Genomic DNA, 121,896 nt, shown 5'->3' with positions numbered 1-121,896 from the left:
AGTGAGAAGGCAGGTTTTCACTTTATAGCTGAGGAAAGGAGTTAAAAGGCAAGTACAGCGTTAAATGTTAGGTGGGTGGGGATGGGATGCAGACACAATTATAACATTAGGAACGTCATTCATCCGTGAGGTTCCTCCTAAACCTAATTAGAATCATGCCTGGCACTGATCGTCGTTCTAGGTTTTCTGTATCGATGTTTAGTTGAGGATTTCTTCCTTTCGCTTTCCGTTATCCCTTCAGAGAACTTGTAGAAACTGGAAGTTAAGGACCCAGCTAGGAGAGAGATCCTTATGTCTAATTCAGACTGGACAGCTCTTAAGCTAGAGTCTGTTACTGAGACAGCCTTTTAGTATGAAGAGGAGAGGGTCTGATTCCAGGACTGTACCCTGCCCTGGTTTCTACCTGCACTGCCCTGCTCTACCTCAAATAGCCCGCTGTCACCACTGCACACATTCAAAAACAAAGGAAACATACTTTTTCTCAAAGTATTTTGGCTTTCCTTCACATTTATCAATCATTTCTGACAAAATCAACTCATTGAAAATAACCTAAGAGGTATTACCCTACCCCTCCAGCCTAGTCTCCTTTGAGAATCAAGTTTGTGTAGCCGGCGTGGTGGTGGTACTGGAATGATCACTTTGTGAAGCTCACACTAAGGGGCCAGCATTATGAGGGGCAGGATGGAGAAGTGGTTAGGAACACAGATGCTGGGGGCAGGCTTCCTACCTTCCACTGTTTGCTAGCTGTGTCAAGGACAAGTCCCTTAATTCTCTAAGCCTCAGTTCACTCAACTATAAAATGGGGAGAACAGGGTTGTAGGGAAGAGTAATGGGACAATGTATGCATAAAGTGTGTAAGCCACAGGAAACTCTTATTAAATGGTAACTATGATTATTGTTTGAGTAGATATCACCTCTGGAGGGCATGCGATACACTTAGAAAACAGGCAGGATTGGGCAGCCCAGGTGGCTCAGTGGTTTAGCACCACCTTCAGCCCAGGGTGTGGTCCTGGAGACCCAGGATTGAGTCTCACGTCAGGCTCCCTGCGTGGAATGGAGCCTGCTTCTCCCTCTGCCTGTGTCTGTGCCTCTGTGTGTATGTTTCTCATGAATAAATAAAATCTTAAAACACACACACACACACACACACACACACACACACACACACACACACACACAAAACCAGGCAGGATCCTGGAGCAGATACCTGGCCCCGGATTCCTAGAGTCACCAACAAGAAGTATCTCTGTTCTAGGAGGATCATTTACAGTAGAGCATCAGAGAGCACTTTGTTGTGGGGTTTTTTTTTTTAAAGATAAATTTAAGAGCCTTGAAATGAGACAAAGGAAAAACAATTACCAGAATTGCAAAGTTAACATTTTTATTGAACTGAAATTGGTGTAGAACAAAAGGGACCACCACAGCTGCTGAGCTTTGTAACAACTGAAAAGTCCCTGTGACATTTTACCTTTGAGAGTCCTAACATGGTTTGGGTGTAACAACTGAGAAACAAGTGTGTGTGTGTATACACACACACACTCCACTTCAAAATATTTTGAAATGAGCCTCCCAGCCTTGTTTAGTTTCAGATTACAAAGAACAATGATAACATCTTCTGTTGCCTTCATTTAGTAGTGTCAGTTAATATCCTTTTACAAAAGGTTCCTCGTAATGCTGGCTTTAATTTTTCCCCCATCTGGTATACATAAGAAAAGGATTTAGTAATACTCAGGCAAGAAATAAACCGTATGAACTTCAAAAGTAGTAAGGGCATATACCAAGCATACAGGACTCAACACTCACACTGCCAGAAACACCATGGACTGGTTGAAGGGTTTCAGCCAAGTTCCAGAAGCAAAGAATGCACTAATGGAAGGGATAAGGCAACCAAGGAGAGTGCTGGAACTAATGAACCACTTGTGTCTAATCCTCATTTCAGCGTCTTGCTTCCAACATCCAAGTATGCATTTGTTTTACATAATAAGGTGAAATACTTAAGGAAAAAGAAAACTATAAGGTTTAGAAGATCAATTAGAGATGAAAGGAAAGTTAATACTGAATTTTTTAATGATCGGTGTGCATGGAGCAATGACATAAACTGATCACACCAATTATTTTTGTGAGAGCAAGCACTGAACATCCATCACTAGAGTTGGACGTTACCCCCTCTCAAGTATTCCAAGGGAAATACATGACAAGATAGGAAACAGAATCCCTACTTAAAAAACAAAATCACATCTAGTCAATGTTCCTTTTGGTTTATATTAAATAGGCTGCTCATTCAGTCTGGAGTTAATCTGCTGTTGGTAAAAATTTCCAAAAGTGTTTCAAATTATTTTAGATGAAATGTGATAAATAATGCATTCTCTCACCTTGATAATGCTGTTTTATACTTACTGGATCTCTCAAAATGACTAAAGAAATTCTTCTACCAGAGTAACTGGCACTAAGTGGCCACTCATTCCTGCAGCAGTTGCGAGTAAGTTTTGCAGTACTAGGTAAAGGGCGATTTTAAGCATTTTAACAGGCTCATGCTCATCTTCAAAGAGATGCAGCCTCAGGTAATAGCAGATTGAGTGATTCATAACTCAGATTTGCAACTGATACAGATCTTGCAAGGATCTGCCCAATGTGCACATCAGATATCTAAATTAAGGCTTTTATAGGTAGGTTGTCAAGTCTATGAATGTGCAGTGCTGGATTTTCATAACATATCTCCAGCTTCCATTATTACCCAATTTGTAAACCAGAAGATGTGCTGATGTATGTCGGTGGGAGCTCCAAGGACTAAGGACCAACTAGAAGGCTTGTTCCTAAACAAGTTCTGAAATAAGAGTTGGCAGTGAAAGAGTTGAGAGGGTGCCTCACAATCTTGTAGAGGGGAAGAGTGATTTGTACCTGCTGACAGGGATGGGGTTAAAAAAAAAAAAAGCCAATAGTTCAACTTCAAGACTTTGATATCTCAAGACCCAAAGATTTAACACCTTACCTAAGCCAATGGTTCTCATGCCTTCACTTGCAAAAGTCACCTGGAGGATATTTACAAAAGTGTGGATACCTGGGCCCTATACCTAGAGATTCTAATTTGGGTGATGCAAATGGTCTAAGCACCTTGCTTTTGAGAAACACTGCTCATAGCAAATAGCAGCAGAAATCTTTGATTAAAAGGCCAAGATGTCCAAGAAACGACACCAGTGAGGTCATTACCTACAGACAAATCCCTCAGGAGCCTCCACCATAACATATGGAACAAAGTTATCCCCAATTAAGTTTCCTTACCTATCTTTTTACAACTCAAAATTTGAAATCAATGAACATTTAGTAATGATTGTACCCATTCTGAGGTAAAAGGAAGAGCACCAGGGATCTCAGTGTGAAAAGAAACCAATTCCTTAAGAGGTCCACGCTATATAGAAATCTCATTTCTGTAGTGATGTTATAGAGTTATAGTGCACATGGTCTTTTATCAGTCTTTGCATAGTCTGTTTACTTTTGTAAACTCTTCTATAGTATCCACACTTCCAGTTAATGCTTTAGGATAACTGCAAAGAGAACAGTTCATCTATATGCTCTCTCAGGTTTTCTAGATACCAACATTTTCTGGTTTACACTGATACACAACAAAGTTATTTATTTATTATTTATTTTTTGGATGCTGGAGACAAACATCTTTATTAAAGATACTACCAAAATTTTGGCAAACATTTCAAAACAGATTTGTAAACATAATGCTTCCCTTTTCAACTGGCAGCACTTTGAAAAGACAATACGATAAGACAACACAACTTGAATCAACATTAGTTCAAAATCCTTATATTTTTGACCACATAACTTATGTTCCCACATGATAAAACAAATGATAGTTTAAATCAACGTCAACAGATAAACTCCATGAAATGAAAGTTTGTGCTGTTTGATGAATCACAGTATGTTATGGTTAAATATATCCGCTCTCTTTTTTTTTTTTTTATATATTCCTGGCTCCCAGGATGAAAAAAAAAATCTTTAAATATACATTTCATGTAGGTAATAGCTTCTTTGCATATCTCTCTTCAAAAAATACTTTATAGCAGTATATAAATAGGTTACCTACATGTTTAATTTTTATAATTTTGCCCCAAAACTATAGATCTGTTTCATTTTCATAACATATTGATTTTGCCCAACATTAATAAAGCTGACAGACTGTTGAAATGGAAATGCTTTTGTCTTCTACAATAGAAGTAGCAATTTGACAGGAAAACAAAACAAAACAATACCCCTACAGTAACACTCGTCAGTTGTTTAACCTGAGCGTTTGGCCTACTGAGAGTAGCAGCTTTTTTCCTCCATGCACGCTCACATCCACACCACCTCTGCACACATACAGGTCGAGCACACGCTTTCAGACGCTGGTAGGCCACAGTATGCTTCCCATTGCTCTAACCAAGTGGGAAGCAGTGTAGCTAATGATTAACCACACTATGTACACAACTAGCAAACACCTTAAGGCAACCATTGCAATGGGGGGTTAACTTGCAGGGCGGATTTACTGTCTAGATCAAGTCAGGCTGTATGTACATCTGTGGGTGCATATTTATGCACCCACACATGTACACCTTTCTGTTTCTTAACCCTCCAAAACAATGTTTAAATTTTTTTTTGTATTTTGTGCAAATTTCTAAATATTCTACCATTTAAGGCAAAGAGTTTGCATTAAGAAAGGTCAGAAAATAGGCTTATGTTTATCCAAAAGCATTTCACTTTGCACATGACTTGTTTTTTAAACACACAACTTTGAAGTATGGACATTGGATCCCCAATATCTTAAAAAAATCATTTCTAATGACAAACATAAGTTTTTAAGGAAAAGAACTGATTTAAAGTATAGACACTGGATCCCCAATATCTAAAAAAAAAAAAAAATTATTCCTATTGACAAACATAAGTCTTGGGGGGTAGGGTGAGGGTGGGGAGAGAAGGACCAGAAAAAGCAGCTTCAAAAATGCAGGGAAGCAAAGTAAAGTGGAAAAAAAAAAAAAAGTAAATAACTCAAGTTTACTAATACTGAAACTTTCAACAAGCAAAGTTTCATTTTTTTAGAATCTTAGAGCAACTCATTTGGAATTTTAAATAAATAAGCTTAAGTTTATTCACATCTTCCGGTCCAAGCAGAGATCTAGTGCCATGACTCTGCTTGTTGTTGGTCAAATTCACCTATTAGTCTTTTGATGTGAGCCAGCTTGTTATGAAGATACTCGCATCTATATTTTTCTTCATGATAATTGGGACTGGACTGTAGAGGAAAAAAACAAGGAGGAATTAGGTTGCAGAATTTGTAATACTTCCCAACTATGGGGTCAGGAAACCCACAGTGATGATTCCTACCTGCTTGATCTTCTGATATTCTTGTAAGACTTCTTCGTGAACATTCTACAAAATTAAAAATTAAAATCAGAAGGGAACTTTTTTGTTTTTGGCAATATATACAGCTAACACATTCAGCAAGGGTGTGGGAAATACTGATGATGGGAATGTAAATTGGTACAATCTTTAAAGAAGGCAATTTGGCAACTGCTATCAAAATAGCAAATGCAGAACTGACTCAGCATTTATACTTCTCTTTCAAATGTGCTTGTGCCTGAGTGAAACGCTGTGTGTACAAGGTTACTTGCTGCAGTACTGTTTGTAAAGCAAAATACAGTAAACAGAATCTAAATGTCTGTTAATCCATACAGAGGAATACTAAGAGGTCATTAAAAAGTGCTTCCCATACTTATATAAAGTTCCCTACGGTGCATTATATTGTTTAGTGAAAAAAGCAAAGTGCAGAATGATTAATACAGTTTGATATTATTTGTTTAGAAACAGAATGACATATTCTAAGAACTTCATTACTTCTAAGATGCACATTTCATTTTAATGAGATAAGTAACGTATCACAGTTTAACTTACTGGAACCTAAGACAATGGTACATATTGTGATTGATGACATCCTAAATTTAACTACATATGGCCCACATGTGAATTTTGTGTATATATATCTTACAAACACATACACAGACCTCTGAAAGAATACACTGGAAACAAGTACTATTGATCGCCTCTAGAGAGGAATATTAGGTAGCTGTTAGGAGAACCTGGTTAATACTAATGTGACCTTACATAGTATGGATTTAAGCAGTTACCAAATGCTGACATTTATTCTGCACTTTATAATCACCTTATTTTATGGATGGGGATTTTGATTAAGATTAGATAACTTGCTCAAAGTCACACAAATATTAAATGGTGCAGCTGGGAATCAAACCCAGTCTAGTTCTGGAGCCTCCTCCTAACCACAAGTAGTCCTTGGAATTATATTTTAGTTTAAATATAATCATAGTATACTGGTAAATAAACCAGTATTTTTTATAAAAAAATAAACCCCAAACCACCATATCAAGACCTCCTACACCCTCAAATACTAATTCCTCTGACAAAGTCTTCTATAACTCTAAGTAGTCTGTTTTCCCCATTGTGGGAAACCCATTCTCTCATGTAGATTCCTGTCAGAACAACAGTGGGAGGCCAGAGTGAAGGCACCATCTATGGTTGTGAAGTGCAACAAGTTATGTGGCTTACACAAGGAGGGGAACATTCATTTGTATTAATCCTTTTGCTTATTAACTATGAGAACAACGAGTACATGGGTCTGTCTGTCAGTTGTGGTAATACTGCTACTTAAAGTTTGAAAGTGAAAACAGATTAGTATGTGTTAACATATGTCAGTCTCTGGAAGAGCTGGAAATACCAAACTTTTCTTCATTTAAACCCCAAATCTCTGTGGTATTAAACCCTGTTTATATTCTATATCTCTATCTTCCCTATTATATGCCAGATTGAGTTTTTTTTTTTTTGTTTTTTTAAAATGTACTTGATATAACAATTTGGGGAACAGCACCAGCTCTAGCAGCTATAGCCTGAGTTGGTAGTGCAATCAAATGTTTCAGTGAATCCCAAATCCAACTTTTTTCCTATTTAGTTGTTTGCTTTTTTTCTCAATACTTTATTATGTCATATAAATATAAAGCATGTTATATATTTTATACATACTATGTTGTTTAAAAAAGTTACTTTTTTCCACTGACAGAAATACAGTTCACTGTATTAACTTATTTCTTTAGTTTTCTAATCTCATTCATTCATTCATTCATTCATTCATTCATTCATTCATTCATTCATTCCTAGCTAATTTTAAATGAAGACCAAAAGCTGCAGAGAGGCTGGTTTGCCGGAAGACATGCTCTGAAGGCCAATAGGGTGCCTAGGGAAGGGCCAGGAGAGAACCAATAGGGTAAAATATGGAAGTCAGCCTATCTAGGAGCAAACATGTTTACCTGATACTCTTTTGAGCCTGGAGAAAGCCGCTTTCGTTGTGCATCTAGTTTGATAAATCTTCTAGCTACAGTCTCCATCCTGGCATGCAAGGCCCTGTACTCATCATACTCAGCATTGAAGTCATCCTTGTAATTTTGGCGTTGCTCATAGGAGACAATAGCAATATATTTTCTAAAAAGAATAAAGAAATGAGAGAAATGAAAAGAGACTATAGTCAACATCATTCACATCTTACATTTAAACCCAATACTTAGAAACTGCATCCAAGCATGTTTCCCTACATTGAATGCTGGTCTGTCACTGTTTGGTGCCATGTCACTCCTTCAGACAACCTCCAGGTGAAATTATCCCACAGGAGAGCTTAAGACCGTCAGTGAAGGAAAGTAAATGTGAAAAAGACATGCTGGCAGTGGAACTGAAGTGTGACTAGAAAACAACACTTACCTAGATTTGGCTTTCTAAGCCTTTCTCTATCCAAAATAATTCACTACTACACTAGCGGCAGAGGCCAACCCATCTGTTTTGCGTCACATGGAAACAGGAGTTGGTGAGTGACATGAAACCAGAGAGTGTCACATAGTCACTAAATGCTGAAGTCAAAGCTCTCTCTAGATCTGCTGCTTTATATGAGGAAGTCTGCCTTTTGACCGTTTACACCTGCTGCCAGCAAGGTGCCTCTGGCTTGTTCCCTCTACTTCTTTCCTCCCACGTTTGACTAGGCAAATGTATAAAATACAAAAGAGTAATTGTCTCTTTTGAAATGAGAGACTAGAAAAAGAAAGAAAAAAAAGCATATTTCTCTAGTTCTTTTTCAACACTTAAGTATCATAGTCTGTAACTGAACAGTGTCTACTATTATTCTAATTTACTTTAATAAAAATGTCATAAACCTGTTTTACTTCAGGTTGTGAATAACTCTACGAAACTGGTGAGTGAAGGCCATTTTCCCAGTGTCAGTTTACTCAGCAGTAAGCAAATTAAAACTGCATTTTATTATTACGACAAAGTTAATATTATTTGTGGTTCTGGGAAGTGGGATCACACCAAAGTCTGGCCTGGGTCTCTGTACTCTGTGTTCCTATTACAGAATGCAAAATTCCCTGGACTTTTTGAGATTAAAAATTGAGATTTGAAAGCAATTTTCAGGCAGGTATCAGGTGGTTCAGCATGCCCCAGGCATGCACATATATTCTTGACTGTGGGAAAACCTTGGAGTTCAGTCCTCTACAAAAATGGTTTTAGACAGCAAAATGTCTGGTTGGAAATGTGAGAAAAGTGATGCAACTGAGCAACCTTAATGTCCCCATTAATATTTTTATTCATGCTGAGTTAGACACTGTGGAGGTTTATTTTTCTAAGTGTAATTGAGACAGCAGTAGTATGCTGATTTAAAGCGTCCTGCTGGTGTCTTTGCTGTAAAAGGAACGTGGCCAGCCAAGCAGCAAGCTGTCCTCTCCTAGACAGGGCTGTCCTGACTACACACCAGAGGAAGCCCAGGGCAGGAAAAGAAGTTCCTGGGGATAAGTGTATGTAAGCAAAATGGCTAAAGTGCTTGTGAAACTAGGCTTAATTTGCTTTATAAAATATCCTGCTTTCTCAAAATCAGACCCAAGTCTATACCCTCATTATTATATTTAATTTCCTTAGGGAAAAATACCAAACTAGCCAACAGCTGTGTTGCTATTATAGAAGATTATTTGGTTATACTGGCATTTTAACGAAAAGCATTTCACTGTTTTTAACAAAAACTGTTACGGTTCTCTAGTTGGTTCCTATGCAGTGATGGAATAAACTTTTAAAGGGTTTGGCTATTTCACAAACAAAAGTAACAGAAGTATTCTTATTATATAAAAATTAGGAATATTGTAGTTTAAGTATGAATTATTCAGAGGCTGATCATTAAGGTTTTATTATGTCCTTTTTAGTTTTCTTACGAAACAACCGGAAGTTTAAGTTCTGTAATTTCAGTGTTTTTTTTTTTTTAATTCATGGTTTCTCACCATTTTAAGAAAATTTGCTGTTTTTATATCAGTTTCAGGATAAAATAAATTGAGCAATCACAGAGGTTACGTACTTTCATGATTTTTAACAGCCAGAAACATGACAAACATCAAAACACGCTGAAGCAGATGCAGCAACCATCCTTAAGATTAGGGAGTTAAAAACAAGTTTTTAAATATAGAACTAACTGGTTAAGCTGACAAAACACAGCAACATCCTAAATCCATAGGGAAAAGATTAGAATTATTTTTTAGTCTCCCCCTGTGATTTTGTCACATATAATCAATCTATATCACCATTACAAAAAAAAGGGGAATTAAAATCCATCATAAGAGAATGAGAGCACAGTACTGCAGCTGTCATTTGGAGGGGACCAACTTTCATAAGACTTTTAAGGAGAAGTGGGACCCCTCATCGGTGGAGCCACGAGCTGTCCCCCAACCAACCCTTCCTGGGCCAATTCAGTGGCGGCTGCTTTCCAAAGCTCCCTCCCAGAACTCTAAAACCATACCACCTCAGATGAGAGAGTACTCAGCATGGTTTCTTGGGTTCTTTTTAGTTAAGAGATGATAACCAGCATTATGGTTTCATGCTGTATCATTCCCCATTAAGTATAGCTTTCGCACTACTGTTAAGCAAAAGTAACACATTATCAGTATAAAATGTTCTCTACTCTAGAAATGAATATTTCATGGTACATGGAGGGCTAAACGGCATAGTTTAACTTTGTCCACTATGAGATGCTACTGAGAGAAAAAGTGTTCATATAGCTCAGAGTTCATTTTCCAATCTACATTCAAATTATTTTGCCCATTTGTTGATTTTCAAAGCTATCTACAGCCAAATCTGTTTGCTCTTCCAATCTCCATTTTTCCAGGCTCTTGCAACTTAATTATTTCTTCTTCCAGAAGCCTTTGAGTCTATGAAAAAGCTAGAATTATGTGTACAAGTTATAATTTCTGTGATAACCAGTTACAAAAATGTCCCCAGCTCAGCGTTTAGCAACTTGTTGCCATAACAGGACAAACATTATAACCAGTACTGAAGTGGAATGATCAAATTTTACTATTCTCTACTCTTAAAATTAATTCGATGGCAGAGTTTTATTGAAATGAAAATCCATCTATCTCCACTTTGTATGAACTGTGGAGGTTTAAGCTCTTTATCAGTAATAAACTCTCTCTTTGGGGGGAACAAGTGAATGTGCATTGATAGACTGTCAGCTTTGAAGAGTCAGATCCCTGAAATCTTCCATAATCAAATGCCTGGCCTGGCCCCAGAACAAAGGACAGGCTTCTCTATACTTAAAGGCCATGGAGCAGAGCTCAGAGCAGGGGGAGGCGCAACCTGCTCAGGCAGACAGGGGTGGATTTGGGACGAGCAGGCTTAATGGCAGCCTTTCAAATGCAGGGGTGGCTCCAGGACTCTATTTCTGGAACCTCTTTTCTGATTTGCAAATTATGGGAAAAGAATTTGCAAACTTTCTAAAATTAAACAGTTCTCTCCCATTGGCAGACATCTGAACTTACATCAAATAATCTGGGAGTTCAATTGTTGAAGAAGGCTCCGTGGAGGCAGTGCAACCCTCTTTAACTCCTACAACGAAAAAAAAATTAGCTTTCACCAAACAGTATGGTTATAAAATGCCTATAATTCTAAAATAGATCAGAAACATCTGGAACACTCTTCCTCAAATTCTATTCTTCCATCTCAATAAGCAACAGTGAGCAAGGAATACAATTGAACACGAACAATAGAGGCCCTATGACCAGGGCCAGCAGAACTGACGCCAGGCATTGAAAGCGCCCTGGCTACTGCAGTGTCTGCACAATAAAGGAATTCCATCTTAACCCAAGGTCAATCTTCTATTCTTTCCATAACAGTTGTGGCATCTGCCCAGCAATTCAAAGATTGTGGTGGCAGATGCAGCCAGACAATGGAAGATACAAATTTTACATCAACATCTACTTTTCATAGGATTCAAACAAGGCAGATGAGACAATGAAGTCAGGTAGCAGTCTGCTCTGGTCACTGTATTTCATTCCTACCCTTTTTGTATGCAGACAGAGGAAGCAGTGAGCAAGTCTTCCCCTATCAGTTGAAAGTAATTTAAAATAAGTCATTACTGAATCCCGATTTACACTCCTCTCATCTCTACATCTCATAATACTATGGATTCGTTTTTAAGAGGACAAAATAAATAAATAGACAAACAAGTAGACTGCCAGTCATTCAGAGCTATGCTCTGAAAGTGTGTAAAATCCCTCAGTCAGTAGTCTGTTTGTGGGAATGCTCCATTTCCTGAGGGTATATTTAGACTTTTATAGGGTAATTTTTTATCTTTCATGGTAGAATTAATAACTCAAATCCTAACCCTGCCTGCTGGCAAAACATACATGTTCAATGTAAACAAAAATGAAAATTTAGTCATTTCTTGGTTTAATATTTTAAACTAAATACTAAATAAATTATGCAGACTGTGGGCTTATTGTTCATAGTCACATGTATGCGCGCACGTGTATGTGCAACTAAAGCCTGAGTCTGTGTTTTTATGACAGCCTGAGTCTTAAAGGAAAAGGCATTAAGTGTATGTCACCTGGCTTCCTCTTTGTCACAGACATCAGATAAATTTCAACAGATTCAGGGGATGTGGGTCTGGATCCATCCTCAGTATTTTGTGATAATCTCAATTGGCTTTGAGAAGTACTACATTCTCAGGGACAGATTCAGAGAATAGGTCTCACTCAAACTCTACTGTAGGTCTCAACTTATGGGATCCAGTCCTCCCAGCACCACCAGGCTGACTCAGAATCACCACCTCAGGGTAGAAAGTGTGGATATAACCAGGAACACGGCTTGCCAACTCTGAACACAAAGTTTTATTACCTCTTGCCTTTTCCTGACCTGGCAAATTTGAGTACGATAGTATTTGAGGGGAAAAGCTTACAGCTACCTTTTGGGCCACTATACAGTACCCTACTGATCTAAATATTTCAACAGATAAGCTTTGATGTGCAGTATACTCAATCCAGGTCAATGAAGACACTGCATCATACTATTCTGCAAAGTTTCTCTCATGTGGTAAAAATGGTCAGTTAAATCTAAGGATTGCAGACTTCTAGTATTATGGGAAAATTACAGAAATGTAACACTCCTTAAACTCTATTCATTAAAGTAACTTTTCTAAAGTTGCATTTTCCTAGAGAATTTTGCTTTAGTTCAGCTGGGTTTAAAACCGGCAACAACGCTAAATGATGGGCTTGAATCTCTGATGTGCTGGCAGGGGGATATTAAGTTTTAGAGGATAACTTTTAAATAAGAAAAATAAAATTTTGTCACTAGGTGTCAAAGATCATTACACCTCAGGTAAGTGGTCTTTCTGATTAGCTTTCCTTTAGAAATAAAGCATTGTTACAAGCTTCTTTGCATCTCTAGCTATCTGGCTTTTAAAGTTTCCAAAAGCTTGAAATGGTTAAATTTTACTAGTAACAATTAATACTAGTTTACTAGAACAGTGTTCTTAAAATTAAAAAGGAATTTAAGTTCTATCAAGCAAATTGCCAACAGCCTTACATAAGAAAAACTGCTTTCGCTCTGAATAAAGATGATGTGATGGATCTGCATACGCAATCTTACCTTGCCTGTTTTTATAAAGAATTTGACATTTCCCCTGTGTTAATATTAATTAAGGCAGGGGTGACCCTGTTTCTTTGGCAAAGAAGGAAAAGAATTATTTTTATCACTAATTGCATGTCTGGTTAAATTAGTTCAAGACTGGCATATAATAGGTCATGTTGAGGTTGTGCAGTACCCTGACAGGGAAAAAAGCAACATAGCCTACCTTCTAGAAGAGGGTCTCTAGAGGATAATAAAGTCATTTTCAAATGTTATCGTCTTATTCTTAAATATAGAAACTGTTTAATAGTTTGCTAAAAAGAGACAGAAATCCACCACTGTTAAATGCAAGAAAAAAATCTGCTCAAAAGCACAACACTAAGATTAATAACAGAAGGTCATTTGATAAGAAAGCAATACTAGTTATAAACAGCATAATCTCTCACAATCATTAGTCTGCACTGCCCATCCACTGAACACATGCAGTTGGCTTTACAAGTGTAAAACATACCTTCATTGGAATCTGGACTGGAGTTGTTCAACTTGGCAATTTCCTCTTCTCTTTTAAGGTCCTCTTCCTTTTCTTCTGTCATCTCAATGTCATGCTTTTTAATTTGGTCCTTTTCCTTGTGTTTTTTAGACTTCTTTTTGGACTTTTTGTGAGACATTGAATGGTTTTCTTCCATAGGCTTTGGACACTGTAGTAGAACTGAACCAGGGGGTAAGGTTTCCAGAGAAGTCCTAGAGGTATATTTGTCTTGCTGGTCCTCATAGATACTACTGTTTTGACTAAAACTGTCAACAGGTAGGTCTTGAGTCCCCCGGCCTTCTGGAGTGCTAGGGGAATTGGAGTTAGAGTTTACAGTCTGAGGAGGATTAGAGACAGGCAGGTGGGTTGGAGGCAGCGGTGGAGGGGTAGGGATGGCAGCGGCTGCAGGGGGCGGCAGGAGGCCCGCAGCAGATTTCTCACTGGTGGGATTCAAATGGCCGTTTAATGTTGGCGGCACTCTGTTTGTCAGGTGAGATATTCGAGCTTTTTTATTCATTAAAGGATCAATGAAATCTGAATCTAAAAGCCGTTTCTGTAGGGGAAGGGAAGGAGAAAAAAAACGAGCCAGTTTGTATGACAACTCAACACATGCATCACCAGTTACCACATGAACAATGGAACGATTTTATTCATTCTTAAGTTTATCATCGGCATTGTGTTAACCATTCTGCAAGCTCAAGCAGGAACAGACAATCCACAAAAACAAAAGGGAAATAAATTTTCACGTCTAACATAAAAAAACAGAATCTGGCAAATATGTTTCTTGGAGTACTTTATACTTTCTGATCATAGAGCTGCACTCTTAAGTTCTTCGAGAGACTATGCCAATCTATGTGGACTATACCACTTCAGAGAGTATTAAATAGAGGTAACCTCCTTCCTCTGTGAGCCAGAGCTGACCTAGTTATATTGAGAAAGCGGAGAAAGCAGTTTGTACCATTTCACGCTGTCAGAACTAAGGGGAGGCAAAGGGCAATAAAAGCTTACACTTATTTAATCTCCTCTAATGTGTTAAGATGCTCCAGTTATAAATATTTTGGCTGTTATTTATTATTTCACTTGTCTTCAAATGGGAACAGGCAGCACTTTCAAAGGAATTTCTCTAAGTATCTCCATCGTTGATGCAATGCTATTCAGTTTCTTCCTTTGTAAGTATATCTCTTCAAAGGATTGGAAAGTTTAAGTCTCAATGACTAGTCCACTAAAATGATAAGGAATTAATTTCAAAAATTAAAAAAAAATTATGCTAGTGCTAGCCCAATCCAGCAACAATATTTAAATTGAAAAGGAAATTCAGATAGTTGAAAAGTACAAATCATATATCCAATGTAAAGATGTGGCCTAAACTTCAGCTGAAAGAAAATAATAGCTAATCATCCCATTAATTTATTCTGTTTTCAATTTAGTATCATCGATTTGGCAGCCATTACATAATTAGATCAGAGTACAAATAACTTCATGGTAGCTGGCATTAAAAGTGAGGCTTCTATAGACAATGTACACACAAGGACATAATTGCTTTTATTTTGTTCTTCCTCTGCTCCTCACAATAGGTTTCTAACAGTTTTCTTTCTTTCTTTCTTTTTTTTTTTTTTTCTTTCTTTTTTTTTTTTAATTTTTATTTATTTATGATAGTCACAGAGAGAGAGAGAGGCAGAGACACAGGCAGAGGGAGAAGCAGGCTCCATGCACCAGGAGCCCGACGTGGGATTCGATCCCGGGTCTCCAGGATCGCGCCCTGGGCCAAAGGCAGGCGCCAAACCGCTGCGCCACCCAGGGATCCCCTCTAACAGTTTTCAATGTATCAATAGCCTTTTGCCCACAGCATGCTTACTGTTCTCACACATGTTTTCAATCTCCTAATCCCTGGGAGGAGGGTCCAGAGAGAGGAGCACTTGATCAATAGCACTGGAGTAGATAGGTCTGTCTCATTGTCAGTCCCCGAACCAGGGAACCAAGGAATCACTTAGGGGAAACTTTAAGCTGGAAAGAGCTGAGGTCTAAATGGAGTACTGTGACTGGGATCTAACTGAAGAAAGTATGTTAAGGAGACCTGTATGAAAGAGAGATTTTTTTTTTTATTTGCTTGTTTTAAAAACATTTTCCCCCCAAAATAGTTTTCTTGAACATGTTTCAGATAGTATTAAATATCTTCTATTTTCTGTATAATCTGAGATAGGATATGGGACTAGGTAAATCTTCTAGTTAGTGACCTAATAGAAAAGGAGATAATCTTATAATACAATGTAAACTTTAAATATAGAAAAGCAAAGTAGATATTAAGCACTTTGTCAAACAGTGCTTGTGTAAGGAAAAAGAGGTCTGGGCTGTGAGCCGGGACCTGAATTCTAGACGGAGCTCTGCCGTGAACTAACTAGCCATGTGACTTTGGGTAGGCAAGCTATGCTGCTTCTCTGGGCCTCACTTCTCTCGAGCACAAATCAGACCACCTGAAGTAGGTGGCCTCTGAGGTTCATTTCAGGGCTATGATTATATAATTTTATGAATACCTGAGGAGAAGATGCAGTATCTCTACTAGGACATACAGGAGATTCTGAACGGCTGGTGCTGGCAGCATTCTGAGATGGATTTAGTTTTCTGTAAAGGATACACAGGTTCCAATTATGGAGAGAATCTTCAAATGCTCATGATAAAAAGTTTACCTTTGCTTCTCTCTTCCTTCTTAATGTCTTACAATAACGACTAAAATAATTACTTATTTGCACCATTTTTAAAGAAAAAAAAAAACTTACCTTGAGAGCACGGACTCTAATGACCGTCTGTCTAGTTCATTGTATCCAGGCCAGTCTCTTTGAAGCTCTTTAAAAACATAATCCTTTAAAGTATATGAGAGGTCCTTTGGATTCAGATTGGCTACCTGGTACATGGTGTGAAAACACAGCATTAGATCTTTTTGCTACTTTCTAACCCAAAACAGGCAACATTTTTGCATTTACAGTGAAAATAACTGTACCAATTGGTTCCAAAGGGACTGCTAGTTTTGCATATGCCAGATCTCAATAAATGCTGTTTGACTTCATTTGGGAAATTAAAACTTTGTATAAGTAGCTAAGTATTTTTTCCTTGAACATCCACTTCATGTCATATTTCTATTCCAACAGCCTACATTAGGCACAGAGTGGAGGGAGGTTTATTTATTTTTACTTTTTTAAATCAGGTTTTTCTAGTTTTAGAGTTAGGTTTAACAACTTCATTATTAACTTCTGGTCTTTAACTCCATTACTTTTGAATCACAGTAAAAATCCTTGGTCATTTGTATTAAGTAGAAACCAAAGAGTGCCCAAATGTTGGGTTATAAACTTTCCCTTCAGTAATCAGCAGAAATTATCTCCATAAATAGTATCAATTCTGATGTCCTTGTCTGTCATTTCTTGGCTTGCTAAGGCTGCTTCTTGTAGTTGCCAGTTCTCCTGAAGATCCACTTATTCAAAGTCCTTGAAATTCCCGAAAACCAACAAATGGGAACATACAGCAAAACAACCCCCAAACTACTGTCATTAGTCAGCCAGTTTAATCTTAAGTGTAATCTTTTTCTATCGTGTAACTGCAATTCCTAGAGTGTCCAGGCCTAGATTCCATTAACGATACAAATGTATGAGTTCAGGTGCCAAACCAAGAGTCCTTTTTTAAGTCTGGCAGAAAGGCATCCTTCCTATCATTTCCTACCAGAATGGTCTTTTTAAATAACTTCACTTGTTTCTGTGTCTTTTTAAAAATAAAGTACTATCAAATATATCATGGTAGTTTATGCTTTTCTTACAGCTTAACATTAAGCTAATGTTAATGCTGTTTAATAAAGTAGAAAATAGTAGGCTTAGGATTCAAATTTGCAAATACATTAAGATGAGACACAACCAGATTTCTCAAAGTGGAAAAAATACCAACAATGCTTAGTTTTCTTATTATCCTCAGGACTACATAGACCAACAACACCCAGCCTCATCTCTAAGCTTCATAATGGGGCCTTGCCCTGCTTTCCTCCTCTTCCCTCTTTTTTCCTTATCTTTTTCTGTGCATTCTTCTCTATATGCTGGAATGCTTAGGACCTATTATCTGCCCTGTTTTCTTCATTGTCATCATCTCCTAAGATACTTCCTTCAGCCCTAGGCTTTCTTTTTCTCTTCTTATTTATTTAAGTAATCTCTACACCCAGCGTGGGGCTCAAATTCAAGCTCCTGAGATCAAGAGCCATAATGCTCCTCCAACTGAGCCAGCCAGGTGCCCCAGCTCTAAAGCTTTCAATAGCCAATTGATACGCTGCTATCTCCCAATTTATAACTCCAGTTCCAACTATCTTCCGAACACCAGACCCTTACATGTAACTAATGAACATCTATCACCATTTGGATATGTCTAAGAGACACCTTCCAAACAGAATTCCTGATTCCCCTTCATACACTTGTTCCTTTGCCATCCCTCTCATCTCAGTCAATGGCTCAGTCTGAGTATCTGGGTATCCCAGACCAATGTATAGTCAGTGGGCTGGGTAAGAGTGCACACACTGGCATTTTTAAAAAGTTCTACAGAAGATTCTAACTTGCAGTTAGGATGAGACTATGCTCTAGATTCTGCCAAATGATCAACACTAATGATACTTATGTCCCATTTGTGGCTGAGTTAAGCACACCTACTTTTAAAAATCTTTATTGTCTACATACATATACATAATCACATAACTACTGACACCAGTAGTAGCCTCTTCGTGAATAAATTGCCTTTGCCAAAAAAAAAAAAAAAAAAAAATTGCCTTTGCCATCATTTTGTCATCTTATCCTCCAACCTAGGAGATCATTTACAACGTTTCTGTAGATTCAGTCACCAGGTATTTTGTGATTTGTAACCTGAACCTCCCTCTGTCCCCAAATAAAAAATTTAAAGAAAACACATGCATTCTCATCTTTATTCATTCTTTCATCCTGTCTTTTGAGCTCTTAAAACTGTTATGTGACATATGGATTTAAATTAAGTTTTTCCAAAAAGTACTCAAGTAATTTAATTAAGATCCTTGAGAATGCCCAAGATGTTGGAGATTGATTAATCCAGAACTGGAAATTTTGGTTTTATTCTTTCAAAACATTTTAGTATCATGACTTGAATGTAAGGGAATAGGTGAAAAAAGGCTTAAAAGTGTTATTTTTTGAATTAATGAAAACCTGTAAGTCTGTATTTTTTAATGGTGAAATTTAAGAACTTTGGAAATGTTACTGCTTTGGAGAAAAGTATCTTTTGATTCGAATGCTAATCAACATTTATGACCAAAAATCAGTATGAAAGTATAGGAAGTTATAGTCTGACAAATTAGTGACTTCAAAAAAAAAAAAATTCATGATCTGCTTTTACACTTGAAGTTTGCGATATTAAGGTAATTGATCAAAGCTAATACTCATTCATATCCCTTAATGAAGACAAGTGAATGATCTCAGCATTCTCAGTGGTAGGAAAAGGCAGAGTAAAGAAAGAGTGTGCAGGGCAAGACGCATTTAAAACTGGTAGGTAAAAATATTCTAGTTTATACCAACCAAAGACTGATACAACCTCACATACATAAATGAATCAATATTACAGCAATAGTTTAGGTGATTCAAGACCAAAAAACAGACAACAAAAACTTCTTACTTTTTTTTATGGAATTTCAGAGCAAAATTTGTTTAATCCAATTTTAGTATATGTGCTGCCGAAGCAAGCACAAAATTTGTTTAATCCAAATGAAGAAAATGACTTGAACTTAATTTTTTTTTAAAATTCAACAATTCAGTACCCTCTAATTTATAAAACCTACTAGAGATACCTACAGTTCAATTAGTTTTTAATTAAATGTTTAAAATAAGATGACTTAGTATTCAAGAGTTATAATTAATACACCATTGATCAAGATAATCCTGAAATTTCTCTACCTCAAATAACAATAAGAAGACTTTTAAAATGAGCTTCTCAACAAGAAGGTACAGGGAAGGAACTCTCTCCATGTGTCTCACCTGTTGCAGAATTGCTCCGAGGGAGTTCTTGTCTTTTTGATTGACACCATCTTTCTGCAGTCGAGCCAACAGCTCAGGTTTCTTATAGGCCTTCAGTGCCAGTAAGTGAATCACTCTGTCCCTATATGGCCGCTGAGAAACACTGCTGCTGCTGTGTGTTTTTCGAATTGTATTTGCAGGATTCATGGGGGTTGACCGTTTTCTCTCAGGTACTGCATCTGAAACAGCTTGAGGTGCTTTCCGAATTTGCACTCTTTTCCCTAAAGTCCAGGGGAAATGACATTGTTACATATTCGCAGGTAAGAACATAATGAGCATCTCAGTTTCCTCAACTCTGATTTAGGTACTTCTTTATATCTGGAGGGAATTAAGGCTACTTTATTTCAGTTTTTACTTTAAAGAGAGTATACAAACAGAAAGCATTTTGAAAAAATGGCCTAAAATTATGGATTTGACATTGTTTTGATAGAACCATTTATTGGAATAAATATGTATATAGACTTATTCTGGTCACTTAGCTACATATGGTGCATTAGTGAAACACACTGTAGCAACAGACTAGAAATTTTAAAGTCCTAGGTAGTTCATATTAAGTGGAAATAAAGTAATTTCCATGTTTTTCTATGCTATTTACAGAACTTAAATCTACATATTATATGTCATTTCTTTGCCAGACATGAATATAGCAAATGTGAAACATGAGAAATACTTGTATTTCACTAAGAACCTAGTTTTGGCTGAGCTGGGAAATTACTTTAATCTCACGGATTCAGAAACCACAAAGAGGGGAGTCAGGGCATTATTTGAAGTCAACACCCAGAAGGGCATACGCTAGACATACTCCTTTTTAATAAGCCATAACAAATTTTAGGAGTCAAAAACCAAAACCAAAACCAACACCAATCAACCTCAAAACAGTCTGAGAGGGCCAGACAAGCAGACATCTCTACTGCAGGGCTAAGACTACACAGGTGAATTAGAGCAACAGAAAATGGCAAAAAGGAGGCCTTCACATCATTCCTGCCATGCAACTGCCATTTGGTAATTAACCCATTTTCTGCTTATACTTAACATTGGTAAGTGGCAAGTGGCTACTTCTAGAAAATATTTGCGGGCTGAAGTGACCTGGATACTATGTGGATGTGTAGAGCCATTAGGACATAGCTTGTCACTGACAAAACCTGGTAACCATTGCTTGCTGAAGAAAAAACCAGAATTAAAATGTTTAAGACCCTCATTTTATAGTTTCTAAGGTGGAATCTTTTAGCACCTTTAGTACACTCTAAACCTCCAGCTGTGCCCTCTGGTTAAAGAGTAAGGGGAGCTGGTAATGACATACAATGTAGGGCAAGTGCATCTGGAACAATACTAGCAAGTAGAATCAATGGGTAAGTAAAAGCAGTCTCTTAAGTGCTGTGGTCTGTCTGGTCTGGTCTGGTGTGAAAACGGCTTAATGGGGCAGGAGTTTTTACTGAACAGTAATTCTGTCCATACTGGGGTCCTGAGGCCTAGCCAGAGGTGCTGTTTGTTTGACACAATCCTGTCTAGAATAAAGGGGAAAGGAAATATCTCACTGGCTCTTGTATTTCTCTACTGTCCGGACATAATGAATTGCAAGTATCGGATCAAAATAGTGCACAACAAAGGAACTCAAAATTAAAGGAACACTGCCCAGTGATAAGAAAAGTTATTAAGGTACCTAAGATTTAGATCTGGTTTCTGTAGTTTTCTTAATTTAGAGATAGCTAGATCAGTGTCAGATGGGCAGGGAACTAATATTTACCATGAACCAATTACATGGTGGTGTGGGGACACGGTGCTAAAAACCTTTATACACATTAAGCCTCACAGTAACCTGACAAAATAGGCATGGTCATGTCACAGATGAGAAAACTGAGGCTTTCAATGGGATAAGCTCAGATGGTAAAGTGCTCAATTAGCATTTGAAAGGGTTCTGTTATTAGTATCCTAGTTTTCCTACATGTACTTCTTTGTGGGAAAGGTTTTTTTTTTTTTTTTTTTTTTTTAATGAACAAACACCTGATGTCTGCCATTGCTTCATGTTAGGCTGTAAGCTGCACATGGGCAGGGCTGTGGCTGATTTGTTCCCTAGCAGACTTTGAATCAGTATTTGATGACTAGCAAAGTGTCAAAGTGAATGTCAGTAAGGTAACAAGTAGACAGCAGAGGAGCCAGAATCAATGTGGTATTCCCACATTGCCAGGATCTGAAGAAACACTGAAAGTTCTAATGTGACAAATGCAAACCTTTCAGTCTACCACTTCTCAGTTGTAACGGTATTAACAAACAGTACTGTTCCCTGGAATTTTAATAGGAAATTTGTGTGTGGGGGAATAAAGCCAGGGTCACAAAAGTTTAGGAAATGCCTATAAATTCCACACTTCCCTCCTCTTTGAGACCTGTAGCTTCTACTTCCCCAAACAAAGCTGACTATGGAACCCTCCCCACCACTCTTCTCTAGGGAGGAGTGGACAGAGAATGTTTTTTAGCTAGGCTCACACATACCATGTTTGATCTTTTAGAATGAATTTAAGCCAGAAAGGAAGGCAAATAAAAATAGAAACAAAAACTGACAGTACTACCAGTGTGTTGCAGGCTGCCCTCCCTCCTCTGTGTGTCTGACCCACCTCTGATCCTCAGTCTCAGGAGAGCCCCCAAGGTCTCCTGAGTTTACCCTGGCCCCTCTCTGAAGTAAGCACAGGGCAGACAAATAAGAGAGGCTCATTTTGCCCCTAAGATGGGTGTAAGTATAATGTTCAACAAGAAATTAGAATCTGGTCAGGGATATGACAGCAGTGGAGTCTCACCTGGGGCCTAATGCTAAGCTGTTACTGGTACATGAATCTCCTAAACCCTAGTACCCTCACTCTACCTTTATCTCATTTTTCCTTTTATCTTTTATTTATTTATTTATTTTTTTAATGTAAGCTCTATGCCCAACTTGAGACTTGAACTCAGGACACAGAGATTAAGAGTTGCATGTTCTACTAACTAAGGTAGCCAGATGCCCCACTCTCTTTTTTCCTTTAAATGGATAGAGCAATCCAGGCACACTGGGCCAAATGAGTTTTATGCAAAGATCACTTGTTTGTTGCCTCCCCATTAGTCTGTGCCTATTCAACCAGAAAGGAGTCCTCTGGTTTAAGGTAAGACAAGCTATAGATGAAAAAAAATCAGTGCTCTAAATAGTTACAGAACTGAGATGCTAAAGGAAAAATAGAAAAGGCAAGAAAATGTCAGGTTCAAAGTGGGCAGAAAGCTTTATTTTTATTTTTTTACATTTGCCTCAGAAAAGACCTTCTAATAAAGCCGGTGGGAGAACCTAATTCTCTTCCCAGACCCAACTGCTAATCAATTCCCTGGGCTCCTTATATAAACAGCAGCAGTGGGTCTGACAGTTGGGTAACCTGGGACTATATCTGAACCACTGTTTCATAACAAGGAGTCCACTTCTAGCATCTCCATTTAATATGAGATGGTAAAAGTATTTATCCCTCTGTCTAGAGGCTCTGAGTAAACAATCTAAAAGGAAGTTGTTAAAACAGTACAATAGAAAGAGAGCAGGGGCTGTAGCCATCTTCTGCGGTTGTTTTTTCTGTTCTGTGGAACCTGACCAGAAGCCCTGGCAACACTGACCCAATGCTTTAAAAAAAACTGGCAGGACCTTGATGATGGGGTGACTGTCATCATTAAATACATAATCCACTGCAAAGGAAATCATCTCCACCATTTGACATTTATGCTCTTTTTTCCCGTGAAAGGTTCATTATCTAAATATATATATACCTAATAGTCACAAAATGTTAGAAATACAAAGGACCTTCGATGTTATCCAGTTCAAATACCCCTTATATAATAATTGAGAAAATTAAAGTCCACAGATGTTAAATGATTTGTCCAAGGTCATTCACACATGTATCAACCCATTATAAATAAAGAGGATTGGGGGGGGGTGTTGGAAAATTGGAAAAAGAATCCTAGAAATTAGGTTGTTTGGGTTTTGTTTATACACCTAAATAAATATTAGCATGTAATAAAAATTTATAATTCAATAAAGTTCCAGAATTTAGGTAGAAATCAGTGAGCAGACATATTGGTAAATGGAAGCAGTGGTAATTAGTGATAGGAGTTTTTTTTTTTTAAAACAAAGTGAAAGGATTGTAACACAACAGTACTCACCACTGATATAAATGTCATGACTAGAAGTGGAAATATTCTGAAGAACTAATGGTGTTTCCCAGGTTAAAGACTCTCCTGCCCCCCACACATGCAAAATAGAGTTTGTATTTTTTCAGTCTACAAGAGTTGTAAAAGCTCATATTCCTGGGTGACCCTTAGGAGTATAGTCTTTATCCCCTTAAACAGGGCTTGTGCCCTAATTCAACTGCCAGAGGCTTGGCCTGGAATTATGTCAACCACAACCTTTCAGTGAGACCAGAATTATTCCTATTTGTCTTCTACCTGGGCTGACACTGATGAGAGAAGCCTTGTTCTGCTGATATTTCTAAAGGTGGCAAAGGTGAGCTCCTGGTATCATTTCATATTATATACTCAATGATGAGCTAAAGAGGTATCTCCTATTGTCTTAAGAAAATAATACAATTTGTTAAAAGGCCAAATCTGTATCATTTGCTATTTGTTGATACCAATTACATGACACATAAAATGGAGATGTAATCATAACCTCCCTCATGGGATGGTTTTGAGATCTGAGTGAGTAACTTCATGTATAGTGCTAACCAGTGTCTTGTGCACAGCAAGCTCTCCATAAGTGTTGGGTAATAGTACTGAAGGCTGAATGACTAGCATTTAAAAGAAATGAATGAGTCATATAGTCCTGAGGTACTAAAAAAAAAAGCAGGCAGTTACAAATTGAGCCACCTCAAAGGAAAGAAACATGGTAAAGGACTAGCAATGGGTAAGATTAGAAGAAAAAGGTCAAAACATGCCATAACAAAGTAAAAACAAAAAAAAATCAAAGTTTTGAATTCTGAGGTGAAGAAATGAAGGCAGTCCAGGGACAGCAATAAAAATAATTAAAGGGTTGGTATACAGACCATCTTAAGAAAAGTTAAAAGGAGCTGGGTTATGTGACGCATAGGACAAAAGGCCAAAGAGGTTAAAGACAAGATGGAGGACCAGAGAAGATCGATGTACTGTGCTGGTGAGTGACCAGGGCACCGAGAACCCAGCAGAGTGCAGTATACTGGCTGGCAGGGACTACGGCAGAGACAGCTCATGGGGCAAATGCATGTGTGTGCATAGGAAGGCAGGCTAACCTGTCTGAGAATGGGATGGATGTAATATGGCTTAAGTTTAAAGTTTAGATAACCTCAAATTTTACATGGTCACTCCTAAAAAATGTAAAAAAATTGTAGTGCCTTGAAGAAACCCTGCAAGTTCTACAGTTCCTGTACTATTAAGAAGAGCATGCATTAGATGATTATGGGTGTGGAAAAATCTGCTGTGTAACATGCTGTGCAGATAAACTATACCTGACCCTATCAAAACAGACACATTCGTGACCAGAGGGGATGCCCAAGGGTCATTCAGTAGAAAGATACAGTGGTCACTGCTGATTGGCAAACTTTGGAATAAATCAAGGTAAAGTTTTTCAGCTAGTTCTGTTGAGACAAAAATATCATTTTGATGGCTTCAGTCTTCTATTCCTTTATCAAACACACCAACTTGTCTCACTGTTTATAAAATGGTGGTACTGGACAGAATAAAAAAATACTTTCAAAGCAATAGGGACAGCAAGTTCATTGTTCATACTTAAATTTAACTGTGGTACATCTTGTACATTTCAAAAACAATTTGAGATTTAGCCTATTGCAGAGAAAAGTTACTTGTGAGAATAAAGAGCAAGAAAGGAGGTTGGAAGTTGTTACCTCATTCAGCAGGAAAGGGAAGATGAAAAATCTCACTGCTGGTAACTTACTGGGTTGGGACTGGACCCCGTGGGTACAGATACCTGGGGAAGCCATGAATTGTTGTTAAACCAAACTAAATGTATCTAAGCTAAGCACCAAGTCCCAGGAGCACTGGCTTTGTTCCAAAGAAATACTTATTAAAGACACCAGTGGAGTTTCTCAAAGCTGAATGTACTGTAGCTGGTCAGCAATGGGAAAATACAGAAGTAAAATTATACCAAGCCATGGAATGATGTTGATTAAAGAATTTGGTTATTCAAGAGACTGTTTTTATATGCATTTATATTTTCAAATTACTATCTTTCTATCATTTACCTATGATGACTTATGTTATTAAGCTGACCAAAGCCTCAAAGAGCTCATCTTCACTCCTGATAATTCTTCCTATTACTGTTAATAGTCACTGCCAATCAACTCTAAAATTGTTAGGGTCACTGCTCATAATGGAGAGACTCATCTTGCTGGTCAGGTCTTACTACCCTTCAGTCTGATGGATATTTGAGTGAGTTGATGATAAAGATGATGGGGCTGGGGCAGCTTCTTAATTAATGGAAAGATGAAGATGAGAATCCGTGAATGACATCACAAGCTAGGTACCAAAAAGGCATCACCCTCGTGCTTTGCTATAAGCACGTTTTATATTTTGCAATAAGAATTCCTTGTGCAGAGATCCTCTGAAATTCTACTAATGGAAAAACTCTTAACCTTAAAATCTACTAATAGATTTTACTGTAAAAATAACCCTACAAATATGCCAAACAAGACCTATACAGTCCATCATTGAATACATTGTTCAGTGTCAAAGAACACACAACGGTACCACTATCACAAACTTACATAGCAAAGTAACAGGACCGGATCCCAACATTGTAAAAGTAACAAAGGATTCCAGATTTATGAAAGTAGAACTTTTCTATCTGTTCAGTTTATTATTGGTATAAAGAGAACAGATGATTTTTGACTATGTTATTCAAAATGTTCTGGAAACTAATTCTGTGTTAATATTAAGTTAGTATTACCAGTATTTACCTACAGTGGTCTTGAATTATTCCAATCAATCAGTGAGAAGGAGAACGATATCTATACAAACCTACATATGGTCCACCGGGTTTGATAACTTTTGTGCTTCGGTTGCGGGATTCCTCCTCTGCCTGGGTCATTCTTTCTCGTGTCATCTGATACGAGTCGTTTGTTGCACACACTGTAATTTTATCTTGTATAAATCCCAGGCAATTGAGCTGGGAGGCTCCAGAGCTGTCAAGTAAGACGATGGCTTTGTTATGAGATATCCCTCATTTTCCACAATAAAGGCAAGTGAGAACTGTATAATTCTAAAATCAGTAGCCCTAATAATAGCTTTGCAATTTGGAAGTAACTAATATTAATAATTCAAAATGCTGAAATGTAAAATATTTAAATTCCTTTCCATTCTATAACCACTTCCTTCCCCCTACACTTTTAATAGGTAAAACTCTTAGAAGCCCAATCTGTAAAATTTTGGATAAAATTAGTATTTGTATTGAGGACCACAGACTCAATGAGCACTGTAGATCTTTCATTTTATAAAAAATTATCTACCACTGATATGAAAAATGTTTAAAGTTTACTTTTAGAGGAACCATAATATGCATGCTTTAGAACTGACTAGATGAAACAGACCCACTGTAATGCTATCTTTAATAAGATAATTTATTTTCAGGCAAAATATTGCCAAACATTTACGATTTATTATTAGCCCAAATATCTTAAACATTCGTAGACTCTATTTACCATTTTGTTAAATCTCTACATAAGATGACCTGTTTGTGTGTGTGTGTAATATTAAAGAAAGTACTGGTCAAGAGATTTTTATAAATATTTTTTGAAAAACTCTTATTTAAAAAAATTATGAAGCCCAGAAGATGGCTCTATTTCAAAGTATTACGCTAATATTAAGGGATCATGTTATCTTTTTAAAATTTATATATTTATTTTAAAGATTTTATTTATTTGAGAGAGAGTGAGCAAAAGACAGAGCATGAGCAGCGGCAGGGAGAGATGAGGAGGGGAGAAGGAGACTCCTTTGCTGAGCAGGGGTCCCAAAGCAGGACTCAATTTCAGGACCCTGGGATCATGAACTGAGCCAAAGGTAGACAACTGACTGAACCACCCAGGTGTCCCTACACTGGTATTTTAAAAAGAAATTACTATGGCCTTAAAACAGACTGGAATATGGAAGTAATGAAAATGTCACTATAGCTCTGATACTCTATTTCCAAACTAGCTTTGTTATGATGCTAAGAAATAGGATAAAATTTTTATAAATTTCTAATAACTGTATAAATGCTATTTAAAAAAACAGTTCAATAATCTCAAAGATATTCATTAGGCAGGGAATAAATCTCAAAAGATATTTATTAGGCCAGGCAATATGTGAGGGTCAGACTGAGACCAGGACTAAGACAGATGTGGTCATTTCAAGGGCTGTCTAGTGCGTGACAAGGATGAACATACTGGAAATTATGACACAGTGTGGCAAATGGCAGGGGGGCAGGGAACCCCCAGGAAGGTACTTCACTTGGATCATGGACAAGGCAAAGGCTTCCTAGAGGGAGTGATGCCGAAGCTGATCTAGAGAGATGTCTACAGGGGCTGTGGGGGTGTGGGGTGGGGAGGGAAAGACATTTTCTGGGAGGAGAACTAACCTGTGCTGCCCTAGGAGAAGCAAGGAGGAAGTTTTCAGTTTGGCCAAAGAAAGGTGAAAAGGACAATTAGAGATGAGGCTGAAGGGCATGAGAAGAAGATCACATAGGGCTATGGAGGATTTTGGACTTAGTCCCAAGAAAAACAGAGGCTGAAAACAGGGGAGAGAAAATATCTCATCCTGGATGAAATATCTGGATCAGTTTGGATGAAGAACAGATTGGGAGATAGAGGGCACAAAAGGGAAAGCAGGAGACCACTTAGGAGGCTACTGATGGATTACTGGCAAGGAGAGCTTGAACTGGTGTGGGGCAATATGAATGCAGAAGAGTAAGCGGATTCCAGACATAGTGAACAGAAAAAACTGACAGGGTTTGGAAGTGATTAGCTGCAGGTAGAGATGGAAACAAGTTAAAAGATCATACCCAGTCTACTAGGTGTGTGGCGCTACCATTTATTGAGGCACTGAGGTAGGGCTGGAAGAGAGAAAATGAATGCGGTGTTGGACATGGTGACTTTGAGGAAATGAAGAGAGGTCTAAGGAGGGAACCAACTGTGAAGAACACTAATATTTAAAATAAGCAAGAGGAAGATGAAAAGAAGACCAAGGAGGCTGAAAAGGTATAGCCAAAGAGGTAAGGGGAAATTCAAAGAGTAACGTGTCATGGAAGCCACTGGAATAGAATGCTTCAAGAATCAGAGTGGTCAACAGTGTAAAATGCTGGCAACAAGTCCAGGAGTATAAGGACCCACTAAGCATCCAGTGGATTCAGTGGCAAGGAGGTCAAGGCCCTGTTGGGGGAGCATGTTTCAGTTGAATGAAGCATGAAGCCAGATTTCAGAGTAAGTGCAATGGAAGTTGCTTTTGCTTTTCTTTTCATTTTTTTATGCAACACACTTGAGCATGTATGAATGCTGAAAAATCAGGGAAGCGAAGGAGGAAGGTCTAACCCTCAGAGGAAGCGGGATGGAGGAGGAGAAGTGGGAAGAAAAAGATTACGGTATGAAGTTCTGGTGGCAGGAAGTTTGAACTTCACCATCTCCTCCCCGGAAATTATTAATTTATTTATTGAGTAATTTAAATAGAGAGAACAAGCTCAACTTATTGCCAATCGTGATGAAGTTACAGCTTATACCATTCAAAGTCAAGAAACAGATCTATTAAACAAAATAGAGCTAAACCCTGTAGGCAAGAAGATACTCTCTAGGACTGTCCACTCATCCCCTTTCAACAGAGTTACCTTAGAAGTTTAATTTCTTTGACATATGCATGTAAACATTCCTAGAGTCTTTATCTAGCCTGGCTCAGTTTCCTATAATAGGCATATACAAGGCTGTGAATGGACAGATTTAAAGAATTTTTGAAAGGTAATTTTAACTTTGGGATTTCCTCCATTTTAGATATGATAAAAGTGAGGTTCAAGGAGAAGTTGAACTATAGCAGAGACAAGATCCATGGGGAAAATAAAAATTCAATTGAACAGAAAAGGTGGAACACAAAATCATAAAAAAAATTTGCTTGCCAGGTTGAGAACTCAAAGTTTCAGGGCTTTTATTTTCACAGTGGCAAATTTCAATTTATACTTCTATAAAACCATTTTATAAAGCATCTTAAATCACACTTTCATAGTTGGATCATACTTTTATAAAACACACTTGGATCATGCTACTGTCTTTACCCCAATTTTCTCACAATAACGGTTTCATTTTTCCTGCTGCATCATGTAGCATTTTGTAAGTGACTTTAAATCTTTCTCCAAACAAGCAAGGTAGAAATAAACACACAGGGTGTTTATGATCTAAGGAAGAAACCATATTACCTATGATGCTATTACTTGTTTTGTTTTTTTAAGATTTTATTTATTTATCATGGAAGACACAGAGAGAGAGAGAGAGAGAGAGGCAGGGACACAGGCAGAGGGAGAAGCAGGCTTCCTGCAAGGAGCCTGACATGGGACTCGATCCTGGGACTCCAGGATCACATCCTGGGCTGAAGGCGGCGCTAAACTGCTGAGCCACCCAGGCTGCCCTATCACTTGTTTTAAAGAGGGGATTGTTCCTCAATAAAATTTCTAATGGGACATAATTGAATTTGAGGTCAAAGTGTTCTCACTATAATAAAGTAATTCTCTAAAGACAAGCATTATAAGTAATAGCACCACAACAATTTGAAATCGGTGTGTCCTGTGGTGTGTAAAGAACACCGGTCAGAACTGGACTCAGTTCTTATTCAGCCTTGTCACCAACTAACCAGCTGTGTAACTATGAATAAATCATCTGTGAAATGAAGGGGTTGAACTACACAATCACCAAGGACCCTTATACTTGATGATTCTGTAATCTTTTGCGATGCTGTCCCACAGTAATTTCTGTAATTGTGAAAATGTTCTGTATCTGTGCTGTCCATTATGATAGCCATTAGCCACGTGGCTATTGAGTCCATAATACGTGGTAAATTTGAGTGAATAACTAAATCTTAAATTTTATTTCATTTTTATTGATTGAAATGTAAATAGCCACATATGGCCAATAGCTATCACAGTAGATAGTATAGAGAAGCCTATATAATCTATAACATACACAATTTATACCAAAAACTTTATTTGGTGGTGGGCAACTTTTAAAAAGCAAAATTAACATTTACTCAGGGAAAATGGCATATAAGATAGAACAGAAACTTATTTAGTTACCCTAAATGGGAGCAGAAATTTAGAACTCTTTTAGTGAAGTATCTTATTTTGTACCTCTGCCTCCCAAGCTCCCTTGCAACATAGATTTCCTTTCCTTTCTCCCACACACACAGCAAGCGTGCACAGTTTCAAGTACTGCACAGATGAGAGATAGGGATGGATAGCCTGGGGCACTTTGGGCCAATTTCAATGTTCTCGGGATGTTGGGGGTTCTAAGGCCTTGTCTTTAACCACTGGCAGAACAAATTCCCCCTACTCAAGGCACCCATTCTTTAATCAGAAACAACCACAGCAAAGATGAGTCAAACAAGTAGCTTATTGTTTACGGAGGACCTAAGTAGATAAGGGTTCCATGGTACCCTGGGATGTGGGTGTATATTCTTGTCTTCCTCCCTCCTTCTTTTTCTTTTTAAATTAGAAGTGACTGCTATACTGAGGTTAATTTCTAGTTTCCATTATGTTGCAGCATGAGCCATTTCTGAAAATCTATCTTAAAACAAGGCTTGCACAGGGATGAAAGGCATATACAAGGTACATATTTTTTTTACTCCTTTACTCTTGAGTATGAACCCTGAGTATATATACTAAGGTACTCTTACATAAATACAGTGAATAAAAACTTAAAAAATTCTTAAGCTTGTTTTTTATTTGAAAAAACTGTTGTATAGATAAAAGAAAATCTATACCTTAAAAATTTCTGAAGGCAAGAACCTTACAATTTTTATGATTGTATCCCACAGTGACAAATATAACTACCAGCACATAGTAGGTGCTCAATTATTTCTAAATAAAAGAACTCTATAATTCAATTCAATAAACATTTATGGAATGACTATTATATATTTTATAGTTTAATTAAAAAAAAACTCTCAAAAAATTACTCTCCCTTCAGCATATCTTGAAAGGCACTTACCTGGAGAATGTTTGCTGGATGCAGTCAAAGCTGCCCTGAGGGTTGTCTTTACCCACATTTGACAAATAGAAGTTAAAAGTATGCACTTCATTGGGGGGATCATTCTTAGGAATTTTGACAAGCTAAAGTGAGGGGAAAAAGAGAAACATCTCAAAATATAAATCTGACAAACAATGATCTGATAACTGACTTAACTGTTTTTCAAGTGACCTTCATTTTTAATATGCAGGCCCTCTTGAACATTTAAATTACCAAATCATTGAAGGAATCAAGCAAGTACACCTAAAAATCACCACATCACTCTTATTTCCATTTTCTACCCTTAAGTGTCAGTAATCACTTCAGATCAATAAGAGAAACCCGCATTTCAAACTAGCAAATGATTACAGTTCACAGGGAAGAGTTATTCATCAATTTGCTAAAAAAGCTCTTTCTCTTTTGAGCTGCAAGGTTCTGTCTCTGGCTAGCATGCTCCTCCTGATGAATAGCTTCTAGATATTTAAATGATCTCTGAACAGAGTCTATGTCCCAATCTTTACCCTCTTATTATATGCACATTTCATTTTAATTCTTGCTTCTTTGAGTAGTATTTTTCAAGAATTACTAGCAGCATAAGGTGAATGCCATAGTTAACATTCACACCAAAACACAGAGGGGTATTTTTCTCTGCCTTAAGATTCTCTTACCCTCATGTTTACAGAATAGGGTCAGCAGCCTGGAAAGATGATTCTGTGGGGTATTCCAAAGCTGAGCCCCATGCAACACTGTGGAAAAGGCAAATGTTTTTTATGCTCTTACTCAAGGTTGTTTCTCTATTAGATGGGTAGCCCCCAAAGTGAAAGGACGGGGTTGCTCTAGATCACTGAGCCCCTGTATTAGGCATATTTTCCTGGTACATAGTAGGACCTCAGTAAACATCTGTGAATAAATGAACTGAAAACTTCTGTCTTTAAATGGCTCCACCCTTTCCAGCTCCTAAAACCTTTCTTTTGGATTTATAGGGGCTACCTTGGTGTAAGGTGATAATTTTATAAAAAGGATTCATTGGCAAGAATATAAAATATGATTTCCTGTTTTCCAGCCCCCCAATACACAGACACAGAGTCTTAGTAATTTAGGAGACGAGGAGGGGGATATTCTCCAGTTCTCATCCCCCCCCCCCACCCCCAAAAGCTGCCCTTTCCATTATGGTAAGATTAAGACTCAGAACTAACTGGCTGCGACAGACAGACATTCATGAATGCACTACTAAGCATTAGCATGTATAACTGGGCCACGCAGGACACCCTACAAGCAACTCTTACTTGCTCATTCTAAAAGACACCTAACCTTTGACCTAAGGAAAAGAGTTTGTTTGAAGTTACCAATTCCAACCACCACTGCCCACCTGCCTTCTCCACCCCAACCAAAACCAAAACCAAAACCAAAATGTAAACTAAGAAGGGAGATAATTTGCAGTGTCTAGTGCATAGCAGACATGCAATAAATGTTTGAAGGAATGAATGAACAAGGGGTAGAAATAAATAAAAAACATCTCTTCAGAGGAGATTTAGAATACTAACATAAAGATTTTACCGTAGGTAATGAATATTACATAATATACTCCATACAACCTCTGTCATCCATGAATTTAAATTATCTTTGACTCCTTATTTTAAATTAGTTCCAACTGCTAGAGTAGTTTTTTTTTTAAAAGATTTTACTCATTTATTCATGATAGTCATACACATACACACACACACACACACACACACACACACACACACACACACACGCAGAGACACAGGCAGAGGGAGAAGCAGGCTCCATGCACCGGGAGCCTGACGTGGGACTCGATCCTGGGTCTCCAGGATCACGCCCTAAGCCAAAGGCAGGCACCAAACCGCTGCACCACCCAGGGATCCCCCAACTGCTAGAGTAATAAGCTTCTACATTTATCATCTACTCTATAAATTATACCTTTTTTTGGTCCCTAAAGTTACTTTTATTTATTTCTCAAATTTTCCCCTAGCTCTAAAATGGTGGAACTTTGTGAGCAGGTCTTAATTTACTTTTCTCATCAGGCTGTCTTATGAGTTTGAGGGTGTGCAAACTGAATGCCTAGTTGGCACACATACACTGGTGAAGCAGAATGGGATGTATTACTTCTTAATCCTATAGAGGTATGGGAGAATGGGAGCTGTGTGAGACATAAGGGAACAGAAAGTCCACCTTCATGCTAGTGTGTAACAGCACTCCCTGACATCTGTCTGCTACTATATTTTGAAGAACAGCAAGGTTCTGCTGATAGAGAAGGAATGTGTATTGTAGGTCAAGCCTCCTTAAAGGCCCAGGAGAGAAGGTGGACAGGTAAAGAAGGTGTGAACACTTGAATGGAATCCTTTCTCCAGCTCTCACACACTTAACTTCCACTTTCCTCCCCCCTTAAGCCTCACATAGATGTGCCTAACCTGGGTGGGGAGATTTCCACAGTAGTTGCAGGCTCCTCTCCAGGCTAGGCTCTGGTTTCACTGGAGGTCTAAGGTCTTAACTCCTGTGCAGCCCAGGCCTGGAGATGCAGAAGCACTTCACCCAGCAAAGTATGGAAGACCGGCCCTTTGAGGAGTTTCTAAATTACATTTTTAAAAAGTGGAATTATACAGTTTTTTTCTATCTTTACTTTTCAAGAGTGACTAGACTTTTTAGTAAAATTCTATAAATGTTCAGTATCCTTTCACTAAAAACTTTTACCTTAATTACAGGAGTCCTTAAGCTTAGACGTATATGAAACAGAACATTTCAAGAAAGCTGTTATCAAACCTTTATAATAATTAAATGTAGACTTTTCCTTTCTTCTCATCCTCTAAACTGTGATTCTTCTGAAGTAATGCTTATACATTTTAAGGTAAAAATTATCTTCCTATACATTAAAAAATTTTTTAAACACACAACCAGAGTATCTTGTGTAAATATGGAAAGTTCAATAACAAAAATATCTTGTGTGAATTAATTATTGTGGGTGCTCCTTAAAATAATAGGGTCTGCCCTGATGGTGGGCATGGAGGGTTTTCATACTTTCTTTAAAAGTGTCTTGAATCGAAAAAACCCAAAACACTGCAGTCATTTAAAAAATATCAGAAACTGAATACAGAAGAATCAGATTTAAAAAGTTAAAAGCGTTTGGATCCCCACTGAAGCTTTTGGAAGTATGTGTTACACATGGATCAGAACAGCTGCTCTCAGTTTTGCAGTTTTGCCCCGCTGGGGACATATGGTCTGGGTGGGTACTACTGGCACCTTATAGTGCACAGGATAGCCTCCACAACAAAGAATTATCTAGTCTAAAATGTCAGTAGGGCCAACATTTAGAAACCATAGATTAAAAACAAAGGTAGATCCCTTAGGAAAGAAGTCAGAGAATTCTGACTTTAGTGACTATTGAATATTAATGAAGTAGAAGGAAAATTAATATCTTAGGATAAAAAGTTCCCAATTCATATCAAATGGAAGGAACCAACTTATTTGCAACACTATACCTTTTTTAAAACTTGTGATCAGACAATAATAAAAGACATATAAGTGCACCTGAGCCATATTTAAATTATATTTAGTCAGAGAGGGAATGAAGATTTAAGTACCTACGGAAAATTAATTTCTTCAACTTCTAAAGATCATAAAGTCAGCAAATAAGCAAAAGTACTTCTTTTGGAATGCCTATTTCATATATCAATTAAAAAACAGTGCTTAGAAAGAGATAATAATTTACTAAGAACTCTCAAAATGAGAAAGGACTGGTTCAGTATAAAGAAAATGAACCTGGGATCCCTGGGTGGCGCAGCGGTTTGGCGCCTGCCTTTGGCCCAGGGCGCGATCCTGGAGACCCGGGATCGAATCCCACGTCGGGCTCCCGGTGCATGGAGCCTGCTTCTCCCTCTGCCTGTGTCTCTGCCTCTCTCTCTCTCTCTCTGTGACTATCATAAATAAATTAAAAAAATTAAAAAAAAAAAAAAAAAAGAAAATGAACCTTTGTAGTTATGGTCTCTGAGAATTCAGTTTTCCTAATGAGTTCCAAAACCCTCACCAGCAATAACAATGAGAAAAGACTGGTATAGTTTTCTTTCTTTCTTTCTTTTTTTTTGTCCATTACCCTACTTACTTAATTTATTTGGTATAGGTTTCAACCTAAAAGAAAAACAAAACAAAGTAACACTAATCTGGAGTGTTTGTAGTCCTCACCATTCCCCCTTAATTCTTATATATACATACCTCACAGGTAGATAAGGGTCTCAGGCTGCTAACTACCAGTGACAAGCAAGCTTTGTCCTCAGGTCTTTGGAAGAAAGGGAGCATGACAGAGAATGACAGCAGGATTCTCAACAATTTCTTCTAACCACTGTTCCACTATTCTATGGTGTGTGTCTAGGTGAGTATTATGCAGATTGGGGCAGAGACAGGCCTCAAAGCAAATCACATTCATTTTGGGACCCAGAGGTGAATTTTGATGTATACCATAGTATTTTTTCCAGCTATGGAACCGGGGTGGGGATGGAGGTTAAGGAATGACGATGAAACAGAGTTCTGAATTTCTATGTCACCTTTCCTCAGTGGTTTTCAGAGCAGCAGCAATGCAGATGGTATAGCCTGACTTAATCTCAGGCTTTTCCTGTAAAAGATCTGAGAGCAAGATGTTGCCAAGCAACTTTCACATCTTTAAAATCTCAAAAGCCTAATTTCCGGAAGGTGGTGTAAATTAGATACAAATTTTATTTCTACCAATAACTATATACTTAAAAATGAAAAAGATATAGGAAGGTGCTCTTATGTTCATAGCTGGTAAGTCTGCATAACAGTTTGGTCCCCATGGGCACTAATGCAAGAGACTTAATAAAAAAAGCAGGTTGTGTATGACAGAGCAGATGAGGGTGGATGAGTGGGAACTTCAGAACTAAATTATGGGGATCTCTGAGTGGACCAGAGCCTGTGGGACTGCTGAAGGCCACAGCTAAAGTAGGATTCGATACCTTGTCAAATCTAGGCCATTTCAGAGACTAGACTTTCGGGGGAACTTGGGGATACTCATCACTCCTCTCTCTGTATAGGAGCCTACTCCACAGCTTGTCTAGGTAGTAAAGCAGTAGTCAGTAGTCAGTTCTTTCTTCCAGGATGGTTACAAAGTATTTTCTTATCAACTGGCTTTTAAAATTATGGAATATGAAAGAGAGGGGGATCAATATGAAATGACTATTACTGGAAGCCCTAGGGTCAGCTTTGGGGGACTGGGCTACTGTTACAGGAAAAGAAATAACTGGGGTCTGATTTAGAAACAATCTTGGAAGAGCAACCCTTTGTTTGATAGGAATTTCTCAAGTTTATTTATAGTATTTTAAGCTTTTCCTGCAGGTCAGTGGAATACCATTATATTTTTGGGACACATGGTCTAATTGAAATTTTGAGCTAAATGCCTAATGAAATATTACTTAAAAATATCAAAGACCATGATTCCAAACAGTTTCTTATTCAAGACAATATAAAAATATACCACCATGTTCTGGGCAATTGGAAAAATAAATAATTTTTATTCCAAAAATGAGGGGGCTGAAAATCAAAGGCTTGGGACCATACTCCGTAGCCCTCCTTCCAAACTCCAGTCTGTCTCTGATAAAAAGCTACAAAGAAAGTTTCAGGAAAACTTTCAGACATTTATAATTACATAAACACTGTATACCAAGATGTTTAAGTCAAAACTTCTAATTATTCTGAGATACAAGCTCAGGCATATAGAAATGGAATACTGTCTAGGTCATTTTAACAGCGAGTCACAGACCTCTTATTTACATAAAGATGAAGGGCAGTAGCACAATGTGTACACTGATGCATATTTTCATAGACATGCTAACATCTGCTTAGAGGCCACTGGTATCTTTACAGCAGAGGTTTCTTACCCTTATGTACTATCTACTCAATACTGGATTGAGTTACATGCTAGATTAAAAAGAGGACCATCATGATTTTTTTTTTTGCATTTATTTAAAATGAATGCATTGTTTTTTTGTGGGCATTAACAAATGATTTGAACTTACAGACTTTTCTTTGAATTTTAATATCCACCCTTGGTGATTATAAATGCTCAGGAAGATGCTCATGACCCAGCAGTAACACAGTTGGATATGACAACCCTTGGTGATTAAAGCAAACCCATAGTTCTGGCAGGGCCTTTGAATTTCTTCATTTTATAGATTAGAAAAACAGAGACACTCAATGATTGCTCAAGATTATGACTATTTAAAATTGCAACCCCTGTACTCCTGACCCCCTGACCCTGCTCCATGTTTGTCTAAAACACTTAGTAACTATACTACTTAAAGATGATGTTTATGTCTTTCTCTCCTGACCAGAATACAATCCTTGGAAGGACAGAGGTCTGTCTGGTTTGTTACCTGAATGTATCACCAGTATCCCAAATAAGAGTGTGCCACAAAACAGTCACTCCATACATGTTTGTTGAATGAATAAAAATGTTAATTTTTAACATTAATTAATGTTAATTAATGCTAAGCCAGGACTAGAACCAAAGTATCTGCTTTCTTTTCACCAATATTTCCAAAGTGTGCTGAAAAGTTTCCTTACATGGAAAAGGTTCTATCCTGAAATAAATTTGGGAAATGCTAGGTTAAGTAAATGACTTTCTTTGCTGTAGGTCCTTTCATACTGAATAATAGTTTCCCATTTTCTAAAACCTCGGAACCTACCTACTCCATTTCCTCTAGTATCTTAGTGGAATAGCTGATCTCTTAATATTATTATTACTAATACATGTGTTATTTTCCTATATATAAACTATATGTCTTAGCTTGGATAAAAAAATTGCTACAAACATTTAAACATTAAAATTCTCTGTTGTTTTCATTTTTTTTAAAGATTTTATTTTATTTTATTCTATTCACGAGAGAGAGAGAGAGAGAGAGACAGAGAGAGAAGCAGGCTCCATGCATGGAGCCCGACAGGATCAGGCCCTGGGCTGAAGGCAGCACTAAATGGCTGAGCCACCCAGGCTGCCCTCTCTCTGTTTTCAAACCCTTTCCAGACTCATGATTCTGTGATTTCCTAAAAATCTAGAAAACTCAGTTTAGCTAGAGAAATGTATTTGCATGTACTGTTCCAGAGTTGAGGGGCAAAATGAATAATCTAGAATCAGAACAGAAAATAGAAACCTTAACCTGAAAGCCACAAGTCCTATTTTTCAAATCAGAGCGGCAGTTATGACTGTTGGCCTACCATTATGGGGGTTAGGGAAGGAAAAAAAGCCTGTCAGAGCTGCCCAGATGTGAAAACCAATACCGGGGTGGATGATATGGGGGTGTAGGAGGGAAGGGTATCTTTTACTAGCAATAGAAAAAGTTAAGTATTAGGGAAATCAGTAACAGCTAAATATTCCTACTGACAAGGAATAGCAAGGGTTGGAAAGGATCTCACGCATACAAGATAACATCTGAAATTTCCACATGATAGATACTGTACTGAAGAGAGTACTGCAAAATGCTAACTTTATCTAGCACAAAGAGAAATACTGGCAGTTATCCAAAAAAATTCAGGCCATGTAGCAATTAATATGAATAATTCAGGACAAAATAAATCTATTTATTTCCTGCATCCTTCCTCTATCAAAATGTTATTACAGAAAAAAGTAAAGCAGAATAGCTTTCTTTATTTTTCTTCACTTAGCTGCTTTAGTTCCAGTATTAGAATTCCTTAAAAAGTAGTCGATGAAGTGGTAGGGTAGGCCAATATTTAGCTCCCTTGGCTCTGTTACTTCTGTGGGATATATAGTCTTATTAGAAAAATCTTTCTTGAGAATTGCATTCTCATCTCTAAAGTGTTCTTTTAAATTTATGGCCATCTTGGGGAAAACACCATTGAGAGTAACATTTCAAAACTAATTTTGATTGGTTATAAGTAAGCAACAACATATTGAGTGGCTACTGTGTTTATGTTTCTGTGACACAATAATGAACAAAAGCTACAAAGATCTCTGCCTTTATAGCACCTATGTCTAGAAATCCAGGAACAAGATCAAGAAATAGGAAGATGTGGAGGGATTTAGGATATATTTTGCAGGTAGGTGCAGCAGGATTCCTAGATATACTAAGTGTGAAGAATGAAAGAGAGAAATCAAGGATGATACCAAGGTGTTTTTCCCTGGTAGAATGGGATTGTTTTAGAATATGAGTGTGTGGGACACCTGGGTGGCTCAGCGGTTGGTGTCTACCTTTGGCTCAGGGTGTGATCCTGGAGTCCCCGGATTGAGTCCCACATTGGGTTCCCTGCAGGGAGTCTGCTTCTCCCTCTGCCTATGTCTCTGCCTCTCTGTCTCTCATGAATACATAAATAAAATTTAAAAAAATGAGTATGTGTGCATGTGTCTGTGTATATGTGTGTCCACATATGCCTATATATATGTATGTACACATATACTCATATATTTATACACACAGTATATGGTATTTGGGATATGATGTGAGTACCTTCATATAACACAATACATACTAGCTAAGTGCACTAAAATACAGCTGACCACTGCTGGTTTCACCAGCTAAAAAAGAGGCTTCACAGTGAGTTTTGTAATGACTCATTTTGTAGCTTCATGGTTAAAAATTTAGAAGAGACCAGGTGGCTGGGTATAGTTGGTTGGTAGCTGGGTATTTCCAAGAATAAAGGGGGGGATGACAGTTATTGGCAGGGGAAAGATGCAAACAGCAGGTACTAGAGAGATACTGTATACAGACTATGAAGCATAACAGAATACAAAACATGGATTTATAAATGACTACAGGGGCACCTGGGTGGCTCAGGTCATGATGTCAGGGTCCTGGGATGGAGCCCCACACCGAGCTCTCTGCTCAATGGGAAGCCTGCTTCTTCCTCTGCCCCTCACCCTGCTTGTGCTCGCTCTAATAAATACAATCTTAAAAAAAGATTACTACAAAATTGAGAAAATGCCAAAGAAGCTTTTAGAAGAAAAGTTAGACAACCACATAGAGAATCTCAGAAGTTTTTCAAACTTCATGGCTGGGCTAATCCATAAGTCTTTCTTTGGCAGCAAAACCTAAAATCTCCCATTGAGTTCCATAACTCTGACCATAAAGCTGCTTTTCATTTTCCTTTTATTAAGTAGTCCCTTCTAAAATTTAAATATATTCCATAGAATCAATGCTAATATAGAAAAGAATTCTCATCTTATCCCTAAATCTGCCCACCCCCCAACTATGTTTATCTCCCAGTTAATAAACCACCATTTAACTGGTTACTGAGGTTGCTGGCATCCTGGGGAGTGAGTCACCCTCTGACTCTTTTTTTTCTCATACCACCTCATGCCCCCCAAATCCAGATAATCACAAGTCCTACTGCTTTCATTTCCTAAATGGTCTCTCAAATGTATGTTTTCCTCTCCCTCCTCTGCTTTGACTCAATATCATCTTTTGCTTGGACAACTTGTCTTTAAGCCTCTACTTTTGTCTGTTCTGGAGCTCCTTCTTTAACCATTTGGCTGCCAAAACTAGTTTCATAAAATGCCAATCTGACCATGTCATTTCCAAGTTTCATTTATTTCTTCATGACTCTCTACTACCACTTTTCTACCTCTTAGTCTAAGCTCCTTAATAGGACATATGAGGTTCCTTCCCAACAGACCTGGCCCTCACTCTCCACCTTATGTTTTATGTCCCCACTTCTTGCCTTGGCTTGTGCTAACTTACTCTTTATTTTAAATACTCATCTCAGGAGCCATTCTCTTAGGGAGCCTTTCCTTCTCCAGTTTAAAGCTCCTTTTTGGGGAGCCCGGTGGCCCAGCAGCTTAGTGCTGCCTTCGGCCTGGGCTGTGATCCTGGAGATCCAGGACTGAGTCCCACGTTAGGCTCCCTGCATGGAGGCTGCTTCTCTCCCTGCCTGTGTCTCTGCCTCTCTCTCTCTCTCTCTCTCTCTCTCTCTCTCTCTGTGTGTCTGTCATGAATGAATGAATGAAATCTTTAAAAAAAAAAAAAAAAAAAAAAAAGAAAACAAAATTCCTGGCCTAACAAGAGACTTCTATCAGAAAGCGTGTTTACACTTGAGAAAGGAACTTTGTCCTGAGTAATTTATCAGAAATGATTACCATAAAAAAAAAAAATGCTCCTTTTCTGGGTCCCCATAACCTTTTGGGCTTACCTTTAAATGCTGCCTTTACTATGCTGCATGCTAAAGTCATTGTTTATGTGTCTTCTTCCCTACCAGGTTAGTTGGGGGAAAGGACCATGGTCTTACTTTCATATGTATCTGGAACACAATTTATACCTAATAAATATTTGTTGGATTCTTCTGAAGAAACATGGAACAAGATTACATTCATTTAGATGAAGCTTTACACTAGGAATACTAAAAAATTAGAGCTGTATCTGAAATAGTGAAATAGATCACTTAAGAGTCTATGGAAAACCTGGGCTCCCCAGAGCAGGCAAAAATAAATATCAGAATGAAAGGAGGAAAAAAAAAAAAAAAGTCCCACACAGCTGCATGCTGTGTGGTACAAACGTCAGGATGAGAAAATTTCTGACCTCTCTTGTGCTATGTTTAGCCCTGAAACCCAGGCCAAGTGGCTGCCCGGATTTGTGGAACTTACATTTACATTATACATTTTTCTTTTTAAAAAGTATCTTCATCTTTATTAAAATACTCACAGAATACTTTGTTCTCACCAAATTCCACTTGAACATATTAGTGGCCTCTAGACCATTTTGCATTTAAAGAATTTACCGAGAGACCACACTAAATAATTCTAAGTTTAGTAATTCTCTTGATCAAGTAGAAAGCAGAATTTTCTTTTAAAAAATTTTCTTTTTCTCAGAAACAAAGCCCAAACTTGAATTCTACAAGAAAAAAAGATCTTAAATATGTCAATTTCCAAATTCATTCCCAATCTTCTCTCCTTTTTGCTCTCCTGAAGCCTTGAGGAAAGCACTTTTTGCAAATGCCAGGAAGAACTGTGGCCAAAATATGAGTGAGAACAGAATCATGGATGGCTATCAGTAATAGCTGTGTAAATCTAGAGGAGACTGTTACTTAGCAGATGTGAATCCTCAAGATCAACATAAACTGCTAAAAGTGGCCAAAGTCCTAGATTTCACAAAACACATGGTTTTCTTCCAAACCAATCAATGTTACCATGAAAGCTCATTAAATTCAATAACATAGGGGCAGCCCCGGTGGCTCAGTGGTTTAGCGCCTGCCTTCAGCCCAGGGCGTGATCCTGGAGACCCAGGATCGAGTCCCACATCAGGCTCCCTGCATGGAGCCTGCTTCTCCCTCTGCCTGTGTCTCTGCCTCTCTTTCTCTGTGTCTGTCATGAATAAATAAATAAAATTAAAAAAAAATAAAATAAATTCAATAACATAAATAATATTAAAGCTTGAGGAATATTTTCATATAGATTTGGAAGTATGTTCAACTCTTAATTCTCTGTTTTTCACCAACAATAATCATACTTTTTTTTTAAAGCCAAATCTTTTTCAGAATAAATATTATGGGAAAACCCACCACGTATTACAAATAGAGTCAGTATTGTTCTGGTTGAAGAAAGGGATGATGAGGGGCTGGGACTGCTGAGACAGTCACTGTGGTGACATCACAGAATTCTAGGCTCTGGGGACCCAAGATACAAAACCAAGGCTCTATGCTAAGGAAAGAGAAACAGCTACAAGATGTAGTACAGTTGGGGGCTATAATTTTATTTATTAAATTTTAGTCACTTCTTAAAAATGACAGTTACAGAAGAGTGTACAGAATATAAACTCTTACATGCCATTTTTAAATGGAAATTAGTGCCAAATATTAGAAGGATACTAAAGATAAAAAATGGTGTTCTGCTGCTTTGTTCTCTTTGCTTTTTAAAATGTTTTATTATTGGATCCCTCTGTACTTCCAGTTCTACGCCAGGTCTTCCTCAATTGTTTGAGAAAAGTGAGAACTCTTACACACAGAGGAAAAAGGGAGCAGTGCAAACAGACCAGCTCTAGTGTGCTACATAACGAGTTCTGGAGCATGGTGCCCAGTTTCCAACTTGGCTCTGCATTCTACCTCTGTGTTACCTTGGGCAAATAACTTAACCAGATTAACCCCTAGGTTCCTCATCAGCAAAATGAGGGCAATGATATTATTTATCTAATAGGACTGTTGTGAAATTTAAAGAAATCACTCTTCTAAAGGTGCCTGGCACAATGTCCAGCCTGTAGTGTGTGCCCCCAAATGTTTGCCCTAGTGATATAAAAGACACCATTGGAGAGCTCCACTGATTTTAGCTTCCTCCAAACACATACATAATGATGTATTTGGTTTTTGAAGTAATTTTCAACTGGCACAGGACGGATAATAAGTGTCTCATGGAACATCAAAAGCTGACAATACTGAAAAAAAAAAAAAGCTGACAATACTTAATCTGAATCCTCAGTATTTATAAAAAGTAAGGAACTAGAAACTTTCAAGGTCAAATTTCAGTGTTAGCTTAAAAAGAAGTCAAACTATCTGGGGAAACAACTAAAAAGACTAGCAGTATTTCTAAATGTTTCAAACTCAAAGTACAGAGAAATTAGGTACAAGAACAAATGGTCCACAACAAGTGTCCATGCAAGCTGAAAAATTACAGATGCCTGCCGCTACTCAAGAAGGGGAGCAAACACTGTTCCCAAATGCCTTATCCATAAAAAAATATGCCACCTTGAGAGCCCTAGATAGTAGCTACAGCACAACAAAGAAACAAAGAAAACAGAATTAAGAGTTCTCGAACACCACAACTTTGCGGCTTGAAAGTTTACAATCTTCATAAATGAAAACATATTTTAAAGTTTGTGATTTTTAGTGTCAAAGCTATAGGTAGCCCTAAAAATGAATAAAGCCTATATAGTATTTTAATTTTTATAGACCTCTTTCCAAATATCTACCCTGAAAATACATTCCTGAGATGGGGTCCACTTCATAAAATTTATTTCTATTCAGTTTTCATAAGTCAAATTCATGTGCTAGTTTTCTTAAGGACTATAATAAAGGAAGTAAAATTATTTAACATGTTTAAAGCTATTGATATAACAGTGCATCAAGAGCTAATAAATTAGAAACTGCAGTTCTAAGAAACTCAACAGGTCTAATGTAAGTAAGAGGACCTATAAAGTCTCAGAAAATTGATTTATAATTCTAAAAAATACAGGGCTAAAAAGATTCATTGTTAAGGACACTATACTTAAGCTATTGGAAAAGCCATCAAACCTCTGCCTTAAAATAAGAGAATGTATGTTGGCAAAAAAGGGCAAAGATTTACATATGGACAATTATTATATTTGGATAGTTTATAACCAAAACTGTTGTTTAATTATCTTCTAGAGAGTTATGTGATTCTAAGAGGCAGAACCACACACCACAGGTTCCTTTAGAACACTAAAATTATATGAAGTAGCAAAACATTTTATCCCCTTGCCAATAATTCACTGCACTGCCCCATAAAAAAGATAATTCATACAAGTAGATTTCATGAAAGTTTGCAATATTCTTTTAAGGAAGAAAGGCATCTAAAGAGGAAAGTGGAAACTCAAAAGCACTAAATTATTACAACTATCAGCAATTGTAAAGAAATAGTAAAAAATATAAAAAAAATAGAGTAATTATTTTAAAAGGTAGAACAGTTATTTCAAAGAAAGTCCCTGAATTACTAAAATAAAAACCTCTCCACACTATATTGGGAAAAATAAATGAAATTAAATGAAAAACTCAAAACCACTCCTAGCAGTATCAGTGGAGACAGTAAACATTGGATAGTACTTCAACAATATTGCGTTTTACCTGTGCCAGATATTATCAAGCAAGTCACAATGTACAACAGTTTTTAAACATTATCAAATGATTATTTTTGAAATTAAGAAAATGTGTATTGGCCAGGGAAAACACCTAGTGACAGGCACTTTCAAACAGCTGTGGAAAGAGCAGCGGCTTTCTGGGAGTGGGGGGTACATGAGTGCATTAGCCCACAGTCATCAAAAAATCTAAACATTCATGCTTCTGACCTAGTAATTCCACATCTAGGTATCTAGCCTGAAGAAATCATTAGAAACGAAAGTAAAAATTTACACACAGAATTTACCATTACTGTTACATAAAAACTATATAAGTAATAGGAATATAGCTAAAATAAATGTTTATATATAAAATGAAATGTTAGGTAGTTATTTAGAAATAGCTTTTACTATTTAATGACATAGGAAAATGCTCATATGTTAAATGGAAAAAGCAGGATATAAAAAAACAGTAAATACACAGTGACTACAACCTATGTGTGAATATGAAAAAAAGACTAGAAGAAATCCTACACTAGCTGGTTTTCATTATTATTAAGACATGTATTCATCTTTGTATGTACTTTACATACAATGCTAAAATGTATATTCATTAGTTTTTCAATCAAAAAGCAATAAAGACTGCTTTAAAAAGTAATTAGATTTTAAGTAATCACTTTCACATTTGCCTTTCATGACTCAATCAACTTATTTTTTTTTTTTTTTTTAAAGAATCAACTTATTTTTTAAAAATTAGAGGTTCTTTGTTTTTTACAGGATCAGAAATTGTGAAACATAAGACTATCCAAAGTTAATCGTGGAATCATGATTATCTTATGCTTCAAGTTTTCTCTGAAGGAACAGAAACACTATCCTACTTAAAAAAACAAAAACAAAATACCAAGCATTCCTAGAACAAAGTTTTTCTTTATAGCCAAATACAAAACCTCTAAGTAGCTGTGGATATATAAGTCAGCATCATCTTACCCTTCAGTGGGAATGGAACACCATCAAGTGTTCTTTCCTAATCTGTGAATACTGATTTCAATGAATTACTAACACAATTAGATTAAGAGAAAACTAAAGAGCATTCACATGAGTCAAAGAATTTCTTAGTATCGATTAGTAGAGTGTTACTACATTCATAAATATAACTGTGCCCTATATTCTCAGTCTAAAATAAGATATCCCCAATATAACTTACTAAATGATTATTAAATACTAAGCTGTTTAAGTATTGTAAAAAGACTGCCCTTTTGCTAAGGCTAATTTAAGTACCAACCCTCTAATACTGCGGGCCCAACTTAATTATCCTTCTTTAGTCGTCTTCTGCATTTTGAGTTATATTACCTCTTAAGTCCCTAAGAATTTTATCTTTTTAAATTCAGCTGACTACTTCTTTTCATTCCCATTTGTCCTTTCGAGACGAGACCCATTCCTAGGGCACATCACGGTACCACTGCTCCAAAATGTCAACTGTTAACTCAAAAAAGTGGCCTTTCCTCTCATACCCTTGTTAACAGCAGTGACTCTGCTTGTTACCTTCCTTCTAATGGGGAGAAAGATCACAGACAGGGAGGAAACTTTCTTTTTCCATTGATAGATGACAAAGCAGCTCTATCAAGTAGTTGACTAGCAAGATATTTAGCTGGTGTCCAGCTCTAGATAACTTCTTAAGACGTGCCTTCTCTATGTTCATTGTCAACATAATTTTTTAAACCTTTAGTATTTAGTTTTTCTCCTAGATTCCTGACATATTTAAACTTAGCATCTCAAAACATTTATGTATATAGAGCAATTAGGAAACAGACAAATACATATGTAAAAAAAAATCTCATATAGATTACTAGCAACGACATTTTGGTGTAGAGCATTTCATATTTACTTTGTAGGTTTACATTTGTGTTTTCTGTATTTTTTTTAAATTAGTATAATGGTATATATGATGTCTTATTTCCTATTGATTAATTAAGGAGATGAAACGACAATTTAAAAAGCTTCTTACCTAAATGGACAGTCTTGCCATTTACCACTTATATTTTCTCTTATACCCATCAGGAAAGTAATATAAAGCTCTTTAGACAGGTCTAGAAGAGCATGACCTACACTTAATTTTTGGTATTTCATTTTGGTAATTTTTGGTTGCTATCATAAATGAGATCATTTTTACACTGAAATTCTAACTGCTAGTGTTTAGGGGGACCAGTCAATTTTAAAAAAGAGAGATTCTCTCTTCCTTTCCCCTCCCCCTGGACCGCTCCCACTCTCTAGTAAGTCTTTAAAAAAATAATCCTGTTCTTTCTTTGATTTTGAAAGAAATGTCTTTCTGCTCCAACCGCTGAATATTAAGCTAGATTTTGAAAGTTATTTCTGAAGTGACTACCTTAAGAAATCCTTAAATTTTGCACTTGGTTTACTTGGATTATCTGCAGATATGGGCAAACTTATCTATTACCCATAGCTTTTATTTCATTTTCTTTTCCATTACTGAGCATTCTCAGAACAATGTTAAACTAGAGAGATGATAGTGGGCATGTGTGTTTATTGCTAACATTAATAAAGGTATTTGTATTGTCTTATCACTAAGTATGTAACTGGCTATTAGTTTCATAAAGATTTTTTTTTTTTATCATGCTATGGAAGAATTCTTTCTGTTCCCTATTTACTTATGCCCTTAAGTTTTTAAACAGATTTAATATTGAATTTTTATCAAATGCCTTTTTTGACAGCTACTGAAATATGTCTGGCTTTTCTCTTTTAATCCATGGAGATAAGATGACAGATTATATTTAAAGTTAATGAGAACAAACTTTATGTGATACACTTCTACAAAATGCAGCTGGAGTTATGAAACTTGACAATATAATGAATACCTATGAACTCACTGCCCAACTCAGAAATAGAACATTAGCAATAATCTAACCATGTGCTCCATTCCAATCCCTTATGCCTGCCTGCCTTTCTCTACCAAACGTAACAACTACTCTGACTTTTTTCACAATTGTTTCTTTTGTTTTCAATAATTTTATCACGTGTGCATACATACAACATATTTTGTTGGTTAATAAAAATTAATTAAAATGGTGCAATGCCATATGCTATCTTCTGCCCACTTGAGTTTTCACTGTTGTATACTTTTCCACTGAATCAATATGCAGAGTTTATCCTCTATTTGCTACCACTCTAAATTGGTGTGAACAAAATTTGGCAAAAGGAGCTTTAAATTCCCGGTTAATAATTAAAAGTACCAACACTCATAAGTCAATCAGTATTTTTAACAGTTGAAAAAAACTCCTTAAATATAGCTTAATACCACAATTCCATCTGTAAATAAACCTTTTTGTCTTCTTACTACTGAACTTCCATGTATAATTAAATCCTATAAAATGTCCTTTGGAGTTGTTTCTCAAAAATCCTTTTGTTCCAAACTCCCAGATGCCACTGCCTTCCAGACAGCTCCATCTTGACAGAACAAGGTACAGCGTATCACCTAAACATCTCATGTACAGCATGTCCCAAATTAAACACACCCCTTGCCTCCTGCCTCAATGTTTTTCATCTATTTCAGATTTAATAAACTGCCCAACCAAATATTCATCCTAAATATGGAGCCACCTTGACTCCTTTCTTTCCCTCTTTTCCATATAAAAGGAGTAACTAAGTTAGGGGAGCTACTGGATAAGCATATTAAAATGCAAACTTGACCACGACTCCCTGGTTAAAATTTTTTAAATAGATAATTTCCTGCAGTGCTTTTTTAAACCACAGACTGTGACCCACTGGAAGGTCACAACATTAATTTAGCGGATAATGACCAGGATTCTTTAAAATGAAATAGAATATATCAGACTACACTGATAAAGAAACAATACTGTGCTATGAAACTCCTGTTTTAAGCTGGGTGAATGTGTATAGGTATTGTGTAAAGGGTCACAATGTGAAATGTTTTTCCTTATCATGAATTGTTTCTCAATGTGCTTTGCAAACCTCCTTCAGAGAACAGAATGTACATACACCTATACATTTGCATATTCTTATAATATTCCTAATTAAAGCAAACCTAGCTATCATATTTTAAAGTTGTGCTCTTCAGACTTCATCAGAGACTCCCAGGAAAATTTTACAAATAAGTATTGATCTCCAAAGTGAAATTCAAACTCCTTAAGAAGGTGGGAACGTTTGACAAACCATTTTTGCCACTTTGCTCATGCTGCAGTATGGGATTGAAAAGAATTTTCACCTAGCCAACTCTTGGTAATCCTTCAAAGCCCAGTTCAAACTACTTCTCTGAGACCTTCCTAACTGTTGCTCTTCCTCTTGCTAGTTGGAGAGGTATTCAATAGATGTCTACATGAATGTGAGAATAAGTAAAATGCTTATTGAACATTTGTTATAGGCAGGTGGGGATCACTGTAGTGATGACAACAAGCTCTGGAATCAGAGGCTACAGTGGATTGTAGGCTCCTTTACCCACTAATTGTGTGAGCTTCAAAAACTAACTTCAGAGCCATGGTGTGTATACACATCAGCAAAATGGGAGTATCTGCTTCACAGCATTCCTGTGAGGATTAAATGAGAATGATATATGTAAAGTGCTTAGTACAGAGTTCTTAGCATATAGTAAATATTTCATTTTATCTGTAATCATTGAAAAATAATTGAATAGATTACTATACATGTATGCTAAATATAGTATAAATTATAAGAGGAGTTAGAGAAATTTGAAAATTCTTAGCCTGATAAGGGCAAATTCATTAGCCTCAAGGCATGTCTCTGGATTTATGAAGTCTTTAGCTCAGTAAAACTCTTCTAAACTTGTTTTCAAAAAACAAACACCACCCCCTCCCCAAAAAAACAAACTTGTTTTCAAAACAAGTTACTTTAATAGGGGAGGTTTTTAGCTTAAAAACAAATCTGAGAACATTATAATTTCATACTTTTGTTCTTTTCAGTTAGATCACAATTCAAGAATAGTTATTAAAGTATACCTTCTCTGTAAATTCTCCCAGATAATCTAACATATGGAGCTAACTGAGCAAGCTAGTCAAGGATGGGGTCAGGAAAGAAAACTTGAAAAAATTTTATTAGATAAAATCTTATCACAGGACACACAGACTCTCTAAATATTTCCATTGCAGTGCTGTAATTCATTGAATCTACGATGCCAGCAATGTAAGACTGATTTTATGTACCACTGCGTAATATAAAATGCTAACCAACTATGACAATACTAAGATGCCATCCATAATGAGATGCATTCCAATTCCAAAGGCATTAAATGTTAAAATGAAAATTTCAAAATATTGTTTGAAATAAGATCTAGGGCTTGGCCATATTCTAAGTTGTTTTTCCTGTTTATTTAAATTTGACTTTTCTTTTGAATAAAGCTCTTATAAACTCATTTTATGTGCCTAAAATATCATCTTGACACAGTAAGAGGTCAAAAGATACTGAAGTAATGCTCATGGTTCAAATTTAGGCGTGGTTTAACTATAGGAAACACAAGGTACTATAGAATGGGAAATATTATTATCCAAGCTTAAATAAGTGAGTGCTATTAAAGTGAAAATTTCTGTAACACAGGCGACTCAATTTCACAAGTTTCAGTTTTGGTGGGAAGCAAAAAGGCAAAGCCATCAAGGCAGATTTTATTGACAAATAGATGATGTCAGTTAGGAACAAGAGCTGGCATTTCAAAGTCCTATTTACCTTTGTCTACACAGTGTCTATCGTGGAGCATGGTACACAGTGAGTATTCATAAATGCTTGTTGAATGTAGACAGCATAACTCACTGCTAAGAATGCAATTTATGGTATTTGTGGCTGCTTCAGATTTCACTCATAGTTCCAGCTGCTTTCCAAAGTGACTGCAGTGTGGTGAAGGACAGAGCAAAATGCCATCAGTTCCTGTTTGTGCTCGTATTTTGGGAGGCTTGTCCTTTTGTAGCCCACACTGAATCTGTGTGAAGGTGTGGTCAGCAAGTACTTTGAGAGAGTTTCTGCAGGCACCACAGACACAAAGGCAAAGTCATGCTCCCACCCTCTGGCATTTTTGTACTCTTCCAGGACAGGGGATGGGCCGTGTCCCCTGGTGCCTGTCCTGTTACCTACCCAAGGTGTGAAACAACGGACACCGAATTTAGCCCATTGCTCTCCTTCTTTAGAAACCCTGCTGTTAGTTCTTATCCTGAAGAAAAGGAGGGCAGTGTATGGCAGCATAAAATAGACAGATTGGGCAATATACAATAGCTTCAAACTTCAAACTATGGTTCAATTATTTTTTAAGATAAAATGAGTTTCTACAATGTCAGCCCATATTCCTGGCCAAATGAGCTTTTATACATATAAAGTATATGTTATATATTATATGACATATAAAATTATGTTATATATAATATAATCTTGGATATATATTGAAGTTAAATATTTCTTTCAAATTAGGCTATTTACTATTGTATTGATACCTTAGTATATTAATAGATGGATAAGAGTCATAATTCAATGCAAATATTAAAATTTATCTATATACATGTTAACCACCATAATATTAAAAAATTAAAACAGAACTGCCATTACAAAAAGGTATAATTCTAACATCCTTCTAGTATTAATTACATTCAGAGCTGAGTGTCTAAAGGTAACTGTTAGTCAGCAACCTTTGAGCAGACTGACTAAACACAACCATTGGCAAAATCAATGGGGTAGCCAAACCAAAAACAGCAGGGGAAAGCAGTTGGAGCACAGGCATATCATCTACGAAGGAATGGCAGTGTTGGTGATTTATTTTTATCTCTCCTGCTGTTTAAAACGGATAGTTATCTTTGCTTCCCAGGTATCAAGTAGGTTAGAGAAGGGTAGTCTGCAGAAAGTATCTGTAGGTGGGTTGAAACTGCCTACTAATTTCAAATACTGTATAATTTAGTATTTCATACTTGATCTTTTCCCTGATCCTGCAAAGGAAAATAAGCAATTGATAAAATATTTCTGAATGCTTAAAAGAAAAATGCAACCCTCTGTTCTTTTCAGTTAATGACTCTACTGTAAGAGTTTTATAGCATTATTCAAGCCTTTAAAGTTAGCAGTTAAATGCTGATTTAATCTTCAGAAGGTCACAGTGCCTTTTGGAAGACATACATTTAAAACTTGTTTGGCTGGTTATTCCTTGTTCATTCCTGGAAACGTATGTGTGACTCACTATTTTGTAGGAGACACTACACGGTACTTATAGAAAATATTTTCTATTTTCAGTCTTCTTCTTAAAAATAATTTCTGAATTATATATGCCAAACTAAGTTCTATTTTCTAAAGCCTCTGGGATGGCTGAGTCTGAAGTAAGCAATTAAATTAGAAAATTCTGGAACAACATTCTCATAAATACTGAGGTCTGGAATCCCAATTACTGTGACAAAGTTAACATTATTTCTCCCTGCTCTGGGGATAGTCATTCTCTGGACAGGAGTCCCTGAGGCTGCAGGCAAGTGCACTCCGCAAGGCCACCAAAGGCCAGCAGAGGTGGCTGTTATTTACTATTGAAAACCTTGCCATTTCAGTTTTTATCTGAATGATACCACAGATTTACCTTTTTGTATATGTGTACACAGATTTTAATAGGCCTTCAGGGATTTTACTTATCTACCACCAGGACGTATTTTGCACGCACTGAAATCTTGGTCTAAAATGCTGATTCATACCAATCAGAAATACACACCTGAGCCTCATTCCTTCCTGACAGTCTTATTTACACAGAAGTTCTGAGTGGCGAACTCTGGGTTAAGTTCTACATTATTAATTCTTTCCTGAGTACTGGTCTGTGTGTGCTTGTCAGACTCTGAGTTCCCTGAGGGCGAGACTCACGTCTTACACATCCCTGTATCTGCACACTAAGCACTTAGCAAAGTACTTGGCACCAGTGAGGACTAAAAGAATGTTTATGCAATAAGTAAGAAACGAATACAACAACAAACCTATTAGCACAACCATTGATTAAGCACCTGCTTAAATTTATTGTGAAGAATAATTAGGTCAGTAGAAAACTGCCATTACTTGAAAACAATGAGTCTAGTTGCTTCCAGTACCTCTTCTTTCAAAACTGCACAGTATACTGGGAAGAACTTTCCCCTGGTAGTGTGAAGACAGACTGTAATTACAGCTCTGTCTCTATTGTGTCTTTACACAAGAAACCTTCAACAAACATAAAAATACAGTGTGTTTTTTTTAAGATTTTATTTATTTATTCATGAGAAACACACACAGAGAGGCAGAGACACAGGTAGAGGGAGAAGCAGGCTCTGGGCAGGCAGCCTGATGCAGGACTCGATCCCAGGACCCCAGGATCACGCCCTGAGCTGAAGGCAGACCCTTAAGCACTGAGCCAGCCAGGTGCCCTTACAGAGCGTTTTTGTTTTTTTTTTTTTTTTAATTTTTATTTATTTATTTATGATAGTCACAGAGAGAGGGAGAGAGAGGCAGAAACACAGGCACAGGGAGAAGAAGCAGGCCCCATGCACCGGGAGCCCGACGTGGGATTTGACCCTGGGGTCTCCAGAGAGGCAGAGACACAGGCACAGGGAGAAGAAGCAGGCCCCATGCACCGGGAGCCCGACGTGGGATTCGACCCTGGGGTCTCCAGGATCGCACCCTGGGCCAAAGGCAGGCGCTAAACCGCTGCGCCACTCAGGGATCCCTCAGAGCGTATTTTTAAAAACTTTACTGGAACACATATTTTTGGCAAATTTCACCCGCTACATTTTCAGTATCCAGTTAAAATACAAGAGGCAGAACTATATTTCTATAAATATACAAATGATTTCTATAAAGCTTACCTGACAGCTTTTGGAAACCAGGTGCATTTTACCAATACAACCCTCACAACACTGTAACACTTCGTTACTGTAGCTCATGTGCCTCTTACCAGCTACCTTTTCAGTTCAATTAGAATGATCTATTGAAATTTGTAATCCTAATAAACCATTAGTCATGAGCATCCTAGATGTGATTAGAACTGTGAGGATAATTTGTTGACCCATACCCTTCAGAATCCACAAGGCATTTTTCACTCATTTATTCAGCTCCTGATATTCATGAGTTTAGAAATCATATTCAACTGCTCCCATTGGTATTTTCTCAATCTTTCTGATTCTAGAAAATACCTTCGATGATCACTCAATTTACTGAGCACCGTCTTCCACTAAGGAAAAGGGGTGAGGATTGTGAAAGATACAATTTACAGTTTTTTAATGCTATAAAAGCTGCAGGCTAACTGCAATGATAAAAATCTAGGTAGTCAATGGTTCTTAGCAGTTTCACTCATTAACAGCATACTGCTATAGTTTGTTTAATGTTCCAGGCTGCATTTATTTAGAGGAAGACTTCAACCTAAGAGAACATGTTCAGGCATAAAAGTAAATATGCTTAAAAGCTAACCTGCCAAGACCCAAATTCTGACCTTCTAAAGACATTACTGAGGCAAGAAAAATCCTATAATTAGTAACAAGGAACAGCAGTAACCATGCAGTGCTTAGCATGAGGAAAATAAAATACTCTTAACACTTTTGAAATGATATTTTAACAGTACTTCAGTTATATTTAAAATATGCCTAAATATGACACCATCATGACAGTTCATGTCCTTTTTTGATTACATTTGATGTAAAAGACATTTGTTAGATTTGCCAAATCTTTTCCAGAAAAACTCAAAATTCCTGAAATACTGTATTAGCATTTCTCATTAAGAAAAACTATCTTTTGTGGGAAACCTAAATTTGAAACAAAGTCTTCTTAAAAGTCCTGAACATTTTCCACATAGGAAAACCGTAAGCATACTTCTTCAGGGCTTTTAAAGCAATCAGCAAGGCAATGTTAAATTATCATGGCTCTCGAGAATAACAGAGGAGCACTGTACAGAAGACCCTCACATTTGTGGCTCTGCGTATTCCCTGTGGGCTGTGCCAACCCACTCTCTCCCCTGTAATGACTCTTTGTTTTTACTAAGTCCCAAAGGGCTGGTGAGAGCTCTGCAAAGAGAAGGGGGGGAAGGGTGGATGGAATGCAGCTGCAGGCTCAGAAACAATGCTGAGTCCATATATTTTGTTCCGAGTTAGAATAATAAAAAGGGGGCTGCGGGTGGGGGTGGGTGTAGAGGGGTAGAGGAGACAGAAAGCAAAGTAAGCAAGGTAGGGCCAAGTATTCCATCGCTCTGGGTCTACAGCCTCCTGCCCCTCCCCCACTCTACTAAAATCTAATAACCATTCATTTGGGTTAAAATAGCTTATCTGTTAAAATTCGAACACCCATTAAGATTTAATCCTATCAGTCACTCACCTCTAAGTTATCTTTATCAGTGAACTACACCCAGGCAAGGAATGGAATAGAAGGGGGAATGGAGCTTGCAAAGATAAACTGAGGAAGCCAGGACACATAAGACAGGAAAGCCTGGGGGAGGTAGGTAAGAGAATCCAGAAAAGGACACGCAAGGTCTCAAATATAAACTGCCAGCTTTACAATGGTGCCTGGGGCCTCTAGGGGGCAAATAGTGTGCCGGAGAAAACTATATTCTAAGACTGCTAAAAGCTGCGTGTGTCTGAATCAAGAGTTTGAAGCCTGTACATGTTGGTTTCTCAATATTCCATCTAACTGATGCCTCCTAGTAAAATGTTCTCTTGCATTTCCCTAGCCTCTGTGTCCTAACTGGGAAAACGGAGATTTAAGGGAAGAGGCAGATCCCAAACAAGGTAACAGCTGCTAGTGAGGGAAAAGCAGCTCAAACCTTCACTATTCTCCTAGGTCTTGACCTCTCATTTCAGATAACCCTTTACTGAAAATCCTTGGAGCCCTCCAGGGTTCATGGACTCAAGCTTGCCTCTGGATCATTGTTTCAGAGATTACCGATGCCATTAAATTTTGTGAGAAAATTTAAGAAGCCTTAAATAAACCACCAAAACTAATACCTCAAAAATAGTGCCAGCAGGTGCTAAGGACTACCTAACAAGCCATAAAACAAAACGCAGAAGAATGCTTGCTGTAATTAGGATCCCATTCATAAACGCTCAGTTACTAGGGGAGAAAAAAAAACAGACTTAATTGTAAAGCTATCACACAGATAGTCTTCTGACATCCACACAAACACCTCCTTCAAGTTAGCAATATTATTTACTAGTACTCTTAAGATGGTATTGAATGATATAATTAAAACTCTTGACGCTTCAAATATTTTCAAGTTATAAAGTTTAGAAAGACTGTACTGATTTACATTGAATATTTTCATTTTGTGACATAATAAAGATTTACAAAGGTAGATTCATAATTAGCAGGAATATGATCTCTCTCCTTCCGCTTGTCTTTTTTTCTAGAGTGCTAAAATCCATTTACAGATATTCCAAAGTTCCATACTACAGTCAATATATAGACACAAATTCAGAAATGCATATTCAGGGAAGGAATGATGGAGACTTTTTATTAATACTAAACTCTAATAGTTAATAATTTTAAAATAATACTGACACTATTCCTATAAAGTTTATTATAAACAAAATTCATAGGTATATTTTGAGTTATTATTTATTATGCTTTTAAATGCAGCAATAAGATACATAATATTTATTCTGTGTCCTGGAAAAACTCCTATTTATACATTTCATTTCTTAGTATGTACAATAAAAAAAATTAAGTCTGCAGACAGCAAAAGTTCAATAGTAACAATAATCACATAATTATAACTTGCTGAAAATAATTCTTTATGGTTGCTTAACTGTGGTTAAAAAAATTTCTCATAATACTGTAACATATTTTACTTCAAAAAAGGTAAAAAAAATGCCATTATTCATGATTTTGGGGGAAAACTACTCTCAATAAGTATTATCTAAATTATTTTTAAATAAATCAGGAAAAGGTAACTCAAATTTACATTTACTAAATTTATATTTAGTCATGAAGTTCACAAAGTACGAGTGACCTTATATTGAGGCACGAGTTAAAATAAATTTTAAGAGATTAAATATAATAGTATGTAAGAAGAATATTAGATTTTCTTGCTGAATCAACAAGAGTACTCACCCCTTGGAGCCCTTGGAACTGAATCGAAGGTCGAAAAGGAATTAAATTCTATTAAAAGAAATATAAGAAACAAACAGGTCAACCTTGTTAATGTGTCACAGAACTAAATTTTTAAACTTTAAATCTGTGCATCTGGTCAGTGCTATAGTCTATGAAAATATCTTTTCATTACGTAATTACCTAGGTTTATATATTTTCATATTAAGATGCCTTAATTAGAGCAAGATCATCTTGTTGACATTTCTCTGAATACGCAACCACAGGTATATTTTGGAAGTGTACTCAGGTTTTTGAAAATGATGCAATTTGGCAAAAAAAATGATTAGCATATTAATTAAATGCCACATTAAAACACATTCTTGCTTAGTTTCTTAATAGGTTTTTAAAAGGGTAGGGGGAGGGAAGAGATAATTGGGGGAACTTTACAAAACTCTAAAAGGATACTATAAATAGAAAATTAAAGTACTTGATAATGAACTGTGGTTTTCCAGATTCTCACATTTTACCACAGGTTAGTTTCTAGCTGAGGGTCAAACAGGTTACCAGTTTTCTTACAAGATTTTCACCAGGAGAATATAATTTTTGAACATTTTATTTTATAACGAGCTTTGCCCTCTTCATAACTTTAATATTTTGTCATAGAGTTATGTATTTAGAAGAAATGCTGTAAGTATCTGCCATAATCCCAGTCATGATTTCCTGTATAGAAAGTCACCATTATGTTTCTCTATGAGAATGCTTTTTCCAAACTCCTTTGAGGCTGGTTATAATTTCCTCTCTGACTTTCTGCAACTCAGAAGCTGTCTTAAGTTCACCACTGGAATTTGAAATTCTTCATCAATTTCATCAATTCTTCTTGGTCAAATGCTAACTTTTCTCAATTTTCAAATTGCTCACTTCTCTGTCATTATCACAATTTCCTTCTACGCAGTCCTCTTAGCTCTTGTACCATGCCTTTCATTTCAAAAGCTAGTGTCCTTCACTTTGCTCTTTCTAGATCCACTCCCTCTTGGAGGCTCACTTCACCTGTTTGATGATGACTTTGAATCTCTACTCTATTTCTCAACTCCCTTTCTCCACAGCCTAGTACTTATTACTATTACTGTCTAGGGACATTTTGCATTCGAAACTCAACAACAGCAAAACTGGCAAACACTATACTTCCCTTTCCCACCCCTCCCTCAACCAAAATGGCACCTCTCTCATACTTTTCTGGCAAGTGTACTTCAATCTTCTTGGCTCCCCAGGGTCACAACTTTAAATTTAATTAACAGCCTGTTTTTCCTTTCCCCCAACCATATTCTATTAGGCCATTCATTACACAATGCTAGAATTAGCAGAATTCCGAATCATAGATAATACAGCCAAGGCCTACCCCCCACAGGCCATGTGTCCCATTAATAACTAAGCTGGGACCAGAACCCAGGACTCAATCCTCCTATTCTGCGAAGCCGCTTTTCTTTTACCTTGTGCTCTACACCATCTGCTCTGGAAGATTCAAGAGTATGGAGGCCTACTCCTTCATGCCAGAGTTCACATTTTAGTCGGGGAACATGTGAGAATGATTAAATACTAGGCTAAGTGCTACTGGGAGGTGCAGAAAGAATTCTCAAAAGGAAGACTATGGGTTAGAGGAAATACTAGAAAAGCCAAAGGGCTTATGGAAAAGATGGTCCTTAGAAGCAATTTTGAAAAGACAAACTCCAGGGAAAGGGAATGCCCTGAGCCAAAAAGCAAGGAGACAGAAATAGACGCTGTGTGAGCAAAGGGCAGGTCTGTGTCTGTGTACAGATTTCTTTCACACTTGAAACACAACACAAAGGATGAGAATTGGACCTGGCGATCCCTGCCTAATCTTTCCTTGACCTCAAAATTTGTCTTCAGTTTTAGTTTCTATACACTACAGAATAAATAGGACAGTAATTTAAATTTTAGATCTCAGGATTTCAAAAGGTTTATCACCCTGTGAAATAACCCTGCCCTAATCTCCTCCATTACCCCCTTAGGGATGGCCTTTAAGTCTTGCCTTTGACGTGATCAACAATTGGAGGGCCTTCTAATTTTTGGAATAACAAAGTGAGCTGCTGAAAGAAGTGTTTCAGGGAAAGCAGCTCTTTCTGTCATGTGTAAGAAAGAGGGAAAGAGATGGATTGGGGCTAGGGAAAAGGATTAGACATTAGCTCCAGCGGATGCTTTATTTAGAAATACTCTAGTGATAAGGCCTAAATTAGTATGATTTTATCCAGAGCAAACAGGAGATGGGGGAATAGGCTGACTTTCTCAAGAAAGAATGATAAAATGTGCTGAAAGCTTGAATATCAGGCATCAAAGAAAAATGAAGCAGAGGTGGCTTCATGGCTCTGAATCATCATTTTTGGCAAGTCAGCTCCAGATTCCCTCAAATTAGGCTCTTAGTCTCTATTTTGAAAACCTCTGGACTGTTTCAGGCCCCTATCACTGAACACCTAGATAAAGGCCTTCCTTCCTCCCTTCAATTCCTTCCAAATACTGCCCATTGTTCAAAGAGCTAACAGAGCCTCTCTCGGATACCATCCCAGCATGTCACACAGGCTGCAGTGGGTTCCATCAAAGCCAACCAAAGCCGTCCACGTGACAGGACTAACCAAATTCATCTTCTACTTTTTCCCAACTGTGCCTCAGCTGTTGTTAACCCTTTTTGTTATGTAAACATTTTCCTTTTTTTTTTTTTTTTTTTTTTTTTTAAGATTTTACTTTTAAGTAATCTCTACATCCAGTGTGGGGCTCAAACTCACAACCCCCAAATCAAAAGTCACATGCTCCACTGACAGAGCCAGCCAGGCACTCTTTCCTCTATTTCTACTTCCTTTCTTTCCTTCAAGCTGGTATGCCTTCTCAAACACTATTTTGTCAATTCATACTAATAACTTACTTAACATTCAAGTTTAAGATCAGTTTCTTCAGGTAGGCCTTCCTTTGGAAAAATCAGGAATCAAAGGCTCAATGTGTTTAAGGCAGGTAAATGTTAAAGAGACTGATATAAAAGCAACAAGGACTGGCAAGTACCTGGAGAATAAATGCCCACCTGAGAAAGGATTCAAATTTTAAAATGTTAAACCTTTCACAGCCAAACCAAACATGGATACCACCATTTTGCTCTCACCTATGCCCACTTTGAATTAACTCTTGTCAGCTGCTGTTTTACCAGATGCCTGTCTAGGATTCCATTACATTGGAGGTGTATTATTTTCATAGGTTGTCTTACTCCTAGTTGTTATGACACAGAGGAGTCTAACACATATTTAACTTAAAGTATTTATCTACATTATGCTCATCTAAAGAAAAAAGTGATTGTAAAATCATTCTGGCCATATTCTTTTTGTACTACTTTATAGCAGCATATTACTATATACATATACTTTACACATTACTATTCATGGTTGTAGACAAAATAATACAACCACACTTCACTTTAGTTTAGGGACTTATAAGAGTAGCTTTGACTTTAACCAGATTTTTTTGTTTCAGGACTTGAATTTAGAATCTAACCTTCCAATATGCTTACAGTTCTATCTCTGTTGTTTGATTCCTCAACAGAAATGATCATTTTTGTTTACATAGTTTTGTAATGTACAGGGCATTTTTATATCCATTGTCTCTAGTGAGCTTCCTAAAACCAGTCCTGGATGGTAGGAAGGCATCATTATCGCCCATTTCAGAGGGAGATAAACGAGTCTCTAACAGGTAAAGGGTATTGTGGAGGAACACCAAACTAGTGATTAGGAAAGCTGGACTTGAAAGGGGGACTTGAAAGCCAGCCCCCGAAGTCCTAAACACAGAACACTTTCCTTTCTTGCCTCTGTAACAGGTTACCTCACAGTGCTGAACATTTAAAAGTCCTTCAATGCTCATTCAATTCTGGCATTTTGTTTCTTTTTCTTTTTTGGGGGAGTGGGGGAGCATTTTGTTTCCAAGGAAAATGAATTTCAAAAAATGATTACAATTTCCAGGCTTCAGTTTCTGATTAAATAAAAACTAAACAATAACTTTTTTTTTTTTTTTTTTGCTTTAAGGACCATGTATAAGGAATATGTATAAATATGTTACCATTCTTCATTTAAAAAGTAATAAAACCCTCTCTATGAAATAGTTATGCATGCTTAGCCAAATAGGACATACATACTAAGATCACTGTTACTAAAAAACTCCTTTATCTGACAACCCAGAAGAGAAAAATACATGAAAGTCCAATGCTTCATTGATTTTAATCCCAATTTTAGACAAGAAGATGTTACTAGTTCTAGAATGCTTTAAAAATGCACAAGAGACAGCTAGAACTCTATATCACTTATTATGCATCTGACCACTGTGTTAATGGGATAGCTACCAGGAATTCTGAAAGTCAATACCAATATGAGCAAATGTTTCATGCATGTTAGCTCTTTGTCTAAATGTTCTTTAGTCTAAACATGACCTCAACTGATAATATATATATATTTAATTCAATTCTAAAAGATAATGTAATTATAGGTGATAAGGACGTCTATTTTAAAATAAATGTTTGACTTACTAAGTACATTTCTATTACAAATGAGTTTCAACAAAGGCTTCAAATTTTGATTTTTAGCTTTAATTAAATATTGCACCAAATAGCTCCTTTGAAGATCAAGTAACTCTAGAGTTTAACTGAATAGTAGTTGAGCTCTAAGTAAGATAGTGATCTAGCATCTTCATCCAGCAAGAAACACAGCACAGACTGAATGAAACTGACTAGGGAAACTCCTTTTGACAAATGCTTCAACAACCTGATAAAGGTGGTGTTTTGTAGTCAAAAGGTTCTGTTCAACTCTTAGTTGTTTCACTGTTATTAGAGTTCCTTGAATTAACTCTCTGATCTCTTAGGAAATATATGACATTCTTAAGCATAGAAGTGTGGGCAATACTAAAATGCTCAAAAGTGTCATTACACTTTTCACATTTGCCATTACAAGCCAATTCTACTGCAACAAAAATTGCTCAATGACCAAATAAATCTATGTCCATTTATTTCCAGAAACTATTCCTCACAATGTATCAGGACTATAAAAGTAATTTACTAAGTAATGTTACTAAGTAATCTCAATTTTGCTGAGTAATAATAATTTCTGACATGATAGTGGAAGGAGCAGAGTTAAGGTTTTCTGGGGTTGAATAAAAGAAAGTTACTTATTCTATGAAAGTTGTTATAACTATCTCTTGAATATTTACATATTACTTATCTATGTAGACAAATTAAATATATGATTTACTTTTACTTTACCAACCACCACTGGTTTTATGAATATACAAACATAACAAATAGCATTCTGGGCCTAGAAAAGAGTCTCTTAAGAAACACATTATAGAGATCTAACTTCATTCCCTCAGATTAGATACATACTTGATACATCTTTAGCTTTTCTTCTGAGCCCATCATGGAACTCTGACTCAACTCAAAGTTAACTTCAATTATTTAATCAATCAATAGGCATTTATTAAGTAGTTAGTATTTATCTGAATGCCTAAGTTGCATTTTAAGTCATGATCAAGATAGCGCAAAAAAAATTTCCAAAGTCAAATATAATTTTGGAACTTTGCCAAAACCCAGAAAACTTTCTAGAAATGGTAATGGGTCAAGAGACTGCTTTAAGTGGAATTGCTTCTCACTACTTAGTTACTATTTACTGAATGCTTAAAACATGTCAGGCACTATAATCATTCTTACTATCACCTCCAGGAATTCTGAGATCACCTTTGTGATTTCAATTCTCTGCTAAGCCCCAGGAATTACCAAAGGTTATACAGCTAGTAAGTAGCCTGGGATTCAAACCCAGTCTCAATTTAAGAAATGTGGTGTTTTTGTTTTTTGTTTTATTTTTTTTTTTAAGAAACGTGGTCTTAACCACCACTTTACAAAGCTAGCCTCTCCTGCCACTCTTTTAACAATGGTTATAGAAAATGTGAAACATCTGAAAGTTAGAAAATTAAGAATTCATAAGAACTGATAAGCACTGACAGCTTTTTTTGTTTTGCACTACAGTTTAAGGATACTATCAGGTACTTGAATTTGTTGTCACTTACACAAATAATAAAAAGTATTTATGAGTTTCCTTGGGATACAATTTGTATAAAAATCGTCTTTCTTTAAAGATTTTAAGAACTTGTGGTTGTGTTTTTTTTTTGTAATTTAGAAAGTCATTTTATTGTTTTTAAAAACTTAACCTGATAGAGAAACCAAAGACCACTTAATAATTATATTTTAACCAGTGTAATTAAAACCTATCTAGGTAGGGAGAGAAGAGGCAGAAAATAAACTGGAGCAAAAGCAGAAAATAGTGCAGGAAATCAGACACTTGCTCCTAGAGAAATCAAATATATTTAGCCCTAGTCAAAAGCTAGCTACATTCTAAAGTAATGTTTAGAATGATAGCATGCATGCAAAAGTTACTGATAAATGATAATCAAAGCTACCTTAAACAGTATCTCCTTCTTTGCCTCAATATTTTATTAAATGCCAAAAAAGAGTCACTAGGCTTCACAAAATCTAGTACTTTGCTTCATTAGTCAATCCAACCTCACATATGAGAAACTTCTCTACAAATTTGGAAGAACCAGATTAAAGTGAATGTGCAATAAAGAATAATGTCTTTCTAGTCATTGTAGCATAGAAAAGACTCCTAGTCTCTTGAGTCATAGAGTACACAGAAAAGAATGAAATATAAAAGGATTCCCAAAACAGTAGTGAGAAAAGGTTAAAATCTGATTTATTTAATATAATCCTTGTTTTAAATGATAGCTTCTGAAAAACTGTAGCTATCTGATGAGGCAAAAAAAAAAATATATATATATATATATATATATATATATATATATATATATATATTTATTTATTTTAGTTGCTGCGACCCAGGCTTGTTAAAACAACAATACTTGAAGCCTAATATCCCATCTTTTTTTTTCTTTTCTGACAAAGCTTAATGTAGGCTTTGTGACTATATAAAAAGCTCACATGTCAAATCTGACTATAAATGCAAATGAAGAGTTCTTTCTTGGGATCATGATCTCTAGAACACAAGGAGAAACAGTAAAAGGAACTTGGAATGGAAGATTTATCTTTAAAGTAAAGAAATTTATAAAATAAACCATCTAAAACATTTTTACAGGGACGCCTGGGTGGCTCAGCGGTTGAGCACCTGCCCCAGGCTCAGGGCGTGATCCGTCCGGTCCCACATCAGGCTCCCTGCATGGAGCCTGCTTCTCCCTCTGCCTGTGTCTCTCTCTACCCCCGCCCCCCTCCCCACCCCGTGTCTCTCATGAATAAATAAATAAATAAATACAATCTTTTTTTTTTTTTTTTTTTTTTTAACAAACAGAGCCATAAGAAGGCTCAAAACCAGGAACCTGCATGATCATACCTAATGTTTTAAAAAGATCACTGGCTGCTGTGTAGAGCACGCACTATGCGGTTAAGAATGGAAGTTTGGAGGCTAGTTGCAAGTCCATGGAAGTCCTTGAGAAAGAATGGTGGCTGGGACTGAAATATTTGTGAAGGATGGGGTTAGATTTTGGATATTTGGAGATTCACAGGACTTGTTGATAGATCAGTAAGTCAAGAAATTAGGAGACAAATCAAGAATTACTAGCCAATTACTACGCAACTGGTGACACAGGTGCTGCCAATTACTGAGATGGGGAACACTTCTGAAGATGTAGGTTTAAGGAGTGAAATCAAGAACTGTGTTTGGATTTGTTAAGACTGAGATGCCTGTTAAACTTTGATGAGATGATGAAGTGTTGGAAAAAAAAGTGCCAGGAGCTAGAGGAAGGTCAGAGCTGGAGATCAATTATTTGGAAGTCATTAACATATAGATGACATTTAAATCCATAAAACTAAATGAGTTCACCTGGAGAGAATGATTAGCTAGAGAAGGGAGCTGGGATCTCCAACATTCAAAGACCAGTCAAAAAAAGAGGATGGTCAGCAGAGGAGACTGAAAAAGAATGGGCAGAGACGTAGGAAGAAAATCAGCCAACTGTTTCCGTAACAGGAAGGAGTGGTTAACAGATTGGAATGCTGCTGAGGTCAGGTAAGGGAGGAACAGAGAGAGGACCAATGAAGGGACCTAGTCAGGTGCAATCTCAAGAGGTGTGACAGAGACAACCTAGAGTGAATTGAGCAGAGGATGGGAGGTAAAGAAGTAGACACTGCTTTTCAAACACATCCTTAAAACATAATCCTTCTCTCTTTAGGTGTACCCTTGAACGAAGACTTTACTGCAATTATTTGTTCACAGATCTGCCTGTTTGTATTAAAGCACAAGTACTTTCTTGATGGCAGGGACCATCCAGGACTTACTCAGCTTTTTATCTCTAGTGCATAGTTCTATGCCTGGCACGTGCCAGAAAATTACTAAGTGTTTGCTAAATGAATAAATGAATATTTGGCAGTTATAATTCTGACTCTTACCTCTTAATCTTAAAAAAAAAATCTTAAGATACTCAATTGAGTTTCTACTACATGTATATGTTTTCTGGTTCTGAGGCATCATGATTTCTGATAATGGAAATCAAAAGCAATGATACTAAGTTATTTTTAAACATGCCAACACTTAAGTTTCTAGGTAAGCATATCTAGATCCTTAAACATCTCAGTGAATCTTATCAGTAAATTTAAGCCTGGCTTCACCTTTGAATAAGTGGAAATTCTTCTAGACAAGATTATCTCCAAGGACCATGCAACCATACCTAGTCCATTAAAATGTATATGTATAACCAAAGCTTTATGAGGTCACATTTTTTTGTTTAATTTTTCCCAGTGAAACTAACAACAAAAAAGAGAATCAAAACACCAAAACAGAAATGGAGGTAAAGTGGAAGTGAACACATTGCCTCCTTTAAGGCCTCCAAAATAATTTCAAAATGATGTTGGAAATGTAAATTCAGGTACTTTATACAGTGTTACTTAATGTTTCTAGTCACTAGGGACAGAAAACACAGGTCTGATCTTCATGTTATAATCAAATTATATTTTCACATTATCTGTGCTTGATGATGGTCTTAAGTGCAATTTATAGAGGTTATTAAATAAAATCTATGAAAATATAAACAAAAAAATCTCTGCTCAAAACCAAAAATTTCTCCCACTTAATAATTTCAGCTTCCTCCCAAATATCACCAATCCCCCAAATTTTCATTCAAATGTCAAAGTTTATAGGATATGTGAACAATTTAGCACTGTTCTAGTCTAGTGTCAGACTCCCGAATATACTTCTTAAATATAAAACGCCTAATCAAATCTAAGTCTCTTGGTCACCAAACAAAAGATTAAACATTTACTAAAATGGTACTCATCTTCTCTGTGCCCACCCCACTCTCCCAACTACTTCTGATTTCCCCTTTTTCTACCAAGAATACCTGTAGTCCTGAGGGCTAGAAATCTCAATTCAATCTTACTCCTTTAAAACCTGTTAAAGTCTAGAGACTGTATTCATCTCTAATGTCTTCCATAAGCATCCTAGTTTACTCTGGCCTGGAGTACATACTTCATCCTAACTTGTCTACTTCCTTCCAGATTCATGTTCTATTTATCATGCAACACTGAGGCCAGGATAATCCTAAAATACAGCTCAAATCTCTTTATTTTTCTATTGTCTTCCCAGTGTTGACAGAATAAAATTTAACCTTCTGTAATTTCCCTTTCCTCTCTTAAATTCAACTATATTTTTCTCCTATATTAACTTCAGGTTAAGTAGAATATGGTATTCCTTGGAATTCCTCAGACCCTGCTGTAACTTGTCTTTTTTTTCCTGCTGTAACTTTTCTAACGCTGTCCTTCCCTCTGCTGGAATTGTAGTCCCCCACCTAGTCCTTGCCTGCTAAAATCTTGCAAATATCCTTTAAGACCTGAGGATGCTTTTTAGACCAATAATATATAGGATCCCCAATAAGAAAGGACATTTATACCATTTGTCTAACTAGTTACTATAAAACCAGCAGCCAAATGCTCTGACTATAGAGTTCAATTCCGGGTGCTAATTTGACTCATGAATTTTAAGGAGCAGGCAGCCTAATTAATTATAAGATTCTCTCTTCTTATAGCCTATATTAAACTGCCAGCCACGGAAATGCTAGATTTGGCTTTTGTTGGCAAAGTATTAGTGAAGGCTCTTAAACTCGTTTTTCCTAAATATTTAACAGGGCTCTCAAAGGCTATAATGCCATGACAGAAATTATAAATAGGTAGGAAGAAAGAGAGGGTGAGAGCAAAAGAAAAGAAAGCAATTTTCCTTGGTAAATTTGAGCTGAGTTATGTCTTTTTTTTTTTTTTTTTCAGTTTCAATTTGGCTCTGGAAATATGGCTATTAATTACCATATTCTACTCCAGACCTGCTTTTCTACATTTTTGCATTAAGTCATGGAAAATGTAGTATGGAACTGAGATATGCAAGACAGTCAAATGTGGGGTAATATACACATCGTTTTCTTTATTCTAAAACTTAGCTGATCTTAAATGTACAAATGCCCAGATCATCACATTTCAGGGACATCTTTTCAAATACTCCAAATACATTTGGCCCAGTGGGCAAATACCTGACCTGGACTCTGGTGCCAGGCTCCTGAGCCTCTCTGTGGTCACTGCAAATTGTTAAAAATGACCCAGGATTGGTTCAGCTGAAATTCTAATTTTCCTCTGTTGGCTTTATCACAACTTACCTAGTAAGCACTGCCTTCATGAATTTTTTTTTTTTTTTTTTTTTTTTACAAGTGCAAATGGAGCAAATGGAAAGGCTGGATCTGGTGATTGTCTTCCATAAGCTTTCCTGTAAATCATTCCAAGAATTATACGCCCCTTTCCTTTTAAACTCTTTTCTTGAACATGTTCCAATCCTTCACATATGTTCTTTCTTTCTCCTTCCAATTCGGGTGCCAAAGTTCCCTGTCTATCTTTTTAGGCAATCTGGCTACTGCTTTTCTCTGGGAGGAGCACTCTTCTTTGCACTGAGCACCTGATCATTTGAATAAAAATTCCAAACACTTAACTGCAACACGAGGTACAAATTTGACTTTACTCAATAAAAAGCATGTAAAATCAAGTTCAGCCTGAAGATGGGTCTAAGGTAGAAGTCAGTAAGATTAATGTTTTAAACTTAAACCTGGCAACAATTAAAAAGTGCAAGAAAAACAATGTGATGATGCAAGCCTCTTTGTTTTGGTTAATAAACATGTCCTATGGCAGTGACAATTCTGTGCTGGCAGGTCTGGATCCTCAAGTAATGCCTTAAGAACAGGGTCTTCTATATTTATAATGCAGATTATTGAACACATACACACTCAAAATTGTTTGAGGACAGGCAGAAAAATGGGAGATGAGAAAAAAGTTTAAGGTAGGAATCTTTTCTATGCCTTAAACCATAAATATAAAATCAAATGCTAAAAAGTTCACCTGGTAGAAAGACCAGTTAAGAGGAAATCACCTGCCTCATGATTTGTGGAATCAGTGATTTTGAAAGATCAAGTAACATACAAACGGAGCTATTGTGAAGGGCAGTAACTTTGGAGGTTTATGCTTTGATTGGAAATAACAGTATCGGGCAATACTGAGAGTTTTTCATGCAAAATTAAATGTAAGTGTATTTGTACAAAATTTCAAAACACTATAATTTTCCTAGAAGACACTTATCAAAGAAGGAAAATTCATTTAAAGCCAATAATTAGAGTTGCCAAGAGAATATAACAGACACCTTCTTAAACACATCCGCTTTCTGATTTTAGGCATGGGGAATGTAAAGTCCCTGCCAAACACACCTATGCAAGGGTTTTTATGTAATAGGTAAACATGATGATATTATTTGAGCCACCATCTTCGAAACAGACTAAATATTAAAAAAAAAATAATTTGACAGGCTCAGCAACGACAGAATTTGATAACAGTTTGATATTTTTTCTTACTATAAACGTCAGAATAAGCCAGCTACACATTACTGAATTAGCTAAAATATATTGTAGAATCAAGAGCTTTAATTTTAAATACAGTTTTAGGATACATTTGGAAGAAATATGTAATTACAGTAATATATATTCACTTAAAGTATGCAGCGCTTATACAGACCACGCAATCACAAACATCAATTTAGGATGAATATAAAGTTGTAATTTGTAACTTTATTTAGCAACTTTCCTCTCATTTAAAATAACCTGTCTACAGTTCAAAAAAAAAAAAAAAGTAGCTTTGCAATATATCCCAGGTATCTGTATTATTATGCCTAAATTTACTTTCCATTTGACACTTTTTAATATACGATCAATTTGAAACTGTTTCCGCATTCATATTGAGTGGAAAACAACTTTTAGGAGATACTTACTCCAATTCTAACTCCCATTCTTGGACTCACAATTTCTCCTCTCTCCCCTACCCCTAATCCCTGTGTTGAAAGATTCTCAAGATAGCATTTTTCATTTCTCTAAAAATAGAAAACTTGAATAATGATGGTCAATTAGATTTGATTGTCTTTTGAAACAGTGAGGAATTGTTTCCAATTGAAGATTCTGTTGTACCATAATAACCTCGTATACTAGTTAAATTAATTATACTAGTTAATTAATTATATCTAAAGAACTTTTGCATTCTGCTTAAATCGTAGTTTACTAAAATCCCCGAATTTACCTCCCTGAAATCTTAGGTCAAGCGGATTAATTTAGAAGAGTAAATCTAGTGGGCAAAGTAATCTGAGTAAAAATAACTTTCTGATGCATAATTTAGGAAACTTGAAATTTCTGGCTCTTAGAAAGTCATCCAAATATGAGGAATAATAGTCATAACTTTGTACAGGCCAAAGTCAGTTGAAGGCCACCTGTCAAGCATCAACCTTCCTATCTGAGCACAGGAATGGTGGGGACAGTTTTCTATGAATATTAAAGCCCAAAAAATAAAAAAATAAAAAAAAAATAAAGCCATTTTTCCTCAAGAGGGAATAGGCTTGACCACCAGAAACTTCTTCCCATTTGGCCAATATGTGCCAATGTATTTCTAAACAGCTGCTACAATTTCAAGTCCTGGGTCCTACTTCTGATAAGAGCGTAAGGTATAAAAAAAACCAAGTAAGTTATCTTCCTATTGGAAGATAAAAGCTTAGCCAGATGCTTACTGCTAGCAATTCCATGATGGGAGAGCCCTAGTCTGGCCTGAAAGGTCACGGAGAACACATCTGTAGGAGACTTAGCTGAACACACTAGAGTAAGTATGAACATTGCAGTCCCCTGAAAGGTCCCTCATTTCTTTTCCTACAGCCTCTTCCCACTTCTCAACCACCTGGGATTAATATTCTCACCCCAATTCCCGCTTTTCCAAGACCCTTAAAAAAAGTATTTTGTAGCTGAAATGACAGTGAGGCCTGTGGTCAGAAGCTGGTTAAGTCAGAAACAAAGCAGTGTCCAATTGCAAAGGCCCAGTCGGTTTATTTCTTCTTTCTCTTCTTTTTATTGTCACTGCTTCTGACACCAGCTTTTCAGGAGAAAAGGAATGCCAGGACTAACTCTGTCTACCTGGCTCCGCCCTCAGAAAGGTGGAAGGACTTGGAAAAGTCTTCTCCCTTTCTCTTCTCTGCTTCAATACGCAGTGACCAGACTCGTTAATTTGCATGCAGAGAGATGGAAAAATATAGTAATGACATTAATCGGCAAAGAGGTAGTTAGGACCAAAACAAAAACAAAAACAAAAACAAAAACAAAAAAAACCCCAACAAAACAAACCCCAAAACCCACTGACTTCAGTACCTTTGACTATAAAAAGTAAAAAGAAAAAGAATCAAGAACTAAATGGTGGGTTGAGAGAGAATTTTTGATCTCCTGTTTCTTGGAAGGTACTGGCATATAAACGTGAGGACTTTTGGAGTCAAAGTATTTTAACCTTAATCCCAAGCATATCGCACTAAAATGTAGAAGGCAGATACGAAGGTAGAAAAACAATTATCTCCTTTGTGGGCCTCAGCCTGGATTATTGAGCACTGGATGCTCCTGGCACCTCACTTTCCACCGGCACCATCCCTTCCCATTATGGGTCTCCTCACCGACCTCTTCCCTGCCAAGTGTAGAGCGTCTGTCAATTTTGCTGTAATCAATTGTACAGTTTGCCTTTCGTCCTCTCAAGGTGGTTGGTGACCTACTGTCCCCAGAGATGAATCTCCCTACGCTCCATGTGTCTGTCGGTCTCTGACTGAAAGTTGGCCTTCTCCTGCTGGCTTCTTCCTCTTCAGCCTGTGTGTTTTTCTCTTCACAACCCTGACCTACCTTCTTCCCAGTGTCATTCCTTCCCACGCCCTCCCTTTGGAACTGGCAAGCTTATCTCTCCATCTCGCAGGGCTGAGTTTCTCTCCATTGTCTGCATCTGTCCTTCTGCTTGCCTATCTGGCCTCCCCATATGGGCCTCCCACTCCATGCTGGTCCTGATCTCTCCCCGGCAGGTGTACCTGTCTGGGAGCAGTTACTGACATACGCAGTTTTTTTTTTTTTTTTTTTAATTTATTTATGATAGTCACACACGGGGAGAGAGAGAGAGAGAGGCAGAGACACAGGCAGAGGGAGAAGCAGGCTCCATATCCGGGACCCCGACGTGGGATTCAATCCCGGGTCTCCAGGATCGTGCCCTGGGCCAAAGGCAGGCGCCAAACCGCTGCGCCACCCAGGGATCCCCTACACGCAGTTTTGTATTTCTGTTTCCTTGCGTTCCTATTAGCGGGTGCACACGCACTCCCCAGCCCCAAATGAGGCTTCTTGCCTGGATTTCTCAGTGCGTCTGAAGGTACTTCCCCCCGCCCCTGTGCACGAACGCCTCCCTCTCCCCCCAAGTCTGAGTGTTTTCCACCTTGCACTTTTCTGGTGGATAACATACGTGCCCACTCAATTCTATGAGTGCCCTCCTGAGCAAGTCCACCTCTGCGCGCCTCTTGTATGTACACCTTACACCCTCAGGAGTCCATGTGCCTCCCTCTGCGCGCAGGGGGCCTCTCGCAAGAGGAGTCTCCCTTCACCCAGCTTCACAAGCTCCCACTGAAAACCACCAGGTTTCACACCTCTCTGGCAGCTCTGCTTCCAAAGCCGTCTTCCTTCTATGCATTTAAAGTACCTGGCACTAGTGGGAGCTCAACAGATGTTAATTCCGTTCTCCACTTTTTATCTGAATAACTATGTGAGTCTGCGTCCGGGTGTCCCTCTGTGCCTGTTTCAGTTAACTGAAGCATGTTGTCTCGGTATGGACTGGACTGTCAGTGTGCCCCGTGGGGTGGCTTTTGTTTTTTTGTTTTGTCTTGCTTTGTTTTTTGCTTTTTTCCTCCCTCCTCTCAGTTGTAAGCGTTACCGATCTCTCGGCGGGTCTCTATCCCTCCGCTTTATACATCCATACGCTTCCTGTCCGTAAGCGGCTTCCCCAGGCACACTGGGTCGTGGCGTGTCTTCTCGGGTCTCTCCCTACCCTCCTCCGCCGCTTGTTAAATGCCATGATTTTTTTTCCCTCCCCCAACGAGAAGACGCGTTTCTACGGCTTGTCCTCCGGCGGCGGCGGCCCGCGTGCGTCTCTAGGAGCCCCAGCCGTCCTGGAGCCGTGTTAGGCGTACGCGGGGGGCTCTCCCGAGCGCGGGGTGCACGGGGGGCCGAGACCCGGGGCTCTGCCCCGCACGCCGCGGACCCATCCCCTCCCCCCCGCCCCGCGTCCTCATCCGTCGCGCCGGGCGGGCGCGAGCCCGAGACACAGCCGGTGTCTGGGTCCGAGGAGCCTCCGCGGACCTTTGTGTCGCTCCCGGGGGGAGCGCGGGGTGTGTGTGTGTGGTTCTCCGGGGCACGGTGCTGGTCCCTCTCCGGGGTCCCCGAGTTTCTGCGGGTACAAGGCGTGCCCCCCGCCCGGCGCTGTACCTGCGGCCCCAAGTCCTTGGAGCGCAAGGTGCGTCCCGCCTCCGCGCGCGGGGCTGCGGGGCCCCCGGGCAGCTCGCGGCCGGCGCAGCGCCCGCCCCGCTCCCCCCTCCGTCCCAGAGCGCGGAGTCATCTCCGCCGGCTCTCGAGGGCTCCCCTCCCGCCCCGGGACGCGCAGCGCCAGGAAACCCGCGGGCGCCGTCGGAAAGTCCCGCAGCGGCGGCGCGGCCGGGCCAGGGCTGCGGCTGCCTCGGCCCTGCCGCCAGGGGCCGCCCGCCCGCCCGCCCGCCTCCCGACGCCCCGGCGCCCGGCCGGCCCGGGACGGCGGCGTCAGCGACCCTGCCCGGCCCTGCCCGGCCCTGCCCCGCCGGCCTCGCCGCCGCCGCCGGGAGCGCCGGGAGCGCCGGGAGCGCCGGGAGCGCCGGGAGCCACGGCTCGGCGGCCCCGAGCCCCGGGAGGCGCGGGCGCCCCGGCCGGCCCGCTCACCTTGCGGCCCTGGTAGGTCTCCAGCGCGCGGATCGCCGTCTCGGTGAGCTTCACATGCAGCACCGTGATGTTGTCCTGTCCCAGCCGCCCGCACGACAGCCCGTAGCGCTGCTCCTCCCGCAGGCCCGCCGCCCCCCCCGCCGCCATCTTAAACTCCCCGGGGTGCCGGCGCCGACGCCGCTCGGGCTTCAGCCTCCACTGCGGCCGCGGCTGCCTGGGCTTCTGCAGCCGCCGCCACAGCTACGGCCATCCCGCTGCTGACGTACTATCATATACTGCGCGCAGCCAGACCTCGGGCTGCCACCGCCGCCGCCGGCCCCGCCCCCGGGCGCTGGCCCCGCCCCCGGGCCCGTCCCATTGGCCGCGCTCCCCCTCGGGACCGCCTTCATTGGCCGCCCTCCACCCTCCCGGGGGCGGGGCCCAAAGTCGCCGGAGTTTCGCTCCCGGGACGGGACGTCCGAGGTGAGAGAGGCTGACGTCGAGGTGACGCGCCAACTTAATCACATCTGACGTCACGCGTGGTCGTCTGGGCTCGCGGGCCGCGATTGGCCAGGCTGGCCCGGGGGCTCCCCGGCTAATTGGGTGTCCAGGTGGCCTGGCCTGGTAACCTGGACTCGGAGCCCCGCCCGCTGGGGGGAGAGTAGTGGAGACCCGGGGGAGTAGGGGAGTCTTCCTGCCCCGCTGGCGCCTGGAGAGGAGGACACCCCCACCCTCCACCCCACCCCCACCCCCACCCCCAGAGTGTGACCAAGTAAGCCCTTCGTCCCCCGACGGTCGCGGACGCTTGTGGAGCTTGGTGTGTGCGTGTGAGGCAGGGCGAGGTAGGCGGAGTCCCTGGTAGAGCATCTTCTCCAAACTCCGTTTAGTGTTGGAGGGCCGGTGACATTGGGGAGCACGCCCTTCTTGGGCGTCTCACCCGAACCTTGAAATTAGCGAGCCGCCCCTAGGCTTTGGGGGCTGCGCTGGAACACGGGGAGCCCCCGAGGTACAGCACCCAAGGCGTACGTGCCTTTGCTGTGCCGGGCACGGCGCGATGGAAAAAGGGAACTTCTAGGTCTTTCCCACTGTGTGCCCGGCTCTGACCCCAGAGGGACAAATCCCGTCGCTCCGGGGCTCGCCCCAGGGCCAGAGTTGGGTCTTTTTATGGGATGTGTGGAGTATGATCCCTTCCGAGGACCATTTGAGAGTAGAACTGGGATTGACCTAAATTCAGAGAAACGTCGACACCTGTCGTTCTTCGGTTTCTGCTTGAGCTCTGCTCGCTTCGCTTTACAAGGATGTGGGAAGGCCCAGCTCCGAGGCTCCGCGGAGGGGGCGAGGGCGTGCGGGCCGGGCAGGCGTGGCTAAGCCCCGAGCCTCGTCGGGAGCCCCCTTCAGGCGGTGCTTGCGTGGCCAGACAGGCTTCCTGTCGGGGAGGACGAATTAACCAGGTGATGCAGAACACCAGGGAGAAAGAAAGCATTGGAAGGATCGAAACCCTTACAAGGCAGTATGTAAAAAAAAAAAAAAAAAAAAAAAAAAAAATTGTTTCCCCCAGATTGAAACCCTTGCTGCGTTTTATAGGGATTCCCTAGAAAAATGGAAAGGCTTTTAAGCAGTAGTGCCCATCCTTTTAAATTGGGTAGGGCTGAGATTTTCCCCAAAGATCCAAGTGGGAGTTGTTTTTTTTTTTAACGATTCATCCCCCCCTCACCCCCCCCCCCCCCCCGAATCAATCCCTTCCCCATCCTACAGATACACCGCCTCTTGATTCTGCCCCGTGAGCATCGAATGTGTGTAATAGGAATTATAGAACTAATTCTCCGTCCACCGAGTATGGGGTAAGTGGAAACATCTGTATTAGCTGCTGGTTACATCACAGGAGACCATTTTTTTTTAAGTTGACAATTTGCATCCACTGGAATTTGCTAGCTGTTAAGACGTGATTAACACGTGTCAATTCCGTTGACTAGAGTGTAAATTACCTTAAATGCATTGACTAAAGAAATTAAGGTTAATTGTCAGGTTTGATCGGGTTGGTAGTGAAATGAAATAGACAGGCCAAAAAAAAAGAAAAAAAAGAAAAAAAAAGAAAAGAAATAGGCCAGGCAAAAGTCGGTGGAGGCAGGCTTTTTTTTTTTTTTTTTTTAACGTTTTATTTATTTATGAGAGACACAGAGGCAGAGACACACACAGGCAGAGGGAGAAGCAGGCTCCATGCAGGGAGCCCGACGTGGGCCTGGATCCCCGGACTCCAGGTCACGCCCTGGGCTGAAGGCGGCGCCAACCCCCCCAGCCACCTGGCTGCCCTGCGGGAGGCAGGCTTTTAATGGACGCGCTGTCCGGTGAGGTACGGGGGCCGCAAGGGGGTGAGACAGGGGAATCGGGCTTTATATTTATTTTTAAAGATTTTTTAATTTTTTTATTTATTCATGAGAGACACAGAGAGGCAGGCCCCATGCATGGGGCCGGATGCAGGACTCGATTCTGGGGCTCCAGGATCAGGCCCTGGGCCGAAGGCGGCGCTAAAGCGCTGAGGCCCATCCCCACCCTAATCCCCCCCGCCCTAAATGCGGGCTTTATAAGGGAGGGTAAGGGGTTGTGTCTATGTGGGGTGATAGGTTTTGGGGCGTATTACTGGCGGAATCGGTATGGGGCGATAACTGCCCATGCCCTTATATGGGGCCTGGGTAAGGTGCGGTTCCGTCTCCTGCTAGCTCCCGTTGTCCCATGATGACATGTCCTCGGGGGTCTGCTGGTGGCGGGAAAGTCCTGAGGCGGGGGTGACAAGATGGAGGGTCCGCCGCCATATTGTTGGTGCCCCCCTCCCCCGGTCCCCCTCGATCCCGCCGGCCCAACAGTAGTCACAAAAAATGTCTTCCTTGAATTATTCTTTCCTCATGTTTGCTCTACTTTAATAGAGAAGGACTGACCGCATAGCTAAGACTAATTATTTTGGTGTGTGTGTGGGGGGGGGGGGGGGGGGGGGGAAGGAGGCATCTGACCAGAACAAGCAGAAGCTATATCTCATTACTTTTCTGGTGAAAGTGGGTAAATCCCTGCCCACATGTCACGTTGGTCTGTTACTCAGGCCTTGTGATGACACCCAAGGAATGGGATAGGATCAAGGATGGTTTGTCACTGCCCTTTTTGGGAAAAATATGACTTTATGTATGATCAGCACCTTAGTAGTAGTTGATTTTTTTTTTTTTTTTTTTTTTTTTTTTTTTTTTTTTTTTTTTTTTTTTTTTTTTTTTTTTTTTTTTTTTTTTTTTTTTTTTTTTTTAGTAGTTGATTTTCTTAATTGTGGTGGGAAAATTTCTCAGGTCCTATTTCAGTGGGTAACATAATCTTTCACTGGGCGATATCTTATTATAGTGAGTTATTGTTTGTTTATAGCTTTCCTCTTTTGAGCTTTTCAGCCGAGGAAGGAAGCAATGATCAGGTGCAAAGTAGTACAGTCCTCTAGTAGTGCGTGTCTTCATTACATAGTACACCTCAGGCCCACCTGAATCAGAGGAGCAAGTTGTGATGCTCATGCGGGTAATTCGTGTGGAGGGATCTGATGAAAGTTGCTCTTTGGGAAGTTTTACAGTTTAGAGATATTTTTTGTATCATTCAGAGTAAATAACAATTATTGAATGCCAATTAAGTGTAAAATGCTGTGGATTTTAAAATTAAACTGTGTAGTCTCTTATTTAAAGGAATGTTCTGTAGGATTATGGCAAATGAACCAAAGGACTCTAAGCAGAGCAGTTAGAGAACTAGAAAATGCTAGTTTGGGGGATTAGTGGTGATTAGCTCAAAAATATAAGAAAAAGAAGTCTGGACAGGTTTTGTAGAGGCGGTTGGACTCAAATATCTCTGGAGGGCTGAGTGGATTCTAGATAAGTAGAGGTGGTATAGATGGGGAGAGGCCAACTGAAATGATCAGAATGATTATGCTAGCTGAACCCTTTCATTTTATGAGTGAGTAAACTGAGGCATTGTTCATTCAAAAGCAACCTGTTTAACCTATTACAACCGGGAGAGGTAAGTCTCTAATTGAGACTTCCTCTTCTAGTCACTATATACATTAAATAGTCTTTTGGAATTAATAAATGAGAAGAAATAAGTCTTATATGATAATTCAGCACAAGGAAAAGGCAAAATAGACTGACATAGGGTCTGCTCCATTTGTGATATCTAGTGTACAAAATGGGCAAAGGACTATGAACATCTGTCTTTGCTGGTCTTCAAATGGTGTGCCACCCCTTATTCCTGGTTGCCATGTATATAATGACCATTTTTCACTTCTCCTTTGGAGCTGAGCTCACTAGTTCAGATGCCTTCAGGGGCTATTAAGTACTCAAAATAAATGAAACGGGCCAGACGGTGCCACAGGGACTGAAGGTGCTGGACTGTGGTAAGCTGAGGGTGTCTAAAGGGTTTAGCAAATTTCCTGGTCCAGCTGATTGTTGCAAGGTGAACATGCAGGGGCCCAGTGTTGTCCAGTCTTCTAATTTTTAAAGAAAGCTGGAAATCACAGATTTTACGTGAGCTTTCTGATTTTTACTTGTTGGCATCCTATCTGAAATTTGCCATAAACATTTTGTGGACATAAAAAACCTCATTGTGCCTGAGTTAACCCCAGCTTTCTAGTTCTCAACCTCTGCTTTAGTGATTTCCAGTGCACAAGGCTGTTCTGTCTTATACTTGTCTTAGTAGTTTTGTTTTTTTAAAGCTGCCTGTAAAAAAGTCCTGCTAATGTCTTCATATAATGCATTGGCTTCTGTTAGGAAAAGAGAACACGGAATCTTATAGAGTTACAGCAGGAACTCTCTGGCAATTCTTTTTCCACATGGAAATTCTTTCTCCCTGGAATTCTCTCTCCTTGATGCCTCCTGTCCCCATTGGGTTTGACCTTGTACCATTATACTTTCAGTTCTGTGCAAAAAAATCTCCTCCTTTCCTTTGACACAAGTTAAATGGGAGTTTGATAGTTTTAAAAGAAATTCACTGAATATTTATAGAGAATAAAAGTGCAATACCTACAAGAAAAGCACGTAAATATTTATTGCCTAAACACAGATTTTAAGCTAAACAATTATTGTAAACCTGTGATTATTATTTACTTCACTCCATTTAAGTATAAGAAATGTCACATTGTGTTATCATCTTAATTATTATTTTTGCTAAATCTGACTCTGAGGTTGCCATCTCACTGTATGGTAGAACAGTAAATCCAGAGGTGCTACAAAGGTCCCAGAATATATGAGGAAGATTGTCTGGTCTATTCCATCACTGCTGATATTATCCACTGGAAGCTCAAGAATTTCCCTTTAGGAATGGTTTGTGATTGCGTGTAATCTAGATAGAAGGAACCAGATGACCTGAATTGAAACTGGGCTTACGTAAAAAATATACTGGTTTTATTATTATTATTTTTTAACATTTTATTTATTTATTCATGAGAGACACAGGCAGAGGGAGAAGCAGGCCCCATGCAGGAAGCCTGATGCAGGACTCGATCCCGGGACTCTAGGATCACATCCTGAGCTGAAGGCAGGCGCTAAACCACTGAGCCACCCAGGGATCCCCATACTGGTTTTATTTAGATTGTGTGTTTGTTTGGTAGTGAGGTTGACAGTGGCACTGATGGAGATTATGAGAAAGGAGGCTGAAACTTTTTAAGTACTGCTTGGCACAAAACATTTCATGGTGGTAGTCTACATGATTTCTTGGAAGGTATAGCACATCTGGGAACTTTTCTGAGACTGGCAGCTTTGGGTATCGAATCTAGCCTCTCTCTCCAGGTGTGCACTTTCTAGGGATGGTGAAAAGACAGTGGACTTGATTTGCATTCTTCCTGGAATTGGCATCCTTTGCCCTTCCTAATCCTGGGGAAGCTATCCTGACTCTAGACTTCCACCTCTACACTCTCTTAGTCTCTAAAGTTTTTTTCTCTTCTTAGGACAGTCTGATTCTTTTCAAAAATTATGATATGGGAGTAAGGAAACTATCCCCACCCCCCCCACCCCTCCCCCCACACACCCATACCCATGTTTTCATCCTCCCCTCCAGTTCAGATCCCTTCTTTACTCTTGGTGGAGCTGAGTAGAGAAGGCTAGGTGAGTAGAGCTATCGTTTATTTTTTCAAATGTATCAAAAACACAACTCTGGCTTCCTAAGATGGTAGTACTCAGTACTCACTAACACTTCTTTGGCCTTCTTTCCCTCTTTATTGTTTGCCTTTCCCTACTTGAGGAGCAGTCTTGGGCAAGTTGTACAATTCTTTGAAAGCAAAAGACTCTGGTTGAATTCTCCTGCATGCCAAGAAAGTTCTCCTTTCCATGCTGATTGAGAAACTTGTCCTGTCCATAGAATTGCACACGATAGTGACCAAAGTATCCCTTTCTTGCACATAATAATTATTTTTATGGCTTTTCATTGTAATGCAAGGTGCCCTGAAAGGTGTTAAATAAGTTCTGAGAATGGGAAGAGTACTAATGGTGACTTCTGTCTTGTTTTGTACTAAAAAAGAACACATGTATTTAAATAAACTGAGGACATGGGAAGACCAGAGGGGACAAAATACCTCTTCAGCTTCTCACTTATAAACATGCTAATGGTGAGCCAAATGCCATCAATATTAAGAACGATATTGATAATAATAGGTTTTCTTTTTAAAAAAGATTTTATTTTCAAGTAATCTCTATACCCAGCGTGGAGCTTGAACTCACAACCTCGAGATCAAGAGCTGTACACTCCATTGACTGAGCCAACCAAGTGCCCCAGTAATAGCTTATTCTTGATGGAACTTTACAGTTTAAAAGCATCCAAGTTACATTGTCTCTGACTTTTCTCTCTACTCTGTGAGGTAGCTTTTGTTTTGTATTGATTTTACCTTTGAGGTAACTGAGACTCACAAAGACTGTGTATCACCCAGTTGTTAAGTGACAGAGCTTGTTCCAACCTAAGATTTTATTTTCCAAATCTAGCACTTCTATCTTTGAACATAGCTCTAAGGTCTGAGGAATTATACTGAACGCTCAGGTTGTCACAGTAAAATTATTAAAGAGAAAAGTGGGGGCATCTGGGTGGCTGAGTAGGTTGAGTGTCTGACTCTTTTTTTTTTTTTTAATTTATTTATTTATTCAGAGAGAGAGAAAGGAGGCAGAGACACAGGCAGAGGGAAGAAGCAGGCTCCATGCAGGGCAACCCGATGTGGGACTCAATCCCGGGCCTCCAGGACCACACCCTGGGCTGCAGGCGGCGCTAAACCGCTGCCCGAGTGTCTGACTCTTGAATTTAGGTCAGACCATGGTCTCAGGATTGGGAGATCAAACCTTGTACCACCTCCATGCTCGTTGCAGAGTCTGCTTGAGATTCTCTCCCCCCCACACCCCATCCCTACTCATGCTCTCTTTTTCTCAAATGAATAAATAAAATCTTAATTTTTTTTAAATGGCTGGTTCTACCATTTTGAGTTGCTTAGGGATTGGTTTTGTTATTGATCTTGAAAGTAAGACTAAGTGATTTGAATCCCCTCCACACCCCCACACAAATATCAAATAACCTAATAGTAAGAAGACAAAGTGATTAATTCATTTTTGGTTTATTATAGCTAGCATATTGACTTTAGTGAGATTTATGAAAGCTATTTTTATATCATCATAGATAATTTGTGATATATTGGAACCCTTGGTATAACAAATATGCATAGTATGTGGATGCCCATTTGAAAATACTCATATTATAATTTTAAATTGTAAAGATTTACAGTTGTTATCCTTACTTTTATTGCATGTTGTTCCTTTCTCTGATTTATTTGATAACGAGTCTTTGTTGAAAAGCACAATCCCCAATAACATCATTCTTCCCATGGGAAAATGATATTTTATGACCTGGTTTCTAGAACATATTATGGCAAAAAATACAGAATAAATGTGTCACACATATGAACACAGAAGGCTTTTGTGTTTCTACTTATAGGATTAGAATTGCAGCTACCCTGATTGCATTTTGTTTTCAATCAAGTATCGTATTTATCATCTTTGATCTTTTGATCTGTTATGGCCTACTGTTTGGGAGCTTTCACTATTGTGTTGAGTTTTGGAAATTTAAGAGTCAACATGACTCTTATAGGTTAAAATATTTACAGAATTGGAAACAAAACAGTATAGTTTAATACAGAATGCAAGATATGAAGATAAGGGATATTAGATGAGAAGTACTATACAGGCACTAGTTCAGTGGTGTAGGAAGTTCTGGATCGCTAGGACATATTTCAGCTCATTTGGGAAAAGCTTCATGGAAGAGTTAGCTTTAGGAAATCCAAGGTTTGTAATTGTGATAATGAGAGCATTGGAGCTTTCTAAATTTTGGGATCCTAGGAGCACTAGTTTGCTATCACAAGGTACTTTGGCAAAAGACTGTAATCTGGTTTAACTGGACTATGGGGCACATGAAGGTAGTTGTAACAGAGATAGAAAAGACAGGTTGAAGACAGATTGTGAAGAGAACTTTCAATATTGGATGAAGGAGTTATGGCCTTTTATCTGTGAGCAATGGGGAACCATTGGAGGCTTCTGACCAGGAAGTGACATACTCTAATCTATATGTTAGGATTAACTAGATGATAGCAGTATGGGTAATGGATTGAAATGGAGGAATACCAGAAAGAGGAAGCTGAATTAGGAGGTGATAGGTAATGAGGCCTGTGTTTGTGTATTGATAATGGGAACAAAGAAGAGGAGAAGGATATGAAAGACTCTTTGAAGGCAGAGTTCACTGATTTGACAGCTTTATTTGAGTATGAGAAGTGAGTGAGCATAAGGAATCAAAAATAAGTACTAGTCTCATGTTTGTTTGCTTGTCGATAGTATTGGTATAAAAAGGAAATAAGGAAACCAGAAAGGGAGCTAGTTTAGGTTAGAAGTAGTGGTATAATATATGAGTGAAAATGTTCAGGCATTTGGAAATGTGGTCCTTCGGCCTCAGAGTCAATCCCATTGAAATAATAGTAGGACTCCTAGAGCTGGACAAGTTTTCTGAGGGACATTTTGAGAAATGAAGAGGAGAAGTGAAAGTACTGGGAAGTTTACCCAAACCACACCCACCATAAGGGCTGTCCACCTCTTTCCCGTTAAGAATCATGACCATGTTGGGCCACTGTTACTGATAGGAATATTTTATTCCTGAGATATGTATGTATCCCTGTATATATTTCTAAGATTTTCCCAATAGTGGCATCATTCTCAGTCACTTGCCTTCAAATATTTTGGAGTGGGAGAAAAAGGGATGGAAAATTAACAGTTGTTTCTTAGGCATTGCATTTATTCAGTGTACACTCATGAAGATGTGTTGGCCTTGCACACTTTGTCCATTGGCTATGTTATGGCAGAAAGTAGGTGATGCAGTCAGTAATGGGGGAGCCTGAAGGCACTTTGATCTGAAATGTACCGGAAACAGGAGTGTACTGGGAGAGGATAAGCAGGAAGACCATGATCAGAGATAACTCTGTATCATTTGGAGGTTTGAAATAGGGTAACCATCAGTGGAAATAATGAAAAGTGTGAAGCTAAAGTGATAATGTGCAAAAAGAATTTAGTAAGAGATCTTTGCTGTTGGTAGTAGCCACATACTCATTGAATAAATTTCACTGGGTGTACATTGGTATTTAAAGTGATAATGCCCCCCTTTAAGTTGTCATAGCAAAATAATTTTAAAGATAATTTATTAACTGAAATGTTTTTGGTTTGTGTTTGTTACCTTGAAATCAGGGCCATTAAAACTGAGAATAAGGCAAGTTGCTCTTTGTTTCTGATTCTGTCCTTCTAATTTTACCTTGAATAAGTCCCTTCTCTTATGTGTAAAATGATTTTAGGTGACTTAAATGCTCTGGATATTTGAATTATGATTTCTCTTCAATATTTCTCAACTGAGCCAACATAAAAAAATGTAAAAAGTATAAGGTATGATATGATTTACCTGCCAAAGAATATTGGGCTCTAACAAAGATACATTTCTTAAAGACAAGAACTGTCCAAAATATTAATGATTTGTTACAACTCTGACTTCTGGTGAAAATACTGGTACTGGAGTCAGCGGATTGTGTTAAACTTCAGTAGTATAGAAAGCCAAGCAGCATGATTTAGCTTTGTCCAATGTTGACAAATCATGCAGGGAGGAAGAGATCTATGTCCTACGTAATCTTGATTGGATCAGTACTTTTGCCTCATTTTTAGGTTCCTGAATCTTAAAAAAAAAAAAAAAAAGTTTTTATTTTGTGACTTTAAAGTTAAGCTTTTTTTTTTTTTTTTACATACTCACTGTAAGCATATAGGTTTGAACAGATCGATTGATGTTATTTTTGAATATTTGCCAAAACAGAAACATGCCATTGGAAATTTACTTTAAAAATAGATATTTGGGGGCACCTGGGTGGCTGAGTCATTTAAGCATCTGCCTTTAGCTCAGGTCATGATCTCGGGGTCCTGGGATTGAGCCTCACATCAGGCTCTCTGATCATTGGGGAGTCTGCTTTTCCCTCTCCCTCTGTGCTCTCTTTCAAAAAACAAAAAAACAAAACAAAAAAAAAAAATTTGAGAGCCTTTTTGGTATGCAATGACAATTATCCCTGAAAGTTTACTGTAAAATATTCAAGTGTTAGCTCAGAATAAGCTCTTTAAAATTTATTTTTAACTTATATGCAGTAAAATTTATTCTTTTTGTTTTATGTATATGATAAACAGGGCAGTTCTATCACTGCCGAAAAACTCCTTCATACCTTTCTCCTTGACTCTTCTGACAACCACTGATGTGTTTTCTATCCTTATGGGTTTTGCTTCTCTGGAATGTCACATAAATGGAATCATACAGATGCAGCGTTTTTAGTGTGACTTCTTTCACTTAGCATAATGCATTTGAAATTCATTCATCCATGTTGTTGTGTGTATCTGTAGTTTGTTCCTTTTTATTGATGAATGATATTTCTTTTTTTTTAATAAAATAATTTTTATTGGTGTTCAATTTACCAACATACAGAATAACACCCAGTGCTCATCCCGTCAAGTGTCCCCCTCAGTGCCCGTCACCCACTCACCCCCATCCCCCACCCTCCTCCCCTTCCACCACCCCCAGTTCGTTTCCCAGAGTTAGGAGTCTTTATGTTCTGTCTCCCTTTCTGATAATTCCCACACATGCTGAATGATATTTCATTGTATGGATGCTCCACAGTGTTTTTAGCCACTGATTGAAAAACATTTGCATTGTACCCAGTTTTTGGTGATTCTGCATAAAGCCACTACAAATATTCACAATGGTTTTGAAGTCAATGTAAGTCTTATTTCTCTTGGGCAAATACCTAAGAGTGGAATTAACTGCCTATAGTGAGTGTGTATTTAACTTCATAATAAACTGCCAGATTATTTTCCTAAAGGGTCCGTACCATTTTGCATTTGAGAGTTCAGGTTTCTCTGCATACTAGCCAGCACTTCATATTGTTATTCTTTTTGTTTTTAATTTTAATTATTCTACAGAGTGCATATTAGTATCATATTGTGGTTTAATTGAATTTCCCTCCATGACTAATGATATAGAATATCTTTTCCTGTGCTTATTTGCTTTCCTCATATCCTCTTGGCTGAATTGTCTTTTCACATCATTGGTCCATTTAAAACATTTGGTTGTTTCATATCGTTGAGGTTTGAAAATTCCATATATATATAATTCCACATATTTATAGAAGTTCTTTGTCAGATATGTGATTTGCAAATGTTTTACTCTAGTCTGTGGCATATTTTAAATTCTTTTATATTGTCTTATGCAGAGTAAAATGTGTCTTTTTATAGGACAAAGAAAACATTTTTAATTTTGATGGAGTCCCAATTTATCAATTTCTTATGGATAGTGCTTTTGGTGTTATACCTAAGAATTTTGCCTAGCTAAAAGTCACAAAAATTTTTGCATATGTTTTCCCTAAATGTTTTACAGTTTTACATTTATATTCAGGTCTGTGGCCCATTTTGAGTCAATCTTGGAGTAAGATATGAGGTATATGTCTACGTCCTTTTTTTTGCATTTGGATATGTACAAAAGATGATCTTTTCTCCACTGAATTGCGATATCTATGTCAAAATTAACTGATCATAGTATTTATGTGATTGTATTTCTGGACACTCTATTCTTTATTGCTCTATATGTGTCTATCTTCAATGATATCACGTGATGGCATTATTGTAGCTGTATAGTAGAATTAACTTTCAAACATCTTTGCTAGAAAGAAACCAGTCTTCTGCAGTACACTAGTCAAATTCCTTTGAGACTTTCTTCCAAGCAAATGGATCACTTCTCAACAATTTTAATGTTTTCTGTCTTCATTCAGTTATATACTAATTATAAATTCAGAATAGGCCATAGTCATACTTCTTATATTCCTTCTGTGGATTGAAAAAGACTCCCATGGACTGTGGGATTCAGTTAGGGCTTTCTCTACATCACAATCAAAATACAAAAATTTGGGGCACCTGGGTGGCTCAGTCAAACTTCTGACTCTTGATTTTAGTTTAGGTCATGATCTCCAGTCTCTATTTAAGATTGAACCCCTCATTAAGTTTCTCTCTCTCCCTCTCCTTCTGACCCTCCCTACCTTCTCTTTTTCTCTCTCTCAAATTAATCAGTCAATGAAATATTTTCAAAAGCACCATTTTCTAAGCTACTCCTCTGTAGAAGTTCCCTAAATGGGCTTGCCCTCTTTTTTATAGGACCCACTACCCAGCCTTAGCTGCCTGAACCGTAACACCCATGGACAACCAGCTTCCTGTCTGGTGGAGTGACAGTTGGTGGAAACCAGCTGTTATGATTCATCCCATTTAAGACTTCTGTCTTAGTGACAGAAGTGACACTTATAGAGCCAGGCTGAATGGTGTCTGGGCAAATTTTATGAAAGAGGTTTGATTTTTAGTGACTCAGCAATTGAAATTTTTATTTTTTAACAGGTACATTCCAGGTTCTAGAGTATGTATGAGCTTAGTTATATAGATAAATGTTGTTTTCATCAAGTGTTTATACCAGCTGTTATTTTTTTCCTAAAAAAAAAAACAAACAAGCATGGAAACTTCTATAAAAAAGGTTCTTGCATTACCAATTCTTTAATAGTTTTACAAGCTTTTATATTTCTGATGTCATCCAAAAGGCAAAAATTCTCTGCCCAAGATCTTACTTGTTACATTTTGGATTTGGTGAAAGAAATCTTATGGCCTAAGGGGATAACCTCACATACTGTGAGGACATGACATGGCTTTTCTCTTGGAATGTTGGAGCCAATTTCATCCCTCTTCACTTTTCTTTGGTCAGTTTCTTAGTTCAGATGAACTTATGAATATTATTTAAAAGCAGAATATCTGTTAGGAGGTTGAAGAAATTTGCAACCATAGGGACAAGTTTTTGTGCTGGTCAGTAAATACACTGAGAAGAACAATATAAGAAAAATACATTGCAAAATATTGGTAAGGGAAAAGTGTACTAGGCTTTATGAGTGATCTCAAATTAACATCATCCGTACTTCTGGGAATATGAGAGAGCATCCTGGTGAAGGAGAATGACAGTGATTAATTTGGGGACATAGCAGTTGTAGTACCAGTCCTGTGCAGGGACTGGGATAGAGCCTGTTACTGCAGCTTTGTACAGGATGCGCAGATTTCTGTAGCAATGCTGTATAGCATCTGTGCTACATGCTGAATCATGCCCCTAAATATGAGAAAGTCAAATTGTGGCTGGAATTTTTCTAACACTAACAAATGCTAGTTTCCTATAGTTGAAGTCATGCCAGAAGTTCAACATTTTATAACATTTGGTAGTAATAAGTGATTTTTAGCTTTGGATTGGTGATACTCTCGGGCAAAAGTTCTCAACTCAGTGTGCATAAGAATCCCCTGGGGAACTTGTTAAAATTTAGGTTCCTGGGCTCTGGCCCTCAAAGGTTTGATTTAGTAGGTCTGGGAATTGGCCAAGAATCTGCATTTCAACAACAACTTCACTCAGTTTGGCACCCTGAGTCATCTCTCAAGAAGTTGCAAAATTTTCCTAGGGAAAATTGTTGTTTCTCAACTGATTTTTTTTTTTTTTTTTTTTAAGTAGCCTGAACTCACAACCTTGAGATCAAGACTCAGGTTCTTAACTGAGTGAGCCACCCTGGTGCCCCCTCAACTGAATTTTACAATACTATTTCACTTAGCACAGTAGTGTTATGAAATTTAATCATTGAGCTTCAGAGTTCCAATAGATTGGATTAGATTAGATAGATTAATCTCTGAGCTTCAGAGATTAGCAATAACTAGTTTAGATTCCCCAGGTATAAACTAAGTAAGATATAACATGCAATGAAAAAAAAAAACATGCAATGAGCAGTATGTATAGCCTCAAGTTAGATTTATTTCAATTAGAAATTATTAGTTACACAATTTCCATTTCTAGGTCATCTGTGCCTCCACAGATGGTATTGGATAAGGAAGGTAGACCAGGCATAGATATCTAGGGAATTTCACAGGGTTCTTTATAATCATTTATTGCCTACTGTGCCCTTAATGATGTTACTCAGGATCCCATTAAGTTAGCTGTGAATATACTAATTGGTCCCTTGACAATAGCCAGGGAGTGTCAAATCCTGTCCCTCCACCCCATTTTGGCTATGTTGGAGACAAGATAGAAATTGTTGCCTGTGTAAGGGTACTTTTCTTTCTGGGAACAAGGCACCTGTGGGCCAAAGGAAATTTCTTAAAACACAGCAGGAATCCCTAGAGAATCTTTGTCTAATTCAGACAAGCACTTATGACCTACTTTTAAAAGTAATTTGAAAATCCCATCAAACATAAGCAATCAAAATCCCAATTTTCTACCAGGTATTCTATAGACCTAGCATGGCATCATTTCTGCCTGCCCATATGAACAGCATAAATATGTTTTGGACAGGCTTTTTCCCTTCCTTTGTTGATACTTAGGTAAAACGGAGCATTTCTAGTTACTGGACTCAAAGCAACTATAGAAGTGAATACAATGCGATGTAAATTGGTTCTTTTTGTACATAAGAAGGGAATCAAATTTGCCAACTTGGTATTTAAATTCAGACAAAGTACTGCAGTTTACAAAATTAAAACACCTAAGCCAGAGCTTATTTTTCCTTCCTTTGAAGCCTTTAGCTTGTGGTTTATAAATGCATCTGGCTTATATGAAACTTTTTTAACTTTTCAAAGCAAAATTTTAACAAGGCAAAGAGTTTCACAAAATCTTCCAGAGTTGAAAGGTACATTAAAGAATATCCAATACTATTTCTTACCTAATTTTTGAATCTCATCTTGCTTCTATTTTAACTCTCCCACTAAATGGTTAGCTTCATAAGGAAAAGCTTCCTACTCGTTTGCATATTTAATACCATGAGATTTTATTAATAATCAAGTTTAGCTTCTTGAGGAAGAAGGTTTCATTTTGCACAATTGGCCAAATAAATATTTTTGAATTTGATCAATCAATAAGTTGGCAGATGGCTTTTTTCACTCCCTATTTTGCTCTTGCATAGGTTTGGCTGCCATATTGGCTTAGTTTAGATATTTGCCTTGTCTCTTGCCAGGTGTGTGACTTTGGGCAAGTTACTTAGCCTCTCTGTGCCTTAGTTTTCTTTGCTGTAAGATGGCACTCAATAAACGATAGCATGATCCTCATCACTACCAGCAGACCTTGCTGTTTGCATTTTAATCATTTCAGATTTCTGTTATTTCTTCTATTTGCACTGGTGTCTTTAGCTAACCCTACAATCAGTCTGATTTTCTGCATTTATTCATTTCTGGCTATATTTTGTCCAGTAGAATTCTGCAATATGAAGAATTGAATGGCAGTGATCTAGGCTCTGGGAAGGAGGCTTAAAGGGTTGTGAGATTGTGTAACATAACATAGGCTGTGATGCAGCCTGTTATGATCTCAGATTTGCCACTTACTTCACTTTACCTCACAAACCTCAATTTCTTATAGATAGAGTGGAGATGATAATAGTACACTTGGAATGAGGTATAGCATTAAATGATTTAACATATGTAAAAGCACTCAAAATGATGACTAGTACATAAAAGAGATACCATGCCCAAGCTCCATCCTGAGATTCTGATTAAATTGATCTGGAGTGGGGTTCAGGCCTCGGTATATTTAAAAACTCTTAGGGGGACTCTAATGTGCAGTGAGGAATGAGAACCACTAGACTAGATGATTCTCACAGTCTAGCCTAATTAGCAGGGTACAGGCTTACATACTTAAGCTTCCTATCCTTTCATTTCATAGTTTAAGTTCTGTCTAGAAAATACTATGGGAAGACAGAACTTACTTGATGGCTGTTGAGAGTATGACAAATTAATAGTTACAATTATTTAGTGTGTATATATTGGATATACTTTATTATGGTAAATTCCTCATGATTCTGCGTCAAGCAGTTTTTCAACAGAAACTGTAATAAGGAGTTTTTAGGCTGTTTTAACTTATCGTCCTACAACAAAATATGGAAATCACTGTTCAAAAAAAAATAACTTCATGATTCAGTTAACAAAATCAAGATATGTATGCTCATGTAGAGCAGAAGAGTAAATTAATTGGTGTTTAGAGTCTGATATGTTATAATGAACTGGGTTATCAAGTGGTGACTTAATTAGCTATTGAATGCATTAACACCCCATAAATGTGGGAAGTTCACACTCAAGTTTTGTCACTTTAGTCAGTGAACTGGTGGCAGTATCCAAAGGATCAAGGTGCATTTCTGAAAAAATCTGAGTGGTTCCTATTAAAAAATAAGTATGAGAGGCATTAGGGACCTATCATGTAATGGAACTAATGTTCCCTATAATATGCACTACAGACAAACTGGGAAAATACAGAGAAATAGAAAGAAGAAAAATAAAACCACCAGCAAGCCCATACCGTAAAACACCCATTACTAAGAACTTTATATACCATCTTTTTATAGCCACAATTATATATAAGATTCAAAGTATGATCATACTACAGATGAAGTTTTGCATTTATCCCATTAAACAAACTCACTGAGAGCATCTTGCCAGACAAAACAGTTTTTAAACTTTGCTTTCTCCCAAGTTATACATGAGATATACTCAACAATATTATTGGTTCAAGATAAAGGATGCAAGTAAAAGGAAGATTGATTCTGCCCAGGGTACAGAAACAAGACAATGAAGAATAATGTGTTTTATTTCTGAATCTCATTTTTACTCATTAATAAATTATTTATGGAAAAAGTGTTTCAGAGGGAAGTGGTTTAAGTTCACTAGTGATCTTTTAGGGAATGGCTCAATAAGTAATAATTGTATGAATGAGTTAAGGAAGAATTAAACATAAATAGTCCTCAAAACCTTAAATTGTTTTTCTCTCCCCAGACTTATTCCAAAGCCCCAGTATTTTCCCCCATTCTGCCGTTTAGGAATTTTAATTTTAAAAAATATAGAAAGTGTTACTCTTGGTCATACCTTCCTTTTTAAAATGTAGAAAATATGGAAGCATACCTGGGTAATAGTAGATATAAACACAAAGAATTAGGAGATAGGTGCTTACAATTCTTAGTCTTGGCTTATATTCCATGGTGGAAAGTCTCCTTTAAAGAGAGAGACAGGCAAAGCTTATCTTGCTGAGGGTTTCTTGGAGCCATCTTGTAATGAAGACTGCTTTTGGGACCCGTTAGAGTTCACCATTGGGCCCATGCCCCTGCCATGCAGATGCTGGAAGTTCATCTTTTGATTTCTAGTGACCTCTGCAGCACTGATTACATGATTTGCCAGGCCTAGTGCAAAGTGAAAATATGGAGCCCCCTGTTCAAAAAGCAAGAAAATTAAAATATAAAGCTTTTTCCTTTCTTCCACTGTCTTTTTCTCTATCTGTAATGGTGTTTTTATTTTCTATGTAATGTTTTATGGCCTTGGGCATGGGGATACTTGCCCAGCGAATGCAGATTGTCACAGGGTACCATCCTGTGGGTGGTAAGCACACATACCACCCACTGGCTGCTTGGTTTCCCCTCCCACCAGCCGCTGGATGTGCCCCTGTGTCCCCTAGGCCTGCCCTGTGTGGGAACCCATGGCGGATGAGGGACCTCTGAGGGTAGGGCAACCTCCCTACTGGAATGTGGTGGGTACCTGGATCAGCAGTAGGTGAAAGACTGTCTTCCACCCACCAGTTGCCAGTGAACACTCCATTGTGCTGCCAATCTGAGATGCGGATGGTTGCCAGCATACCTCTCTGAGTTGTCTCAGAGAACAAGGGAGCCCTTCTGTTTGTGCCCAGACCCCTGCTGGGGCTGGAGGGCAGCAGCAATTGCTGAATGAGAACCTGAAGGAATAGGATCCCAAAGTGTCAGAGCAGCTGAGAACCCATCCCAGCAAGGTAGGGAAGTATGCTGATTGTAAGCTGAGGCTCCATGCTCCCAGGGCATGCTCTGTGGTCTCATAGGACTTCATTTACAAAATGGAAACTCAAAGATAAAATTATTAAGAATTTCAAGGTGGAGTATTAAACCTCATGTTGGAAGAAGGTCTTCTAAACCAATACTTACATAGTTAAACTGGCTGCATACAAGTGAAGCAGACCCTGAGCTTCATGAATAACCTTCCTGACACCGAAGTGAAGGAACTATTTTTTTTTTTTGATAGAATGAAAAATACTTGAATATCACTTTTATTTCTTATATAACAGTGCTTCTAAATTTTAATGTGCGTAAGAATTATATATGAGGTTCTTGTTTTCTAATTAGGGAGTTCTGGAGCCTGAGATTTGCATTTCTAACAAGCGGATGCCATCCATAGCTGGTCTGGAAACCACTCTTCCACACCTGACTCCTTTAAAAGCATTTTATTTGGAAATAATTAGAGACTCACAAGAAGTTGCAAAATTAGTAGACTCCTATATAATAAATATTCTCTTAACTCCCGATGGTGACATCTTACATGTAATGCAAATACAATATGTGATAAGACTGTTATTATAATATCAAAACCAAGAAACTAACATTGATACTGTCAAATAACAAAAAAATAATACAATTTAGCAACAAGTTTGATGTCTCTTATTAAAGGGAAAACAGTTCATGAATTGGAGAAATACAATGCCTCACAAGTAGTAGAACATTGTTCCTGAGACACTTTGAGGTAGAGCAAGTTTTATAGAATGTTATGAGAGGCAACATGGAAGCAGGCATGGTTCGCTAGAATTTTGAGGATTTTCTTGTAAGACAAGCAGGTCCTATTTTCTAGCTAGCTAGCTAAAGCAGAGTTAGAGGATTATTATTAGTGTATGTTAGGTTTCCTTGATAGGTGTTTCCTATGAATGTAGGCTGACTTAGGTGTATATTTGTGACATGGACTGGGCCCCTGGGATGTCTTCCATTTTATGGGTCCTGATATACAAATTAACTTTATCAGTATGGTATTGTTAACTGGACTACAGACCAGGTTCCATTTTCATCATTTTTTACGTGTGTGTGTGTGTGTGTCTGTACACTTATATATAATTTCATTTCATGTATAGATTTATGTCACACCAAAATCAAGATATGGAACTGTTGTATTACCAAAGAGAATTAATTCATGCCCCCAGACGATGGATATAATTCATTAGGAATTCTCAGTAATTCAAACAATAACAATTCCTATTATTTTCTCATAGTTAGAATTGTACCCATAATCCAACAAACCATGAGCTTGGCAGTTTTAAGTTCAATGAAGCAATAAAGTGAGATGAAGCTTTGGGGGCAAAATTAACAATGTTCATTGGAGGAAGTACAACATTCCTTGTGCTATGACCGAAATCAAATGTAAATTTGGGGGAATCTTTACAAAAAAGAGACATAAGGAAAATAAGAACCAGATATACCCAGTAGATCTCCAGGGCTCAGTATGGAAATTGATAAATATTAATTGATAATGACAGAGTAAGATGTTAATCATCATACTGTTTGGTGGACCTGCTAATTGCTTATTCTATGCATTAGACAGCTTTCAAACTTCACACATGTTTATAATAATAAGCCTACTTTATAATGCCACTGAAATAAGACTTCTTACCTATTACATGCATTGTAAATGGAAACGTTTGTCAGATTTGGTAAATATGGCTCATAATTATCAACTTCTCTTTGTATTTTGGAGGTATAGCATAGTGGTTAAACACATTATTCTTAACAGTGTGACCTTGGCCAAGTGACTTAACATCTCTGTGCCCTAGTTTTCTTTTCTATAAGTTGGAAGTGAGTATAGGCCCTAACACATGGAGTTGTTGCATAGGTAAATCATATGCAACAGTGCCTAGCAAAGTGTAAGCAGAGTCAGTTATAGTATCATTAATAATAGGATTAGGCCAGCCTTGGGTGCCTTCTACTAACAATTTCCCCAGATTTTGGTTCTTTATATCCAAATTATTGACCCCAACAACTTTTTTTTTATTGAACATGTGTAGATTTTTAAGATTAGAGTTTCTTTTAAATATAACCATTCACTGTATAAACTAAAGTTAAGCACATAGACTCTGGATTCAAGTTCTAGTACTTACTAACTGCAGAGTAATTGTGATGCTTGGACAAGGAACTTCTCTAAATTGTAGTTTTCTTATCTATAAACAGGGGCATAGTAACAGTATTTCCCCCATAAACTTGTAAAGATGAAATGGAACAGTTCATGTAAGGCATTTGGCATGTAATTAGCACTTTGTTGATAGTCACTGTTTTTTGTTTTGTTTTGTTTTGTTTCGTGGATTTCTGGTTTTCTCTGTAAGTGTACGTAGTCCACAGACTTTCAGGGGTACTTGGGAGAAGTGATACAAAACCAAATATGAACAAGCATAGCTTCAGTCACACCTTAAGGACAGAGAAGTTGGAGCTCCTAACGATGTAGATTCCCAGGTGCCACAGAGACTGCTAACTATTCCCTGATATCCATCCTCTTCTTTCTTTCAATAATTGAACCCTGCCCCTTGTCAATTTTAGGAGGGCACATGGCCAATAGAGCTGGAAACTACATTTCCCTGGGCTGTGTTGTAACTATATGTGACCATGTTTTCTGCCAATGGGAGTGTATACAACTTCTGCACTTCCTGACGGATTGATTACTCCCTACTTCCATGTGTTCCCATTCCCTCTGTTAAGAGTGTGATAGTCCATGGACAAGGTAAAAGGACAAGTTTTCTACCATGCAAGCAAGACTGCACCCTTAGACTGACAGACCCACAAGGCAACATGAATTTGATTCCTTGAACCACTTTAAATAGACCTACCTTCTTCCCATTGGCCTCCCTGTATAGTACAGGCCTATTAAATGAGAAAGAAGTCAACTTGTATCTTGTTGGCGCTACTGTATTTTGGAGTCTCTTGGTTACAGCACTTTAGACTATATCTTAACTAATTTATGAGGTCCATCTCCAAAGATGTTGAATGCTGGAAAAGATATACTTTAATAAGATCCTCCAGGAACTATGATGCCAGCAATCCAGGGACTATCCTTTGAAAAACCAACACTAATGTGCTTCAAAGATGTCTTATTATCTCTTAGCAAAATAGAAGTTTTGGAAACGAGTCTAGAATTTGGAAGATAGACCTCTTGTTAAAATTTTATTGTATTTGAACTGAAATCTGTTCAAGAATTCTGAAATTATTAACAGGACACCTCATTTTACATTAACAGTATGATTACATTTTAAGTTTAAAAAAAATTTATTAAAATGAATGCCTAAGAGGTTCTTTACAATGTTGTTTTTTATAATGACCCAAAGAGTGAAAATACTTTGGATATCAGGTTGTTTACTTCTATACCATCAAATTACAAGGATGAGGTAATTCTGTATATGTTGACTAAGATACTCAAGATGTATTAAGCTAAAAATATAAAGTACTATAAAAAAAATACGCCAGAGACAAAAGAATACATTTGGTGTGACTCCATTTATTTAAAATCTGAAAACAGTAGAAGTTATAGTTCTTAATGTTGTGTGCTTAGGCAGTAAAATTAAAAGGAAAAATAAGGAATTGGTTAGTGAAAGTCAGGGTACTAGAAACCTTGGAGAAGGATGGGGGAAGAGGGTGGTAATTAGGAGGAGTTACAAGGAGAGCTTCTAAGGGGCTGGTAGTGGTTTACTTCTCAATCCGGGCAGTGATTGGATGGGGGTTCACTTCGTTATTTTGCACACTTATCTATGTATATATTATATTTCATAATAAAAACCACCAAAAACATATTTCATAATTACATTAGGCATATACATATTCTCTCTTTATTTATATTTATATCTGTCTATCTATCTATCTATCTATCTATCTATCTATCTATCTAAAATGAGTGTATTCCTGTGTGCTCGTAGAAAACTTCACAAAGGACACACACAAGAGTTGTGGGCATTTGTTATTACCATTGGGTAGTGGGAATGTGGGATAGGAACATTTTACTTTGCATTTTACAATTTGCATTTAATTTATAATTTGGATTTTCTTCATAATCCTTTGTTACTTTATTTAAAAATAATCCCTCAAATATTGTATGTGAATATAGATCATTTTATTTTATTTATTTTTTAAAGATTTATTTATTTATTTTAGAGACAGCAAAATTGCATGAGCAGGAGAGAGACAGAGGAAGAGGGAAAGAAAGAATTCCAAGCAGCCTAACACCAGCTCAATCCCAGGACCCTGAGATCATGACCAGGCCAAAATCAAGAGTTGGACAGTTAACTGACTGAGCCACCCAGCCACCCCTAGATCGTTTTATTTTACATGCTTTTGTACTATTTGAATTTTGTTTATAATCATGTTACTTAAAAAATTCTTTTTCCAAATTTTCATGTGTATACATACGTGTATGTTGTATATACATACTAATATATGCTTGGACAATTGTGGGGTGATACTCATGAAACTCTTAACAGTGGTCACCTCTGAGGGATATACCTGGGTTAATTAAGAGAGGGGAAAACTTTCACTTTTTACTTTATATACTTACAGTTTGTTTGAATATATTCTTTTACAATGAACATGTGCTACTTTTAAATTTATAGCATACATAATAAAAATAAAATAAAATCTTAAAAAAAGAAGGGGGTGTCTGGCCGGCTCAGTTGGTAGAACATGTGACTCTTGATCTTGGGGTCATGAGTTCAAGCCCCCCTTTGGGTGTGGCTCCTAATTAAAAAAATAAATAAAATGGAAAAATAGCTGGATCAAGAGGATTGTGTTAAATTTTTTTTCATTTGAAATAATATAGAACTGTAAATTTAAAACACACACCAAAGGTGGTATATAGCATATTCCAGCATGTTTTGTTTTTTAGGCAGAATGGACTTAGAGGGCTGGAAAGGGTCTACTTAAAAATGTGTCCTATTTGGGGAGAAAGTTCATGTATTGGAAGAGATATGCTGGAATGCAAATCTAAACCCCTGCCCCTTCACACATAGGCCAGAGGCCCTGGGCTAATCTGATAGAAATCTTTGAAATTAAATCACTAAGACACAATTCCTTAAAGTCAAGCATGGCCTGGCCTATGCAAAGTATTCATTAATTATTTGTTGAATTTATTGAAGAACAATGCAGTATTTAAATGATACTTCATGCACTAAAGCTTCACTACTTGTTGATACTTTATTTTATAACACGTTAAATTTTCTTGGTGAGAGGATTGAGAGGTGCAGAACATGATTGATGACATGCAAGTGGGTCATTTCTGGGGAAATAAATACTAGCATTTAGGTCAGCTAGTATTTTAGTCTGGTTTTTAAAAGCCTAGGATACTTTTAAGATTGTTAATTGACAGTTTCAAAATGGCAGAAGAGTAGGAGACCTTAGTTTCATCTGGTCCCAGCAGCTAGATAGCTGTCACATCATTCTGAACACCTGTGAAGTCAACTGAGCTCTAAGAATTGCTGCAATTCTACAAATAGAAAACCACCACTTTCTGCAAGGTAGGAAGTACAGAGAAGTGAATCTGAGGCTGATATATTGGAAGATAAACCTTGTGTGGGGTGGGGGTGGGGGGCTCATAAGCCAGCTGCCAGAAAGTGATAGACCAGTTCAGCACAAAATCAGAACTTTTAGCAGTCTGCTCCAGTGAGGGACATCCCTGCCTTGAAAGGCACTCAGGTGGTGAAGTGGCGCAGAATCCTATGTGGGACAGTATGGCCTTGGGAGCCCCAGGATCAGAGAAACACTGGGGGTGCTTGAGTGTGGCAGTTTCCAGCCATCTGAGCAGGGAACTTGGCTACAATTAGCAAGCCCAGGAGTGGGCTCTCACTCGGGGTTGCCATAAACCATGACCTTGGCATGGTCAAGCCACCACTCTCTGAGCAAGGGCCAAGCAAGCAGCAGAACCAGTGAGAACCCTCCCCACCCCCATCCTCCACCAGGAGGAGCGACCCTGGTGTGCAGCCTCTGGAGGCTGCAGGGTTTGGAGACTTGAATCGGGGTTTAGGGACTGAGATAGAAACGCTCCATCACAGGCTGGATGAGCTTGGAGTGGGGATGGAGACCAGGGAGACAGGAGTATTGGCTGCTTCTTCCTGAGGGCGCACTGAGGACTGAGGCCCTGAGCTTTTGGCTCCAGAGCTGGAGATTGGGAGGCCTTCATTTCCACACGCATCCTGTAGAGCTGCACAGAAAGCCTTCAGGGAACAAAAGCCACATAGAGCCATCCGGAGCAGATTACTTAGCCTGGCCCCCTGGCAAGGGTGTTGCAATTCTGCCCGGGGCAACGACACCCGAGAATCAGCACAACAGGCCCCTCTCCCAGAAAATCAGCAAGAACATTTGGCTAAAATCAAGTTTACCTATCACACAGAACTATAAAAATCCAGGACTAGGGGAAAATAGTCTATAGAATTAATGGTATTTTCCTCATGATTCTTTAGTTGTTCAATTTAAATATTTTCTCTTTTTCCTTTTCAACTGATTTCTTATTTTTTCCACCTGTTTATATTCTTATTTTTCTTTCTTTTTTTTTGTATTTTAGTTTTCATTCTTATAGTTATATTCTATCCTTTCATTGTACTTATTTTCATACATATTTAAGTTTTTCTTTCTTTACAATTTTGGGACCTAGTTTTCTAACAAACAGAGCAAAAATACACACAGGATCCAGTGTATTGTTCTGTTCACCTATCTCATTATATTCTCTTTTTTAAATTTTTATTTTTTTGTTTTTTTTTGGGTTTTTTTGGGGGGGTCTCTTCTGATTTAGTGTATATTTCTTTGGGGTCATTGTCATTTTAGTATTTTGTTTTCTTGTTCATCAATTCTTCTCTGGACAGCATGACAAGATGGAAAAATTCATTTCAAAAAAAGAGAACAAGGGACAGTACTGAATGCCAGGGACTTGATCAGTATGAATACAAGGAGGATGTTGGAACTAAAGTTCAGAATAATGATTATAAAGATAATAGCTGGGCTTAAAAAGCAGGGAATACACTAGAGAATCCCTTTCTGGAGAGTAAGAGGCTAAAATCTAATCAAGTCAAAATTAAAACGGAATAATGAGATGCAACAAAACATGGAGGCTTGAACTGCTAGGATAAATGAGACAGAAAGAGAGTTAGAGATATAGAAGACAAATGAAGGAGAATAAAGAAGCCGAGAAAAAGAGAACTACTGGATCTCGAGAGGAGAATTCAAGAGATAAGTGATACAGTAAAGCAAAACAATATTAGGATAATTGGGATCCCAGAAGAAGATGAAAGGAGGGGGAGGAAGTATATTGGAGCAAATTATAGTGGAAAACTTACTTAATTTGGGGAAGGAAACAGCCATTCAAGTCCAGGAGGCAAAGAGAACTCACTTCAAAATCAATAAAAATAGGTCAACACCTTGACATATAATATTGGAACTTGTAAATTTCAGAGAAAAAAGAAAATTCTGAAAGCAGCTCTGGGCAAGAGGTCCTTAACCTACAAAGGTGGAAACATTAGACTGGCACAAGCCCTATTCACAGACTTCTGGCAGGCCAGAAAGGACTGGCATATGTTCAGGGTAATAAATGAGAAAAATATTCAGTCAAAAATACTCTATCCAGCAAGACTGTCTGTCAAAACAGGAGATAAAAAGCTTCCAGGATGAACAGAGACTAAAAGAATTTCTGGCCACTAACCTAGTCCTGCAAGAAATATTAAAGAGCATCTTGTAAGTGATGAGAGAGCCCCATCGAATGTAGACCAGAATATACAGAAACATTGGCCTTACAGGTAATAATGGCATTGAATTCACATCTTTCAATAGTTGCTCTGAATATAAGTGGGCTAAATGTCCCAATCAAAAGACATAGAGTATCAGATTGGATAAAAAAGCATGACCCATCAATATGCTGTCTGCAAAAGACTCACTTTAGACCCAAAGACACCTCCAATGGAAAGTGAGGGGGTGGAAAACCATTTAACATGGTAATGGACTTCATAAGAAAGCTGGAGTGGCAATCCGTATATCAGACAAATTAGATTTTAAACCAAAGACTGTAATAAGAGATGAGGAACCACACTATATCATAACTAAAGGGTGTATCCAACAAGATCTAAGAATTTTAAATATTTTTGCTCTCAATGTGGGAGCAGCCAATTATATAAACCAATTAATAACAAAATTAAATACATTGATAATAATACATAGAAGGGAACTTTAACACCCTGCTCACTGCAATGGAGAGGTAGATCATCTAACTAGAAGATCAACAATGAAACAAGGGCTTTGAATGACACACTGGACCAGATGCATTCAGATATATGGATATATTTGGAGTATTCCATCCTAAAGCAACAGAATACAAATTCTTCTCAAATGCACATGGAGCATTTTCCAGAACAGATCATGTACTGGGTCACAAATCAGGTCTCAAGCAGTATTCAAAGATTGGGATCATTCACTGCATATTTTCAGACTACAGTGCTTTGAAACTTGAACTCAATCACAAGAGGAAATTTGGAAGGAACTCAAATACATGGAGATTAAAGACCATCCTACTAAAGAATGAATGGGTCATCCAGGAAATTAAAGAATTTTAAAAATTCATGGAAACAAATGAAAACAAAAACACAACTGCTCAAAACCTTTGGGATGCAGCAAAGGCAGGTCTAAGAAGGAAGTACGTATCAATACAGCCTTTCTCAAGAACCAAGAAAGTCTCAAATGCACAACCTAACCTTACTCCTAAAGATTCTGGGGAAAGAACAGCAAATAAAGTCTAAGCCCAGCAGGAGAAGAGAATTAATAAATATTAGAGCAGAAATCAATGAAATAGAGATCGAAAGAACAGTAGAACAGATCAACAAAACTAAGAGCTTGTTCTCTGAAAGAATATGATTGGTAAACCCCTGGACAGATTTGTCAAAAAGAAAAGAGAAAGGACCCAAATAAAATTATGAATGAAAGAGGAGAGATCACAACCAACACTGAAGAAATACAAACGATTATAAGAACATATGAGCAACTATATGCCAACAAACTGTGCAATCTGGAAGAAATGGATGCATTCCTGGAAACTTAAAGACTACTGAAATAGGAAGAAATAGAAAATTGGAACAGACTCATAACTAACAAGGAAATTGAAGCAGTAATCAAAAATCTCCCAAGAAACAAAAGCCCAGGGCTGGATAGCTCCCAGGGGAATTCAACCAAACATTTAAAGAAGAAATAATACCTATTTTTCTGAAGCTGTTTCAAAATAGAAGTGGAAGGAAAACTCCCAAACTCTTTCTATGAGGCCAACATTACCTTGACTCCAAAACCAGACAAAGACCCCAACAAAAAGGAGAATTACAGACTAATGTCCCTGATGAAATATGGATGCCAAAATACCAAGATACTAGCTAGCAGGATCCAACAGTACATGAAAAGGATTATTCACCCCTACCAAGTGGGATTTATTCCTGGGCTGCAGGGTTCAACAATCACAAATCAATCAAGGTGATACACTACGTTAATAAAAGAGAGGACATATGACCTTCTCATTTGCTGCAGAAAAAGCATTTGACAAAATATAGCATCCTTTCTTGATTAAAACTCTCCACAGTGTAGGGATAGAGGGAACATACCTCAATATCAGAAAAGCCATCTATGAAAAGTCCACAGTGAATATCCTTCTTCGTGGGGAAACACTGAAGCTTTTCCCCTAAGATCAGGAACATGACAGGGATGTCACTTTCACAACTGCTGTTTAACATAGTACTAGCCTCAGCAATCAGACAACAAAAAGAAATAAAAGGCATTCAAATTGACAAAGAAGAAGTCAAACTCTCTCTCTTTGCAGATGACATGATACTTTATGTGGAAAACCCACAAGACTCCACCCCCAAATTGCTAGAACTCATACAGCAATTCAGCAGTGTGGCAGATATAAAATCAATGCACAGGAATCAGTTGCATTTCTCTACACTAACAATGAGAGAGAAGAAGGAGCAATTAAGGAATTGATCCCAGTTACATTTGCACCAAAATGTCTTTAAGATTCTTAGGAATAAACCTAACCCAAAGAGGCACGTCTCAAGATGTGTCTAACTTATCACAATCAAGACCCCCAAAATAAATAGTCAAGAAATGGGCAGAAGACAGACATTTCTCCAAAGAAGACATACAAATGGCCAACCGACACATCAAAAAATGCTCCATAGCACTTGGCATCAGGTTAATACATATCAAAACTGCAATAGATACCGCCTCACACCAGTCAGAATGGCTAAGATGAACAACTTAGGAAGCAACAGATGTGGTGATGATGCAGAGAAAGAGGAACCCTCTTATATTGTTGGTGGGAATGCAAGCTGGTGCAGCCACTCTGGAAAATAGTATGGAGGTTCCTCAAATAGTTGAAAATAAAGCTACCCTACCACCTAGCAATTGCACTACTGGGTATTTACCCCAAAGATACAAATGTAGTGATCCTAAGGGGCACTTTCACCCCAATACTTAAAGCACCAATTCCACAATAGCCAAACTCCGGAAGGAGTCCAGATATCAATTGACGAATGGATAAAGAAGATGTGGTATAGGGACGCCTGGGTTGCTCAGTGGTTTAGCACCTGCCTTCAGCCCAGAACATGATCCTGGAGACCCGGGATCAGGCTCCGCGTTGGGCTCCCTGCATGGAGCCTGCTTCTCCCACTGCCTGTGTCTCTGCCTCTCTCTCTCTGTGTTTCTCATGAATAAATAAATGATATCTTAAAAAAAAAAAAAGAAGATGTGGTATATATTGTATATGTGGTATATATATAATACACACACACACACAATGGAATACTACTCAGCCATCAAAAAAGATGACATCTTGTCATTTGCAATGATGTAGATGGAACTCTGGGTATTATGTTAAGTGAAGTAAGTCAATTAGAGAAAGATAATTACCATATGATCTCACTCATGTGGAATTTAAGAAACAAAACAGAGGATCATAGTGGAAGGGAAGGAAAAATAAAACAAGAAATCAGAGAGAGAGAGAGAGAGAGAGACAAACCATAAGAGATTCTTTTTTTAAATTAAAAAAAAAAGATTTTATTTATTTATTTATTCATTTGAGACACAGAAAGAGAGAAGCAGAGACCTAGGAAGAGGGAGAAGCAGTCTCCCTGCAAGGAGCTTGATGCAGGACTCACCCTGGAATCACACCCTGAGCTAAAGGGGGACGCTTAACCACTGAGCCCCCCAGGCATCCCAAGAGATTCTTAATCATAGGAAACAAAGTGAGGTTTGCTTGAGGGGAGTAATGTGGGGGAATGGGGTAACTGGGTGATGAGCATTAAGGAGGGCACATGATGTAATGAGCACAGGGTGTTATATAAGACTGATGAATCACTGAACTCTACTTCTGAAACTAATAATACATTACATGTTAATTAATTGAATTTAAATAAAAATTAAACTTGTTCATTAACAGTGATATTCTATCCTAGTCATTATGAAGCTCAGGGTAATGATTTAAAATTCAGTAAGAAGGACTCAACCAGACAATAAAAATTCACTCAAAGACTAATGGTATTATAGAGAAGCAGCACTGATATTAATCAAAGCTCTGATACTGTACCTAGTGAGTAATCTAAGTAGATTTAACAATTTGTTCCTGGTAGATATTGCCACAAATAATAATAATTTTTTTTGGTAACAGAGGCGATCAAATATAGAGATGTAGAAGTTAGTTCCACACTGAAATAGAGCTTTTTTGGAATAATGTCCCAATGCCAGTATAAAAATGTGCTGCCTGAGACAGTAGCAACTAATTGACATGTGACTACTGAGCCCTTGAAATATGGCTAGTCTCAGTTAAGATGTCTTGTGTTAAATTCACACCAGATTTGAAGATTTAGTTTTTGGTTGTAAACCATTAATAATAATATTAAAATATTGATGTTTTAATATTGATTCTATGTTGAAATGTTAATAATTTGGATATATTAGGATAAATAAAGAGTATTAAAATTAGTTTAATCTGTTTCTTATTTTTTAATATAGTTACTAAAAATTTTTAAATTATCAGTGTGGCTCACCCTTGTAGCTCACTTATGTTAGATGGTGCTGGTATAGAAGGTTTGAATTAGAGGTGAACCAACAGTCAGTATTTTCGCTTCGCTTATATTCCACACAGGGAAAATAATTCCACAGAGGAAAGAGATTTCTTCAAAGGCACACACATAGTTGGGAAGAAGTACGGAGTAGAACCTCCATCTTTTGATTCTCTATCTCCTTACACAGCTGGCTCCTGATGGAAAATTTGAAAGCAGGCAAACTTCCTTAGGACATCTACCCATGGGACATTATATTTCTTTAACATTTAAGAGCTAGGCAATGATTTAAAAAAAAAAATTCTAGGGATTTGGAATAGGATTGAGAATAGATAGAAGTTAGAAGACTAACATGTAATTTTACACACCTCTGTGTTATTTTTAAAACTTGGGCATATAGGGACGCCTGGGTGGCTCAGTGGTTGAGAGTCTGCTTTTGGCTCAGGGCGTGATCCCAGTATCATGCTGGTATTGAGTCCCACATCAGGCTCCCTGCATGAAGCCTGCTTCTCCCTCTGTCTCTGCCTGTGTATCTTATGAATAAATAAATAAAATATTAAAAAAAAAACTTGGGCTTATATTACTAGGAAGGAAGGAAGAAAGAAAGAAAAGAAAAAGGCAGGTTGAGATGGAGGATGAAGCAGATAGATAAGGTTCAAAAGAAACCATGGTTTGAAATTCAAATTTGGAGATATTTGAAGTGGCTTTTTCTACCATTATCTTCTTTCACATCTCTAGATGCCCTTGGTTAATTCTGCTCTCTCTGGGTGGTTTACTTTTTACATTACTAAAGCAAAATCAACTGGTGCAAACTAATTCTTGATCTGCAGCTGTAGCTTGAAAAACCTACGTTTTCCCTACTTTAATAAGCAGCAGGCCAGCAAGAATGGTTGGTGATTTTGTTTCAAGAGAATTGAAGTCCTCCATTCTAAAGGGCACTTCCCAACAGACTAGATGTTTCTGTTTGAAGCCATTTGCTACAATCATCCTTGAGATTTTTGCTCATGGCATCCAGAGCTATTACCTCTAAAGACAGATTCTTAGAACACAAGTTCATTTAGCTTCAGAACATACACAGGCTCCTTATTGGAGCAGCTGTGCTGAGTTTCTGAATGGAGAGATGATTTCCACAGTGTGTTTTATAGCCACACACCATTCCTGAGCATAATCTCAAACACAGATTATTTTTATTTTTACTCCTTCATTGTAGGAGAGAAAGACATACTTGGCTAGTCTGAGGAGTAATGTTTACAGCAGCATTTTCTATTTTTGTGGCAGTTTCCTTCAGGCCCTTGCTTTGTTGACTTTCTTTCTGAACCCTAGAACTTGATTTTGTGGTTTCCTAGACCAAGCAAGGGTAAATGCAGGTTGCCTGTGCTTGAAAGGCCTCTTGGAATATGTATGGGTATGGTATATATTCCTGTTTAACTTTTTGTCGATATTCTTATTTCTTCTTATTTCATCCCTTTCAAGCTTTTAGCCTCTGAAACAAAAAATAATCCTGTCTTGGAGACTGAGGTCTTCTTCTCTACCCACTTTTCTGAGGCAAGTACAAAGGTTCTAAAGGAACTTTTTTTTTTAACTGTTGAAAACCGGTTTTTATTTTAAAGTACAAAGTATTTTTTTAACTGTTAAAAAGTTACTGTTTGGTGACCGATCTCTTTTGATAATTATACCAGGTACTTTATTTCCAATGTCCTTTCTATTTATATTGGACACTGAATTTCTTTTTTAAAAAATAAAGAATTATTTTTGTTAACATTATTTTTAGTATCGTTGACACATTAAGTTACATTAGTTTCAGGTGGACAACATAGTGATTCTGCATCTCTGTACCTTATGTTAGGTTCACCACAAGTGTAGCTACCATCTGTCACCATAAAACACTGTGCCTTTTATTCTCATGATCTCATTTTGTAACTGAAAGCTTGTATTTCCCACTCCCTCTCACCAATTTGGCTTATCCTCCTATCCCCGTTTTCTGGTAACTGTTGGTTTGAAGGGACTTTTTGACTTGATTTTTTGAATCAAACACATACTCAGATATGTGCACCCGTCTGGAAGCTGAGTGGTCCCAGCCTCTTGAATTCCAAAATCCTCACTCATTCATTTCACAGTTAACAATTTTAAGCACCAGCTGTGTGACAGGTTGGGGTTATATCTGTTGGAAATAACCATGGCTAAGTGAAAAATACTGCACAGAGGACTTTCAGAGTGGCAAACAGGGTGGAGAGGACAAAAGTTGACAAGACTGGGATTGCTGAGTGTTCCCACCTCTAGAAATAGTCAAACAGCACCTGCAGCCTCTGGTTTGCTGCATGGGGCTTTAGATCTTTCTTGACCTTCGCTCATTTGCTGTCTCTACAGCTCCAGAAACTGGAGCATTTACATAGAACCCACACCTGGGTCCCGGTCTCAGCTCTATCAAAACACCAGCTATGTGATATCATAACTAGGAGTTGCTGCTCTTGGTCATTTACTCTGATATGCAATAAAGAAGGAGAACTCTTTTTAAGCATTAAGTGTTAACCATGCCTAAGAGAAGTAGAGGTAGAACTTCTTTGCAGCTCCCTCTTGGAAAAGGCTGTCCAGTAACAGGGGGCTTCAGTCACACCAGTGGTGTTACACACTGGCAGTTTCGATGATATGTATGTGCCTGTACCCTGTCCCAGACCAATTAAATAAATTATGGGAAGTGGGACCTGAGGATGAGTGTTTTTTAAAAGCTTGCCATCTAATATGCTGCTGGTATTAAAAACCACTGGTAATGAAAGTATCAGGCCTTGAGAGGGACAGATGTAGGTATAAAATCCAGAATTTAAATCCATGAGGCTCTCTGCCTGTCAGTTTCCTAATCTGTGAAATGGGGACAAAATTGTACCTTCTTCAGAGGTAAGTAACGCATAGGAGATACTCAATGAATAGTAGGTATTGAGATAAGACTATAGGTATTTTGTCTAATATGATAGTCATTAGCCATATGTGAATATTTAATTTAGAGGAAGTTAAAAATTTGTCCCTAACTCCTACTGCTCAACAGCCACATATCAGATATTAGAAATGTCAAACATTTCCTTCATTGTAGAAAGTTCTATAGATTGGAAAACACTGTTTGTAATGTCTGCTTCAGTAAGGCCTAACTTTGTGCAGAGAAATGTCCTTTTAAACTCTGTTGTGGAAAACCTTTTATATTCGTTTCTGTTAGGTAAACAGCAGGCTTTTTGGGTTGAGCAGAAAAGTGAAAGAAATCCGGGAACCACCTCTTCTATGGAGACTTTTTTCATGTTCCTATATACCTGTAAATGAGTTTACCTCAAGTAAACAAACAAGTGGGAACATCCAATCGATTGTTCAAATAATGGTGTCTCCTCCCCTCCTCACCCTTGCCAGTTCTGAGGCCTCACTTAACCATTCAGTCTACTTTTGAAGTAGAATATTAACTTTTTCCTGCTCTATTTTTTAGTATCACAGGTACTATCAGCAAAGCTACTGCCGGTGTGTGTGTGTGTGTGTGTGTGTGTGTGTGTGTGTGTGTGTGTGTTTGCTGGAAAGTGGAAGAAGAAGGGGCAGTAGTGGGGAGAAAGAGCTGGAAATATCTGTCAGTGGGAAAAGAAAGGCTACAGATAGAGTATGTTTTATGATTTTGTTAGCAGGAATGTTTATTTCAGGTATTTTGATATCCTAAAAATTCTTTAGTGTCATTTTCATTTACCTATAGTGGGTAAGAGCACAGGCTCTTAAATTAGACCTCCTGTGTTCAGACCATACTGCAGTGTGAACTACCTGAGTGACCTTGGGCAGATTACTTAATTTTAGACTGTTTTTCTATCTGCAAAATGAAGATAAATGTTAGTATCTACACTTTTTAGTATTATCACAAGGATTCAATGAGAGTATATATGAAAGTCCTTAGTATAGAGTATAACACCAGATAAAAGATCAATGAATTTTTAAAAATTATTTAGAGAAAAGAAAGAATATTTTCAGTAAACAAGTGGTGTGATACTTTTGACTACAACAAGTATAAGCTAAGTATATTCTCCTCAGGAGTTTTAAATCTGTTTTAAAATTTGATGTTCTTATCCCTTTGTCATATCTTCTAGAATGAGTAGGCCTCTTTGTTCCTCAAAGAACATTTATAGTTTCTGTGTTACATAAATGTTCCACTTGTGCTACTGTACTTGTTTGGTTAAGCATAGGCCTAGCAGCTTGGGAAGTGTCAAAGTCTGAAGAGCAAATGTATTGTTGATTTGAGCTACCATGTGTTAAAAATTGCTAATATAACTAAGCAGTCTTTAAAAATAAGGAAAGTCATGGTTCTTGATAGAAAAGGACCATAATTTGCCTCTTAAACTCACTTTATATTTGTTTTGTCTTCCTGCAATGATGTTTCTATTGGCAAAGTTACTTTATTATTTTTTTAAATCCAGAAACATGGCATGTCTTTTGGGTATTTTATTATTTAGATGTTTCACACTCTTTTGTTTTGTTATGCAGTGTGACAGTGTGACATACCTAAAACTAACTCCCCAGTGAGTGGAAAGTGCTATCATTTATTTTTAGTAAGGAAGCTGTACTGGTTCATATAGCTGCTTTCCCAGCTGAAATAACATAGCAGATTGGTGCTGTTTGAACACTGTTAATTGTTGAAAGTTCTTAAACTTAGTAAATAGACCTGATTAGCCGGAATCCAAACGGTAACCCAAACAGACCAGACCACTTTTGATAAGATAAACACTCTACTAACCCTAAACATTCCATCTAGATTATCTTCCAATAGTATGAAATGTTAAACTAAAAATGTTATTTATTTATTTTTATATTTAGAGAGGTATCAGGCAAAATTGTTTGGGATATTTAAAACCAAGTTAAAAGTCATTACTTTCAGTGTATGATTCAGTAGATAATGAATCAGCAATGCTAGTACTGTATCATTAGCTCATTAGAGTTGAACAGTAAAGGTGGACTAGTTATAACAGAAAGTCCTGATGTAGATCACATTGTACTTTGTCATTTCTATTTGGGCAACTACAAACAAATAGTAGTAACCATAACAAGGGAACAAGGAGCTTTTAATAAATAAAATGTCTTATAGGTTCACTAGGCATCTTAAATCTCATAACTAGAAAAGTACTTAGAATACAATTCTACTTTTTTAAATTCAGTATTTGAAATATTCACTGTGGGGCACCTGGGTGGCTCAGCCAGTTAAGTGTCTGCCTTCAGCTTAGGTCATGATCCTGGAGTCCTCAAATTGAGCCCAGTATCAGGCTCCCTGGCCGGTGGGGAGTCTGCTTCTCCTTCTGCTTCTGCTTCTCCCCTTGCTAGTGTTCTCTCTCTTGCTCACTCTCTCTCTCAAATAAATAAAAAAAATCTTAAAAAAAAAAAAGACATTGGAAACATAACTTTAAAATTCTTTCATATTCCAGGTTCTAGACCATTCATATTAAAGTTAACCTTATTTGAGACTAATAATTTAAAAAGCATTTTGATTAAATATTACCAATGTGAACTGTGGCCATTTCCTTAGCCTTAGAAATAGACTCTGGAATACAACAAAAATTTCCTTACCAATGAAGCACAGAGGCTGAACCAGTTTTCTAAATTTTGCAGTTCAAAAATTAAAGAATAAGGTGAATATTTATAAGATTAAAAAAGATATATATTTTTTTTTGGCTCAGTATTGAAAAAGAGCAAGCAGGAAGAAGAAAAAGAAAACATCTGTAGTTCTACTAGCCATCATTAGGAATACGTTATATTAACTTCTAGGTTTTTGTTCCATACATAAAAAAAATTAAGAGTTGACTTCATACAACATACACATTTGCTTAATTCTATAGGGTTACTAAAGCTTGTGGCTTATGAATATACTAATTTCTTATTGGACATTTAAGTACTATCAAGTTTTTTTCACATTATAAATAACACTTTGATAGAAATCTTTGTGCATAAGAGTCACTCTATCCTCTGACTCTATTTAGCGTTATTTCCATAGGGCAGAGTCTCAGAAGTGGGATTACTTGGTCAAAGTTATGAATATTTTTAAGGCTCATATACATTTGCTTTCCAAAATAGTTAAAATTATATTATCATTAAAAATATTATTACTCTATAGGATTATGCCCATTTTACACTGAATAACACTGGATAACACTGAATAATTTTACTAAAATTTTAATATGATTCTCTCATGTTTGATCTTTTAGAGTTTGGAATTTTAACTAAGTATGAAGTCATAATTTCATATAATCAAATTCCTTTGACATAGAGAAAAGCTGTCTTTCAGATAGTAGACTGTATGTCTGCTAATTGGTGGTAAACTTTAAGATTGCAAGTTGATGTAGCACAGATTGTGATTAAGATTCTAGTCTCTCTAGGTATTTTAAAGATAATAATATAAATTATTTTTCCCTGTGTACCTTAAAATGTATCTGAGATAATGTTAGATTTTTCTTTCAGTGGCTTAGATCTTATTGAATTGATCTTTACCAGGTGATAACTATAGACTCTGGAATATGTGGATAATAATAATAAAAAGCAGCTACTGAAGGTACAGGAGAGTAGACAGGCAGACAGATCCTGCTGAGAAATCCATGCTTGGAGGAGGCAAAGGAGATTAAAGAAGACTTAAATAAGTAGGGAGATGGGCAGCCCTGGTGGCTCAGCGGTTTAGCGCCGCCTGCAGCCCAGGGCGTGATCCTGGAGACCCATGAGGTTGCATGACTTCAAGTTTAACCTTCTTTGTAATGCCATGTGGATAGCAGATATCTCCTGACATCATGTGGTGAGTATACTGAGCTTCTGTGGCATTCTTTCTGAAAACCATGAGTGTAGTCTAATCATGAGGAAAAATCAAATAAACCAAATTATGGGACATTTTACAAAATATCTAATCAGTACTCCTCAAGACCATAAAAGTCATGCACGAAAAACAAGAAAAAGGCTAAATACTATCACAGACTAGAGGAGAAAGGGAAGACATGATGATTAAATGCAATGTGATATTCTAGATGGTATCTTGGAACAGGAAGAGGACATTCATTTAAAAACTGGTGGAATCCAAATAAAGCCATCAGTTAATAGCAATATGCAAGTGTTGGTTTCTTAGTTTTGATAGATATACCACAGTAATGTAAGATGGTAACACTGGGAAACAAATTAGGTGAGCAGTATATGGGAACTCTTCATATTATCTTTGCACTTTCCCTGCAAATATAAAATTATTCCAAAATGAAAATTTTATTAAAGAAAATAAGTTGACAAGGTTATTCTAAAAATTATGGAAAGGCAAGGGACCTAGAACAGCCAAAATGATTTTGAAAAAGAAGAATGAAGTATTTGGACTCATTTTAGGACTTATTACAAAACTACAATAACAAAGACCATGTGGTATTGACATACGGGTAGACACATAGAAATGGAAGATAATAGCTTAGAATATATCCCCTTTTATAAAATTAATTGATTTTCTATTTTTTAAAAAGATTTATTTATTTGAGAGAGAGAGAGACTGAAAATGAGAAAGAGCAAGTGAGCACAAGCAGGGTAAGGGTAGAAGGAGAGGGAAAAGTAGGCTCCTCTCTGAGGGGGGAGCCTGATATGGGGCTTGATCCCAGAACCCTGGGACAAGATGCTTAAGCATCTGAGCCACCCAGGTGCCTCAAGATTAATTAATTTTCAATTAAAGTGCCCAGGTAATCCAGTGGGGGAAAGGACAATCTTTTCAACAAAGGTGTTAGAAGAACTAAATATCTGTGGAAAAAATGAACTTTTCATTTTTTTTCCCTCACCTCAACCTTATATAGAAATTAACTTGATATGGACTGTAGACCTAAATTTAAGAGTTTAATGCTCCTAACCTCCTCCTTCCCCCCAAATAGGGGAAACCCTGGGTTAAGCAAAGATTTTTCTTTTCTTTCTTTTCTTTTTCTTTTTTCTCTTTTTTTCTCTTTTCTTTTCTTTTCTTTTCTTTTCTTTTCTTTCTTTCTTTTCTTTCTTCTTTTCTTTTCTTTTTTAAGATTTTATTTATTTATTCATGAGAGAGAGAGAGAGAGAGAGAGAGAGAGGCAGAGACACAGGCAGAGGGAGAAGCAGGCTCCATGCAGGGAGCTGGACTTGGGACTCAGTCCCAGGACTCCAGGATCCCATCCTGGGCCGAAGGCGGCACTAAACCGCTGAGCCACTGGGGCTGCCCTAAGCAAAGATTTCTTAAATAGATATAGAAATCATGAATCTTAAAAGAAAACTAAATATTTAAATAAAAATAAATAAAAATTGTAAATACAAATTTAGACCCACTTTGTGAAAGACACAGTTGAGGCCATGAAAAGGCACCATAGACTGAGGGAAGATATTTGCCAAGCATATATCTGACAAAAGGCTTGGATTCAGAATATAAAGAGAACTCTTATGACCAATAATAAGACAACAACCTAACAAAAAATAGGCAAAGGGTTGGAACAGACAATCCAAAAAAGAATATGCAAATATGACCAATAAGCACTTGAAAAGGTGCTTAACATCACTAGTCATCAGGGAAATGCAAATTAAAATCATAATGAGATACCACCACACATTCATTAGAAAGACTAATATTAAAACCCTGGCAACCTCAAGTATTGACAAAGATTTGGAGCAACTGAAACTCTTCATACATTGTAGGTAGAATTGCAAAATGGGTCAGCTACTTTGGAAAACAACTTGACTGAAAACAGCTTGACTGCTGTCTTAGACAGTAAGCATATACTTATCATAGGACCTAGCATTGATACTTCATAGTAATATACCCAAGAGAAATGAAAGTATGTATTCATTCAAAGGCCTATATGCGAATATTTATAGCCACATTTATTTATTTATTTATAGCCTCAAATGAAACAATCCAATTATCTATCAACTGGTTAATGGATAAAGAAGTTGTGATATAACCCTGCCATGAAATGCTGACAATAAAAAAGAAACAAAATGCTGATAATACAACAGCATGGATGAATTTCAAAAACTTTATGCTAAGTAAGAGAAGTCATAAAATTATATTCTGTATTATTCTGTTCATATGAAATTCTGGGAAAGATAAAACTATAGTAAAGTAGATCAGTGGTTGCTTGAGGCTGGGAAGGGATCAACTGCAGAGAGGAAATTTTTTTAGGCTGATTGGAAATATTCTACAACTTGATTGTGGTGATGGTTTATATGATTACATACAATTGTGAAAACGTAAACTACATTTAAAGTAAGTGACTTTATGTTAAATTCAATAGAAATGTAAATTGAAAAAAAGAATTTGAGCCTTTGAAATTAATAACACACTATTAAAAGAATAGAAGCAAAATAATAAAGGAAAAAGTTAATTATATCTAAAAACCAGCTAACAGTAATTATTGCAGTTGAGCACTAATTTTAGCTTCAAGTTCCCTAGTAGATAATACAAAAATGAAAACTTCACGTGCTACTTACTTTTTATTATGTCATAAATGGAAGAGTATTTGCCTGTCTGAAGACTACATGGGAAAAAGTAATTATTTTTGAGGATCTTCACATCAGAACATTAAATACCACACTGGACAGTATTTTTTAAAGGACTAGAAAAAGTTGAAAAAGTTGAAAATATTCTTTATATGATTGTATGGTTGATTCTTAGTTACATTGATCATGAGTTATCCATTTTTCCCCCTAGGAGCCAAAGTATCTTCTTGTTATTCTACCCTTAGGAGCAGCTTTTCAGATATCAGTAATCTGACCAAGACAAGTTTATGTGAGCTCAAGGGTGAAGGAGGTATGTTGAAGTTCACAGAGGAAGACTGTGTATAATCTATGAAACTTGCAGATGTTGACATTTTTATAAGAATTCAACATCTAACCCCAGGAGAACTCATCCCACCCTGCGTAGAGTTTATGTCTTTAAATGTTTAGACAAGCATTCTGTTGAATTCTGAATTTTTATTTTTTTAATTTTAATTTTATTTTTTAAAAAGATTTTATTTATTTATTTGACGGAAAGAGAGAGAGAGAGAGAGAGAGAGAGAGAAAATGAGTACAAGCAGGGGTGTGGCAGGCAGAGGGAGAAGCAGGCTCCCTACTGAGCGGAGAGCCTGATGGGAGGCTCTATCCCAGGACCTTGAGATCATGACCTGAGCAAGCAAAGGCAGACAGTTAACCGACTGAGCCAATCCAGTGTCCTGAATTCCTAGTTTTTATATCACAAGCAGAGAAGACAAATTCCACTGATAAGAATCAATGGTTAGAACTTGTTCGATAGAACTCTAATAAGGACCATGTACAATGTTTTGATTTGGGCTGGTCTGCAGCCTAATAAGCTTGCCAAGTTACCTTCAAGATATAACCTTAGGTAATGACATTGGTTGACCTGTTGAATTATTTAGTATTTTCCATTTGAGTGCTGCTGAAATTTACATGTGAAAAATGAAGATTTGGGTCCTAGCATACTTGATGTTGGATTGTTGTTGATTTCTGAAGCAGCAGATCAACAGATTCAGTTACTTCCTGTGGGAAATATTCTCTCATTCCTACCTCCTGTGTCAGGACCCAGTTGAGACTATTTAGGTAGAGGTACAGGATTTGGAAACAGTTACATTAAATCCCTTTGAGGTTTGGAATATGCTTTGTGAAATCTTCATCCCTGCCACTTTCAGATGCCTCTGCAATGGACTGAATGGTTATGTCTCTCCAAAATTCATATGTTAAATCCTAATCCCCACGGTGATGGTATTAGGAAGCAGGGCCTTTGGGAAGTGATTAGGTCATGATGGCTGCATTGGATTAGTGCCCTTATAAAAGAGACCACAGGATGATCCCTCATCGGTATGAGGACATAGCAGAAAGACAGTCTGAATACTATGAAGTGCACTCTTAATTGGACACCGAATCTGCTGGTGCCTTGATCTTGGACTTATTAGCTTCCAGACTGTGAGAAATAAATTTTTGTTGTTTATATGGCACCCAGTTTATGGTATTTTTGTTATGACAGCTAGAATGAGTAAGAAAAACCTCTTAATTTCTATGCATGACTCAGATCTGGTAAATGAGACAGTTGCTTTCCCCTGGCTCCTTGGCCACCATCATAAACAGGACAGCAGAATGGCTAAAAGCCTAGGTTCTGGAAATGGACTGTGTGGTAGACAAATGACATCAAGGCAGCTTAGTATCTCTTGACCATCCACTCCATGTTTGATAGTTTCCTGTGTTGTGAATTTTACCTCTCCCACGGTAGCATAAAAACAAGCTGCTTTCCCCAGTTTTCCTATAGCTAATGTCCAGATAGGTAACTTAAATTTAAGTTAGGAATTTGATGCCCTAAGGAAGACCTTGAGTCATAAGTGATCTGTAGAAGGAAACAGGCTGGTCACAAGGCATTATTTTGCTGGCTTTAGAGTGGATGGCAGAAACCAACCCTTTGTAGGATCAGTGGTAGCAGCAGTTTCATTCATGGAGTTCTTGAGTGTGCTACTGGCCCAGCTTAAAGCTCTAACTTAAGACCCAACTCAAAATTTTTTTCGAAATTTCTTGACTCTGGTGAGTCAGTCTCATCCTCTTTTGTGCCTTCCTTTAACAGTGATAATTAATTTTATAATATTTATAATTTTATATTAGTTTCTTTGCAAACTTTATTCTAAAAGCTCATGTAAAAATTATTGGAACTGAGAATACTATACAAGATCATTCTGGCACATAATTACCACTGAATCTAATGGAGACATCTATTTTTCTACTGTATCATACTTGTTTGTGATATGAATGAGTCTTTCTAGGACTCAGCCCAGTAATGATTCTTAAAACTCAGTGTGTACAGTCACCTGTAGAGCTTGTTAAGATGTGTATTCCTGAGCTCTACCCAGAGATTCTGATTCGTTTGGTTTGATGTGGGGCCCAACAATCTGCATTTTAATAACATTTCAGCTGATTCAGAGGCAGCTAGCCCACAGACCATACTTTTATAAATATTGGACTATAGTTGAAACTCCTTACGCATCTTTACCTGTATCTACCCTCATTCATCAATGTTAGTCCCATGTCTGATACATGGTAGATACTCTGTAAGTATTTGCTTAATGGCTGAATCTCTTTACTGCATAACAAATAACAAAGGACAGAAATATTTAAAACAGTCACACTTTACATATACATGTTGCTCAAAATCTAAGAATGCTTTGTTTTTTTTTTTTTTTTAAAGATTTTTTTATTTTTTAATTCTTATTTATTTATGATAGTCACAGAGAGAGAGAGAGAGAGAGAGAGAGAGAGGCAGAGACATAGGCAGAGGGAGAAGCAGGCTCCATGCACCGGGAGCCCGACGTGGGATTCGATCCCGGGTCTCCAGGATCGCGCCCTGGGCCAAAGGCAGGCGCCAAACCGCTGCGCCACCCAGGGATCCCCTAAGAATGCTTTGGAATTAAGCAAATTGAATAATATTTTTCTGTACAGGGATTCAACAGATTCTCTATCATTAAACTTCTGGTTCAGTGGATTTCCCACTAAAACCAGGATTCAATTTTAATGTATGATCAAACATAAGATTCTACATACTAATTTTTGGTTTGCATATTTATCAGGGAAGATTGTATCCATACATCTGATTTGTTTATTATTGAACAAGGTTTTTTTTCCCTAGAACTTTAATGCTTGAGTTCTAGCAGGACTTTGCCTCCTGCTGTTCTTCTAGCCCTCCCCTCTGTGACACTTTCTCTGGGTGTCAGGAGCTTAAGTTTGAGAAAAACAGCATTTGTGAAATAGTAACTTCTGAGGTACCATTAATGTATTGATGTGGAGATGACAATCACAGGGCTCAGATGAAAGCTTATTTATTTCTTTAGCTTTGGTTCTTTGTCTGCTGAAGTTTGACTAGTTAGGCACAATAACAGCCAATAGCAGGTGAACATGGCTTGAGAAGAGAAAGATCAGGAACTTTAGCTGAAAGCACTCAGAAATGGGTGTACTCATTGTTGGCCCTGGTCATGGAAGTCTTATACTGTTCATTTCCACTTGTAGAGATTCTGACCGTCATGCATTGTCTCATTTGGATGGCACCTCTTACAAGAAAGACTTTTTAAATATTTTTCCACATCTGTATCCAGTAGGATCTTGTCAGAAACCTCTATTTCATAGTTATTTCTATGAATCCTTTATCTGTTCTGCCAAACTGTTAGCATCCTGGGGCAAGGTAAGTGAACTGAATAAGGACTCCACAAAAATGTGAATGGGCTTCTTGCAAAGGGCCCATGTTTTCCTGCTATGAATGGAAGGAATAGGACAAATATGCTAAAATGTACTAAGGGCTTTTGAGAGAGGGTTTTTTTTTTTTTTTTTCTTTTTTTTTTGGAGAGCTGGGGAGAAGGAGGGTAAGAACCTTAAAAATAAGAGTAGAGAACTTCTGGGAATTGGTGATGTACCTATTTAATGAAATACTAAACAACAATGAAGAGAAGGATCTTTGCAAGGGGTATAAATGAGGCAATGATTCATTCACTTTTCCTACTTAAAAACAACTTGCTAAGATGTATTTTACATATTAAATCCATCCATTTCAAGTGTACAATTCAATGATTATTAGTAACTTTACTGAGCGGTGCAACCATCACCATACATCAGTTTTAGAGCATTTTCATTTTCCCAACAAGATCCCTTATGGCCATTTATAGTTAATCCTATTAATACTCCCAGGCCCAGGCACCTACCAATCTGTTTTATGTCTATAAATTTGCCTTTTCGGGCACTTCATATAAATGGAAGCATGCAATATGTGGTCTCTTGTGTCTGGCTTCTTTCTCTTTGCATAATGTTTTTGAGGTTTTTGTGTGATGTAGCATGTGTTGGTAGTTCTTCCTTTCTATTGTGAAATAGTATTCTATTATATGGATGTACCACACTTAGCATATCCATTTACTGGTTGATTGACATTCAGGTTGTTTCCAGTTTGGGACTATTATCAACAGGTCTGCTATTCAGCAATGAAAATTTCCTTTTCTTTTTTTTTTACTGAAAATTTCTATACTAGTCATGGTGTAGACATATGTTTTAATTTTTCTTATACTGATATCTAGGAGTGGAATTGCTGGGTAATTTGGTAGTTTTATGTTTAGTTTTTTGAGAAACTTCCAAAGTGTTTTTTAAAGTGTCTGCAGCATTTTATATTCTCACTAGCAGTGTATGAGGGGTCCCATTTCTCCACATCCTCACCAACATTTGTTATCGTCTGCCTTATTTATATAACCATCCTAATGGGTGTGAAATGGTATCTCATTCTTATTTTAAGTTACATTTTCCTAATGACTACAGATGCTGCACATCTTTTCATGACTTTATTAGCCATTAACCACTTGCATATCTTCTTTATAGTGAAAAACCAACTCATATATTTTGCCCATTTTAAAATTGGGCTGTCTTTTGGAGGACCTGGGTGGCTCAGTTGGTTAAGTGTCTAACTTTCAGGTTTAGCTCAGGTCATGATCTAGAGGTCATAAGATCAAGCCTCATGCTGAAAGCGGAGGCTGCTTGAAATTTTCTCTCTCTTCTCCCTCTGCCCCTCACACATCCCACTCACATGCACATACTGTTTCCCTCTCTTAAAAAAAATGAGTTGTCTTTTTATAATTGAATTGTATGAGTTATTTGTATATTTTGGGTATAAATTCTTCATCAGATATATGTTTTGTAAATATTTTCTTATAGTCTAGTCCTTGTCTTTTTTTATTTTCTTAAAGCTGTCTTTTGTAGTGCAGAAGTTTTAAAGTTGGTTAAGGTCCATTTATCAATTTTTTCTTTTATGGAATGTGCTTTAGCATAATATCTAAAATTCTTTTCTCTTACTCAAGGTCTCAGAGATTTCCTCCTACAGTTTTTCTATTTATTTCTTACATTTAAGTCTGTGATCCTTTTGAGTTAATTGTTGTATATGGTGTGAGGTGGGGGTCTAAGTTCATCATTGGGCATGTGGATAACTAATTGTACTAACTTGTCTTATAAACTGACTTCTAGGGGTGCCTTCAGTGGTTGAGTGTGTGCCTTCAGCGCAGGTCCTGGGATCGAGTTCCACATCAGGCTCCCCACAGGGAGCCTGCTTCTTCCTCTGCCTATGTCTCTGCCTCTCTCTCTGTGTCCCTAATGAATGAATAAATAAAATATTTAAAAATAAAATAAAAATAAACTGACCTCTATTGAGTACTTGACTTTAAGGTAGGCACTGGTGATACAAAAATGGATGATATGATTTCCAATTCCCAGTACATTCTAGGGAGGAATATAGCATAACCAAGGAGTATAGAATGGAGGAACACATCATCTCAAGATCTGGTGACTTCAAGAAGAATAACTCAGAGTTAAAATCAAGGAGATGGCTCTGATGTCCTTAGGGAAAAGACCTGTACATATTAGCCCAGTCTAGTGTAATGATTTCTACTTCTTTGGTCTCTTAACACACTAGTTTGTCACCATCTGTTTTAAGATGTATCTCCAAAAATTTATGATTAATGAAAAGTTCAGATACAGATGTGTTTGCTAATTATTTTTTTAAAAAAACATTTGATATTTTTATAGTGGGGGTTATAGTGAGTGATATTTTAGAATTCATTACATCTCAGTTTATACCCTGAGAACATGTTTCCCATTTGGACATTATTTTTAAAAAATGTCCACAAATTCTGGTTTAGTGGTTGAACATTAGATTAGGAATCGAGAGTTAGTCTGGGACTAGCCTAATGGCTTTGTGTTGTTGGAACATTACAGAACATCTGAGACCTTCAGTTTGCTCCCAGTTTAACATGGCAGTTCATTTTCAAGCTCTTTACCTTGGAATGTTCTACTTGTTCATTTAGTTAACATTTATTGAGTACTCACTTTGTGCCAGGCACTGTGAGGCACTATTAAGAAAAGGTAAGACAAAGAAGCCAGATGCTTTTATAGAGAGAACTGAGAAAACAAATTAGAAGATAATGTTGCACATCTATGATTTCCCTGGTCTAGAATTACATATCTCTCCTGACTGGGGAGTTGACTGGGGAAAATAAAACAAGACAGAAAACAACTCCAAAAATCAGCTTCCAGAATGTGCTCTATAGGAAAGAATTCACGTGTTAGACATGTGACAGGTGAGTTCCAGACTCTATAACTGCAACCTATCTTTGTACAATGAGATTTCTTTACATTGTGGTAAAAAAGTATATTTATTTCCCTAAGAGAAGTAAAAGGGAAAGGTATATAACACTCAGGACTACATAAAGAACTTGGTAGACATTGGTATGTAATTCTCTTTATTGTACTAAAGATTATAATGGGAACTTCTTGTATCTCAGGTTTTCCTAAAGAGCAAATCTATAGTATGAGACATTTTGTTAAGAAGTATGTTTTTAATGTAGTGCAAGAACATGAATGTGATATAAATCAACTTCATGCCCCTGTTTTCAAGACTTGTCTTTTAGCTTCTGAGTTGCATTCTTCAGTAAATTTTCTAAACTTCTCTTTATAACTACAGTACCTTCAGACTTGAACCTAAATTATCTAATAGTCTTTTGCATAATGTAAAGACATGAAACCTCTGACTTTTGAAAAGTTTTCCAGATTAGGGGTGTCTATGCTCTTTTGGCTTGAGTTTATCATCCAGTTTTCCAGTTTACCTCCACACACATGTATGTTTTCTCTTTTTGACAGTAGATAGTCTGGGGCTGTTTGTATGTAATTAGTGAAAATGTTTGCAAAGTTATAAAATAAATAAGCTAACATTCCATTCCATTCATATAACTTCATAATCTTTACTTGGTAGATGTACTATTTAGGGGCAACCATAGTTCAGGTGTACTTAGACATGCCTTACCTATACATTGTGTTTTGAAAAGGCCTTGCCATTGTGTGTTAGTCAGGCTGCTTGGTTACAATACACAGAAAATCAACTCAAATTAAGTCCATCAAAAAGAGAACTTATTGGCTCTTTTCACTAGAAAGTCCCAGTGTGGAACTAGCCTTGGCACAGCTGAATCCAGGGACTCGACAGACTTCTTGGCTCTCTTGACCCGTCACTCAATTCATATTCCTCTGGGTATTGACATCATTCTTTAGCAGATTCTGTGTGTGTGGTAGTCAGTGATGGCCACTGGCACGTCCAGGCTCCTCTGGTCTTTTATAAGTTGAGTTCAGAGGAAGACTCTGGAGTCCATATATTGCTTCTCATCAGGGGACTCTGGTTATTCTTGGGTCATATGTTCATCCCCATGTACCAATTTGTGAACACAGAAGGTATAAAGATTGACTAGCCCTGGAGCTGTCCCAGCTCATGAAGTCAGGTCAGAGTAAAGCCATCTCTGACAAATTCTCCAAATCCACATGGGGTGAGAGAAGAGCAGATCCCTAGTAGATGCCAGGTAGGC

The 121,896-nt window shown here is 37.8% G+C and overlaps 1 protein-coding gene across 2 annotated transcripts; it reads right to left on the bottom strand.

The window, feature by feature from the left end:
- Positions 1-1,364: 1,364 nt before the first annotated feature.
- Positions 1,365-74,302, bottom strand: ELL2 (elongation factor for RNA polymerase II 2). 2 transcript variants are annotated; one of them, XM_038532293.1, is made up of 12 exons: positions 74,021-74,302; positions 57,638-57,685; positions 31,761-31,882; positions 26,566-26,729; positions 19,522-19,781; positions 16,279-16,403; positions 16,036-16,123; positions 13,487-14,057; positions 10,890-10,956; positions 7,359-7,530; positions 5,368-5,412; positions 1,365-5,275 (listed from the first exon to the last, which is right to left on the bottom strand). In XM_038532293.1, the coding sequence occupies exons 1-12, from the start codon at positions 74,165-74,167 to the stop codon at positions 5,159-5,161; spliced, it is 1,926 nt and encodes a 641-aa protein (XP_038388221.1). In that variant the 5' UTR covers positions 74,168-74,302; the 3' UTR covers positions 1,365-5,158. The 2 variants fall into 2 exon arrangements, with proteins under 2 accessions (XP_038388221.1, XP_038388222.1); XM_038532294.1 differs by lacking the exons at positions 57,638-57,685; positions 74,021-74,302 and adding an exon at positions 32,447-32,467.
- Positions 74,303-121,896: the final 47,594 nt, after the last annotated feature.

The sequence above is a fragment of the Canis lupus genome, chromosome 3, assembly GCF_011100685.1.
Source record: "Canis lupus familiaris isolate Mischka breed German Shepherd chromosome 3, alternate assembly UU_Cfam_GSD_1.0, whole genome shotgun sequence".
NCBI classification, from domain to species: Eukaryota; Metazoa; Chordata; class Mammalia; order Carnivora; family Canidae; genus Canis; species Canis lupus.
Note: the sequence above shows the minus strand (reverse complement) of the source record. Positions and strands in the feature narration are given on the sequence as shown.

Coding starts and splice junctions, on each gene's coding strand:
- ELL2 (XM_038532293.1), bottom strand. CDS start 74,167: ATGGCGGCGGGGGGGGCGGCGGGCCTGCGGGAGGAGCAGCGCTACGGG. Junction 16,124..16,278: donor TTAGAGTCCGTGCTCTCAAG/GTAAGTTTTTTT, acceptor TATCCTTTACAG/AAAACTAAATCCATCTCAGA. Junction 10,957..13,486: donor CAGTCCAGATTCCAATGAAG/GTATGTTTTACA, acceptor TTTTCGTTGTAG/GAGTTAAAGAGGGTTGCACT.